General features: G+C 35.7%; 3 protein-coding genes across 3 annotated transcripts; all 3 read right to left on the reverse strand.

Moving 5' to 3' along the window:
- Positions 1–28,764: 28,764 nt before the first annotated feature.
- LOC109814116 (protein MICRORCHIDIA 1) lies at positions 28,765–81,573 on the reverse strand. Its single transcript, XM_020378466.3, has 18 exons — positions 81,195–81,573; positions 80,386–80,460; positions 79,591–79,625; positions 73,074–73,152; positions 72,871–72,960; positions 71,394–71,469; positions 66,300–66,378; positions 66,084–66,212; positions 45,107–45,205; positions 44,488–44,595; positions 44,253–44,402; positions 43,474–43,572; positions 42,940–42,991; positions 42,736–42,847; positions 37,052–37,280; positions 29,822–29,895; positions 29,171–29,213; positions 28,765–29,088 (listed from the first exon to the last, which is right to left on the reverse strand). The coding sequence occupies exons 1-18, from the start codon at positions 81,457–81,459 to the stop codon at positions 28,984–28,986; spliced, it is 1,899 nt and encodes a 632-aa protein (XP_020234055.1). The 5' UTR covers positions 81,460–81,573; the 3' UTR covers positions 28,765–28,983.
- Positions 81,574–112,029: 30,456 nt separating this feature from the next.
- Positions 112,030–118,270, reverse strand: LOC109814117 (beta-galactosidase 3). Its single transcript, XM_020378468.3, has 19 exons — positions 117,902–118,270; positions 117,680–117,775; positions 117,428–117,540; positions 116,919–116,985; positions 116,736–116,828; positions 116,466–116,609; positions 116,162–116,250; positions 115,975–116,080; positions 115,802–115,889; positions 115,351–115,469; positions 115,099–115,263; positions 114,755–114,933; positions 114,513–114,622; positions 114,323–114,432; positions 113,988–114,098; positions 113,795–113,908; positions 113,507–113,709; positions 113,084–113,420; positions 112,030–112,658 (listed from the first exon to the last, which is right to left on the reverse strand). The coding sequence occupies exons 1-19, from the start codon at positions 118,070–118,072 to the stop codon at positions 112,524–112,526; spliced, it is 2,550 nt and encodes an 849-aa protein (XP_020234057.1). The 5' UTR covers positions 118,073–118,270; the 3' UTR covers positions 112,030–112,523.
- A 20,375-nt stretch (positions 118,271–138,645) lies between these two features.
- Positions 138,646–139,887, reverse strand: LOC145957927 (uncharacterized). Its single transcript, XM_083074359.1, has 2 exons — positions 139,033–139,887; positions 138,646–138,975 (listed from the first exon to the last, which is right to left on the reverse strand). The coding sequence occupies exons 1-2, from the start codon at positions 139,885–139,887 to the stop codon at positions 138,646–138,648; spliced, it is 1,185 nt and encodes a 394-aa protein (XP_082930485.1).
- Positions 139,888–144,179: the final 4,292 nt, after the last annotated feature.

Here is a 144,179-nt window from a genome sequence, read left to right on the forward strand (position 1 = left end):
TTTGGCCTACTGCTGATCCCTATAAATTGAAGTCTTGGGCACAGTTCTCTATCTCTCTCCCTTCTATTATATTTTTTTGAGATTTGTGTCGCATATCTATATTCTCTCTCCCTCCTATTGTATTTCTTGAGATTTGTGAGGCATACTGTAGTGTGAAAGGTTGCCATAAAGCACCTTCTCCATATTTGAAGATTCAATAGAGCTCATTCAAGAGATATTTCAGCTAATTTTCTTCTCTCTCTTTTATTTCTTATTTTTAATAAATATTATTTATAATAAACGTAATGTAGATATTTTAGGGTTAATCGCTTAATTTATATTTTAAGCATGTAAATAAATATTAATAAAGGGGATTTAATATTTAATTTATTAATTCTTATCATATTAACTTCATCATAGGGTACCGATTGAGGGTGTTGTAGGGGTGCTTAATACCTTCCCTACACGTAACCGACCCCCGAACCCAATTCTGGTTATCAAGGCCATTATTGGATCTTTAAAAACCTTTTCTTTTTCCAATGTTTTGAGTAAAATATTGGTGGCGACTCCATGAACCTATTTTCAAAACCATTAATTAAGGATTAGTGTGGTGTTCGGGCATTCCTTAATTAATGAGACTTTTTAAAAGGATGTCTAAAGCATATGTCGCGAGATCGGAAATTTTCGGGTTGCGACAATATACAACGGTAGCAATAGGAGGTATTTATCATGTGAGTGACACTTTCCAGATGAACAATGATAGTACTGCACTTCAATAATCTTGATTGCTTGCCAATAAACTTAAGAGGATAATCCAATGTATTTTGCCTCAGTTTTTAGCTTTGTCATGGCTTGCCCCAATTGATACCTCAAAAATTGGCATGATACATATCTACTAGATTGTTTTTTTGGGTTTTCAACCTAGCATGTCACACTGAATTTGCTTAGATCGCCTTTTCAGGTTTTCAATCTAACCAGCTCTTTTTTTGTGTTTTTTTTTTTGTATCCTAATTTTTGCCTAGATTGCTCTTTTGAGTTTTCAACCTAGCGGGCCGCTCTAACTTTTGCCTAGATTGCCCTTTCGGATTTTCAATCTAGCGAGCATTTTTATTTTTTTTTATTTTTTTATTTTCATATATATATATATATATATATATATATATATATTTTAGGCATAATATTTTTTTTACTGTATCAGAGGATGTAGGAGACCTTTACCATCCATATTTGTGAGGATCAAAGCTCCCCCAGAGAAAACCTTTTTAACTACAAAAGGTCCTTCATAATTTGGTGCCCATTTACCAAGACAATCTTTCTAAACTTGTAGATTTTTTCCTCAATGAGATTTAATTGGTCTAAACGGGCTTGGACCCATTTCGTTTCTTCTAATTTAGCTTCCATTAATACTTGATGGAACTACTTGGAGAAGATTGATGTTTCTTCCAAGTTCTCCATGCAAGGACCGAAATGTTCTTGAGGTTAAACTCCTTGAGGTGACGGAATCACCTTGGAGGATTCTCCACTGGTGGAGAAGCAATGGAGTAGGTTCGGTTACTTCCTAGCTTGTGAAGGAAGCTTGAGGAACCAAGGCCAAAGGTTGAAAACCTTTGGTGAGAACCTTAGAGAGAAAATTCTCTTTGGTTTTAGGAGAGACTTTTGGGAGAGAAATCTGAAGTTTTATTTCTCAAATATTCAAAAGTGATTACAAGAGAAGGATTTACAAATTTATAGGGAAAGGTAGCTTCTAGGAGAAGCTAACCTTAACCATGGTTCACTAGGAACCATGGTAAGGTGTAGCTAACCATCCATGGTTTCTAAAACTTGTAGGAGAAGCTAACCTTGACCATGATTCACTTAAGAACCATGGTAAGGTCAGCCTAACCTACCAAGGTTTAGAAACTTGGAGGAGAAGCTTCAAAAACCAAGAAGAGTAGCATAGAAATTTCGGCCAAAGAGAAACAAGTGAGCTAGGCAGCCAAGGCTCTGTTTCCTCCTTTGAATTATTTCAAAAATTGTTGATTTGGTTTAGTTAGGTTCATCAAATGATGATGAGACCTAGATAAATCAAATCTATGAAAAATTAGGAGTAAAATGAGTCTAATATGCAAAATTTTGCCTAGGCCTAACTCAGGCCCAATTTCTAAATACACTCCCTAGCTTTGCTAAATGTCACCCCCTTTCCCTACTAAAAAAATAGAAAATGAATGTATCAACAAAGGAGGTTAAATGGAGTTAAACTCTCCATGTAACCCAACCTAAAATCAATATACAATCACTAATTAAAAGCAAGTAAAGTGTCTCACAAATACAAAGGCAAAATTAGACCTATACAAAGGAACTATGTACAAAATATATGAAAAAGGTCTTTAAGATCATCACATTCCTCTTGGTTCTTTTAAGATATCACCTCTTGGATTCCTTGGCCTTGGCCATAGTCTATCAATACTCTGATGAAATTTCAACCTCAATTGGAAGGACCGCTTCCATTCCATAAACTAAAGAAAATGGGGTTGCCCCAGTTGAGGCTCGAACTGAGGTAAGATATCCATGTTAAGCAAAGGGAAGCATCTCATGCCAATCTTTGTATGTCACCACCATTTTCTGAATGATGTTCTTGTTTGTTGTTTCAACTGCCCCGTTCATCTTTGGGCGATATGGGAAAGAGTTATGACGCTGAACTTTGAAGTCAACACATAACTCTGTCACCATCTTGTTGTTCAAGTAGTGATTCTACTTAATTCACATTTCAAGTCACAAGGGCATACTAAGTGACTTCAGCTCAAATAGCAACCAGAATGAAGCGATGTCCATTTGACGCTTTCGACTCAATAGGATCAATAACATCCATTCCCCACGTCGAAAATGGCCAAGGTGATGAAAAAACATTAAGAGAGGTTGGTGGAGCATTGATGTTATCAGCATATATCTAGCATTTATGATATTTCTTCACATATTTAAAACATTCATTTTCCATTTCCTCACAAATATGATTAACGGGACAATCAAAATTATTTGATGCAACACTAGCACTGTCACTTTCAAGCACATTTTTCCGCATTCTTTAGAGTTAGGAAAAGGTTGGTAAAGAGATTAAGGAGAAAGGAAGTGGCAAGAGATGAAGGAAGAATGAATGCATTTTATTTAATATTTAAAAGGAAATACATGAGCCCTTATTCAAATAAATAAATCTTAAAGCCTTGGGCAGAGCAATAAGACTGACATTACAAGAAAATTACTTCAAATTTGAAAAAAACCATAAACAACTCGAAAATCTCCCAATTATTAAGCTTCACGTTCGGTGGACAAGCGTGAACCTGACTAACATGTTCATTCTCGCAAGAGTCTTGCTCAACAACAGCTATTGAGTTTGGAAACTCAAACCCATCACACCAAAAGCTTTCTCACAGATCACTGAGAGGGACCCCATCTACTTTCCACAACAGAATTAACTGTCGACCCTCCATGACCTAGTAGAGGGTTGTTCCCAATGTTAGGATTATCCTCTTTAAAGTTTAACCACCCAGCCTTAGTCAAACTTTGTACCTTGATTTTTAGTGCTCTGCAATTTTCAAGGGAGTGACCAATAGCTCCCGCATGATAATCACATTTGGCATTAACGTCGTATCCCCTAGGATATGGTGGTTCTATGGGCTTCATCGGGCAAGGTACTACTAGTGAATTTTGTAGTAGGAGAGGGAACAACTCAGTATAGGACATAGGGATAGGGTCAAACTCAATTGGTTTCCGATCTTGGGTATTTTGTGACCACACATGGCTAGAATTTTGGTTCCATGGCTGGGTAGATTGAGGTGGTCGTGCGGTAGGTATTGCGGGTGAAGCTTGCAGAGCTTGATGGATAGGTTGGTGAGGATATGGTGAGATGGAAGTGATATTTGGGTAGGCCATGTGAAGGGGTATAGAAATAAGGAGGTTGGTTGTTAGGTAACCTAGGGGAGTTGAATGTCACTGCATTTGTATCTCCTTCCTTTTTCTTTCCTGCACCATTTGAAAATTTTCTTGAACTAGCTATTTCACTAGAGTCAACCGCAATCTTCCCACCCACTCCTCATGCCATTCTCAATCCTTTCCCCGATGATGACTATATCAGAGAAATTTGATGAAATATTCCCAATCATCTTATCATAGAACGATGCTCGTAAAGTATCAATGAACAAGGCTACCGCTTCTCTATTAGACAAAGGAGGTTCCACTTGTGCTGCCACTTCTCTCCACCTCTGAGCATATTCCTTAAATGTTTCACCATCTTTTTTAGACATGTTGCGTAGTTCAAACCTATTTGGAACCATGTTAAGATTATATTTATATTGTTTAAGGAAAGCATAAGCTAAATCCTTTCAGGAGCAAATATAGGCCCGTTCAAGATGCATATAACAATTCAAAGCTGCCCCAGTTAACGAATCCTGAAAACAATGAATAAGAAACTTATCATTACGAGCATATGCTACCATCTTTCTGTAATACATGGTTATGTGATTCTTTGGACAACTTGTTCCTTTATATTTATCAAATTCAGGCACTTTGAACTTTGGGGGGAACTCTATATCTGGAACCAAACAAAGATCGACAGCTTCACCAATATCATAACTACCTCCTTCCACAACCTTTAGCCTCTCTTCTAGTATTTGCAACTTCTCACTAGACCGAACATGCTCAATTTCAGAGGTTGGTTGATATCCCCTAGAAGTTTGGTGAGGATTCCCTTGGTTGATAAAATTAGAATTTTGGGGTTGGTAGGGAACTTGATGTTTATAAGAGGTGACATTCATGGGTGAAACCTCAGGTTGGGTAAGTTGTATTTGTGTAGGCAACTGGTTCACCAATAGTTGGTGTTTATCTGGGGGGTCCATGATTGTTGGAGGTGTGTAGTTGGGCGAAAGGCCATATGGTGTCCATTGGACCTCTAGAGGGTCAACATGTTGGCTGGGATTGTTAAGATGTAGAGTTAATGGTTGTGCTGGGGCTGGGGTAAAGCCAGGTGGATACGCAGGAGAGGTTGACAATTCTTCTCTAGCAACTGGAAGGGTCCCTTCTACATTTTTCACTTGTATAGACTGCAACATCTCTAGAATTTGGGCCATTTGTTCCTTCAATTGATTCATATGATTTCTCATTTCTTCGTTGAGTTCCTCCATCTCATCCATGATCTTGGCCTAAGAGCGTGTTCTATAACAATGCCGAGGAAACACTTTGTTTTTTTTTGCTTTATTACTTTCTGAATATAAAGTGATTTTTATGAGTATAAAAGAAAAGGAAGAAGAAACAAATTTTGGAAAAAAACTGATTTTGTATTCAAATTGAAGAGCGACTCCCCACATCTCAACGCTAGAGGTAAAAACCCCTTAGGTCATACAATGGTTGACACTTATTTTAAGGGAGCATTCACTCCTTAATAGATAAGGTCATCTTACTAGCAATGCAACAGTACGAGTCACATTTTCAAACAAGGATCAATCATCTCAAGATCAAAATGTGATTAACAATCACTCGAGGGAGAATTCTCTCCTCAATAATTGATGTCTAAAACCAATTATATATCAAGTCAAATGTACTATGATTATATTTCTCCTTAGTCATTTTTTGGGTAGATCTTACCTACCCTTTGGAGATCATTTTTTTAGCACATTTATCTTGATACTCTTGCTTAACCTTGATGCATTTCTAGTATGATTTTGAATCTCCTCCATATTGAATATTATCAATTATTTTAAGGTTTAAAATATAAAAAACAAATGATATGAAGACTTAATTAAATGAAAAGAAGAAAGAAAGAAAAATGAGACAAAGACTTAATTAAAATGTGAGTTACTATGCCCTTAATATGCATGTATGCATGAATTTTTATCATTTATCCTTTATTTAAAAAAAATTATTTTAGGCAAGAAAAGCAACCTAAAAAATGATATTGGATATAAATGTATGATGCATTAATGTATTAACATGTTTTTTTTGTTAGTATGAATATATATAAGAAGAGGGATAGAGAGTAGTACAATGTGACCTATTACGGTAAACCTAGGGTAGGAAATTTCTAAGGTTAACACCCTACTTTGGAAGGTCATTAAGTCCACCTATTAGTGCATGGTTTTGTAGGTGGATCTAAAAACTCCTCAAGATTTATTGGTCCCCAGGTTGCCCTTATCATATAAATAAGGACCTAGCGCATGAATCAATCACAAGTAGGGAACATACCCTCTCAATATGATTAAACCATGCTACTAGTAACAACCTGAGCAGTGACTCAACAACGATCAAGTGAGCATCAAGCCCCTCAATAACAGTCATCAAGCCACCTTCTCTTCTTAGGTTCACACAAGCTCGGGTATAGAGCCCAAAGTGTGTGAGGTACAAGTGTTAGTGGGTGTGTGCGGTAATAAACAGACATGCAAATAAAATAAATAAAACTCTAATTTAAACTTAAATCTAAACAAAACATGCGTAGCAAAAATAATAATAATAATAATAATAATAATAATAAAACAATAAATAAATAAATAAATAAATAAATAATAAAAGGGAAAAATTAATATTTATAAAATCATAATTTTGCGCAATTAATTTAATAAGGCCTGACTCTCAAATGTCCCCAGTGGAGTCGCCATCTGTCGTAACCGGGATCATGACAGGATGATGCTAACATTAATATTCAATGGAGTCGCCACTAATATTTTATTTTAAGGGAAAAACATTGGAAAACCCTTTAAAAGATAATCTTTAAAATTAAAGTTGGGTTCGGGAGTCGATTACGTATAGGGAAGGTATTAACACCCTACAACGCCTGTAAAAATAGTACCTTTAATTAATTGCACAAAATTATATAAATTTATAAATATTTAATTTACTCCTTAGAAATGTGTATATATATATATTTTTTTTAAATGTGAGATGCCTTTTTTTATATTTTTTTTATTAGAAAATTATAGGGGTTTGGGTTAGCAAATGGCTAATCAATAAACCCTTCCAATAACATGAAATATAGAATTGCTATTCAATCAATGTTATTAATTTTTATTTGTTGATACTAAATTCTGCTTAAAGCTCAGGACAATGAATAATTATTCTATTAACTTTTATGATTTACATGATATTAAAGGGTAGAAGTGCTACTCAATTAATATCATTAACCATAAAAATGAGTATACATGAATATTTTTATCTAAAGAAATAGATTTTGCATAAGGATTCAATTTAGCAAATGGCTAATCAATAAGTCCCTCCAATAACGTTAAAAATAGAAGTGCTACTTAATTAACGTTATTGGTTGCAACATCTTTATTCTTTAAAAAGAAATTTTGTACAGGAGAGTCTAAGCTACCAAATGACTAGTCATTAAACTCCTGGAACCTAATAATGTTAAAGATAAAAATGTTATTCAATTAACATTATTATTTGTTATATAATAAATACTTTTGAAACAATCATTTTAAAGACAATAAATCATATTCACTATGTACAAGCAATTATTAAATAATAAAATAAAATAAAATAAAATCAAAAAAATAAAAAATAAATAAATAAGAAAAGAAATGATACCAAATGAGATGCTTGAACTTGTTGAATCTTCGAATATAACGATCTATTAAGCGCTTTTTGGCGACCTAACACACTACAACATTCCTCACAAAATCTCAAGAAATACAGAAGAGAAAGAAAGAGAAATTTCGAGCTCTAAGGAGTCTTGGACGAAATTTTCTGGCCCGGAAAATAGTGCCCAAGACGTCTATTTATAGACGTCAGACCTGACCAGAACGGCCCGTTCCAAAATCGGAACGGCCCGCTCTGGATCATTCCGTTACGAGCTAAATGTGAATCTGAAACGGCCCGTTCTAAACTCAAAATGGCCCGTTCTAAACGCGCAACGACCCGTTCTGAAATTCGGAATGGCTCGTTCCAGATAAGGAAATTTAGGCCGTTTAACTGACTTGGAACGGCCCGTTCTCATTTTGGAACGGTCCGTTCTCAATTAGGGTTGTTGTTCTTCTTTTTAACTAGGAACGACCCTTTCCGAATTTGGAACGGCCCTTTCTAGGCTACTTAACATTTTTTTTTGGCTTCAAACTTCCTTGTTGTCACTTCCATACTTTGAGAGCTCCTCCTCTTCATAGTAGATGTGCAATGCATTATTTTTGTGAGTCCGGATAAAATTGATTATTCACATTCATATAGCCTATGTACAAGTAATAAGAAATCAAGGTTGTAAATGGTTCCTTTTCTACAATTGATGGCATAGGATTCATCACTCTACCCTCCTACTTAGCTTTACATAATGTCCAACATGTGCTTAATTTATCTTGCTATTTGCTTTACATGGCAAAATCACCTTTGATTTGAATTGTTGTCATTTTTTTATCTTTTAGTTGTAAATATTAAGAATTGAATCTAGGGAAGAACTCACAAGCAACATCAATTTTCACATTCTAATTACATACCCCCTATTAACTACTCACACAATAACCATTTAGGATTCTCACAAGAACTCACAAGCAATCCAAACTTCACAATTACATGTTTAATCACTAAATTGAATACATACAACTACACAACATGAACTAGAACAATAAGGAATCATGTGGAAGATAAAAAAAATAAAAAAAATAAAAAAAAGAAACACATAATCCAATCAATTGGGGAAACCCCTTTCATACAATACAAGTAAAAAAGAAGGGATTAAGGGTCAATCTCACTACCTAACATACATTTCATGCCTAAAGCGAGACTACTCATTCCCCCTTATCTCGATGAGCGCTTGATGAATGATGTAGATCTTTGGGATGTTATCCTAGGAGCTCTGATTCTCTTTTCGATTCTTTAGAGTGAGACACATGTGTTAATTATAATGTGAAGTGATGCAATCCTAGTTCTACTATTGCATTTATAGAGACACTAACCCATCAATAAAAGCCCAATTATTCATTTCTTGCAATTATAAAAAATAATTAAATGAAGAATATATCTTTGAAAGAATAGATGTAACGTAGTAGGTTAGGTGATTCAGTAGCCCAGAACGGGCCGTTCCCAAACTGGAACGGGCCGTTCCAAACTACTGAATTGACCTATAAAATGTAGTTGAGAACGGGCCGTTTCGGAGGGAGTACGGGCCATTCCAGAGGGAGTACGGGATGTTTCGAAGGGAGTACGGGCCGTTCTGCATGTAAATTTTGTACTTGGTGAAGGGGTGCAGAACGGGCCGTTCCAGATTCGGAACAAGTCGTTCTAGCCACTCCTGAACTTCTATAAATAAAGTTGGGTGGTTGAGGAGAAGAGGAGGTTTTTAGAAAGAAGTTTTAGAGAGAAAGACTCTGGACTAAGAAGCTTGCTTTGGGTGGATTGAAGTTCCGGGTTGAGCTTCGGAAAGGGAATTTTGCTTCTTGGCTATTCTGAGCCAATCTTCAGGTGAGGGAAGCTAGAATATAGGTTGTTTAATTTCAGGAGAGTTAGGGAAGCTTTATGCATGATGTTCTTTTGTTGAAATAGTTGAGTTGTTGGGTGCTTAAGTTGATTTATGCTATTTATATTGTGTAAGTTGACATGATAGATGAACTTTAAATATGTTGTATATTGTTGAAGTTGTTTATAAAGTTGTTAAGTTGTATTAAGTTGATATTGTAATGACTATAGTTGTTTAATTAAGTTGTTTGCATGTTGTTAAAATTATTAAAGTTGGATAGTTGTATAATTGAATAAGAAGTATAATTACATTGAGTTGTATGATGAGTAGAAAGTGAAATGAAGAGATGCATGTTGAGTATAAAGTTGAAAAGTTGCTATGTTGTTTAAAGTTTTTAAAAGTTGAGATTGATGACTATAGTTGTTTATTGCTGTAAAGTTGTTAAGTTGTCTATTGTTGTAAAGTTGTTAAGTTGCTTATTGTTGTAAAGTTGTTAAGTTGCTTATTGTTGTAAAGTTGTTAAGTTGCTTATTGTTGTAAAGTTGTTAAGATGCCTATTGTTGTAAAGTTGTTAAGATGCTTATTGTTGTAAAGCTGTGTTGTTGAGTTGTAAGCTGATTAGGCTGTGATGATAAGTTGTTGATCACTAGGACTAGGGGAGATGTTTTCAAAGTTGCTCATCCCATTGTGTGGATTAAGATAGTTGTGGTGCTCCGAGAGCCCAATTTGTTGAAAAACCCTCCTTGGAAAGTTGTCCCTTGGAGTAGTCATTCTGTTGTTCTCCTCTAGGACTTAGTTGATCCCGTGTGTGGGCAAGGTCGAGGCACACGTGTACAAAGCGACCACGGTATAGGGGCAAGGTTGAGCTATACCGATTATAAAGTGACCACGGTAAAGGGGCAAGGTCAAGCTATACCGATTATAAAGCGACCACGGTATAGGGGCAAGGTCGAGCTATACCGATTACAAAGAAACCACGGTATAGGGGCAAGGTCAAGCTATATCGATTATAAAGCGACCACGGTATAGGGGTCAGGTCGACCTATATCGATTACAAGTGGCCAATTTGAGTACAGTACGAAGTCGGGAACTTAGTTCCTAACCGAATAGTATACTTCCTTGTTTAAGTGGCAAAGTCTGAGAAACCATTCTCGTGTTGTGGATTGATATCCAAATGTGTTGTGTTGTCGGTTTGGTAAGACCTAGCCACTTAGACTACTTACTATGTTGTAGGAGATCTCCGAGTCGAAATGTGTGACGACACATAAGTTGTTAATGAGTTGATTTGTTGTTGATATGAGTAGTACATACGTTGTTGTGTTGTTAACCTGTAATTGTGTTGTATGTTGACCTTGTTGAGGATGATGATAGTGTTGTTATGTTGTAAGTTGCTTATTTGTTTACAAGTTTTGTGTTAATCTATGATATTGTTGAAGCTAGTTGAAATTAAGTTGATAAGGTTGCTATATGCCATGTGTTGAAAAGATATAACTTTATGATGATTGAGTTGTAAATTATGAGTTGAGCTAATAAGCTGTTGAGTTGATTGTGTTGTTTAAAGTTGAAATGATGTTTAGATGTATAGTTGTTATGTTGTATAATAAATTATTATGAGTTGTTTATTGTCTCTAGCTTACCCTTGCATGTTTCCATGTGGTTTGGACTGCGATGATCATACGTTGTATGGGAGCAGGGCAGGGATAGACTGAAGATAGCTCCTAGAGGCAACAGGAGGTGCCTGGAGATGGATATTTTTTTTGTAGGCTACCTTGTAGTAGCATATTTTGTTGTATATAACTGGTTGATGTTGGTTGCTTGATTAGCAACTTGTGTTGTAAATATTTTATTCTACTATTATATATATATATATATATCAATAGGGTGTAGTGTTGTTCGTAGTGTGACGACTATGGCAGGTCGTTACAATAGATAAATAAATTATTATCTTCAAATATATTATTACTCTAATTAATTATCTCTCACTATTTTGAAAGTAAGTAAATAATAACTACTATTATTTTGAAATATCACTCAAAATATAATACTAGTCCAATTAATCAATTCAAAATCTTATATATAAATCCATAAGATAATATCTCTTCAAACAAATATTTCAAAATCTTTTTTTTTTCTTTAAATACATAAGACAATATATCTTTTCAAATAAATAATTTTAAAATATTTATTTTTCTTTAAATACATAAGATAATATCGCTTCAAATAATATAATTTCAAAATCTTTATTTTTCTTATCTTAAAAACAATTATCTTTAAAATCTCTAAAATAATCAAAGTCATGATCTCTAATCAAAATATGTTAAATAAAATATAATTATCTCTCTAATAATCACAAATAATTTTATAAATATTTCTTTAATTAACAAAAATAGTCTTAGTCATTTTAAAAAATCTTTAATATAATTATAAAAACTATTTAATTAAATTATTTTTTTAATAATTTAGAAAACTTCGGGTGTTATAATAATATGGAGAAAAGAGAGACACTAGAAGAGGGGGGTGGAATGGTGTCACTTGAAAACTCAACAGTTTTTGAAGCAATGAAGTATTCTTTCACAAGCCATTTCTAGCTCAACTTAAGTGTTTTTTGACTTGCCTCTTCAAGTAATTATCCAAGTATTCTTTTAATTCAAATACTATCTAGGCTTCAAACAACCAAGTATTATTTTAATAGAAAACCTCTCTAGTCTTTAAACACCTAACTATTGTTTTACAGTCAAACCTTTTCAAGCTCAAAGAAATAATACTAAGTTAAAGCTAGGTATGCTAATAATGTTGTTTTTACAATCAAACTTCAAGCTTCTTTATATAGGTACTTCATAAAAATGATTGTTGTAAATCATTGAGCATCTCTCATTAGCTTACTTCATATATCTTCATCTTTATTCCTTATAGAAGGAAGGAAGTATCTATTGGTGCATTAAATTCTTGCATTAATTACGTTTCACCAAATTGTCACTTTTTATCTGATCAAGGAAGTTACATATTACCTTATAGGTACCAAAAAAGAGAGAAATTATGCATGTGTCAATCTAAAACAACTTTTCCTACAGTTTCTGTGCTTTACGAGAAATGTGATCATTTTTCTGATGAAAAACATATTAATTCATTCAGTGAATTGATAGTACCGAAAAATCTTTTTCAATTCAATCTGCTCAGGAATCATGTATACAAAGATGATTTTGTATCATACATCATAAATGATATAATTTAAGAACATTTTTCTTACAAATGAAGTGTTTAGTATGTGAGACTTAATGTCAAGATAACCTATCATCTTATGTCAAGTTCTTATTGTCTTATACCATATTCATCTTAATGAAAGATTAGAAAACTTTTATGTAGAAAAATGTCTATGTTTGTTACCATAAAAACTTAAGACTTGAGAGATCTAAGATCGTCTTTTGACCTAACAATCTCCTAATTTTTGATAGTGACAAGCACATTTTTTAAAAAGAGAAAATTTTAAGTGAGATAGGTTTAGTTAATTTCAATTTAAGAAGAAAGAGATTGCTTTAGAAAAAATTTTCGAAACTATCAAAATTGATGTGATCAAACTATTGAGATTCATGGATGGTGAATCAAGTTCTGAGAGTTTTGGTGATAACAAAGGACATGAACAAAAGAGAAGACATGAAAATCATGAATACCAAATGTAATAGGAGTAGTTTATGTTCTTATGCGTTGAGTAGCTTTGTTGGTCAATTTTATCCTGCAAAATAATCGATTATTCTGTTCTTGAGTGATTTCCAAAATTCATGAAGAACAAAATAATCGATTTTCCTTAAAAATAATCGATTATCTGGGTCTAAAACCTTTATAAAAGTTATTCTCTCATTCAAAAATAGAACCAAGTGATATTGTGAGAATTTTGTTATAAACTTTTGATCTTTGTGATCTTCTTGGAGAGTTTTCTTTGTGAAACAAATACTTAGAACATTTTTGTGAAATGCTTTGAGAAGAATCATCATCATCATCACTACATTCTTGGAAAGAGGAATTAAGATTGGTCAAGAATTCACAGTCTGATTTGTTTAGCTTCCAGGTGAATTCGTTCCTTTAATCTTTTTGGTGTATTGTGTTAAAAGTCTTGAGTAGGTTTCTCAAGTGGTAAGGAATTCTTGTAGTGGGTTTCTACAAGAAGTGCTTTCTTGGGTGCAAGAAAGGGTCTATCTTGTGGGTTGAAGTATGTGAATTTGTGGTATGCTTGTAAAACTTGTTCATTGAGATAGTGGAACAAATCTTGATCAGGTTATGATTGAGGACTAGATGTAGGTCACATGTGGAGTGGCTAAAACAGGATAAAACACTTTGCACTCTTCTCTCATCCTTATCTCTTAAATTGAACAAGCTTTAATTGAATGTTAAAATGGCTGGTCTTGATTAATATGCTTGTATGATTAAAAATGGAGTGGCTAAACTAGGATAAAATACTTTGCACTCTTCTCTCATCCTTATCTCTTACATTGAACAATCTTTAATTGAATGTTAAAATGGCTGGTCTTGATTAATATGCTTGTATGATTAAAAATGGTTTAAACTGAAAAATGACCACTACATATTAGTTGTTCTTAAAGTGAATTCAATAAAGATTAATCAAGAAATCATATAGGAGTCATTCTCATATACTAAGAGATTCAATATACTTCATTGGAAATTAATTTTAGAAAAGTTTTTAAAGAAATCAAGATCCTTAAAATCTGAAAATTTTTAAATGTCATTGAATCCAATTCACCCGCCTCTTGGATTAAGTCATTCTTTTCTATCACAAATGACATGTTCATTTTAATAAAAGCTTTTAGAGGTTAAGAACTGATCATCATTTTTCATATCAAAAGGTGCATTTATAATAGAGTAGGTGGTGTTATTCTAATTACTTTGTTCATGCATTTTACTCGGAAAAATTTTGTTTTGAGACATCAAAGAAATATTTATTAGAGAAAAACTTTCTCAAAAACAATCATGAAATGTTATAAATCATATATATCAAAGCATATAGATGGGAGAGCAAATATGTATATATCATGAATTATTTAAGAATATGATAGTACTATTCATTATTATCAAAATATGTATAAAAGAATGTAAGCATAAAAATAAATCATGCATCAGTATCATCGTATAATTGTCCATACTAGGTAGATGATATAAGGAAATGTCACAAACATAAATATTAGTATCATTAGAGAATAAAATAAGTTCACTCCCCATGAGATTGAGAAAGTAGTTTAAAAATTGCAAAGTGCATAGAACAAAGACTTAAAAAAATTTTCAAACAACAAAAGACATCAATCCAATAATTGTACTCCCCGTTTTGGCACTACCAAAAGTTAGTCCAATTTAGATTGAATCCTCATTTGAGCTAATTTGCATATTGAGGCGAGCAAGAAATTTTTGATGATTTTAATCTTCCCATTGTCATTCGAAAAGGTGTAAGGTCATGTACCAAACATACTCTATCTAACTTTTTCATATGAAAAACTCTCACCTTCCTTTTAAGCTTTTACCTCAAAGTTGTCATGTAAGGAGATTTCAAACAATATGCATGATGCACTAAAGGTTCCTAAATTGTAAAGGGCTATTTTAGAAGAAATAAAAGGCTCCTTAAAAAAATCAAACATGCGAGATGGTAAAGCTACCTAAAGGTAAAGAATTAGAGGGATGCAAGTGAGTGTTCACCATCAACTATAACTTTGATCGCTCTCTTGAAAGATATAAAGCCCAATTGGTTGCCAAGGGTTAGACCCAAACTCATGCGATTGACTACTTTGAAACCTTTGCGCTAGTGGCAAAGCTCAACACCATTAGAGTCTTGATTGCCCAATGCAATAGTTAGACATGAAGAATGCATTCCTAAAAGGGAACTTAGAAGAACAAGTTTACATGGATGCACCACTAGGTTTTGAACAAGGGTGTTATCCAAAATTATGCAAGTTGAAGAAAGCCATGTTGGGACTAAAACAATTTCTTAGGGCTTGGTTTGAGAGGTTAACTCAATTTGTCAAGAGGGAAGGTTACCCAAGGACAAATTGATCATACAATGTTTGTGAGAAAACACATGAAGGAAATATTGTTGTTATTATTATCTATATAGATGATATTATCCTTACAAGAGATGACTTGCAAGAGATGAAGAAGCTAAAAAAAACTCTACAAAATTTGAAATAAAAGATTTGGAATCATTAAAGTATTTCCTTAGAATGGAAGTAGCAAGGTCAAGAAAAGGAATTGTCCTCTCACAAAGGAAATATATCCTAGATTCCTTGAAGGAGATTGACATGAGTGGGTGTAGACCAACCCAAACATCAATAAATCCACATAAAAACTTGGAGATAGCAATGAAGAGGATCCTGTGGGCACTACATACTACCAAATAATGGTTGGGAAACTTATTTATTTGTCTCACAGAAGGCCAAATATTGCATTCTTAGTAATTCTTTTAAATCAATTTACGCACTCTCCCTATTAAGAACATCTTGATATTGTTTATAGAATCTTAATGTACTCTAAGAGTACTTTTAAGAAAGGGTTATTGTTCAATAAAAATGCCCAACAATCTATTGAAGCATACATTGATATTGATTGGGTTGGTTCAATTACTAATAAAAGATCAAGATCAAGGTATTGCACCATGTATGGGGTAATCTTTTTACTTAGCAAAGCAAAAGGCAAAATGTGGTTGCTAGGTGCAATGCAGAAGCAGAGTATTTGTGTGATGGTGTGGTTAAAAGTGTCCTTGAAGAGTTAGGAATGAAAATACTCCTCCAATAAAGTTGTATTGAGATGACAAAGTTACAATCAACATTACTTAAAATCCAAGACAACATGATAGAACTAATTAGATGGAGATTGGTCGACATTTCATTAAAGAAAAAATAGAATATGGAACAATTTACATGCCATTTGTTCTCACCTCATAGAAAGTGGAAGATATTCTTACAAAAGGGTTGTTTAGAAACAACTTTGAACTCCTTGTGACCGAGTTGGGAATGATTGATATTTATGCACCAACTTGATAGGCAGGGGTGTCACAATTGATATGGTCTGGTTTGATCCATTTAATGTTGCAATATTATTCCCTATTTCCTAGCTTTTTCCCTTTTTTTCTTTCCTAGTTTTCTGTATTCCTATACTTTAATTAGGATTGTTATAAATTTGTATCAGTATCAGATTGATATCTAATTGGATATTAGTTTTCTAATTTCGCTATAATCATGCATATTAATTTCCTAAATAGAACCAGTTATGCATTTTAACTTCAAAGTTGTATCACTCATTCATATAAGAGAAAAAAAAATCTTTCTTTATTTGTATAATAGGTACAAATCAATTAATAACCATAACACCTCCTTAAGGATAGTATTCAAAAGTAGTTCGGTATTCAATAATTAATATATAAACATATTGAATTACAACTACTCTAAAACTAAATATATATATATATATATATAACTATACAATAATCTAGGTATCTGAAAATGCAACCCTAGGTGTTGGTCAAGCACATTTATACAAAAACTACATGAGGATAATGCCAAAAGACGTCACTCTACCATCTACCAAATGACCTCCACTACTCAACCCTTTAAACTTATCCCTACTTTACTCCCACACCAAGCATAATCATCACAGTCCAATCACATGAAAATGGGCACGGGTAAGCTATAGTATAAAGAGTCAACATGAACAACTTAAAATATGAACAAAATTCATATTATTACATTTTTTAACTAACTCCAACATCACCATACCATTAACATTTGTTAAATTTATATAGGAATAACAAGGTGCATTATCCCATCTCATATTTAACCAGTATCAAACACCACAACACATTCAATAGTATCAACGTACTATTCATTCTACTACAACATAATGTCATAACATAATCTCAACTTAAACAACACAACATCAATAGCTCAAATTTCAACACATCAACGCATTTTGTCATATATCGACATCGCATATGAACAACACAACTGAGTCAACATATCATATGCTCAACACAACAATTATATACGTCGTCACGTATTTCGACTAGGAGATCTCCTACAACACAAGTGAGTAATCTAAGTGGATTGACCCTATCGAACCAATCAACACAAATAATATTTTTGGACTTGCTAGATCAACAACAAATTTGGATATCAATCCATAACATAGACATGGTTTCTCAGATGTCGCTACTTAAATTTGGAAAGTTCGATTCCATTGTTAGGACTAATATAGCTAGATATAGGAGTACCACAACCTTACCATGCATTACCAAGTCACCTATGAAATTAGCCCACTAACTATCCAAAAGGAACCATGCAACCTCTTCAGTAATTAATTAAGGATGGTATCCCTCGACTTAATACTTTACTCCACATCGACTAAGGACCTAGAGGAGACTCAACTTTTCACTTCAAGGGTCAACTTCCCAAGAAAGATTTTCAATAAAATGGGCTCTTGGAGCACCATAACATAATATCCACACAATGAGATATACAACTTCTAAAGAAATATCTCCTTTAATCCTAGGTCGATCAACATATATTAACTTCCAACATCATGCCTAAATGCCCAAAGCATTCTCAACATTCATCATCTTAACAACACAACAACATCATGCATAGAGCATATTCAACACATCTAATCAACTGAACAACATATAACTCATTTCATCTTTTAATTAGTATCACTCACAAACATCATCTTCATAGATCAATATATATAACATGAACAACATTTTAAATCAGCATACAACTTTCAACTTTAACAACTTAGATGTCATCATTCATTTTACAACTTATCATTATAACATCATAACTAGTGTATCAACTTACAACACACAAATTTATCATCAATACAATTATAAAACAACTTAAAAAATCATACAACTTAAGCAACTTACAACAATAGACAATTTGCAACAATAGGCAACTTATCATAGTAGGCAACTTACAAAAATTAGGCAACCTAAATAATTATCATAGTTCAATATATAATGAACTACATTCAATATTAATCATGCATCATCTAAATAACCAACAATTAGCTTAGAGCTACCAATAGCTAGTTTGAAGCTACCAAACACCTAGCTTGAAGCCACCAACACCTAGCTCAAAATTGCCAACAACTAGCTCAAAGCTACCAATAAATAGCTTGAAGCTACCAACACTTAGCTTCGATTTTGGAGCTACCAACAACTAGCTTAGAGCTACCAACAACTAGCTCGAAGCTACCAACACCTAACTTGGTGTTACCAATAACTAGCTCGAAGCTACCAACACTTAGCTTGGATTTACCAACAACTAACTCAAAGCTATCAATCCCTAGCTTAGAGCCATCAGATAGTTGAAGTTAGCGGAAAAACACATAGAAAAGGGGTTGAATATGTGTGTGTTAGTACGAAGGAATTTTAGAAACGTTTTCGCAAGAGTAATGCTCTTCGTCTAATGAACTTTTGAATGTCAGACGGTTACACAGAATTTGGTTAATATAATGTCATTGCATTTGAAGGATTCATCGTCTACTAAGAAAAATGTTTTATAATGATAATTATTGAAGTTCTAACATTTTTCTTTTCAAGATAGTTTCATTTGAAGACAAGTAAAGGATAAAGCTTTTCAGTCTAATATGTTTGTTAAAAAAAATTTGCGTCTTTGTCTTAAAAATGGTTTTAATGAAGAATAGACAGTAGACGAAGATTAATTGTGATTTGAAAATTGAAAATAATCTGCGTTTGAAATATAGATAGAGTAGTGCAATCACTTTTATATTGGTTTGCTCAACTGAATTACGTCCAGTCTTCTTCAACTTGAAGGGTTCCACTAGATATGAAATGAAGAACATTTGAGTATTATCGTCCAGTCCTGGACCTGAGTATTCTTGACCACTCCTGCCCGCTAGCTTCACTCACCAGCGCTAGTATTCTTAAACTACTTCTGGTTCTTCAAGTATTCTCGACCACTCCTAGCCCGCCAGCTTCACTCACCAGCGCTAGTATTCTTAAACTACTTCTGATTCTCCAAGTATTCTCGACCACTCCTAGCCCGCCAGCTTCACTCACCAGCGCTAGTATTCTTAAACTAATTCTGGTTCTCCAAGTATTCTCGACCACTCCTGACCCGCCAGCTTCACTCACCAACGCTAGTATTCTTAAACCAATTCTGGTTCTCCAAGTATTCTCGACCACTCCTGGCCTGCCAGCTTCACTCACCAGCGCTAGTATATTCTTCTCAGCCACTTCTGGCTAGCAGTGAGTATTTTTTGACAAGCTCCTATGGGCTTTACAAGTATTCTTTTCCTAGCCTCTTTATGCTTTATACATGATAGATTTGTATTCAGGTTTGAGTGTTTGGGTTACTCTCACAAAGAGGATTGAGAACTTTCTACACTCGCTAAGATTTTACTACCATAGTCCTACAGAGGCTTGTGTTTGAGTGTTTGGATTACACTCACGGAGAGGATACATAGGTTTACAACATTCAGTAAGGTTTGTTTATAACTGACATTTTGAGCACCTTAGTCTACATAGATAACAATACAATATTACATTGAGTATATGATTATGAACGTTCATCTCTGGTCCCTCTGTCTTGTGGGCTTGATATCATCTCTCTCATCAAATGCCCAGGGCAAAGCTTATGATTACCCCTTCGTTGCTTCTTGCCCCCTTTTTTTTTGTTTGATGTTATTGCGTACTTATAGGCCTGTTAAATTTTCTCGTTGCATATGTCTGTTGAAGCTGATATAGTCGTTCATGACTAGTTTGATCCTTTCATTTAATGCATTTGGTCTTGTATTAAATTTGGCTTCCGATTCTTAGACATTGCGTGTATTCTTCTCTGTCATGTTGTTTCAGTGTTTGACTTTATCTAAGTCCCAAAAATTATTTATCTTTTTTTGGTCATGCAGCAATATAGTCGTTGTCCTTTTATGAAAAAGTAATACACTTTTTCTGACACATGCATGTTCTGCTTTTGTGTGCTTCTCTTCTCCTTTGTTCCTTCATTTAGATCACGCATTTTACGTTTAGGGATTTTGTGTGATCATGGACGATGCTCCGAGTAGTCTTTTGAGGTTTGATAAGTGTTTGCCCGGCAGTCTTCGTCAGCGTCTGTTAATCTCATGCGTCTCTTGTCTTTTTCTTCATCTGATTATTTGATGTTGATGCTTTTGCATCTTATATAGTTTGGTCAACATTGTAGATAGACTTGTCTTCGTCCAGAGTATCTTTTAGTCTATGTTGCTCTTGGTCTTGATGTACAATTGACTTTCTTTTGTTCATAGACATATGCTACATTTGATTTGTGCTTTAGAGCAATTGCACTTGACACAACTTTGTCTGGATATTTTGTGATCATCTGGTGCATATTCGTGTTCCAACTACTCATCTCTTGACGCTCGATTTCCTACATCACGTGCTTTATCTGTCTCGGCTTGTCTGGCTCTTGTCTTTCCTTGACTATTCCTCATAGGCTTCGTCTGATACTTCAGTGTCTCATTATGGTGGTAGTCCTCTTCCGTCTGTGAGCAGACTTCGTTCTTATGCTTGATTAGCTATCATCTGATTCTTTCATCTGGTTTGTACAATCTTCATGGATTGTGACATTTAATGCTTCTGACTTTGCATTTAAGGTTTGCTTGCTGAATTTATGCTTCTCGAGATCTTTTGTACCATTTGTTTGCTTCTGTGACTGATATTAAGATGTCTCTGTACTTCCCTGATATTATTGTTGTAGAGGTGTTGTCCTTTGTTGGCTGGTAGGTGTACTTGCTATGACACATGCGGCTTTGATTTGTGAATAAGAACTAGTCAATTTTTCCTTTCTCCCTTCTTCTATTTTGATGACTTCATGTGTTCTTCTAAGAGTGTGGATGCTAAGTAGTTCTTCCTGTTGTGACTTCAGACGCAATCCAGCATTCTTAGTTTTTGTCTGTGTTTGTGACTGTCTTCATCTGAGGTGTTCCCTTTGTTTGCTCAGTTTTTATCCAGTGTTTGGCTCATGTCTCTTGGTCCTGGTGTGGATGCATATCAACTTTCCTGCACTTTTATCTGAAATACTAGCACACTTTTTAGAAATAACAATACATATTATATTTGTCTCATTCAAAACCTTGCTGGGAATTGCTTTTGTCTTCATCTGACTTAACAATAGTTAGCTTAGAGTTACCAACAGCTAGTTCAGAGCTACCAGCCAACTTGCTCTAAGCAACCAAAATTCATTATGAGCGTCTAATAGCTCGCTTGGAGCAACTAGAATTCGCTCTCTAAGTGACCCAAGTTAAATAGCATCTATAAACAACTATGCATGCTCACTTTGACCAACCCCATGGGTGCTTTAAGCGACCAAACCTAAAAATCATGCATGACTTTGAGAAAAACCAACAATTCAAGAACAACCTCAAATCCTCTCAACCCATACAACGATACATTCATCCAAGCTCATGATCTTCCAATGATAACAACATGTAACTCATAAATTGAGTGAGAGAAGACATGCAACAACAACACACCAAACAAATCATCCAAATTTTCCTTCTCCACTAAGAACACCAAGACCCCCAACTTCAACATGCACTCTACTCAAACTCAACCAACACGACCATAAAATTTTAAGGATTTAAACAACATCTAGCTTCACAAATCAATAAACAACCAAATAACCCATCCAGAAATCTAGGATCCAACTTCCCTTACCTTTTGTAGAACCAAACTCGCAAGAGGAGAAGAGAAAGAAAAGGGCTTCATTTAACTTTGAACCAAGCCCTTCGAGGCACAAACTCTAAATCCTCAATTTAGCAACTTTTATTAGCTACAAGAAAAGAGAAAAAAGTTCTCAACCAAAGAGAAAAGGAAGAATATTTGCTCACTTAGAGAATTTCTCACTAGACTTTCTCTCTAAATTTCTAAACACTTAAGTTATGAACCCAAAACTTAAAGGAACCCCTTTTATACCTTTCTTTCACTGACCCAACCTAACACACAATACAACTCATATAAAATAGGCACCTTAAAACATGAGTGTTAAATCAACCATTAAGACTACGTCTAGTCCCAATCAAGTTCCACTATCTTTGTAAAGATACAAATATTCTTTCACAAGTCACATCTAGCTTAACCTAAACATTCTTTAACTTGCTTCTTCAAGAAACTACTCAAGTATTCTCTAAACAATGAAACCTTTTTAGGCTTCAACAACCAAGTATTCTTTACAATAAAGTCTCTCTAAGTTTCAACAATTAAATATTCTTTACAATAAAGTCTTTTCAGGCTTCAAGCTATAAAATAAAGTTAAAGTTGGGCAATAAAAGTTGTTTCATCTTCCTTACAATAAGTGATATGACAACAATTAATTATAGAGATTTTTACACAAAAAGAAATCATTTTTACAATTAATTTTCTATCTTTTTTTTTTTTGAGTCTTCAAGCTTCTTTATATAGGTGTTTAATGAAAATGACCATTGCAAATCCTTAAGCTTAACTCATAGGCTTGCTTTCTGTTTCTTTGTCTTCCTTCCTTGAAGATTAAGATGTTTATAGTGCATTTAATGCAAGCATTAAATTCATTTCACTAAATTGTCACTTCTTATATGATCAAGGAGACTACTTATCACCTTCAAGATATAAAATGAGAGGAATTGTTGCGTGTGTCAATCAAAAATAACTTTATTGTGACTTTACACACTTCAAGATATATGTTTGTCCTTTATCTGCCGAAAAGAAAATCTTTGTTCATTTCTAAAATTCAAGTACCAAAGAAGTTTTTATTCCTTGATCTATTAAGAAATAACATAGACTTAGATTATATGGTTATCAGATATAATAAATGATATATTTAATGTAATTGTCTTAGACAAGTGAAGTGTTTCATTTGAAAGATTACACATCATCATAACCAATCATTTTATTTAATTGCCTTTCTTTTATTATCTTAATTTCTTTATCAAAAACATTAAAGTTTGTTAACATTAAAACTCACATTCCTCTAAAGGATCTAAAATCATCCTTTAATCTAACCAAAAAGCTTATTACTCCATATTGGAAGGTGGGGAATTCTCAGAAGATAATGTTCGTTGATGGAGGTGGAGGTGGAGGCTCATGCTGCATAGGGACAACTTTAACAATCAAGGCTAGTCTCATCTTGTTAGTCATCCATTCCTCAAGGTTGAGGAATCACTCAAAGAAATCATTAAGAATGTATTTACAAGTTGGTCAACATTGGAAATAGAAATTTTTGGTCAAAACAAACCTTCCTAGCTTGTTTTTCTACATATTAGTTTGTTATCAATAGATTTGAATGGTCCACCAATAAGAGGAGGAAAAGATATAAATGGAGTAACATCCTCTTCGACTTTGGAAAATGAATCAATAGAGGATTCAGGTGGGTGAAAAAGAGGAAAAGGAATTGAGAAGGTGGAGGGTTCCCGTTACACACTAGATATCTCAAAAACACTCTTGATAGAAGTGTCAATGAAAGGAGAACTAGAGAACTTTTGCATGTTCTTTATATTGAATACCGAGTACTTTGTAGATTCAATAGGAGTCTTCGTCCTAATAGACTCTTCTTCATGCACATATTTTCCTTATTATTAAGTCTCCTTTTCAAAAACCCCTGGTTCTTTCTCATCTTCTTGTTCATAATTGGATTGAGCACCACTTAACTAAGCTAAAATATTAGCAACAACCTCATCAATAAAGACCTTCTAAGTATCCTTAAAATCAGTAAATTCACTTACAAAAGGCTCCATCAAACTGTGTGGTTCATTAGTTCCCACAGTAATATCACTATTCTAAGCTAACAAGTACCCTTCATTAGTCACACCAACCTCATCTAGAGGCTCAAAATGGTCAACAACTTTAGAAGTAACAACATGATTGTCAAAAGGGTCATCCTTATATTGAGTTTCTTTATTCTAATCATTTGCCTCCTTATTCTAAACTAAATGGTAACCTTCATCAATCTCTTCTTCATTTCGAGCTTAAATAATTCAACATCTTTCACTACAAAGGTGTTAGTTGACTAAGAAAAGGGTCAAAACCCTAGGATAATTTAAATAATTTTTCTTCTGACCGAGCTTCTTCATTCCTGATAGGATGTTCTTTCTCAACTACAAAACTTCCTCAAAATGCTATGCTAATACTTATTTTCTTTTATAAGGGTTTTCTTGTTTGACTTTAAAGAACCTTGAGTTCTCCCCAACTTTATAAAGCAAGAAATGTTCTCGTAGTTAGTTTTCCATGGGTCCTTTGCGCTTTTTTTTCCCCTTTTTCTAAGAATCTTTTTCATCCTTAAAACGCATACAAACTTTTTGCATTCTTTTATGAAACTCTATCTTCAAGCACTTTACACTCTTCACTCCCTAAACTTTACATGCTTTAGTTCATTATAATATTAATTCAAACAATATGATAACAACATATAACATGTAAAATAGTTTAACGTGTGAAAAATTACCAACATCTTAAATATACTAATAATATTCTTTTGTCTAAACCGTAGGTGTCCTCTATGGAATACAGTTTTGTTCGAATAAGTAGAAACATATTAATAATATGTTAATACAGCTAAAATACTAAATATAAATACAAGAAAACAAATATAATACATTAAACAATCTAGTACAAAAATGGAAATAATGTAAAATTAAATACACAATAGAATAACACGATTTCTCAAATTATTATTTAAATTAAATATTAACCACCGTAAGATGATAAATTATGAATAAAATTTGTATTAATTTAGTATAAGAACATAGAATACAACAAATATCGAGTTAAGTAAATCATCAATTCATATTACACGTTATATTATAAATTAAAGGTTAAATTATATTTTTAGTCTCTTTATTTATTTGTAGGATTTAATTTAGTTTCTTTATTTTAAAAGGTTGAATTTAGTCTTTTAATTTTTAAAAAATGTTTAATGTTGCCCCTCTGTGAGGGAAGTAAATTCACCCATGAGTAATGCCTGAATTTGCCTCGACTTTGACTGAAATACCCAGTTTGATTGAACACAAATACAAGTAATACTCAATTTATTGAATCGGTACAGGGATGGGATGAATATATACATAGCCATCCTATACGCGTACACGCTTTAAATTCTAAAATCTTAATTTATTTTTTTTAGAATTTTCTTGAAATTTATGTAATTTTTACTTCATTTTAAATTTATTTCAAATAAAACTTAATTAATATAATTTTTAATTGTTACTCTGTTGAAATATATATATGTATATATATATATATATATTTATTTATTTATTTATTTATTTATTTTTAAAAAAATAATTAATTTTTGAGTGAATACGAAATGGATACAAATATACTTTATACTTGATAAGGATGAGGATGGAAATGCAAATTCTATACTCGATGGGTATGGGAATGAGGATGGGTATAAGGTATGAGAATGGGAATGAGGATATTAAAACTCGTACATGCCTCACCCTATTGACATCCCTACCTTTTGTCCAAATTGACACTAACAAAGTTAATAAAATTAAGTGAAAGGACAAAGTTAAACTTTTTTTGAAAATTGGAAGAACAAATTGAGCATTTTAAAAAATCTATTTATAATATAAAAGTCGAGCTATTCTATATTACGATGGTACATCATTTTAAAATAAACTTTAGGTTTTGTCATGTTAGCAAAAATGTTGACATATCATTCTATGATCTATTCCTTTTTTCTAATATATCTCCATTTGTGTAAACCTAGTTACAAATCCACTTCCGAAAACCTAGTTATAAATACATTTAAGAAAACCTAGTCTCTCCTACACCTCCGAAGCATATTAATAATCCCACCACCGTCATTGACACACACACCACTTCTTCCTCAATAACTCCTTCACAATATGACACCTTTATCCTCCTCTTCCCCACCACCTTCACCTCAGCCAAATGTGACGTCGACGTCAATCTCTGTGTCAAAATTGCCTCATCCACAATATGATGTCTTTATCCTTCTCTTTCCCACTGCCTTCACTTCAGCCAAATGTAACATTGACATCAACCTCTTCGTGTCAAAATTGTGCTCAATAAATATAAATGACCATCCATTTCTATTCTATTGTTTTCTTTCTCTTTTAGTTTTACAAATGACTTAATCCTAAATGTCTTCTTAATTTATTATACAAATGAAGTAGCGTTGTGTATGAGATCCGTGGCGGATGAGACAACCCTACACCGTGAGATCTTTATGGATGGGATAACGCTACACAAATCTCTCATGGATCTTAATTGTGAATTATTGATGGATGAGATAACAGTACAAATCTTAATGAATAGGACATTGCACTATGGGATCTCACATGAAATTAAGCAACGAATTTTGGGAGAATCATGGAGTTGAATAACAAACTTTGAGAGAATCAAGGAATTGAACTTTTTCTTCATCTTTACAAATTTTCTCCATTAATTTATTTTAATTTTTATGTTTTTCTTTATTTAGAAAATTCTTATAATTACTTTTTAAAACTATATTTTTAGAATTATTTAAATTTTTTTTAGAATCTTCATGATTTTTTTGTTATATAAATTTAATTAAACAAAATAAAAATAATTTGAATATCATTACATTGTGTTATAATTGTTGGTAATACTCATTCCTTTTCATATGTAATTCTCTCCTTTAGTTGATATTTAAATTGTTATCTCTTATATTTCTTCATTCTAATTATAAATTATATTTTTTATTTTTTAGTATTTATCTAATATTATTGTAATTTTCTTCTTTTTAAATTCTTCTAAAATTCTTTTTTCTTTAAATAAGAAATGTGCAAAACTAAAAAGATCAAATAAGACATCACACAAAATGATGATAAAGAATTATAAAAAATAAAATGTCAAGTTATCAATAAATAAAAAATTATTTTTTCCAGTATTTACTAAATTAAATTATTATCAATATCTCTTAATTATAAATTAATCATCAATAATAACTTCTAATTAATTACAATTTATAATTATTTTATTAATTACAACTTATAACATTTGATTATGACTATCAACTATGACACTATTGTATAAATTACAAATTATAAATGCTATAATCAATTACAATTTAAAATTATTTATTATTAATTACAATTATAAGGCATTTAATTATGACTATCAATTATTTTTTAATTTGATTGTATAAATTAATATTTGTAATTAAAATATTCAATACAAATTTTAATTTTATCATCATTTCTTCAATATTTGATATCCTATACAAATATTTAAATTAACTAAATTTAAAATATCATTTCACTTTATACTTTTAAAATATATTTAAATTTGAAAAACTCATGCATAATTTATCATTATACTTTAATTTCAAAGAATTATTCATTCATTATATAATAATTTTAAATTACATCATATATAAATATAATTAAAAAATAATTTGTATAATAATATAATTTTGATTAATAAATATATTTTTACCTATAAATTTAATAACTTTTCGACAATTATTTAATGTTAATATTTAATATAATGCTTATTTTGAATTATTTATAATCCCAAATTATAACATATATCTATTTATACACCATATAAGGTATGAGTCAATGTGGATCAATATCTAGTTGAAATCAAATTAAACATTTTAAATGATTCAACTTGATCATCTAATTTTTAATAATATTCAATGTTACCTTTTCATTGAATTTCATTAATGTCAATTTAAATGAAAGGAAACCCTTTTAAAAATCAAGTAACCAAATTAAATTTTAAAAATAAAAAAATCTAAAATATAATTTAATCTAAAATAAATAATTTTTTAATATTAACAATATAATATATATACCTATATGTATAACAATAAGAACCCTCTTATTTAGTGTTTACTTTTATCTTTCTGATTTTACTCTTAATAAATATAATGATCAATAACTGTACATACTACCATGATAGATTCGTTCTCTCTCTTTTTTAACAGAAACATGTAATGCCTTTTTTCCTCACTGGTATAAAAAAAAATTATGTTTTCATGTACACAATTCTTAAACTATTTTACCCTTATAAGTTATAACCACCCCTAACCTACTTGCATACATTTCCTTCTCCAAATTTCTCACTTCTTAAATACTCACCTACTCCATTAGTTTTATCTTTTTAATTTTTAAAAATATGAAGAGAAAAAAAAGACCCATTGCATCTCTTTTACGCTAGTAATTGTCACCAAGTCCTATTCGTAACATCTTTTCCACAAGGACTATTATCTGATCTGATTTCTACGATAAAAATAGCAAAAGTTTTGAACCGAAAAAACAGAACTCAGTAAATTAGATAAATTCAGAACTTCTTTAGTAATTAAAATATATATATATATATATATATATATATATATATATATATGAAATTTCATTCGTAGTTTTAGTTAAGTAGCAACTTTAAACTGATACAGTTTCTTCTAATAGTTGAATCAGTTGGAATATATGTACAAAGTCCAGTCAGCTTTTCCTTCCGAACCAACCAGTTTTCTAACAGGGGTGTGTACGTATACAATACTATAGAGGGACTTTTACATAAAAGGTAATCATGAAAACGTAATGAACTTGCCTTTCTTTAACATTATGCTTGTATAACATAATTATCGCTCTTTAACACTTTTCTCCTTCCTCTTAGTCTCTAAGAGTGAAGAAAGAAGGGCACATTTCTCCTGGATTTCTTTCAATTCCTCCTCCAAGACCACAACCTATTTTACATCAGCAACACTAAAAACTCAAAACAACTATTTAAATCATAATCATCACACATTGTTATTAGACTACTATTACCGTCTTTTTCAGTTCTGTCTCCTTTAGCCTGTACTCCTCACACCTGCACAAAAGGGTTTCAGTGGGATCGTATTCAACAATAAAACAAGTAAACAAGAAGCCCGGGCAAATCAAGCAAAGTCTATATACACACCAATGTGACTGTCGTGTTAAAACCTTGCATGCCAAAACATTGAGAAAATTATACAACGGTCTACATGTCATGTCATAAGTATTAATGATTAATTATTTGTAAAGTATATATCGTGATGAAGTATAAAGTATTGGATTAGAGGGAAATTTCAAGCACAAGATTGCATGATATAAAATATCCAATCCAATGTATTTTATGAGAGCCATGTTATTCCTAGTATATTAAATCAGGATTGTTTTGATGTATACCATTGTCAATGGGTCCTAACTCATACGAGCAAAATTATTTAAGAGAATAATACAAGTAGGGTATATAAGATTAAATCCAAAAACAGATAATCAAGATATAACAGGGCCAAGGTGACTCAAAATTACATATCCTTGTCACGGTAAGTGAAGCAACAGAAGGTCAATAAGATTTTGGTTGAGGTACAAGTATAGCTAGTCAAAAAATAAAACAAGGATGAAAATGACAAATATTTGATCGGTCTTAAAGACAATTTGAAAATAAATATTTACCTCTCGAAAAGTTTTATATTTTCTTCACAGATTTTATCAACAGATACAGACCCTTGAGTTCCTACAGTTGCACCCTGTGAGAAAAAAACAAGCTCACGAACCTTAAAATGTTGCATACATGCACAATATAAAATAGAAAATTTTGATCAATGGTTGCATACAAACAAATGGTAATTTTTGTCACAAGTCTGTCCTTAATTATAAATCAGTTATTTTCTAATTAATGTACTGATTTGAAATTGTAACAAATCTGTTCAGAAATAGATTTGAATAAAATCTGAATCATAATTGATGTAATTAGAGGAAAATCTTCTTAATTGGAGAAAATATTTGTAAAATCTTCTATTTTATTTTTCAGTATATTTTTTCCTTATTTTAGAAGATTAGGTTATTACAAATAGGTGAAAGGAAAATGTAATATGTATGAATGATAATAATAAAATCATTCTCTTTTTCAAGTTGGTATCAGAGCTCCTGATCTTGGGAGCTCCGTTTCTGCTGCAATAGTAGTTGCTGCCGCCTCTGTCCGGCCACTACGGCTGCCACCGTAACTTTTGGGGTCGTTGAAAGGCAGAAAGGTGCGCCCAACTTCGGTGAACACAACTCCAGAAATCGCTCTGGGAAAGACGCTGCCACGCACCACCACCGTTGCCAACGCGTGTAGCCCATACACCTAGCTCCGGCAAGACCCACTCGCCGCCACCGTCACAGAACGAGTCGCCAGAACTTCCTGAGTTCGTTTCATGGGTCGATGACGTCCCATTTGGCCCAGATTCGAGTAGATCTGAGTTTTGAGTTCCGCTCTTTTTTTCCGGTGTAGCCCACACATCGTCATCATTGCGGACAGGGTCATCGAAGACACCTGATTGCGTTCCATTGGGTCCTAATGATCTTCCAATTGTGGTGGGTCCCTATCGATTGGATGGTTGGAATTTCTTACAATGGAGCCAGTACATTCAAAGGATTCTTACGAGACGTTCAAGATTAGACCACATAGATGGTGGAGGGCCAGGACCAGACGACTCTAATTTTCCAATTTGGGACAATGAAGTTTCACTAATTATGACTTGGATGTGGCATTCCATGATTCCTGAGATAAGTCAAAATTATATGTTTTATTCTTCTGCCAAAGAGATATGGGATGATTTACATAATACTTTTTCATTAAAAAATGATTTTGTTACATGTTATGACATTGAAAGCAGGATATTTAATACAAAACAGTACTCTCTTTCCGTATCAGAATATCACGGAATACTAAATGGACTTTGGATTGAATTAGATCAGTACCAAACAATAAAGATGTGTAAAACAGATGCTGTCGCACATGCTGAAGCCATGAAAAGAGGAAGAATTTTTAAATTTCTCCATGGCCTGAAGCATTAGTATGACCCAATTAGGGTACAAATCGTAGGAAGAGAAAAATTACAATCTCTATCAAAAGTATTCTTTATGGTAAGAGGAGAAGAAACTCGAAGAGCTATCATGCTTGATGGTGGGATCTCCAACACAGGCTCTGCCATGACAACTGGAAAAAGGGTCCACAAGGGAGCAAATGCCAGAGGAAAGTCATTTGAAAAAGGTAACCGTGGAGACTATTGTTCATACTATAGAAGATCTGGACATACCAAGGATACATGCTTCAAACTCCATGGAAGAAATAATGTTCTCGAGCGCATGGGAAACAACAAAGGGTCTGCTTAAAAACGGGCAAATCATACTACCTCAAAACAGGAAGCCACCAATTAATCCAATACTTCACCACCACCAGATCTTGATATGAAAGCTTATAAGGAGGAACTCGAGCGCTTGAAAGCAATGGTTGAATCAATGAGTAAACCCTCTGGATCATGTACTTTGTCCATGAAAGGTAAGATTTCTCTCAATATTGTTGGTCCTGTGTCTCAAGGTATTTAGATTCTTAATTCGGGAGCAACTAATCATATGACACCTTTTCGTGTGATCTTCAACTCATATGTTAAAAGGAACAGAGAACAACTTATTACAATTGCGAATGGTCAGGGTGTACCTATATGCAGCTCTGGGAATATAATTTTGGAATCATCTATTGTATTAAAGGATGTTTTACATGTTCCACAATTAGCTAATAGTCTTATCTCTGTGCAAAAACTCAAAGGATTTAAATTGTTCAGTAACATTTTTCTCAACTTATTGTGTTTTTCAAGACCTTACCATGAGGAAGACGATTTTAACTGCTAAGGAGCAAAGTGGGTTGTATCTGTTGGAGTCTGATGACCAAAGCAAAACAAAAATCTTACGTCAACAAGCTACATCTGAGACGTGGGCAAATTCCCAAATATGACTACATCATAAAAGACTTGGGCATCCTTCATTCAACCTTATCAAATCCTTATTTCCTCATTTGTTTACTAGGGAGTCTGTTGAGTCTTTTAATTGTGATATTTGTCAATTGTCAAAACACCATCCTGCATCTTATCCTATTAATAATAAAAAGAGTACTTCTCCATTTGATTTAATTCACTCTGACGTTGGGGGACCGGTCTTAGAATCTATTTCTAAAACCAAATGGTTAGTTACCTTATTGACAATTGTACCCGTGTCACCCGGACATACATTATGAAAAATAAATCAAAAGTTTTCCAAATCTTTGTTAATTTTTTCCGTCTTGTCCAAAATCAATTTGGAAAAAATATTAAAAGAATCAGGTCTACTAATAGTACTGAATATGTGAATCATGAATTTTTCAATTTTTTGTCTCATAATGGTATTGTTCATGAACTAACATGTGTAAACACCCCTCAACAAAACGTGGTTGCAAAAAGAAAGAATCATTACTTCAAGAGGACTCTTCTTTTTCAAATGTCTGTTCCAAAAAATTACTGGAGAGAATTTGTGTTAACTGCCACGTATCTCATCAACAAATTACCCACCCGTATCTTAAATGACATTAGTCCTATAGAGTCTCTTTTGTCTTTTGTTCCCTCTTCCCCCCTAGTAGCGAGTCTACCTAGTCGAGTCTTTGGATGTATTGTTTTTGTTCACTCTCATCATCCTAATCGTAGTAAATTAGATCCCAAAACTCTTAAATGTGTCTTTATTGGGTATCCTTCTAATAAAAAAGGGTACAAATGTTATCATTCTCAGAGTCGTCGTGTCTTTATCACCATAGATGTCACCTTTCATGAAACACAATCTTGTTATGCCACTCACCACTTCAGGGGGAGAAAGCACTTGAAGTGGAGGAGCTCTCCATGTCATTACCATATTTGTCTTTGCAGGATGCCCAAGATCTGAGCAATGAAACTACCATGGTCCATAGTGAGGAAGAAGAGGAGGAAGATAATTTTTTTGGCAAAAAATATGAAAGAAAAAAACAACCCACTTCGACTCTAGAGCAAGAAAAATTGTCTAATCTGGAGGTGAGGATCCTTGAAGATAACAGTGAGAAGGTAAGTATTACTAAGGATTTACCCATTATATTAAGAAAGGAAAGAAGGTCATGTGCTAAATATCTTATTTCTCGATATGTTTGCACTAACAATCTCTCTGATAAGCACAGAAGCTTTATTGCTATCATTGATGCCACATAAATTCCTACCTCAATCTAGGAGGCCATAAAAATTGAACATTGGACTCAAGCCATGAAAGAAGAGATGAATGCATTAAAAAGAAATTCAACTTGGGAGATTGTTGATAAGCCAAGAGACAAGAAGTCAGTAGGGTATAGATGGATATTCACGGTGAAACATAAGGCATATGAGACAGTAGAAAGATATAAAACTAGATTGGTGGCAAAGGGCTATACTCAAACATATGGGATTGACTATGAGGAGACATTTGCCCCAGTAGCAAAGATGAATACAGTTTGAGTTGTTCTCGTTTTGGCTGCTCATTCTGGTTGGGACTTACACCAATTAGATGTGAAAAATGCCTTTCTTCATGGAGATCTAGATGAGGAAGTGTAAATGGAGATTCTCCCAGGTTTTGAAGGGCAAAATGAAAGAAACAAGGTATGCCTCCTAAAGAAAGCATTGCATGGTCTTAAGCAATCCCCTAGAGCATGGTTTGGAAGATTTACAAAAGCAATGGTTTCTTTGGGATACAAGGAGATCATACTCTATTCAAAAAGCACTCTTCTACAGGTAAACTCACTCTACTGCTTGTCTATGTGGATGATATGATTATTGCAGGAGATGATGAAACAAAAAAATTGGCATTAAAAGGAAAATTGGCAGTCCAATTTGAAATGAAAGACCTAGGAAAACTCAAGTATTTTCTTGGAATAGAGGTTGCTTACTCCAAGAACGGAATTTTCATCTCCCAAAGGAAATATGTACTTGATCTTCTCAAAGAAACAAGAAAGCTAGTATGTAGAACCTCAACAATTCCTATAGAACAGAATCATAGAATTGGAAGTAAAGAAAGTGCTCCGGTAGAGAAGGCCCAATATCAGAGATTGGTAGGAAAATTGATTTATCTATCACACACAAGACCAGACATTGCTTATGCAGTTAGTGTAGTGAGTCAATTTATGCATGACCCAAGAGAGAGACACATGCAAGCAGTTGACAAATGGGAAGACACGTTGACTAAGAAAATATATACTGATGTTGACTATGCAAGTTCGATTACTGACAGAAAATCTACTTTTGGGTATTGTATGTTTCTTGGAGATAGTCTGGTAATGTGGAGGAGCAAAAAGCAAGATAGAGTATCTCGTTCTAGTGCAGAAGCTGAATTCCGAGCCCTTGCTCAAGGAATGTGTGAAGGACTCTGGATGAAAATCATTTTGGATGATCTTAAAGTCAAGGTAGACAACCCCGTGCAACTATACTATGACAATAAGTCTACCATGAGCATTGCCCATAATCTAGTACAACATGACAGGATCAAACACATTGAGATTACAGACACTTTATCAAAGATAATCTAGAAAGAGGCTTTGCGATTACAACTCATGTTCCTATAGAACTTCAGATAGCAGATATTTTTTACAAAAGGGCTCCCTCAGGGTAGATTTCAAGATCTTGTAGGCATGTTGGGAATGATTGATATTCATTTACCAACTTGAAGGGGAGTGTTGTAATTAGAGGAAAATCTTCCTAATTAGAGAAAATATTTGTAGAATCTTCTATTTTATTTTTCAGCATATTTTTTCCTTATTTCCTTATTTTGGAAGATTAGATTGTGACAAATAGGTGTAAGGAAAATGTAATATGTATGAATGATAATAATAAAATCATTCTCTTTTTCAAGTATAATCAAATATCATGATTAGATCATTATCCCACCAATGGTCCAACATAAGTTACTACCTCCTCTCATTACATTCAGCACCAAACCCAAAGAACTGGTCCATAATTATCTGAAGAGTCACCTAATATGTTTCCTTCACCATCAGACACTCCTATTACGGATACTCATGATCACAACTCTAGCTGACCCATTGTTCTTAGGAAAGGTATTAGGTTTAGTCAGAATCCCCACCTTGTTTATAATTTTCTAAGTCATCATCATTTATCTCCTTCATATTTCTCTTTTGTGTCCTTTATATCTTCATTTACTTTTCCCAAAATTGGCCTCTCCATTAATTGTACATTAAAAAATGTCTTTCTTCATGGATAATTAGAGGAGATCTACATGGGGCAACCTCTTGAAATTGTTGCTAAGAGAGAGTCTAGTTTTGATTGCAAATTGCAAGATCTCTCTATGTTTCCAAACAATGTTACTCAAGCTTAATTTGGGAAATTTAGTCATGTGATGCATGACTTTGGGTTGAAACAAAGGTAAGTAGACCATCCAATTTTCTATTGCCATCCTTCTCCAAGGAAACGTGTTTATTTAGTTGACTATGTTGATGGCATCGTAATTACAAGGAATGATGCTACTAAAACTTCCCAGCTCAAAAAGCACTTATCTAGTCACTTTCAGACCAATGATCTTGGTTGGCTAAAATCCTTTCTTGAGGTATTGAGGTTTAGGGTTTAGGGTTTAGGGTTTATCTAGTCACTTTCTTGGTATTGAGGTGCCTTAATCAAAGGAAGCCATAGTGATCTTCTTAGAAAGTGGGTTATGGGACTAATTCAACCCTACAAAACTGACTTTCAAGATAAAAGTTGTCCTCCACTTAAAAATTCTTTGTTTGCCTAATCTCTAGTCGATGTGAGACTTTGGTTTTTCCCAATACACCCTCTTACATCCAACACTATTGGACTTGATACGTGGATAAATGGTGGGTAACCTTTTCTCTTTTTTAATGATCTAGGATATGTAAGACTTGGATTTTTGCCGATAAACTCCCTCACATCCAGCACCATTGGACTTTATGCATGTACCAATGGGTGGGTATCCCTTTTAAAATAGATCTAGCTAACTCTAATACCATCTTAGGAAAATGATTTAAAGCTTAACTCAATTCTACAAAATTAACTTTTAAGGTGAAGGTTGTCCCTCACTTATAAACTCTTTACTCGTAACAACCACTATCACCACTATTGTTATTTCCATAGACATCGACAACACTCCCACCATCATCATTACTGTTATCATTGCTACCACTACCATTGTCATCACCACCCCATCACCATCACCATAATCACTTTCATCATCATCACCACCACCAACTATCAATATTTGGTTCGTATCAAATACATGACAAACTCACACAATAATGTTATCAAATGTTGGATAAGATTAAACCCTAAACCCTAAACCTTAACTTAATCTTATCCTATCACGCTCTTATTCTTCTCTTAAATCCTATCATATCCTAACCACCAAACAAACCCCAAAGGGAACCTAAAGTTGAAATATTGTGATACTAATCAGCAAGTGGCTGATATTTTAACAAAGTCTCTTAAGTCTAACCGATCCATGTTGATTAGAGACATGATAAGGGTGCAGTCTCCTGCTAATTTGAATTAAGGGGAATTGTTGTAGATAATTCAGTTAGGTAGTGGCTATATGTTATGGGCTGTTAACTAACTATTTGTAACTATGTACGGTAAATAGTGATGTTGTATATATGATAAACAAAAGTGAGAAAATAAAAATTTGTATTCAATACCATATCGCGTATCTTGTTCTCTCTCTCTCTCTCTGCTCATGCGAGTGATCTCGCTCATTCTGATTGTGTGTTCTAACAAATACAAATAACGAGTATCTTTCATTTCACATATAGTAGCAAGTATGATTTCAGGCTATACATCAGACAAATACAATTTTCTGCAAATTACGTCAACTACTTACAAGCTGCTCTTGACTCAAACCTTGCATGCCAGTCAATCCTTGACCCACAATTGGCTGATTTAAACTTGGGCCGTTTTGATGCTTAGTTACCAAGACAGTATCTTGTTGATCAGCAAGCAACCGATTTTGTGGATTAGTTGAATGTCCAGCTGATTTTTGGGCTACTTTTACTGCATTTTGTGATCTAAAATTTAGCGGCTGATATCCAATCAAGTGACAATAACCTTTCCTGTTTAGTCCAGAACAAACTTTAGCAAAATCAAACATTGTTGACCTCACAATATTGATATTCTGGAAAAGATAAAGATGTATCAAGAAGCTCTAATCAACTTTTTATTTGAACTAAAAATTTAAGTAATCACTGGTAATTGCACAAAAATAACATCAGGAACCTCGTAATATTTACTTTGATTCTCATTTTAGTAAATTCTGTTTGCGTTTGTGCTTGAAACTTGTGGCCATTAAGTATAAGCAAGGATCTACAATGCCAAACATAATTTACTTTTATGGCCAACTTAATACACCACATTCTTTTGATATATGGAGCCCCTGTCGTGAAGCTAAAGTAACTAGCCACTATTGGAATGAATACTGCTTCTAGTTGTTGTTATTTATTTCTAAAGAAGTTCCAACTTGAACTAAATAGTAAGACTCAAAGGAACATTAATATAAAACCAAAATCTAAAGCTTCCACTCCAGTCATTTTTTTCAAATAAAAACGGAGACAAACCTTATTAGCTAGTTAGCCAACACATGAACAATCATCAAGACAATTTATTGAAAGGCACAAGTGAATTAAGAAATAAACAACATTGTTAGATTTAGTTTTATCTTATGGGCCTAGGCCCACTACTTTGTATATAAACACATCTTTTGCTTTGCAATACACAAGGAATATGTTCTCTCCATTTACCATTTCTCTCAACATGGTATGTAGAGCCTATCCTTGACTTTCCAGCGGACCCACTGTTGATCGGTGCCCAGAAAACGTGCCTCATTCCGTTTTCCAGCTACCCACCTTGCCGTGTCTCTTTCCGACCATTTTTCCTCTTTTTTCGGCGTTTTTCTTCGCTGTTGCCACCGCCATCAGCTTTCCGACCGGCGACCCACCCACCCGGCTCGCCTTCCTCCGACAAACCCAACGCCACCGGTCGCGCGGCGAATGGAGGTCACATGCACCCACACGCGCTGACTCCGTGTTGCGCGCGATTTCTCTCTCCTCTCCATCGATTGCCGCACGTGGTGGCACGTCCGGCGACGATCATTGGCACCGGACTCGCCCCGACGTCCTCTACCCCGATCTACTATTTGTTTTGTGATCAGACCTCGTTTGTCACAGATCTCATCCTTCTCAGGCCATTTTCTCTCTCCTGTTGTTATTTCTCTCTCCTGTTCCAGCATCTATGGCTTCTCCTACCGCTGTTCGGCCTGACTCCTCTATTTTCACTATGTCAATGTCCCCCTTTCTATTGACAAGTTAGATGGAACCAATTATGATACTTGGACTTCGGATATCAAGCTTTGGCTTAAGAGACAGGATTATGTTGCTCACCTTACCTAGACAGCTGCTTCTATTGATAAGAACGATCGTCCTCGTTGGTCGAAAATTGACGCTCAAATTTATAGTGCCCTTAAGTCGACCATTCATCCCTCCCTAAAGCAAATTTTTCGTGCCCATGAGACATGTGTTGATGTATTGGAACAAGCACGATTGTTGTACACCAATGATACTCAACATCTCTATGGTGTGTCAAAATCTCTAGAATATCATTTCTCCACAACGCCTTGAGGGCTCCATGGCTGAGTATTTGGGCAAAGTTCATGACCTTCTACATGATTTCAATGAACTTTTGCCTCCCGCTACCACTCCTGCCAAGGAACTAAAGCAACGCCAAACTTTCTTTATGTTGATGGCATTGTATGGGCTTCTTGATGAGTACTCTTCCATTCGTGATCAGATTTTGGGATCTCTGACCGTGCGTACCTTGAACTCGGCTTGGTCCACTCTGTTGCGTGTGTCTTGCAAGTTTTCCCCTGACATACCTTCTTTAACTCCCACTAGCGACTCCTCTGCTTTGGTTTCTCAACGTGATGATCGTCAATGTTCTCGCAAACCGGGCAAAGGTCGTCCCAAGTGTGATCACTGTCACAAACTAGGCCACACAATTGACCATTGTTACGTCTTACATGGTCGTCCCCCTCACCCTGCTACTGCTATTGCCCATACTACCTCCCCTGTCTCTACTGCATCTGATGCTATCCCCTCTGATAGTTCTGGCTCTGGACCTCTAGCTCTCTTCAATGACTTTCTTAAATGGTATGAGGAACATCAAGCTTCCAATTCCACTGCTTCTGTTGCGCACACAGGCCCTTTGTTTGTTGGTCTCACTCACTCCACCTCTCTTGGCCCTTGGGTCCTAGATTCTGGTGCTACCAATCGTATTTCTAGTAATCGGTCTCTTTTCTCCTCTCTTTCTATTTCTACTTATTTACCCTCTATCACTATGGCTAATGGCTGACGCACCACATCTCATGGTGTTGGTACTGTCCATCTTTCTTCTCTCTCCATTGACAATGTTCTTTATGTCCCAGAGTCTCCGTTTAATTTATTATCCCTAAGTCGTCTTACTCGCTCTCTTGATTGTCTTATCTCTTTTACTAAAGATTTTGTTTATTACAGGACTGGAGTTCGGGACAGATGATTGGCACCGGATGTGAGTCTCATGGCCTTTATCACCTACGCACCTCTACTCCTGTTGGTTTGGTGGCGGATGCCCCTTCCCTCATCCATGTCCAATTAGGTAAGCATAGTCGTAGTTCCTTTTCTCCAAGTGTCCCCAACTGAGCGTTGTCTCCTTTGCTTTAGTTCACTATGATATTTGGGGGCCGAGTCGGGTTAAGTCCACTTTAGGATTTAAGTATTTTGTAACTTTTATTAATGATTACTCTCGATGTACTTGGCTATTTTTAATGAAATCTCGTTCCGAATTATTTTCCATATTTCAATCTTTTTAAAATGAAATTCATACTCAATTTGGTGTTTCTATTCGTACTTTTCGTAGTGATAATGCTCGTGAATACCTCTCTCACTCCTTTAAAGCCTTCTTGGCTTCCCATGGCATTCTTCACTATATCCCTCAACAAAATGGGGTGGATGAGCGCAAAAATAGACACCTAATTGAGACCTCTCGCACCCTCTTACTTCATGGTCACGTTCCTCAACCTTTTTGGGGTGATGTTGTTCTCACCGCATGCTATCTCATCAATCGAATGTCATCTTCTGTCCTCAACAATCAAATATCTCACTCTATTTTATTTCCCACTCAACCTCTCCACCCTCTACCTCCTCGCGTCTTTGGATCTACATGTTTTGTCCATAATCACAGTCCTAGTCTTGACAAACTCTCCGCTCGGTCTCACAAATGTGTCTTTTTAGGGTATCCTAGGTCTCAAAGGGTATAAATGTTTCTCACCTCCCTTCTTCGCTACTTGATTTCAGCTAATGTCACCTTTCTTGAGTCTTCTCTTTACTTTCCATCTACTTCCTCTTCTCCTACACTGTCCTTGCCCCTTCAACCATCCCTCTTGTCTTTGATACTCCTCCTGTGTCTGTTGTGTCACCCGACCCACCACCTCCGCCTCCATTTCAAGTTTATCATCGTCAACAAGGCTCCAGCCTTCCCATTGGACCCCCAACCGACTCTACTTCGGTGCCACCACGTCCCCTCCGGCCCAACCACTTGAGTCTGACCTCCCTATTGCCCTCTGGATAGGTAATCGTTCTACTCGTAATCTTTCCCCTCATTATATTACTCTGAGTTATCACCGGTTATCCCGATCCCAATATACTTGTCTCTCTTCTCTTTCCTCTGTGTCTATTTCTAAAACTGTAGGTAATGCCTTGGCCCACCCTGGTTGGAGACAAGCCATGATTGATGAACTGTGTGCTCTTCAGAACAATGGTACTTGGGATCTTGTTTCTTTGCCTCCTGGGAAGTCTGTGATTGGATGTTGATGGATCTTTACAGTCAAGGTTGGTCCTGATGGCACCATTGATCGACTCAAAGCTCGTTTGGTCGCCAAAGGTTATACTCAAATTTTTGGATTAGACTATGGCGACACTTTCTCCCCCATTGCCAAGATGACCTCTGTCAGATTATTCTTAGTCATGGTTGCTCTTCGTCGTTGGCCTCTCTATCAACTGGATGTTAAAAATGCATTTCTTCATGGGGATTTGCTTGAGGAAATTTATATGGAGAAACCTCTTAGGTTTGTTGCTCAGGGGTAGTCTTCCGGTTTGGTATGTCATCTCCAAAAATCACTTTATGGTCTTAAACAGTCTCCAAGGGCATGGTTTGATAGATTTAGTACCGTAGTCCAACAGTTTGGTATGACTCGAAGCGAAGCTGATCATTCGGTCTTTTATCAACATTCCACTACTGGGTGCATCTACTTGATAGTGTATGTTGATGATATTGTTCTTACTGGTGGTGATCATCATGGCATTTCTCAGATAAAACAACATCTTTGCCATCACTTTCAGACAAAAGATCTTGGTAAACTTAGATATTTCTTGGGGATTGAGGTAGCGCAATCTACAAATGGAATTGTAATATCTCAAAGAAAGTATGCATTGGATATTTTAGAGGAAACTGGGCTAATGAGTTCCAAGCCCGTTGATACACCTATGGATCCCAATGCTAAACTTCTACCAAGTCAAGGGGAGCCTTTCTCAGATCCTAAGAGGTATAGAAGATTGGTTGGGAAATTGAATTATCTCACAATAACTCGTCCTGACATCTCTTTTGCAGTTAGTGTGGTGAGTCAATTTCTCAATTCTCCATGTGCAGGACATTGGAATGCAGTCATCCGCATTCTGAAGTATATCAAAGGTGCTCCAAGAAAAGGTTTATTATATGGCTACAACAATCATACCCAAGTTGTGGGGTACTTAGATGCAGATTGGGCAGGCTCTCCCCCTGACAGGAGATCCACCTCAGGTTATTGTGTCTTTATCGGTGATAACTTGATTTCCTGGAAAGGTAAGAAGCAGAATGTAGTGGCAAGATCTAGTGTAGAAGCAGAATATCGTGCTATGGCCTCTGTTACGTGTGAGCTTATTTGGATCAAACAGTTGCTTAAAGAACTAAGATTTGGCGAAGTTACATAGATGACTCTCATATGTGATAACCACGTTGCCTTTCATATTGCCTCAAATCCAGTATTTCACGAGAGGACCAAACACATTGAAATAGATTGTCACTTTATTCGTGAGAAGATTTTATCTAAGGCCATTGCTACTCTGTTAAATCTACTAATCAGTTGGCAGATGTCTTCACCAAATCATTACGGGGTACTAGGATTGATTATATTTGTAACAAGCTTGGTACATATGATCTATATACACCAGCTTGGGGGGGAGTGTTAGATATAGTTTTATCTTATGGGCCTAGGCTCACTATTTTGTATATAAACACATCTTTTGCTTTGCAATACACAAGGAATATGTTCTCTCCATTTACCATTTCTCTCAACAAACATTAAGGAAGCAATAAACAATGTCAAATATCAATATAAAGAAGTTCAACACTAAAGTATGTACAACCGTTGAAGAAACCAAAAAATATAATTCTGGAACAAAATAAAAGAAAACTGCAAAAAATTTATACAAGACAATAACAAACCAGTAATCCATTGTCATTTGTTTCAGCTTGTTTTCCAACCGAATGAACAGAACTGATCTCTCAAAATCCTGCTTGTCATGTGCTGGTTCTATAAAATTGGCTTCAAGAACTCCTAAATATGTACCAATTAGTTAAAAAACCTGGGAATTTTGTAGTAAGCACATGAAGAGAGAACTCAAACAGTGGAGAAAGATAAAAATATACCTACAACACAACTCCCTTTTGATGAACCATCTGCAACTACTTTCCAAAAGGGCTGCATCCTCACAAAGAAGTTAACCACATCAGGATCAGAAATGAGAGCAAATAATACACTTACAAACCAATTTCTTAGGTAGTTGTGCTGCTACCAATAAAGCAATGTAAAGTTCCCAAAACTTCGATGTTTCTGGAGAGGATATAAAAGAGATCTAATACACCAAGTTTGTAGACTTGACTGCACATGATGTGCAACAATATGATACAATACATAAAAAAACCAACCTTGTTTCTATTATTAACTAATACTAGATCATAATCCTAATTAAAGGAAACAAATTATGAGATATAACGGAAATATAGAAACCCATCGTAGGAAATAAAATGAAATATCGAAACTACACATAATAAACCTTTTACTCATGTATGTCTAAAAAAGGTGATTTTCTGAATGAGAAAATAAACAAAATGAAGATACTTGAAAAGCAAATTGAAATAGACATTAATTGAGATGAGGCATTTCATGCATTCAGAACATACCTTGATTAGGCGATTCTTGTGGTACACATTAAATCCAGAAACCTTAATAGAAGCAGCCTCCTTTATAAATCCAATGGTTGTCTTTGTCTCAACCATAGCCTAAAACATACCAAATCCATTAGTTTACAAAAATATAAGAAAAAAAAAATCCTAGTTAAATGTCCATGAGTGATAACTGATAAGGTACTAGTTGACTAAATTGTTATTTATAAAACATTATCTCTTCTTATTATACTGATATGGAAGAAAATCGGTAGAAGAAGAAACAAAACAGACACTCGAGAAATGAAGGGAAAACAGCAAAAAAGGGCAATGCAGATCTTCAAGTGTCTACTCCCAATCCTTTCATCACTCCCAATCCTTTCAGCCTTCTCTATCTGTCAAATTATCAAATCCATTATGCTCCACTCTTACTGTATGAATATTCTCCAAAATTCCAATCTTTCCCACATAACCCACGAGACATTGCACTGCTTTTCTTGGTCCATCTCTCATATTATAGTATTAAGAGGTTTATCAATGCAAAAATTATAAAATAAAAAAATAAAATTTATCGAAAAAGATATTGCAATTTTTATGAATAATACCCACTCTAGTGGTTATTGATTGCAAACTCTATATTTGAAGATCCATACAAACAGGATTTATGTCAAGCAGACTTCATGTATATCCATACTATGAGGAATATTATGTGAAATAGGTAGCCAGTTAAATGGTAGTGCCATATGAAAAATTGCTTTATACAATTTTGAATTGGTACTCCGTATCATGAATCTAACCTCATTTGATGCCATGGCTAGCTGAGGCCTATATGGAATTACTTTTGAATGTATTAACTCATCTGCAATGTTAAACTGTTCCACAAGTTTCCCCCTTAGTATGATTTTGAAGTTAGAAAATTTTCTAAGATACAACATCGAAACATATGCCTGAAACATTTAAAGGGTGAATCAGAATACACAGTAAAAATTAGAAAATGGCAACAATAAATACAATTGAAAACTCAAGTATTACCCGTAAAGAATAACGAATGCGGTAAGAAATATGTGACTGAAGTTCCAAAGTTTTTTTTGTCAATTTTTTATCAGCTCCATGATTGGTCTCATCTCTCAACATAATATCCTGTGCAGAAGACCAAATAAGATCATGACTGCTATCAAAATGATGAATGATGACATTGTCAAGTAATTGAGAAGTTACAAAAACATCACTCCTATCCGTCTAGCACAGATACAGACTGCTGTGCTTGCTATATCACACATACACATCATAACAGATAAGCCAATAACAAGATTGTCTTAATGGCGAGACTTGTGATAGAACCAGAAAAATTGGCCAAATATGGGAATTGGTACCACAATTTGTAAGCATTGACATAGGTGATTAAGATGTATGAAAAAAGTTCACAATAACCAAATGAACAAAAAAAATCATGTTGGAAACCAGCACACATCAGTCAGAATCATCCAATTCTGATTTGTACAGCAACAATAGAATTTAATGTAAATAGGACCAGTTTTTATATCTTTTTTTTCCTTATTTAGATACAACATTTATAGGGAGAATAATTTCACCAATTTTCAGGACTAGATTAGCACACAAGATCATATAGCAGTAAAGAAATACAACATACCTCAGCATCATCATCAAAACTCAATTCATATATCCCTTCATCGTTCAACCACAAATTGTATATTACAACTTTGGTACCATGTGATCCAATATCATCAAACTGGAAAGTATAAACAAATTGATCAATAAAAAGGAGTCCACAGCTTACCAACTTTTTATAAGAAGAGTTATCAATGGCTCTACTACACTCAACCTATTACAAACATCTTTTCGAGATGGATTGCATGTTATTGTTTTCAATAGTGGCTCGAGACAGATTACAATATTACAATGATAATTGATGTTAGCATAATATTAAAGGTTAAGAATATATATAGACCTAGTAATGGAAAGTGTTAAATTATTTCTCATCCAAAAATGAAAAAGAAAAATCTATTAACTTTTCACGTCAACAAGCCTCGTGGACATAAATAATAATGATATTCCTCAACTAACAAAGCCATATAGTACCGTATTTAAGAACATATATGAAAGTTGCATGTGGTTTTTGTTAGAAATAGGAATATTTAATGATTGTTATTCTTCCAAGTATATTCATTATAGTGTTTAGTTGAGTTCATAGCTTAAGAAGTTGTGATACTTTTAGTTGTTTTCTTGAAAACGGTTGTTGCTGTTTATTATTTTTGTAACCTTTATTATTACAAATAGATCAATCTACCGAGTGTGTGATCCACTCAAGCATATTCAGAAAACAAGATCATTGCTTCGTTCTTTAAACATGATATCATAGCTCCTAATCTAAGGGGCTTTGCTTCTACAACACAAAGGTTCTTTAGAAAGCTTGACTAGGCTGTTGAAGCTGTCAAACTTTTCGGTGACTGTTAGACTTTCCAATAACATCTCCAACGTTCATCAACTTTCCAATCACTTATCCAACAACCTTCAATTTTTTCAAGGACTTATACAACAACCTTCAATTTTTCTAGATATTGTTCCAACGAGCTTTCGTTTTCCCATAATTTTTTCAAAAAGTGGTCAGTTTTTTGGCTATTCTTTCGGCGACCACCAACTTTTCGGACATCCACCCTAGAATAATCAATTTGGTGATTTGCAATGCATTCAACCTACCTAAAGGTTGAATGGAAAAAATCATTTAAAGTGGCCACAACTAGTTCACACAATATTGAAAGGAAAACGAAAAATCAATCGCTTGAATGGTGTTGGTCCAAAGGAGGGAGACCCAAATTTTAAAGCATGGGATGAGGAAGATTCATTGATCATTGCTTGGCTGTGGAATTCTATGAAATTAGAGCATCGGATTTTCACTCTTTTTTTCTATACTCATGTATTTTGTTTTTCCTTGTAACTGTTTTTGTTATATCTGAAAGTGACACTTGTCACTATCACTTTCGATTAGTTTTATATTTGTTAGTTAGCTTATCATGTAAGCTAGGTTTGTGTATCTTGTCTTACACTCTTCTACAACAATATATAGTTGTTCTCTCCTTGTATTTCAGTACAGATTACAATCAATAAAATTTTCTTTCATTCTCTAAAATTTCTCTAATATGGTATCAAGAGCAAGGTTCAATCTCTGAACCATGGCCTCATTTTTTCCTCCTCCATCCCCTCCACCTCGATCATCAATAGCTACGCTAACTTTATTCGAAAAACTATCTCCTATGGTGTCAGCAAGTAGAACCTATGAACAAGGAGCATCGATTGCATCATTACCTTGTCAATCCTTAAATTCTCCAAAATATCTCACTCTGGATCATGATGAAGATAGCATCTTTGAAATGTATCTTGCTTCAACCAGCAAGATCAACTTCTGTTATCATGGTTGCAATCGTCGATGTTGTGAGAAATGCTCATGCATGTTATCGAATGCAAATCTTCGTAAAACTTTAGGGAGAAAATTCATGCATTCTTTCAATCTCACACCAATGTGAAAGCGCCACAATTGTGAATGAAACTCCGCAACACGTCGGTTGAGGGATCTACACCACATCAAGAAGATTACTCTGGTTTTAATCACACTTTAACCCCTCGCAATAGTAGATTTGTCGTGGTGGCCACGATCATGGTGCTCATGGAGGCCATGAAAGATATTATGGCATTCAATGCCAATATTTCCATAAGTATGGCCACGAAGCTTCTGTTTGTTATCATAGATTTAAGGAAAGCTATGTACCTCAAGTTCCTCTTGATTTTTCTTATCGGCAACCTATAATGCAACCTTTAGTGCAACCTATGGTTCCAAATTGGTTCCCTCGGCCAGGGAATACCTATCACTATCAAACACGGAGACCTCCTGTATCACATAAGTAGTATATCAGGCCATCTAATCCTAGTGGTCCTTTACTATTAGCTAATTCTTCTCAACCACCTTAGGCTATGGTTACTACAACAGATCCTCTTAGCACTAGGAATTGGTATCCTAACTCAAGAGCCTTACATCACATTACCAATGTCTCAAAACATTCAACAGCAAGTTCCCTTTGAAGGACCCGATCAAATTCTTATAGGAAATGGTCAAGGACTCCTCATTCAATCTACAGGTGTTACCAAATTCTTTTCCTCTCACTCTAATGTTTCCTTTATTCTTAAAAATCTCTTGTATGTTCCTTCAATAACCAAAAATCTTATAAGTGAGTCAGTTTGCGTAAGATAACTATGTTTTCTTTTTCATTCAACCTTTTGTGTGGTTAAATCTCAAGCCACTAAGAAGGTTCTTCTACAGGGGAACAATATGAGAGAGAGAGATATGAGAGAGAGTTTCAGAGAATTCAGTGAATTGTATTATTGATGAATGAAAAGATAAAAGCAAAGATTACAATAAGCGTATATATAAACATAACCAACTTCTAACTAACTATGACAGTTAACTAACTTCAATACAATTAATAAAGGTGTTTATTATTCTATTCTCTAATATACCCCCCACAAGCTCAAGGGGGATGAAAGATAGTGGACGAGTCAGTCACATTGAGCTTGGACCTAAGAAACATAAACCTCTTGGGTGACAGAGCTTTAGTTAAAACGTCTGCATATTGATGTTGAGCAGGTATGTGGGAGACAATAAGAGCTTTGCTTAACACCTTCTCTCGAACAAAAAAGATGTCAAGTTCCATATGCTTAGACCTTGAGTGTAGGACAGGATTGTGAGATAAAGAAACAGTACTTTGATTGTCACAAAGTACTTTGGGAGTATTAAGTTTGACGTGCAATTCCTTTAGAAGGGATTGAAGCCATAAAACTTCCGTAACAGCTTGAGCCAAGGCTCTGTATTCAGCTTCAGTACTTGACCGTGCAACAAGTAGTTGCTTCTTTGACCACCAAGATACAAGATTAGGACCAAGATAAATGCATGCAGCTGAGGTAGATCGTCTATCATTAGGATCAGCTGCCCAGTCAGCATCAGTGAATGCAGTGAGATTAAAAGAATTAGTAGATGTAGCAGGTGTGAACAGCAGACCATGACCAAGAGTGCCTTTGAGATATCTAAGTATCCGTTTAACCACTTTCCAATGCTCCTCCATTGGTAAGCACATAAACTGACTGACTTTATTAACACTAAAAGCAATTTCTGGCCTTGTAATTGTGGCATATTGCAGAGCACCAACAATGGATCTGTATAAGGTTGGATCATCAAATAAAGTGCCATCCTTAGGGAGTTGTTGACCACCAATCATAGGAGTAGATATTCCTTTACAATCCTCCATTTTAACTCGAGTGAGAAGATCCGTAATATACTTGTCTTGAGATAACAACAGTCCACCTTGAGGAGTAGCTTTAACTTCAATACCCAAAAAATAGTCCAAGGAACCAAGATCCTTGAGAGAAAAATTGGCATGAAGCTCATTAACCAATTTTTGCAACAAGTCTGACGAAGTACCTGTAAGAATGATATCATCTACATAGACTAGCATGTAGACAGCGGCTGTGGACTGAGAGAGAATAAACAGACTTGGATCACATTTGCTTTTGGTAAAACCCAATTGAAGTAAAACAGAGGTCAGTCTGTCAAACCAAGCACGAGGGGCTTGCTTTAGACCATAAAGTGCCTTTTTCAACTTACAAACAAGGGTTTTGTTTCCAGATTGAACAAAACCAGGAGGCTGAGACATATAAATGTCTTCCTCAAGCACTCCATTGAGGAATGCATTGTTAATGTCCAGTTGCCGAAGAGGCCATCGAAAGGAAACTGCCAAAGAGAGAATAGTCCGAATGGTGACTGGTTTTACAACTGGAGAAAAAGTCTCTGAAAAATCAATACCAGGTTGTTGATGGAAACCTTTTGCAACAAGTCTGGCTTTGTATTTGTTGATAGATCCATCGGGATTTTCCTTAATTTGAAAAACCCATTTGCAACCAATGGGTTTCCTTCCAGGAGGAAGATCAACTAAAGTCCATGTTTGATTGTTATGAAGAGCTTTAATTTCAGCTTTCATGGCATTTAACCAGTTAGGGTCAGTGAGAGCAGCTTTCACTGTCTTTGGTTCTGCGTTAGACAGTAAAAGTGTGGGAGTGATTCGAGGTTGAACAATTCCATTCTTGGAGCGAGTAATCATTGGATGAATATTGAGCTGCCTGGCAGAGGAGGAGTTGGAGGGAAGAACAGGAGTAGCAGATGATTGGTGCTGAGAAACTGAAGGTGAAGGTGAGGTAGCAGTACCAGCACTCGAATCAGAATGCAAGGTGTTGAAACTTGAGGAGTCTGAGTTGGGGTTAAATGCAAACGGAGTTGGTGTTGACAAAGAAGGATTGTGAGCACAAATTAAAGAAGGAATTGTTGACACCGAAGTTGCAGGGTTGGTAATTTTGGTCTTGGGAGAAAACAGATCATGATAGGGAAACCGCATTTCATTAAAAGTAACATCCTTGCTGATGTAAATTCGACCAGACTTACTTAAGCACTTATAACCTTTGTGACTAGGAGAGTATCCCAAAAAGACACACTCCTCGGATCTAGGTTGAATTTTGTATTGATTATAAGGTCTAAGTAGGGGAAAACAAGAGCAGCCAAAGATCTTGAGAAATTGGTAATCAGGATTCTTGTGGTAAATCATTTGGTAGGGTGATTGAAAATCAATTGAGGAAGATGGTAACCTATTGATTAGATAGGTAGCAGTCAAGAATGCATGATCCCAAAATTTTAATGGAAGTGAGGCATGATGAATCATAGCTAATCCAAGTTCAACAACATGTCTATGTCTCCTCTCAACCATGCCATTTTGGTGATGAGCATACGGACATGTGAGCCTATGAACAATTCCTTGTTGTTGAAGATAGGAAACCATAGGACGAAATTCACCACCACCATCAGTTTGGACAGATTTCAAAGGATGTTGAAACTGTTTTTCCGCAAGAGCCTTAAAATTCAGAAAATGAGAGAACACATCCGATTTCTTGTGGAGAAGGTAGATCCACATATAACGTGTACACGCATCCACACATGTTAAAAAATAAGAATAACCACAACTAGATTCTAATGATGCAGGTCCCCAAACATCAAGAAAAACAAGTTCAAGCGGTTTAGAATAGATAGTTGTTGAAGATTGAGATGGAAGTCTATGAGATTTTGCAACACAACATGAATCACAAAAATCAGAATTTTTATTAATAGGAGGAACATGAATATTACAAGATTTTAAAGCTTTAGTTAGTGCATCATGATGAGGATGCCCTAACCGCAAGTGCCATTGTTTGTAAACTGTGGGAACAGCCCCTTTACATGTTTCAGACAGAAAAATACAAGGTTTAGAAACACTGGAAATAGAATTTTCTAGAATATCATCTGTTGGTGATTCACTTTTTGCTAAAGATGGATGAAACCTATAAAGCCCATCTTCACCAAGTTTTCCTTCAAGAAGAGTCTCGTTCAAATCCTGTGATTTGACAACACAATAGTGAGGATAGAATACAAAGTAGACATTATTGTCTTTGGCAAATTTGGAAACACTCATCAGATTTTTGGTTAAATTGGGAACAAGGAGAAGATCTTTTAAGGACAAAAGAGTAGAGGAACGAATAGGGGACCGAAACACATTAGAACCAATTGAGGTAATGGATGTACCTTGGCCATTAGCCAAGAGGTTTATGTTTCTTAGGTCCAAGCTCAATGTGACTGACTCGTCCACTATCTTTCATCCCCCTTGAGCTTGTGGGGGGTATATTAGAGAATAGAATAATAAACACCTTTATTAATTGTATTGAAGTTAGTTAACTGTCATAGTTAGTTAGAAGTTGGTTATGTTTATATATACGCTTATTGTAATCTTTGCTTTTATCTTTTCATTCATCAATAATACAATTCACTGAATTCTCTGAAACTCTCTCTCATATGGTATCAGAGCAAAAGAGACGCTACGAACCAGAAAATATCACAATAGAAGTTTGCGAAACTGAGCAAAAACAGCGAACACTAAACCAGCCAAACGCGACACGATCAAGCAAGAACGGCACAATCAGAACAAGGAATCAGCCAAACACGACGAAAGAGCGTCAAAGAAACGATTCCGAACACAGAAAAAGAAGACGACACAAACGCCCAAGGTTTGCCGTCAGAAACGATGAACTAACAAAAACTTTGCAATCAATTGCAGTCGTAGCGCGATGCGGAAGCAGGTACGAAGAACATCAAATCGTCGTATGTAAGAAGACTACACAGTAGAGTCGAGGACAAAGAAGAAGAAGAAAAATACTTCCCGGACCCTAGCTCACGATGATACCATATGAGAGAGAGAGATATGAGAGAGAGTTTCAGAGAATTCAGTGAATTGTATTATTGATGAATGAAAAGATAAAAGCAAAGATTACAATAAGCGTATATATAAACATAACCAACTTCTAACTAACTATGACAGTTAACTAACTTCAATACAATTAATAAAGGTGTTTATTATTCTATTCTCTAATAAACAATGGGAGTTGATGGCTTGTACCATTTTCCTTCTCTACTGCAAGCAACACAGAATTCAAAGCAACATGTAGAAAATCTCAATGTTGATTTCAATCCCACTGTTAATTCTGCTTCTATGGAAAATGTAGCCACATGGCATTCTAAACTTAGACATGCTAGCGCAAATGTTCAACATATCATTTTCAAACACTATAATTTTCCACCTCTTGATAAAAAATTTATTGAATTTTTTTCTAGTTGCCTAGGCAAAGCACATAGACTTCCCTCTAATCTATCCACAACTATTTATAATAAACCGCTTGAGCTAATTTATTCAGATGTATGGGATCCTACTCCTTTTATTTCTCGTGGTTACTCATACTATATTTCCTTTGTTGATGCTTGCACAAGGTTTACTTGGATATATTTTCTAAAACAAAAATTTGAAAGAATAAATATTTTTAAACAGTTTCAATCTCTTGTTGAAAGACAATTTCAATCAAATATTGAAGTTGTCCAAATAGAGGAGAGTATCGACTTCTTACTACTCTTTTTACTTAAATGGGAATCCAACATAGAATAATCTGCCCTCACACTCATCATCAAAATGGTGTTGCTAAGCGGAAACATTGCCATATTGTTGAGCTTGGTCTCACTTTATTAGCTCAAACCTCCTTACCTAACTTTTGGGATCATGCCTTTGTCACTAGTGTCTATCTCATAAATCATCTTCCTACATCTTCTCTTCAATTTGACATACCTTATCATAAAATCTTTAGACAATTTCCAAACTACACTATTCTAAAGGTTTTTGATTGTGCCTGTTTTCCCCTCTTAAGACCTTACAACAAAAGCAAACTAAAATATCGATCTCAAAAGTGTTTTTCTAGGATATTCTACATCTCACAAAGGATACAAATGGTTGTCTCAAGATGGTAAATTTATATCTCTAAAGATGTTATATTCAATGAGCTTAAATTTCCCTATCAAAATTGGCCTGCTCAAAGAGCTCCCACAACTATAAATTCATCTATCTCCACTACCCTCACTCTTACTCAACCCAATCTAAGGCAGTCATCTATTCTATCTTTGTCATCATAATGATCCTACTATTTCCCAGACCAGCTCTATTACTACAACTCACACCTCATCATCTGATGACAACCAAAACCCCACTATCATGTCCAAACCTCCTAATACTCATCCTATGCAAACTAGAGCTAAGTTTGGAATTGTTTGTGCTAGAGTTCTGCCTACCTTACATTTGGCTCATATTGAACCAACTACTGCCACACAAGCCTTGGCCAATCCTACCTAGTTCAATGCTATGAAGGAAGAATATGATGCCTTAATTAGAAATAACACATGGACCTTGGTTCCCTTACTCCCAACTAAAGTGCTATTGGCTATAAGTGGGTTTTCAGACTTAAAGAAAATTTTGATGGAACTATAAACAATCATAAAGCATGTCTTGTGGCTAAAGGGTTTCATCAAACTTTAGGTTTTGACTACAATGAAACCATCTCCCCTGTAGTCAAACATGTTACAATTCAAATCATCCAAACAATTACTTTAACTAATCATTGGCCCTTGATACAACTTGATGTTAATAATGCCTTCCTGAATGGTGCTCTTGAAGATCATGTTTTTATGACTCAACTACCTGGTTTTGAATCCAGTGATGCGAGTTTGGTCTACATACTCAATATGCTTCAATTACCAAACCTAAACCTGAAATAAGTTTCTTTGTCAACAAGGTTTGTCAAGTTATGGCTCAACCTCTTGATCAATATTGGGACGATTGTTAAACACATTCTCAGATATCTCAAGGGTACTATCTCATGGGACCTTTCTATAAAACCTACTCCATTGCAGTCTCCATTCTTCAAGCTTATTGTGATGCTAAATGGGCCTCGAACCCTAACGACCACCACTCAACCTTGGGTGCATCTATTTTCTTGGCTCTAATTTGGTTTCTTGATGGTCCAAGAAACAAACGATGGTTGCAAGATCTAGCATTGAGACAGAATATCACAGTCTTGCTCCGATCACTGTTGAAGCTATTTGGATTCAAACTTTACTATAAGAACATAAAACTTCACATACAACTCAGATTTTGTGTCAATCTCAATACAATCTCACTAGCTCATAATTAGATGATACATGCTCACACAAAGCATATGGAATTGGACTTATTTTTTGTTCGTGAGAAAGTCCTAAGTAAACAATTTCAAGTGATTCATGTCCCAATTGTAGATCAATATGTGGATGTTCTCACCATGGTAGTCAGAATCGCGGTTTGCTGTGTAAGATCAAACACGTTCACAATCTTCTTCACCAGTACCATGCTCACGCCTGCTCTAGATCGGAGAATTTGCAGATCGTAGTGGATTGACGTGCAAGAGCGTAACTTGCACGAAAACGGCGCTCTTTTGTGAGCCTATTTTTAGGTTAGTTTGTGGGTTGGATTTGTGACCTGGTTTTATAACCCAGAATTTAAAAACACATTTCAGCCCAAAAAAACCCTAACGTAAGCCCATATTTATTTTCCCCCAAAGCCCAATAACTTAAGAAATGTTTAAAGGTTCCCTCTGCCCCACATCGATTAAAAAAAAGATAAAACCTTTCCACTCTCCCTTTACAAAAACAGAGAAGCTACCACTCCCTTTATGAAAACAAGGACTGCCACTCTTTTATGAATAAAAAATAAATTACCGTCACTTCTACTCTTCTAAAACTATTTAATAAGTTCCAATCACACTCATGTTTCATTCCACCTTTCTTATTCTCTATTTGTGTGGGCTGTGAAATGTTGATTTCCTTTCCTGGCTTTTGTTCTCTCTTGCCCTAGAAGTTACAAACTGATTCAGAATTGGATTTTGTTTACTGTAAGCCTGTACATTTTTGCTGTAACCGTAAGCCTACACTTTCACTTATTTGTGTCATCTAATTCTTTTATTTTTTTTAAAAGACTGTTACATAAATTATTAACTCTTCTGCTATTTCTTATCATCTAGACAATCATTAAAATGACTTCAAATCCAACTCCAAATTCCTGTACCCCTGTGACTCCCAAACATGTTCCTGGAAATATAAGTGATATAGCTTGGAAGCATTGTATTTCAATTGGTAGGGATACAAGGAAACTTCAATGTAAATATTACCAGAAGGTAATAACAGGGGGAGTTTTCAGGATGAAGCATCACTTGGCTGGTATTCAAAAGGATGTTGGTGCTTGCAAGGTTGTTACTGATGAAGTGAAGAAGGAAATGTGGGAAATTGTTGTTGGTTTGCAACAAAATTTGATCAAGAAATCAAGCCTTAATAAGGAGAAGGAAAGTCTAGAAGTTGGTGATAAAAGAAAAGGCAATGAAGCAATTTACATTGGCAATCCTAGAAATATTTTTAAGAAGAGAGTAATTAGTACACAAACCACCATCAATACCATATTTAAGAAAGGTGTGAGAGAGGAAGCATGTCAAGCAATTGCTAGATTTTTGTACAACAACGCAATACCTTTCAATGTGGCAAAGAGTGAGGAATTCATTGCTATGTTTGATTTGGTTTCAAAGCATGGTCTTAGATTTAAGCCTCCATCTTATTTAACATTAGGGTGTCTTCATGAGAACAAAGGTGCTCTAATTAGAATGTTTACTAGTAATGAATGGAAGTCTAGTAGGTATGCAAAAACAAAGGATGGAAAAACAGTTGAGAATGTGGTTTTGGATAAGGGTTTTTGGGGTAATATCATAATTTGTTTAAAGGGTGCGTTGCCTCTAATTGAAGTGCTTCGATTGGTTGATTCGGATCAAAAACCAGCCATGGGGTTCATTCATGAAGCAATGGACCAAGCTAAGGAGAAGATACAAATTGCTTTCAATGCTATCACAAAAAAGGTAACTAAGTATATACTTATTTATTTAATTATTTGAAACTGAAAACAGAAAATTAACTCAATATATTTTGGTTTAGTTATTTGCCTTTGTGGTGCATCATTGATGAAAGGTGGGTCAAGCAACTTCATAGGCCCTTACTGCAGGCTATTTCCTTAACCCTCAAATGCATTATCGTTCAGGATTTAAGGCTGATTTGGAATTGAAATGAGGTCTAATGGACTATCTAACAAGGATGGTGAAGGTTGAAGATGAACAAACTTTAATTGATGTTCAAATTGATGATTTCAAAAAATGAGCTAAATATTTTGGTTGTCCCTTGGCTACTAGGTCAATTAATTTAAAGACTCCAACAGATTGGTGAGAGTCTTACGCTGATGAGCATCCAAAACTCCAAAAATTTGCGATATGTTAAGTAGAATTAAAATATATTATATATCTATAAAATAGAATTACTAGTCTACTAAACTTGCTAGGTTCTTATAATATTTGCATTTGTTTAGGTCCACACAAAGAGAAGGAATAGGTTAAAGCAAAGCACAATGAATGATGTTGTATATGTTATGGCTAATTCAAAATTAGCTAAGAAGAAGCATACAAGGAAACCAGTTCAAATTAATTTTGATGATTGCTCATCCAATGATGAATGGATTATGGAAGATGAGCATGGGGAGAATGAAGGATTGGGTTTGAATGAAAACTTGGCTCCAATGCAAGTTGGGGAGGATGAAATTGCACCTCTAGATGATATGAAAATTGCTGATTTGAATGGTGAATGAGATGGAATTGAAAATGGAGTTGAAGATATCTTAACTTGCGATTATGAGTATGCGGTATGCGACTTCACAAAAGTATTGGTACGCAAGGGTATACATTGTTGGTACATTTTGGTACATTATTAATAGAGTTGTGAGAGAGAAAGATGAGGAGAGTGAGACAGAGAGAAAGCAACGAGAGAGAAGAGAGAATATTTGATAGTAATTGTAATTTCATTAGCTAACTGAAAAATAGGTACAATATCAGTATATATAGAGCCAATGGTATATTGGTCTATATTAACAGAAAATTGATATATAAAGATATACTTAGGAGTAAAACTATACTCCAATACCCCCCCGCAAACTCAACTACTTGAAGCTTGGACCTAAGATCACAAAACCGAGAAGGAGAGAGAGCTTTGGTTAGGACATCAGCACATTGATCGATGGCAGGAACATGAACAACCTGAAGACGCTTGGTAGCAACTTTCTCTCGAACAAAGAAGAGATCCAATTCCATGTGTTTAGTGCGAGCATGAAGAACAGGGTTGTGAGCAAGGGCCACAGTGCTCATATTATCACAGAAGATTACCGGGGTTGAATGATGGACCTTAAGTTCAGAAAGTAACGTCTGTATCCACATAACTTCAGCAGCAGCAAGGGCAAGGCTTCGATACTCTGCTTCTGTACTGGAACGAGCAACGACGGTTTGCTTTTTGGACCACCAAGACACAAGATTTGGTCCAAGAAAAATGGATGCACCTGAGGTGGAGCGCCTGTCATCTGGATCAGAGCATGGATGGAGAAGGAAGAAGTAGTATTAGCAGGTTGCAGATGGAGACCCCAAGATATAGTGCCTTTGAGATAGCGCAGAATTCGTTTGGCAGCAATCCAATGCTGTTCAAGAGGCTGAGACATAAACTGACATACTTTGTTGACAGAGAAACTAATTTTAGGTCTAGTTATTGTGGCATATTGTAACGCCCCAACAACTGATCTGTAGAGGGACGAATCAGAAACTTTTTCTGAACCAAGTTTGGATAATTTGCAGCCACTAACCATTGGGGAAGAGATGGGCTTAGTTGCTTCCATGTCAGTGCGATTTAAGAGATCACGTATGTACTTACTTTGAGTGAGGATGAGAGAACCATCCGACTGATTTTTAACTTCAATGCCAAGAAAGTAATCAAGATCACCTAGATCTTTGAGGGAGAATGCAGAGTGAAGACGAGATACAAGGGTCTGGAGGGTGGTGGAGTTGTTGCCAGTGATAATAATGTCATCTACATACACCAGAACGTAGATGACATTATTGTCAACTGAGTAAACAAATAAGGATGGGTCACATTTGCTGGCTTGAAAGTGAAACTGGAGCAGAGTGGATTTTAACTTCTCAAACCAAGCACGAGGTGCTTGTTTGAGGCCATAAATGGCTTTGTGAAGTTTGCAAACTAGAGTCTTATCAGAAGATTCAAAACCCGTAGGTTGTGTCATATACACCTCTTCGGTAAGAGTACCATTTAAAAATGCATTGTTGACATCTAGTTGTTTAAGAGGCCATTGATGAGTCAACGCAAGAGTGAGAATGAGTCTGACCGTTACAGGTTTGATGACAGGGGAGAAGGTTTCATTGTAGTCATAGCCAAATTGTTGATGAAAGCCTTTGGCTACCAGGCGAGCTTTATACTTATGGACGGTGCCATCAGGGTTTTCTTTGACGTGAAAGACCCATTTGCAGCCTATGGGAGTCCTGTTTGGTGGCAAAGGAACGAGGGACCAGGTGCCATTGTGAAGCAGAGCATTGTGTTCTGCTTGCATGGCTGAAACCAGGTGGAGTTGGACAAGGCTTGGCGAGTGGTTTTGGGTTCAGTATGGGTGAGGAGAAGCGTAGGTTGAAGGCGTGGTTTAACAATACCATCTTTGGCTCTTGTGACCATAGGATGAGTATTGTGAGGATGAATGATAGCATGAGATGCAGGCGCAGGAGGCATCGGATTAGAAGCGGTCAAGGTGTTGGGGGACAGATTAGAAGTAATGTTTGGAAGGTTAGATTGGGTTGCAGGTGTGACAGATTCAGAAACTATGTTGGGCGAAGATGCAGAAGAAGAAATTGGGTGTGGTTCATGGGTGTGAGAGGATGAGGCGGGTAGCGAAGTGATAGGAGGTGAATTGGTGACAGTAAGGGGAACCTCAATGGTGTTTTGAGAGGAGTGGGTTGGGGACGAAGTGAAGAGAGTCTTGTAGGGAAATTTAGCTTCATTGAAGATGACATCTTTGGAGATGTAAAGGCGCCCATCAGCAGCAAGACACTTGTAGCCTTTGTCAGAGGTGGAGTACCCCAAGAAGAGACATTCTTGTGACCGGAGTTGGAGTTTGGTTCGGTTGTAAGGTCGAAGATGTGGGAAGCTAGAGCATCCAAATACTTTAAGAAAGTGATAGTCAGGGGTTTGGTTGAAAAGTTTTTGATAAGGGACCGCGTTTTGAATGGAGGAGGATGGGAGTCGGTTGATTAGGTAAACACTGGTAAGGAAGACATAATCCCAGAAGTGCATGGGTAAATCTGCTTCAGCAAGCAAGGTGAGCCCGAGTTCAACTATGTGGCGATGTTTACGTTCAACCACACCATTTTGATGGTGTGTATGGGGACATATGAGACGATGTTGAATCCCAACATCGTTGAGGTATGTAGTAAAGGGGCGAAACTCTCCTCCCCAGTCAGTTTGCAGTGCTTTGATGGGGAGCTGAAATTGATTGGTAACCATGTTATGAAACTGTTTGAAAACACCAAGGGTTTGAGCCTTGTTTTTGATGAGATAAATCCATGTAAAACGCATAAATGCATCAACAAAAGTAATATAGTACTGAAAACCACACGCAGAAGTAACAGAGGCGGGGGCCCACAAATCGCTGAAAACTAATTTGAAGGGGGCAGTATAAACAGATGAGGAAGGGGCAGAAGGTAGTCTATGAGATTTACCCAGACAACATGGATCACAAAACAGTGTTGTAGTATTATTAACAGGTTTAATGTTGCAGTTACGAAAAACAAGTTTGATTACATCAGAATTAGGATGCCCTAATCTGGAATGCCAAGTGGCAAATGTAACAGAGCCCCTGGTAGTGGAATGAGCAGAACACTGCTGAGCAGTGGCCGGAGACAAGGCAGGTTGCTGTTTGATGTTGGAGAGCAGGGCCGGGAACTGATATAAACCGTCAGGGCCAACTGTTCCATGAAGCAGGACCTCCTTAGTAGCCTGTGATTTTACCAAGCAAAAGGAAGGATGAAATTCAAAGAAAACAGTTATCTTTGGAGAACTGACCGACACTAATCAGATTTTTTGTAATGGAGGGAACAAAGAGAAGATTGTTGAGAGCAAAATGAAACTGAGAATTAATTGGAGAGGGAAACATGGTGACACCTGCAGAGTTTATGTGAAGTCCTTGGCCATTCCCAACATGAATTTGATCCGGGCCTTCGAAGGGGGTGAACTGTTGAATATTTTGAGAAACATTGGTGACATGATTTGATGCACCAGAATCCGGATACCAAGTGGTGTTGTTTGAAGAGGAGGATGAAGCAACCATGGCCTGAGGTTGCGTCGGAGTAGAGGTAAAATGGACTTGAGGGGTGAGATGAGGTCGAGGCCCAAGAATTCCATTTTGATGGAGTGAAGGAGGAGCAGGTTGATTACTGTACCAAGAACCTATATAGGTATTTTGGTTGGGAGAGTGCTGCGTGGGTGCTTCAAGAGGAGAGGATGGGACGTAGGTTTCATCAAACCTAGAATAGCATGAGGAAGCAATATGGCCATACCAATGACAGACTTGCATTGGAATCCAGCAAATCTGCCTCTACCTCGAGCTGGACGGTTAGAAAAACAGCCACCACGAACGCTAGAGCGACCGCCACGACGCTGAGAAAAGGAAGACCGATTTTCTTGATGTGCAAGATTTGCCTGTGGGTGCGTGAGGGGTAGATTGGGGTCAGGGGTGGTTGTGGTGACATTGATGGAGGCAGCAGCTTTCTTCTTGAACTTTTCAAGACGAGATTCATGGCCAAGAAGTAGGGTTTCAACTTCCTCTATGGACAGAAGATCAAAACGGCTACTGATGAGAGATACGGTGGATTCATATTCATCGGGCAATCCTTCAAGAATGATATCAAGGTGTTCTTTCGAAGAAACAGAGTCGCCGATGGCTGTGAGAGCGTCAACCAAGGTTTGAATTCGAACCACATAGTCAGAAATTGTCTAATTTTCAAGTTGGTACTACGAAGTTCATTGCGTAACTGACGGGCTTTGGCATTCATGAGTGAAAGTATGAGTGGATTTTGTCCTAAAGTTGAAAGGATGTTTTGCAACCTATAACACGGGTGAGCATGTCTTTGGACATGGAGGATTGTAGCCAGGAAAGCAACAATTGATCTTGCTGTTCCCAGGCAAGATACGGTTCAGAGATGCGGCCCGCATCTCGGTCAGCAAGGGTTAAAAACTTCTGGGGAATCTGCGGGTTTACAAGAAAATGGTGAAGGCGATGACCCTTGATGACAGGTTCCACCTGTTGACACCAAAGAAGATAATTCTTGGTGTCAAGTTTCTCGGATATGGTGTGAGAAAAGGTGAGAGACGGATAAGAGTGAGGGGGAGGGTTCTTGGGAGGGACAGTGGTAAAGGGTATAGCATTGATGGGCGGAGAGGACGATGGTGGTGGGGAAGAATTCATTGGAGGAGTAGACTCAGCCATAAAGGTTGCTGGATGAACAGAAAGGAGAGACGAAGCTGGGGATCGAGAAACTCTATGATACCATAATAGAGTTGTGAGAGAGAAAGATGAGGAGAGTGAGACAGAGAGAAAGCAGCGAGAGAGAAGAGAGAATATTTGATAGTAATTGTAATTTCATTAGCTGACTGAAAAATAGGTACAATATTAGTATATATAGAGCCAATGGTATATTGGTCTATATTAACAAAAAATTGATATATAAAGATATACTTAGGAGTAAAACTATACTCCAATAATTATTTAATTTTATATACTAGATTTTAAAATATAAATTAATATGCCACAAATATAATTTTTAGGTAATAAAAATTGTAAGTTACATCTATTGTATCAAAATAACATTTTGGACTAAAATAATAGTTTTAGTTACCAAGTCACAGGTTCCTGAACTTAAAAGGTGGAATTGTCATTTTCTATTATTTAGAATAGGGTTGTACCTGCTAGATACAAGCTCACAAAAAGGATAATTGCAACTTTCTTGCTCCAACTACCATTTTTCATTATTTTGACCGCTTGACCACGAAACCCACCGCTCTAGGAGCGATGGCCCTTAAAGGAGCAATAGGCAAGCAAGATGGACCTTGGAGGAGAAAGAAACTACACAACATCACTCACTTTGCCCAAAATTGGGCAATTCATAAAAAAATCGCTATTTTTTTATTCCATTTGTGCTCTTTCTTTCCTAGTTCTTCCCGAAAACCTATTTGTTCATCTTCTTGTTTCATGATTTTTCATCTCTCATGGTTCATCTGTCACACAAATTTATGTAGGAATTCAAACATACCGATTCGAAAAAGAACCGGGAATTGGTATGTACAAACCAATTCACAATTTTTCCCTGATAGCAGCGAATTATGTAACTATGATCCAAAAAAATCCCTACATAACCCTAAAAAATGTTCTTCGTGTCCCAAAATGTCCACAAATCTTGTCTCAGTACAAAAACTCACAAATGACACATCTAGTATTGTTTCTAACAATAATTGTTATGTATTCCAGGACAAGGAATTGGGGAGGATGATTGAATATGCTAGAAAAGGGAATGGCCTTTATCTTCAACTCTATCCATTACCGAAGAAAAGAAGAAGAAAAAAAGTCTCATTCATTCATGTCAAATTCTTTATTGTCAAAAAAGGGGGAAAATTACTTTTTCATCATCATCTTGGACATCCATCTTTTGAAATCATCAAAGTTATGTTTCCATCTTTGTTTTATGTAATAGAAATTGTCTTTAATGTGATGTATGTGAAATTGCAAAACACAAGCATGTACCTTTTCCATCAAGTAACAAAGAAAGTATATTTCTTTTTCACCTTGTTCATACTGATGTTTAGGGACCATCTCCTATTCCAAATGTGTCATTCAATCATGTCAAGGTCTTTATAGTCAAAAAAAGGGAAAAAAAAACACTTTTTCATTATCATCTTGGACATCCATCGTTTGAAATCATCAAAGTTATGTTTCCATCTTTGTTTTCTAGAATAAAAATTGATTGCCTTCGATGTGATGTATGTGAAATTGCAAAACACAAGCATGCACCTTTTTCCATTAAGTAACAAAGAAAGCATATTTCCTTTCACCTTGTTCATGCTAATGTTTAGGGATCATCTCCTATTCCAAATGTATTAGGGGCTATTCCAAATGTATTAGGGGCTCGGTGGTTTGTGACGTTTTTTGATGATTGTACCCGAGTTACTTGGGGTTTACCTACTTAAACACAAATTTCAAGTAAGCAATGTCTTTCAAAATTTCTTTTCAATGGTTAAAAATCAATTTGTTGTGTCCATAAAAAAACTTAGATTAGACAATGGAGAGGAGTATTTTAATCAAACCATTACTTTTTTATGCCAAAAAGAGGGAATAATTCATGAATCTTCATGTGTCCAAATACCTCAACAGAATGGAATTGCAAAACATCAAAATAGACACCTCTTAACCCAAGGATTGTTGTTTCAAGAAAATGTTCCAAAAAGTTTTTTTTTTTTTTTGGGGGGAGGGGAGGGGGCGTTTGTTCTCACATCAACATATCTTATCAGTTGTCTTCCCATTAGAATATTGGGATTTAGGATCCCTATAGATGTACTTTCCTCTATCCTAACTGGTCCACCTCTAGTAACTTCAACCAAAGGTCTTTGGGTGTGTTTCATTTTACCATGTTCTTGGTCCACATTAGGGCAAACTTGATCCTCTAGCTCTAAAGTGTGTCTTTGGTGGATATTCCTATACTCAAACGGTTATAATAAGTGTTATTATCCTCCTTCCAAGAAAGTGTTTGTATATCAGGATGTCACCTTTCATGAGGAACAAAATTATTTTACTCAACCTTATTTTCAAAGGGATAGCCTTTGGGAACTTCCCACTCTTAAGACAAATTCTAGTGATCTTACACAAGAATTAGAACAAGCATTGGCTCAAATTGAATCTAGCAAAGATGCACCAGCCAAACCTGAAAATGATACAAGGTTTGGAAAGAACCCAATTTACACAAGATGGAAGGTCATTCTTGAATCAACACTTGGCCAAGAGGCCAATCCAACTCCTTCGAATTAGGTAACAAACTCTGATATTTAATTTTACATGATATGTTTTAGCTTCAAAAAATGAAATAAAAATTCCAGAACTTGATAATGACCTTTATCTTCCAATTGCCTTTAGAAAAGGAACCAGAAAATGCACCCAAAAACCTCTTTATTCTCTCTCAAATTATCTCATTTCACAAATTTTCTGCAGACCATATAACCTTTCTTGCAAACCTAAACTCTCAATTCCCAATTTCCCATTAATGTTTTTGAGGCATTATCTGATAAACATTGGAAGCAAGCTATGGATACAGAAATGAAGGCATTGGAGAAGAACAAAACATAGAAGTTGGTTTCTTTCTCGAAAGGAATGAAGCCAGTTGGTTGTAAATGGGCATATGCAGCAAAGTATAAGGTAGATGGATCAATTGAGAGGTACAAGATGAGATTGGTTGCGAAAGGTTTCACTCGAACCTATGGGATAGATTACTCAGAAACTTTTTCTTTAGTTGCAAAGATAAATACAGTTCGAAGGCTATTATCTCATACTGCAAATTGTGGTTTGGAATTACAGCAATTTGATGTGAAAGATGCTTCTTGAATAGAGAGCTTGAGGAGGAAATTTATATGGAGGTCCCATCAGGATATGAAGTTGCTGCCAATTCTGTCTGCAGGTTAAAAAACGGCTTTATGTGGGTTGAAACAGTCCCCATGAGCATGGTTTGGAAGGTTTACTAAGGTCATGACAACCTTAGGATACAAGCAAAGCCAAGGGGACCACATTTTATTCATCAAACACTTGTCCTTATGAAAAGTAATTGTATTGTTAGTGTATGTGGATGATATTATTGTCACCGGTAATGATTGGAAAGAACAACATCTCTTAAGTCAACATCTCACATGGGAGTTCAAGAAAAACTCTGGGAAAACTGAAATATCTTTTGGTAATTGAAATGTCTCACTCTAAGAAAGGCATTTTCATATCTCAACAGAAATATGTCACAAATTTACTCAAGGAGACAGACATGGCAGCTTGTAAACCTATGAGTAGTCCCATTACCATAGATTCAAATCTCAAATTGGGAAATGCAGATGATAGTGTTGCAGTTGTTAAGGAGATGGATCAATGTTTGGTTGGAAAAATTAATTTACTTGTCTCACACAAGGCCAGGTATTGCATTTGCTGTAAGTTTGGTCAACCAATTTATGCATTGTCCAAGAGAAGTTCACTTGCATGCCACATACAGAATTTTACAGCCAATTTATATAAAATAATTGGGAATATAGGTCTTGAAGCCTACATTGATATTGACTATGTAGGGTCAGTAACTATTAGGAGTTTGGATGTTGCACCTTTCTTTGGGGGAACTTGGTAACGTGAAGAAGTAATTTAATGCTGAAGCTGAATTTCGGGCTATAGCACAAGGTATATGAGAATTGCTTTGGTTGAAAATTATCCTAGAAGACTTGAAGATTAAATGGGATGGACCTATGAAACTCTATTGTGATAATAAGTTAGTAATTAGCATAGCTCGTAATCTTGTTTAGCATGATCAAACCAAACACATTGAAGTGGATAGGCATTTTATCAAGGAAAAGTTTGATAGTGGTTTGATTTGTACTCCATATGTACCTTCACAAAGATAACTTGCAGATATTCATCTAAAGGCTTGCGCTGTTCAGATTTTGAGAAAATAATATGTAAGCTAGGAATGGAAAAACATTTATTCTCCGACTTGAGGGGGAGTGTTGGAAATAGGAGTAATGATTGTTACTCTTCCAAGTATATTTAGTCATAGTGTTTAGCTGAGTTCAATGTATCTTAGGAAGTTGTGATACTTTTAATTGTTTTCTTGAAAATAGTTATCATTTGTTGTGTTTGCAACCATTATTATTATAAATAGATCAACTGTTGAGTGTGACTCACTCAAGCATATTCAGAAAATGAGATCTTTGTTTCTCTCTTTTAACAGTTTTAGTAGAAGAGGCCAACTTCTTGTGGCAATGTGCAATTTTGGTGCTTAAGCTTGGAGCATAACTACTCGTTAATGAGGTTTTCATAGCATGAAAATTGATTTGGGATATCATTCGACATTCCAATTTAAAATAAAATGCACTGTATCCAAAAAAAATATTCCTGATGTTTCCAAATTTTGTGAATACACAATTGAATGAAATGAACCTGAAGCATGAGCTCCTCCTTTGATGTAAAGGGAGACCAATCAAGAATTGTTTTCAAGTTGGCTGACCATTCATCCTGTGAGCTATAAATAATTGGCTCAGCCCAATTCCCAGATATGTCAAAATCTACCTGGAAGGCAAAGGAAACTGAATAAAAATATGAAAGCAGAAAATAATTGCTGCTACATATTTAAACATTGGAGGAAGGAAATATCACCATTGGAACAACAACATCATCTTGCCCAGTTTTCCGCAGAAAGGTATAGGATAGTAAACCCACACTTTGTGTTGCCCGGCTGAAACATTAGATGTTAAGAACTTAAAAGAATAAAATCCTATCCACAACTAAGAGATACAAATTTAATTCCAGAAAATGAAAAACTTTATATATAAAACCCAAAAAGCAAAAGGCAGAAAATATGCAGCAAAGAATAATACTAGCACACTACTCGTAACACAGCCATGGGAAACATGGAAAACTAAAAGAGGCATTTAAAAAGACAACATGTTGAAATTTGAATTGAAGACAAAATGGAAAAAGAGAAATTTTCAAATTTTTGTTTCTAAAAGCCAATTTTTCTCTACCTTCCCTAGTTACTTTTTCTTTAACCAAACAAAAGAAAATATATTGTTAGCCATTTTTCTCTCTTCTCTATTTTCTTTCCTCTCATCCAAACATATTATTAGAGTAGTTAGATCATTAGAGGATATTTCAAGTACATAAATAGAGGAAACTAAAGATGGAAGGGGTATTCGAAGAAATAGAAAACTTAAAGAATAGGGAATGTAACACCCCAATTTTTATAAAATTATATTAATAATACGTAGTATTTATTTTAGTGTTTTAATGTGTTTATTAGAAGGATTTTTAATATTATTTAGTTATTTGATATGAACTTTATTTTTATATATAACATGCTATTTTTACTAAAACGGAGAAGTATATTTTATATTATTTATCTATTTTATGTGAGCTCTATTTTAATATAAAAATGATTTTTAATTAATATTTGGATTATTTTCTATAAGACTTTTTATGATAACATGTTTTATCAAGAATTATGTTTATGTTATTTATTAAAAGGAGGAAATATGTTTAATTATTTTATGAGAAGGGAAGGAGGGACGTAGTGGTCTTTTGCTAAATATTATTATTATTATTATTATTATTATTCTTTATTTATTTTGAAGAAAGGAGGTGGTCAAGAGTTATTTTCACGCTTCTCATTTTCTCTTTTTTTTCTACGCGTTGTGCTCTGAAGACTCAAGAGAACCATGAGAAGGAGGTCACCAAGAAACCGTACGCGCTTCGTCTTCTACTCATCAAGGTAAGGGGGGAGTGAGAAACCTCACTCGGGGGTGTGGGAATAACTGTTGGGTAGCAGGATTGGCCCCCAATCCCTTGCTTGATGTATGCCTATAGGAACAGGCACTTTGAAAGTTTTCTGTTTTGCTTTCTAATTGTTTTTCTGAGTTTCTTGTGTGATTCTGAGTGTAAATATGCGTTCAATTTCGAGAATAGATAAGTTTTGATATGAATTAGAGTGCTCTTTCAGTTCCTACGAGAAACCTATGAAAAACAGGTAAATTTTGAATGTTTTTTGCTTTGGCTTTTGAATTTTCTATTGTGTTCCTTGATGATTACTGAGTATGAATGTATGTTAAATTTTGAGTTTGAATATGTTTTGATAGGGATTAGAGCGCTCTATGGGTTTCTACGGGAAACCCTACGAGAAATAGGCAAAATATGAATGTTTTCTGTTTTAATGTTTGAGTTTTCTGTTGTGTTCCTTAATGTTTGTTGAGTGTGAATGTGTTTAATTTTGAAAATAGAAAGTTTTAAGTCATGTTTGAAGGTGCTAATGGTGTGAGAATTGTCTTATTATGGTGTTGATGCAAGTGGTGTAATTTTATGAGCATGATGAAGACAAGAATCTCCAAATGATTTATGAGTATGACTATGAGAAATGTGAAATGTGAACAAGTGACATGAGACATGATGTGATATGATAAGTGAAATGTTGAATCCATGAGTTTGTGAATGTGTGACATACATCATATACATTTATGTGACGGGGTACGATATGGAGTACACCGTTAGGGAAGGCCCTCCAAGTGTGAAACATCTTGGAGGAGTCCTAGGGGATAGCGCGGTTTGGAAGGTCGAATTCTGCCCGTTTGTGTGCATGGGACGTATCTTACGCGGCTTTGCTATCTCGACGAGACCCTAGCAGTACATCCTTCTATTTGAGAATGTGCGGTTGAACCGGCATGTACTCCTAGACTACTCCAGGTATGTTACTTTAGCAGCATACCACGTGATATGTGATTATGAGATACGTGACTGACGTCACATGCATGCATTTATAAGTCGAGTCCATGACATCATTACATGATAAATGAATATGCATGTGATATTAATTGTGTATGTGTATTGTTTATATTGTGTTTGTGACTTGTATTATGTTTGTTGTGTGTGTATTGTCTAACATTTATTTCTGCACTTGAACTTGAGTGATATGTTTCTCACTCCCCTGTTGCTCTTTATATGTGTTTAAATTGTGTTGCAAGTGACCATCAACATGAGGATGTTGGTGATGAGGCTTAAACCTTAGTTGGGCGTACTCTGATAAGATATGTGACATCGGGCATAACTAGGCTTAGTTTAGGACTTCATTATTGTTATTTTGTTTTGGAAAAACCCATGTTTCATTTTCTTGTAAATTCCGCATTTGACCATGATTTACGTTTACGAATGTGAATTCTCTACTCTTATGTCAGTGGAATCATTGTTTTAATTCAAAACATTTTATTTACTCCGAGAATATGTTTTATAATTATTGTATATGTATGTTGGGGTAGAGGGTGTCACAGGAAAACCCTTGGAGGAGAATTCTTTCTCCCTTTTTCAATTGTTCAATAAAATTGTTCATTTCCCCGTCAATTTCCCATTTCTCTTTCCTAGGTTAATAATAGGAATTATGTGTGATAAATCTAACAAGTGGCAACAGGCTATAGGGGACAGGGGCATGGGTAGCATTAGGGTGGAGGGAATAAGATGGATTGCAAAGAGTTGGACTAACGGAGGGTACAAAATCTATGAAGGGCATTTTGGGAGGCTTATACCTTGGGGTAAGGGTAGCCATCTATGCTTTTCTTGGTCTATTTTTATTTCCATTTTCATTTGTTATTTCTTCCTGTTATTTGTTAGTGAAATTACAACAGTGCTCTATTCTTTCTATAATTCCAATGTGCTAACATGATGTATCAAATAATGGCACAATGAATTGAAAGTTGCACTAGTTCTTATTAAGCCTCTATGCATGATACACTAGTTGGTTTCCATCTTTGAAAAGATTAGGCTCTAAGGTCTAAAAATCATACTACGTGAATCTTTCACCAACAGTCACCACTCACCACACATTAAGAAACTTTTCATTCTATTTAGTATCCATCCTCTCTATAACATTAGGATACAAAACAATGTACAATTGCAGCTTTAACAATGTACAATTCGATCATGCTCAATTGTCCCTAATTGTCGGTCCTCGCTGTGTGACATCTTTGGTGGCCATCCGCTACTGTCGTCGGCCATCCCTCGTCTTGCTAGTCACCAGAGACCTAGTGGATCAAGGTCACCTATTTCAATGCAACCCAACCCTGTCAAGATCGGAGGCTAAATCCTCCAAACAAGCCTTCATGTGCCACCTTTACGCACTACCTTGTTTGGCACATATTGTTCACACGCCACTCTCCAATCACCGAAACTTCGTCGTGCCACCTCTATTGCAGTTGTCAACGCCTTCTGAGTTCATCTTGGGCCTCAATTAGGTTTTTAAAGATTGTTTGGATCATGGGCCTACTGTTCTCTTCTCCGTGAGTCTCATTTTTCGCCAGTTACAGCAAGATTACAACTTTTGTCCCTAGTTTCTCAATCTATGGAGAATAAGGTCCAGGACAATAGACTATGGTGCTTTTGATCATATATCTGGTGATGACTCCTTATTTTGTTCTATTTCTTCATCTAAAATCCTCACTTCATCTCCTTAGCCAATGGATCCAAAGCTGTCTCCCAAGGAGTTGGCCAAGTTTCTCTTACAACCTCCTTAAATCTAGTAGACTCTATCTTTTTTGTTTCAAAGTTTTCTTTTAATTTAATCTCCATAAGTCAATCAACCAAATCATTAAATTGCTCAATAACCTTTGATGCAACTAAAATATCTCAGCTAAAAAGACACATTTAGTCATTTTTAGACTAAAGATCTTGGCTGCCTAAAATGCTTTCTAGTCATTGAAGTTGCACAATCAAAGGAGGGCATTGTGATTTCCCAAAAGAAATATGCCCTAGACATCTTGGAGGAAACAGGCATGACTAATTGTAGGCCCATTAACAGGCCTATGGATCCTTATCAGAAACTGATAGCTAATCAAGGTGAACCATTTGTAGATCCAAAGAAATATAAGAAATTGGTTGGTAAACTTACGATTACAAGACTTGATCTTTCTATTGCAGTAGGGATTGTTAGTCAATTTATGCAAGCCCCTCACATTGATCATTGGAATGTTGTTATACGTATTCTTAGATACATCAAAAAGGCTCCAGGTGAAGGTTTATTATACGAGGACAAAGGAGACAGCCAAAGAAGTTGTTGTCTTTAATTCAGTGTTTCATGACAGGACTAAACATATAGAGGCGAATTGTCATTTTATTAGAGAGAAGTTGTAGTTAAAGGAAGTTGTCACTGAATTTGTCAATTCTAGTGAATAAGTTGCTGATATCATGACTAAATCCTTGAGGGGGAGTGTTAGATTATATATTGATAGATTTATGTATTTTGTATTTTATATTCTTTTCTCTGTATAAGATTGTTCCTTCTTTTGTATTCTCTCATAAATATAATATTCAGGAATGGAGGTGTTAGACACACCCAAATATTTTTCATTCAAACTTTCAACTTAAGGTGGGACAAACAAATTTAAGAAAAAAGTCTTACATATAGGGACAAAGGGAGTATGTACAAGGAATCATCTAAAATTGACACAAATCATGTCAAACATGGCCTTCAGCACATAGGAGTAAAAATACTAGCTAATTAGTAATGCAGACCTTCAAACACTTGTTTTGTCATCACTGTACTAGTTCACCATGGTACCATTGCGCCCACACATAATTTCCCATATAGATCAAATGAATAATTAACAACCAAAGGATAAAGCAAGATAGATCAAATCAATAAGATAAAAACAAAAAAAAATAGAAAACTTAAGATAATTAAAATTCAAACACACAAACCAATATTAAAATATGTACCTCGAACGCATTGCCCGACTGAAAACAATAACATCAGCACCAAGTCTCATGGTACTAGTCTTGAATCCATTGCCATCTTAAATAAAACAAGATGTTACTTAGAAAGAAACAAGTTGCATCACAACATACCACATTCACGAAAAAGGCTTGATTATACTTTTGGCTCTTTTAATTTGGAATTTGTATGACTTTGGTCTCCCAACTTTTTTCTGAGTCAATTAAGTACCTCTACTTTTAAAATCAAACAATTTTGGTCCATCTATCAATTTTCTTCTATCTAAAACCCTCAAATTTACATTTTCTATCCAGATAGTTATGGGTTTACAATAGGTTTAAGATACGAAATAATTTAAGAGGTTGAGTATGAAATTTAGTGGAAATTTGTTAAAATTTAAAGAATTTTGTAGGATGTAAGAAGGTTTGAAGAGGGGAAATTTTGATTTTTTTTATTGCATTATGGGTTAAATTTTATGGTTTAGTCAGTGATTTTTGAGTAGAAAAAGGTTTAAACCCTTTAACTCAATTTGATTTGTGAAGATCTCTAGAAGAAAATAAGAATTTGAGGGGGTTAGATAAAAGAAAATCGACAAAGGGATCAAAGTTGCTTGATTTTAAAAATAGAGGGTGTTAGGATCCAGTTGCAAGGTATGAGACTTGAGTCCCACATCAGAAGTATGGGATTCTAATGTGGGGTATATAAGGCTTTGGGCTCTCCAACTACAATAGTTAGCTTTAGTGGTGTGGTTCTCCCAAGGTTCTTATTAGAGGGGCTTAATTGGCTCAAAAAAATTGGGGACAAAAATCAGTCCAAACTAAAGGGACTAAAATTGCAATCAAACCCAAAAAAAAAAAAATGAAAGTAAATGCTTCATAGAATAAGGCAACCATAATAGGAAGAAAACATCATAACACATTTATATCTTCTACGTTTTGTAGTCATAATTAAATTGGCTTTTATGTTTTAAGAGAGGAAAAGAGCGAAATGTGTTTTGTGCCCGTGTAAATACTTCTATCATTATTCTCATCCTAAAATGCATACTATAAACTTAATTTCTGACATGTAATTGACTGGTTCAGCAACCTACAGATTGAACTAAAGGATAGAGAAGAAGAAAAGAACAAAAAAAACATGTAAAGATACAACTAAAATATAACTTGTTATCTCTCCAAAAACATGTATCTTTGAGAGTTTGTGGTTCTTTTTTTTTCATTTTCAATTGACACTCATCATTGCAAAATGCCAACTTGTTTTCATATTTTATTTTGTTTCCTTCATAAAATCATGAAAATGTAAAATGAAATAAAAACAAGCCAAAGTTTTGGTGATCATTAGTGAAAATATATCAACTAAAAATTAAACTGAAAACAAATTGAGCACCTATTGAAAAATATAAATATATATATGCAAATGTTAACATCAGTAGAGTTCTTTTAAGTAACATGCAGAAAAAGAAAGGAATAAAATAAATTCAGTTACACTGTCCAATTGTTGTCTTTGATTTCTTTGATGAATAACCCAAGCTCATGCATTTCCGAATTGAGTTAGGATCCATTCCACCACCATCATCTGCGTAGGAAACCAATGCTCCTGTAAGCCTTTGGTGCCAATAACTAACATATCAAACCAAAGAAATTACTATAAAAGTAAACATTATGCATATTTGGAATTGGACAGCACACCTAGGAAACATAATGCTGGTGAATTATCCTTCTTGATATCAAGTTTATCGACCTTCACAAAAGTTGCACCATTTTGAATCTAAAAGTATAAAGGAAAATTCACTATTCAGTAATAGTCATGCTCTATAAAAACAATTCTCAAATAGCTTATCGAAAGATACATCACATTGGCAGGCCTTAGTTGGAGATAAGTTTTGCAAGCATGCAAGTGATTTTCCCATTTTTGGACAAGTTTTGTTTTTCAGTTCTCTGTAAAGCCATATATTCAGTTTGCATAGCAGTAAACCAGTTTGTGTCAAATAGCGCATGTTTGACTGTTCGAAATTCTGTGTGAGAAAGTAACAGACTAGGATGAATTAGGGGGATGATTATTCCAGCTTTGGAACAAGTTTGCATGGAATGAGTGTTTAGTGTTTACAGGTTGACTGGGAGGAACTATTTGGGACAAGGTAGTGTTTGTAGGGAACAGAGAAGCATTAGATGAGGTGGATGGGGAAGAGGGAGCAGTGATCTGTGAGATATGTTGAGGTTGAGGGGAGTTGGAAGATATTAAGGGAATAGTGGCAGGAAAGGAAGGCTATATAGTAGGTGAGGGTTGAGGAGATGTAGAGAGAAAACGTTCAAAATAAGGGAAGCGATTTCATTGAATATGACATCTTTAAATATGAAAAATTTTCCAGTAAGACATCAGCATCTGTATCCTTTATGTGATGTAGAGTAACCAAGAAATATGCACTCATGGGAGCAGAAGTCAAGCTAATGAAAATTATAGGGATGAACTAACGAAAAACAGGCACATCCAAAAGTCTTCAGAAAATGCTAGTCAGGATCAGTTTTGAATAGAACTTTGTAGGGAACAGAAAATTTTAAGGGTACCGTAGGAATCCAGTTGATAAGTTAAACGGCAGTTAGAAAAGCATGATCCCAGAATTTTAAGGGAAGAGTTGTATGAATTAATAAATTAAGACCGAGTTTGTTAGACTGCAGGAACCACATGATTCAAATAGGATTTTGAAAGTGTATTATAGGAAAAAGGGTAAAAATAGGAATTAAACATATTTTATCCTTTGGCCTATTAGTTAGGATTTCGGTAGAAGAGTTAGTTTTCTGTTGTAAGAGATAAGGGTGGATTATTAGTTTGTAACGGAAGGGGCTTGCACCAACATTCTTTAAATAGGGCCTCTGTGTAGGAAGAGGGAAGGATTCATTTTTTTTTAGATACAAACTGGACAGATTCCAGTGTGAAAAGAGAATCTCCTTTGTGTACTTGTCTTCTTTTTCTGAAAATTAACAAAATCTAGAAGGAACAAAACCTTGTTGCTTTTGAACATTACAGAAATCCTAACAATTGGTCCGACCTGCCGTTTTCCTCCTTATCACGATGGAGCAACGCCTGCTGAAAGTGGAAAATACGACTACCAATCATGGAATCAAACTAGTAGAACTACAAAAAGATGTCGCGTACATCAAAGCAAACATGCCTGATCTAACCCAACTCCACAGCCTAATCATGGAATGTCTCACCAAGAAAACACCAAGCAATGATGATGGGCACTCTAGCACCACCAAAACGGGTTCCAGCGAAGACAAGAGAGAAGATGAGGACATGACAACACATTCTTGTAAATTTTTATTTTTAATATTTCAATGACATTAAATATAGACTTAAAACTATTTGTAATATAATTTTTTTAATTTCTTAAAAAAATTATAAATATCCATAAATATCCGTGGGTATTCAAGAAATTCATAGATACTCGCTTAATGGATACCCGCGCGGATATGGGGTGGGTATGAGGACAATTTTCATCTAGCAGGACAGGGGCGGATTTACTATTACCCACCTCAATGGGGCCCCATTGCCATCCCTAAAGGTAACGCATGACATTGGTTCCAAGTTTGGCATGACAAGGCCAAGAACCCATCTTGGGAAGATCTTTCGAGAGCCTTGATGGAGCGATATGGTGAGAATGGGTGGCACACTATGTATGAAAAACTAGCAGCCTTGCAACAGACAGGCAGTGTCGACGATTATGTCCAAGAATTTGAATTATTGGTTGCTCAAGCCAAACCCAATTCTAAGGAACAGGTCTTGGGGTATTTCTTGGTTGGATTACGTACTGACATTATAGGCTAGGCGCGCCCCCATGATCCGAAAAAGCTAAACCGCGCTCTAGAGATTGCGCATGACATAGAAGAAGCCATGAAAAAGGTTCGCAATTATGGTAATTCATAAGGAAGAAATTCTAATTCGGGATTCAGATATCAAGGGAACAACGAGATCGTTTTGCAAATAGAAACCACAGGCAACATCACAACGACCAGTGGCAACAATCACGAACCACAGGGCAAAAATTGTCCCAATTCTACCCCCAACAAGACCAAGACAAAGGGGAAATTCCTCCCAACCTACTAGAAATTGTGGAACTAGAAGCCTACCCTACCATGAATATATTAGACGACAAGAAGAGAATAAATGTTTTCGTTGCAGGCTAGCATTTGCTCCAGCACACCGCTGCCCAAAGAAGAATCTGCAGGTCATTATCTTGGCAAATGCCAAGAGTGTTGATTCAGAAAGTCCCAATGTTGAAGACGAGGACACAGTTAACACGGATTGCAACTAGTTGGACTTGTCCATGTGCTCAGCAAGAGGACTAACCACCCCACAAACCATGAAACTCAAAGGCCAATTGCACAATCAAGACATTTTTCTATTAATAGACAGTGGCGCCAGCCATAATTTCATATCGTAGAGGATTGTTGAAGAATTAAGCCTCAAAGTGGATCAAACAAAACCATCCTTTGTGAGGCTAGGGGATGGGAACCGCAATCAAACTCACAATAGTTGCAACAATGTGCAAATCAGAATGGGCGATTACACCATGGCAGGAGAATTTTTTATCTTTGATCTCGAAGGAGTTGATATCATTCTAGAGGTGGCCTGGTTGATGACTTTAGGGGAGGTTAAAGTAAATTGGAGGAACATGCAAATGAACTTTGTGCACCAAGGGCGACCTGTAACCATTCAGGGCAACCCAAGCCTATCCAAAGAGATGATCATCGCCAAAGCCTTGAGGAAATTGGACCAACGAGCTATAAAGTCCATGGCCATGCTATGGATAAGGGAGAAAAACCGTGACATACCCCAACAACTAACCCCTAACCAAGAAGAACAGTTGTAGCAAGCAAGGTTGTCAATCTCGAGAGTTTACGTAATCTCGTGGAGGCTCCGTAAACTCATATCGTAAACTTGTAAGAGATTACTTAATAAAAAAAATTATAAAAATAATTAAAAATAACATAATAATTAAACATTTACACTCTATATTAAAGAGTAAAATAGAAAATTACATTAATAATAAAATAATTTATTAAATATAACAAGATTACAGATACCAGGATTGCACTATTCTAATTTATTTATATATATAAATATTAAATAATTTATAATACAAATAATTAATTATATACATATAAAAAATAGAAACATAACTTAATTTATACATTACATATTTTTAATAATAAAAATTTATAGAGTTAAACAAAATAAAAAAAATTAAGAAAATAAAATATTTAAGGTCTTATATTAAATTTTTTATTAATTAAAATATTATCTAAATTATAATAATAATAATCAATAATTAATAATAAAGAGAAGTTACTTTCTAAAAAAAATAGTGAAGTAAAAACCCCCTTAACCAAATCAAAAGATAAAATAAAACTTGGCCCATTTGGCCCAACTTTTCTAACCCTAATTATTTTTCCTGCAACCTTTCTAATCATGAGACTCAAGTCGTCGTTGCCGTTGCCTTCCCTCTTAGAAGAAGACAGATCTACAGATGTTGGAGAAGACAGAGCCCCCGTCAGAGAAGACGGAGCCGCTGTCAAAGAGGACAGATCGATGGAGATCTGCCAGAGAAGACAGATCAGTGGAGATCCGTCGAAAAAAGAAGAGAAGATTCGTCGCCCACCTGCGATCGCGTTGCCACACTCAACCACTTTCGCAGCCGCTCCGACAGCTCCTTTAAAGTGCTCTGCAACAAACTTTTTGTAGCAGCATGGAGCCGCTCCGCTCCGATGCGCCGCGATTGCAATCGCGACAACCGCTATTGACTACCATGTTTCAGCCCTAACCCAAAAAATGTGATCTCTTAAACTCGGGACTGATCTCGCGATATTACACGAGATTGTACGAGATCACCGAGATTACTCCGAGATTACTCAAAAACGAGTTTACTCCCGAGTTATACAAGTAAGCTATCCTAATTCCTAATCTCGTACGAGTTATCACTAGAGATTGACAATCATGGTAGTAAGTCCTAACAAAATTCACTCGGTTTTTTTCCAAACCACAAGGACTACCACCACACAGAAACATTGACCATAGGATCCCCATCAAAGTCGGGATGAACCCTATCAATGTGAGACCTTATAGATACCCTTACCTACAGAAAAACGAAATAGAGACGCAAGTGAATGAAATGTTGGCAGCTGGAATAATCATGCCAAGCAACAACCCATATTCGAGTCCTATCATTTTAGTGAAAAAGAAGGACAGAAGCTGGAGATTTTGTGTAGACTACCGCGCCCTGAACAAAGCCACAATTCCAGACAAATTTCCCATCTTGATGATAGAGGAACTATTGGATGAACTCAAATTTCCAGACTTCAACCTTGAGAACAAGGTTGTTTCAAAGGAGGGAGGTATTAGACCTCAAGAAAAGAAGTTTCTCAATATTTTGTCCATTAGGGGTTACATGAAAAGAAGTGCCTAAATCTGGACATCATGACCCTAGCAAGGTTGGCCCAACATTAGTGACCATAGCACTTGGTGTATTGGTTGACAATGCAAGCGGTCAAACCCAAAAATTTGATGAAGGAAGAGCTTGACCCCAAGGTGGAGCAGATGAAACATTAGGTTCAGTGTAGAACTTAGCATAATTTCATTAAGGAGGTCCGACATTTCAAAAACTGCTAAAACTATAATATGAATTAGCAAAATTTGGTTAGAACTGAGGTTGATAGTGTTGATTGAATCGATGACAGCAAACAAAGGTTGTGTGTCCGAACTTAAAACATACTTTGCACTGAACATTGGAATAGCTACCACAGCCACTCTAGCCACCACGATTAAGAGCACCATGAAAATTCTAAAATTCTTCAGAAGATTGTTCTTGAGTAAAATGAATGTGTGCTTGCACAAAGACTAAATTTTTCTAATGGTACGTAAGTAGGAGGTTCAAAAACATGAACAAGATTGAGCGAATTTGATGCAAAGCTTTTGTAATCACATCTCATGCGCAAGAAGTAGCACTTCAACTCTATCAATAGGTAGGTTTCAAACTTGCAATCTATTATAGAGATTACCAAACTGTATTCTTGAGGAAGACCTTAGAGGATAACATCAACATGCTTTTCAAGTGATACAGTATCTCCAATAGATGCGAGAGAGAGTCAACCAGTGACTAGATGCAAAGAAGAAAATCCATCATAGACTGGTCATTGAGAGTAGTAGCACAAAGCTTTGTGCGTAATTGTCGTGCTTAAGCACCAGTCTATTTCTGAAAATAGTCATGAAGCTTCTCCCAAAGCTCAAATGAATGAGTAAAGCCAAGAACTAGAGAGAAATATAAATGAAAGTGATGATTTTAGTCAATGAAAGAAACATTTGATCCTGTTGTTTCCAAGCTTCATACTTAGGATTAAGAATCGCGTTATCGCGATCTAAAGAAGAACAATATTGAAGCAAAATATTTGGAGCAACAACAAAATGGTGAAGATGATGTGTTTTAATCACGTTGTACTTGTTGCCACCATAAAAAGGAAGTTTATATCATCAAGCTTCCCAAAAATAGAATGCAAGAATGCTACTGGAGAATTCATAGTCATCCTAAGTGGTGGTGGTGGTGGTGGCAGAAGAGAACTAGAAGGATCCATCATGGATCAAATGCTCTTGATATCGTATTGAGTGAGAGAGAAAAGGAAAAATAATATCTCTGATTTTATTGAAATGAGCTAGATGATTGGATCAATTTACAAGTTGGTATATATACAAGAGGAAAACTAACTCAACTGAATAGCTTGTACAGCAAGCTAGATCAGTCCTATACAAGAAGCTATTACAAAATGAAAGTCAGTAGTCTTGTAGACGACTGAGATACAACAGGAGTAATATACTCTTGTAGACCTCAACATCTACATTATATATTATATATAATATGTAAAAGGTCTGAGCACTATAGCTTCTAATTCACTTTTCACTTAGATCAATAAAATCAGTTTTCCTATGAGAAACAATTCTTTCGTAACAATGAAGAATACAAATTTTTATCCCTATCAAACAAGTGAGACAACCCTTGTTGATACACCAACATTGAAATGTCATATTATAGAGCCAACCAAGAGAGCACTTAAAGCAGACAACAAAGCTCGAGTACTAAATGATATTTTTTCACACACACTAACTAGGATTATCTCACTGCCTAGAAAAGTGTAAATAAATTTACATTAATCATACCTCGTCAACAGCATTATCCAAAAGCTCAGCAATGGCTGCCAATAATGAAAGGCACATATGAATAACCAAGTAATGCATCATATACATGAAATATTTAATACAAGAAGTCTTCATTGAACATTTAAAAGAGACATTATGATATCCCAAACACCCTTCTTCTTGCTATCCAAAATTGTCTTAGAAACCCATCATTTGATTCATTTTTAAATACTATATAAAAACCTCCTAAGTGGTAGAAACAAACTCAGACAGCAATTTGAAACTTCAATTTAATAAGAATACAAGTCAGTCAACATCTTGAATGCACACAAAGAGAGTCCTCAAATGTTTGCTATTTCCCCAGTTAACACTTCATAAAGCCTGAGCGCATAAGTTGTGTAGAACTCTAATTTTGGCAAGCAACCAACTTGGACTAGTTGGCAACCATATGCATCCTGGCAAACAGACAACTACATTCCAATTTCCAAATCAGGAAAAAAAGCATGTCAGGGAGAAAATTCTCCAGTCACTCACTAGAAGTAGATTACACACTAAACCAGGCCAAAAATAAAGTAACATTGTATTTGGAGTGTACTTATACAAGTTAAACAGATTTTACCAATCAAATTTCACGTTTGGAACAACTTTTAATGAAGTAATTTGTTTTATTACATTTACTGAGAATCTGTGCGACAAATAAAACTAATAAGAGAAAAAATAACCATTCAAATAACTAACTAAAAAAAACAAATCTATGCACACAATCTGATTCAAAAGGATTTCAAAAGCAAATACAAGAGAGCCAGAGAAACCAACCTCCAAAAGCCCATTTATGGGATGTTGCATTAGAATGCAGAAACTTGGGATGCACCCGAGCATGTTCCAAGTGACCTGCAATTGGAGCGGAAACAGTAAAATGTTTGAATGGCAGGGTTTGGAAGAGAAAGAGGAATACAGGTTAATTTCTCGACCAAAATCAATATTTTTCATATTTTATTAGTAGTGTCAACTGTCATAACTCATCAGATATGAAGGAACCGGACGGCCGTTAATCTGTAGCCCCTTTTCAATTATTGAGTTGTATTTTATAGTTATGGTCGTTGTACAAAAGTTATATCTTCAAGAGTGGATCACACCCACAACTATGCACACATATATATCCACTGATCCAGTATTGTTGTAATTCAGATTTTGACACTCAACAGAGTTCAGAAATTTTTCTGTTCACCTTCTCCCTCGATTCTAGTCTTCACAATTTTAACATGTAAAACATTTTTCAAAATAAAAGAAATAAAATGAAACATCAGCATGTAACCTTCCAAGGTTTTAAAAACAGCTGCGCATGGTTTTGACGCAACATCAAGGTTTTCAGAGTATGTGCAATTGCAACATGACCGCAATTGTGTCGTATTTGTCTGCAATTTCCCACAACATCAAAACGCAACTAAACACACCAATTGCAACCTCAATTTAAAACCTTACTTCCTAGTCCTACCATCAATCATTCATTGTTTGAAAAATTTCATAACTATATCAACCATTCCCTTCTAAACTCCTTCATCAGAACATAACCTAAGAGAATGATGCGAATATTAAATTAAATTTTAAAGCAATAGAAACAAAACCTTGAAAGGGAGGGGGCTTCGAAGAGGGACCAACAACATAATCCCCAGCTTTCCAGAAACTTCGAGACTGACGGTCAGAGACCGACAAAGCGGAACTTGACGCAGGAGTTTCTTGTTGCGCAAGCTCAACTTGCGGAGATGGAGTTCTCTGCGACGACGCGTCATTTTTAGCGGGAACCGCCGCAACGACGGCGTCGTCGCCGTCGTCGCTGTCAATGTCGACGACGGGGACGTTGTTTTTCTCTGTTTTGGGAAGCAGGGACATGGAAGCGGAATCAGGGATACACGGTGGCGGGATTTCTCTAGTGAAGTGAGGAAAATGAGTGTTTGTTTTGATGGGTAAGGAATGATCAATTTTTATTCCTTTTTTGCCCCGCCCGAACCAGAACGTACCCGGAGCAATTTTTAAATAGGGGACGGATTGGCTTTTTTACATAAATAAAGGGGTAATATTTTTTAAAAATTTTCAAAATGGGTAGAGTTTTAATTTTTAAAATATTCCTAATAAAAAAGGGAAAGTTGTGCTCTGAAAAAGACTATATTTAAAAAGAAAATTCGTGTTTTTTTATGTTAAAATATAGAATTTATTTCCATCGGTCATCCGTCATTATAAAAAGATTAGATTTTTTTTAATTTTTATTGTTTGAATTATTTATTTTTTTGTCTTTATAATTTAAAATAAATATTTTAGTTTATAACTTAATTTTTATTTTTTTTAATATTTATAATTTAAAATAAATTTTTTTAAAAAAAAACTTTAATTTTTTTAGTTATTATCATTCATTTTTTTAACGTCTCTTTTTTATGATAAAAGTATTAATTAAATTAATTTAATTTTATATGTTTGATATCAAATTTATTTAATTGGAGTTATTCTAATTAAATTAGATTTATTAGAAATTTATGTCTTTTTAATTTTTACATACTATATCACGTTAACACACACAAAAAAAATGTTAAAAAAAATAAATAATAGAAACTAAAAGTATTACAAAATTACAAGTATATAAACTTAAATATATATCTCAAACTATAGAGATTAAAAATAATTGAAAAAGGTAAGTATAAAAACTAAAAAAATTATTTTAAATTATAAGAAATAAAAGGTAAAGTAACTATTATTAACGAAACTTTTCCTCAAATGGAGAGCTTTGCTAGGATTTTTGTTTCTAAGAACGCTATTGAGGATGATCCTCTACACAAGAGTATGAAAAAAGGTTAAAATGAAGGCTTCAAGTAATGATACACCTAGTGCGGAAGATGCTTGTATGGAAGTTTTTTGGAGATGATGCTGCGGAAAACAAAAGTCCATCCAAATCTTATATGGACAGTCTCGTGTCATCTAATAGGGGAAAAGTTTTTTCGGATTTTAGAAGCTTAATCAATCAAAGAGATGGAATGTCCAGAGGACGAGTTCTATAAAGATCAAGATGCATCTGAGGGAGATAACATAGAGCTTGATCCCTGCCCTAAGATTCACATCACATAACATAGAGCTTGGTCATCAATGTTCTGGGGAAACGGGTGGCTTTCAGAATGCTAGATAACAAAATCCAACGAGAATGGGGAAAGAACGGCACAACTAGATTAGTGGACTTATCCTAAGATTTTTATCTAGTGCAATTTGGGTCTGAGGACGATTACAAGCATGCTCTTTTTGAGGGTCCATAGCTCAATGCAGATCATTACATCGTAGTGCAAAGATGGAGACCGTTTTTTACAGTCACTGCTAAGCAAACTCATAAAATTGCTGCCTGGATTCGTATTCCAGGATTACCTTTTAAGCTGTTCATTGATCGTTTCCTTTGGAAAGTTGGAAGCAAATTAGGTACTATGCTAAAAATCGACAAACTCACTTGGATTCAATCCAGGGGTCGTTTTGCTAGGATATGTGTGGAAATTGATTTACAAAAAAATTTCGTGGCACAAATTATTGTGTTAGGACATATTCTAGAACTTGAATATGAAGGTCTCCACTCTATATGTTTCAATTGTGGAACGTATGGCCATAAACAAGATTTTTGCCCTCATAATTTGATCAATAATGATCACGATATAGAAAAAAAGCAGTTGAAGCAAAGATGGTGGTTGATGACCAAGTGACAAAGCCAAACAACAAGGTGGAGAATCGTAATCAACTATCGAAGATCTCACCGAAGGAAGTGGCTGACCAAACTATCGAGGATGAACAGTATGGGTCGTGGATGCTAGTCAAGCAAAACAGAAAATCCCTTAATTCTCGGTATAAGAATTTTAAAAATGATATCAATAAACCCAAGATTCTAGCAGATAAGATCTATGATATGCATAAAGATAATATATCTGGTGTGAACAGTTTATCTAATCCTATCAATTTTGGGACGTCACAAACAAATCCTACTAATTCTCAAACTATGATTTGTAACACTTTTGGTGGAAAGAATCCACAAGGTAACTGCAAAAAAAGAAGATAATAATAGTCATTTAATTATTAGCAAAAGGACACTAGTACAAAAGAGGTAATTTACGTATGTTATTTTAAGCTTTTTACGTCAAAAAAAAGTCTGACGTCAATGCAGGAGACGTAAATTTACGTCGATTGTGAAAATTGACGTAAATTTACATCAGTTGTGAAAATCGACATAAATTTACGTCGGACATTGCCAATATCCAACGTAAAAAAAAGATGTAAACAAAAAAAACCATAACGAGTGCAAGTAGAACGGGTCATTCTACTTGGAGAACAGGTCGTTCTGCTTGATAGAACAATCCAGAAGAAAAGGCCAACAACCCAAACAAATGAACAACCTAAAGATCGAATAGAACAAATAGCCATACTAGCAATGCGAAGCAAAAGGTGTTAGAAAACCCTGATTCATACCTGATCTGCAACAGTGTGCGAACGAGTAATGAAGAGTTCACCCCACTCTACAAAAGACAGAAAAAACGATTAAGCAACAAAGGGGAGGGAAAGGGTTTATACAGAGAAGAATCTAGAAAAGTGATGAGATTCGAGTGAATGCGTGCGTGCGTGTGCCTCCCATGCACTCTTCTTATTCACTTTCGCTACTTTTTTTTACGTCGGACTTGGTAGGGTCTAACGTAAAATGTAAAATCTACGTCGGTTGTATGTCGTGTCCGACGTAGATTTTACATTTACGTCGGACCCAACAGGTCCGACGTAAAAAAGTTCACAAAAATTGCAAAAATGCCACCGCATCTGTTTTACGTCAGTTTTTGTTATGTCCAATGAGAAAGAGGTGACGTAAAAGACTCATTTTCCACTAGTGGGAATATTGTAATTAATGTTTCTGATCAACACTAGAGACATGGGACCCAATGTGAAAACAATAATCAATTTTTAAATGGATCATGCCAAGCAGGTGTGTCCCAAATAAAAGGAAAATTTGAAGATTCCACGTCAACTGAGGCGCATACAATTCATGCAAAACATGAAGCGAAAAACTCGAAGACGGTTCTCACGAGTCTTAAGAATTTTGCTACGTGTGAAAATAAGCCCTTCACTAGGGTTTTGGATGCTTTATCATCTATAATATAGCCTGGCAAACAGATTGTGGCCTTGGCTAGTCTTCTACGTTGTCACTTCGAAGAGGAGGGGAAGAAGATTTCAAGTTATCCAGATGGAAAGCAGGCTATATTGGATAGCCATAATGGTTCTAGGGTTTCTAACCCCAATCTTTAACCAAGTTATCATTAATAATTCCATTAGAGAACATCGTGTAGGTGTACTATGCTTGTTGGAGACCCACATTAGTGGTCCTGCTGCACAGAAAGTTATTAACCGAATTAGACTTGATAGTTCCTTTCAAGTGGATGCGCAAGGTTTTGCAGGTGGTATTTGGATGTTTTGGGATTCAACCAAGTGGAAGATTGATGTCGTGAACCACTCGAACCATATCCATACGAAAGTCACTCATGCATCAAGATCATGGTTCATGAATTTCATCTATGGCAACCTCCACTCCCAGTTTCGGGTGGAGCTTTAGAGAGATATTCGAAGACTTGCAACGGAGATTAATGGTGCATGGTGCTTATTAGGAGATTTCAAGTTGTCCTACAAGATGGTGAAAGACAAGGAGGTGCGCGAAGAGCTTATTATCAAGGTGACCATTCCTTTCGTGAGATGGTGCGAGATTGCAATCTCATTGACATGGGATATTAAGGTTCTCCATTCACTTGGAAAAGAGACAACCTTTTTGAGCATCTAGACCGTGTGTTAGATAACCTTGATTGGTAGATGGACTTCTGCCACACTGATGTGATTCATTTACACCCGTTAAAATTGGATCATAATCATGTTATGATTAGATTTAGTGGCAGGTTCAACTCCAATCAACAACGTCATCCTTTTAGATTTGAAATGGCTTGTCTCACCCACCCGGACATTTCAAATGTAATCAGGAATAGCTGGATGGAGCAATCTGACTGGCATAGTAAAATGGAGAATCTTCAGCAACATCTCAATCATTGGAACTGTAACACCCCGAATTTTTCTACTAATACTACGAATAATTATTATTTATTTTTGTATTTATGAAGATTATTTCCTTATAATTATTTTGATTAATTGAATGGGTTTGATTGAATTTTTTAAAGGTTTTAATAATAATCATTTATGAAAATTATTTTTTATAATATTATTAATTATGATATTTTGTTATAATTATTATTTGAAGAAAATCATCTTTTAAATTGTATTGATATTTTATTTTAATTTGATATATATATATATATATATATATATATATATATATATATGTTATTTATTTATTAATTAATTAGTGAGGCTGGATTTTCATAGCCCCGGAACAGGCCGTTCCACTTTGGGAACGGGCCGTTCTAGATGTGGTTTTAAAGAAAAAAATATTGACTCAGAACGGGCCGTTCTGGTTTTGGAACGGGCCGTTCTAGGAGAGACTTTTGTACATGTTCTATGTGCCCAGAACGGGCCGTTCTGGCCAAATCCTGATGCCTATAAATGCGTTCCGGCACTCCAAAAAAAACGCATTTTTTCACTTTTGACCCTTTTTCTTCTACACTTTCTGGAGACCAAGGGAAACCCCGAGAGGAGATCCTGCTTCAGTTTCAACCCCTGTTTATCGAAGTAAGGGGGGAGTGAGAAACTTCGCTCTAGGTGTGGGATTGTATGCTGGGTAGTGAGATTGGCCCCCAATCCTGTGTTTGTTGCATGTCATATTTTTCTTGTATATTCCAATTACTCAATTAATATGCGTGTATGAATAGAAACTTTGTTTAGGCTATGATTGTGGAATTTGGTGCTCCTATGGGTTCCTACGGGAAATCCTAAGGGAGTGCATTGGTGCTTGTATGAGTAAATTTAATTGTGATAATAATTATATACATGAATTGTCTTACTTTAAATGTTTGTTGCATAAATTCGAACGCTCTATGGGTTCTTGAGAGAACCCTATGAGCAGCAGGCAAAATAGGAATATTTTTGTTTTTCTTTTTGTCTATTCCATTATATTTCCTATTAAAAGAGATGTGTGAATATGTGTTTGGTTTTGCAAATGGGCAAAATATGAATATTTTCTGTTTTGCCTTCTAATTGCTTTGTTGTATTCCTTGTTGGATGTGATGCATGAATATGTTGTTAATTTTGAAAATGAATATGTTTTTATATGAATTAGAGTGCTCTATGGTTTCCTACGGGAAACCTTATGAGAAAACGGGCAAAATATGAATGTTTTCTGTTTTGCCTTCTGATTGCTTTGTTGTGTTCCTTAATGTTTGTAGAGTGTAAATATGTGTTTTTAATTTCGCAAATAGATGAGTTTTAATATGGACTAAAGTGCTCTGTGAGAATTGTGAATATAATGTGATAATGTGATAATGTGAAAATGATGATGAAATATGATGATGGAATATGAGGATGAAATGTGATGTGTTAATGCATAGAGTCTTGTTTGACATGCATCATTTGCATAAATGTTTTAAGGGTACGATATGAAATATAGCGCTAGAGAAGGCCCCCTAGTGTAAAAGCTTTGGAGATTAGTCCTTGGGGATAGCTCGGTTTGGAAGTCACAGTCTCGCCCATTGTGTGCGTGGGATGTATCTTGCACGACTTAGCTATCCCAACGAGACTCTGGTAGTATATCCTTCTAATGAGAGTGCGCAGAGGGTGTGACCCCGCATGTACTCCTAGACTACTCTTCGTATATTGCTAGCGGCAATATGCCATGTGATGTTTTACTGGCGCCACATGCATGATAATATGTGGTCTGGGTCCATACATGTGCATTTTCAATGTTATATAATAAATTGAAATTTTTATGTCTTGGATGAGTGAGATGTAATATTGTTATTAATATATCTATGTTATATCTGTCTTGTTTGTGTTTGGCTATCCGGTGTGCGTTCCTACACCGTGAGCCAGAGTGAGATGTTTCTCACTCCCTTCTTTTGTGTTGTTTCCCTTGTTTGATATACAGGAGACCATCAGCAGCATGAGGCTGAGGATGTGGACGATGGAGCGTAGGCTTCTATGTGGGATTTTTCTCTGATAGGACATGTGACATCAGGACATAGATAGAATTAGAATATGATGTTGTTTATGTTTCATTAAAGTATATATTTTTGAAAGTTCAATTTTTATTCTTTGTAATTTTATTTGCTGTTTGGATTAAGTACATGAATGTGAATTCTCTACTCACATGATTATTGGAATTGTCGTTTCAATTTTTAAATATTTTTTTTTATCCAAGAAGATATTTTTATTATTATTATTATTATTATATATATATATATATATATATATATATATATATGTTGGGGTAGAGGGTGTCATAGGAACCACGCAACATTTGGCAACATTTTCCTAAAGAAATAGAGACTTTTAAAGAGACTTAACGGTATTGCTGCAAAATTATCGCATATCAGTAACCTTTTCCTTAAGAAACTCTCTCAAGATCTATGGAGTGAATATGAACAAGTTTTGGTTCAAAAAGAGCTATTATGGTTCCAAAAATCCCTTTACAAATGGTTGGAACTTGGTGACCATAACACAAAATATTTTCATGGAACCACGTTGATTAGGAGGAGGAAAAATAGGGTGGTTAAACTACAAAATGAGTTAGGGGTTTGGATTGAGGATAAAAAGAAGCTTGAAGAAATGGCAACAAGTTTTTATAAGGATTTATTTGTAGAACTTGGCGGCATGAACCGTTTTGTTTACAAAATTCATTTCCAGAACTAAAACTAGATGATATAGAGAAGTTGGAAGCACCTTTGTCTCAACAAGAAATCCAAGTTGCTCTTAAACATATGGGGGGTTCAAAGGCCCCTAGTCCATATGGCTTTCACGCATTATTTTACCAGTCCTAGTGGCCTATAGTGGCACCATCTCTTTGTGAGTTGATTATCTCTATCTATGAGGAACCAAAAAAGGTTGCAGAGATAAAAAAAATATTTAGTACCCTCATTCCTAAGGTCGACAATGTTATTTCTCTAAAGCAGATGAGTCCTATAAGCTAATGTAATGTATCCTATAAGATACTTACAAAGGTTGTGACTACTCGATTGAGAAGTATTATGGAAGATATAGTGGGTCCTAACCAATGTAGCTTTGTACCTAATCGACAAACTATAGACAACATTATCATAACTTAAGAAGTGATTCACTCTATGAAACATAAATCAGGGAAGAAAGGATGGATGGCCATAAAGATTGATCTAGAAAAGGATTACAATAGACTAAACTGGGATTTCATTATAGAAACTTTATCTGATATTGAACTCTCACAAAAAATGATTGAGTTAATATGGTATTGTATCTCTTCTCCATCTATGCAGCTTCTATGGAATGGGGAGGCATTAGAGGATTTCAATCCTTCCCGTGCATCAGACAAGGGGATCCCTTGTCCCCATACATTTTTGTGATATGCATTGAAAGGTTATTTCATCTAATCAATATAGCTGAACAACAAAAGTTGTGGAAACCAATCAAATTATCAAAAAAAATGTCCACCATTATCCTACTTAGCATTTGCTGATTATCTTATTCTTTTCTCTAAAGCATCCTTAGAGCAAGTTGAAATTATTAAAACTTTCCTAGAGACATTCTATGATAGCTTAGGCATGAAGGTGAGCCAAGAAAAGATGAGAGTTTGCTTCTCCAAAAATGTGGGATGAAATGTATAGAATGAAATCAGTTCCTCACTTGGTTTCCAACATACTGATGACTTGGGTAAATATCTTAGTGTCCAACTTCATCATGAACGTGTGAGCAAACGCAAACTCCAAATAGTAATGGATCATATCAACAAAAGGTTAAACTCTTGGAAAAGTAAGTCCCTCTCATTTGTAGGTCGCCTTACATTATCTAAATCGGTCCTTGCTGCTTTACCTTCGTATACAATGCAAATAGTTTTCTTTCCTAAACAGTTGTGTGATGATATTGATAGGTCTAGTAGATCTTTCATTTGGGGGGAGGATGGCCATAATCGACGTATCCATGCTCTTGCATGGGAAACTCTTTGTAAACCTAAAGATGGTGGAGGTTTAGGTTTAAGGGAGCCACGGAAGATAAATCTATCATTTATGATGAAAAACTCTTGGGCTCTATGTTCCCAATCTAATAAGCTTTGGGTTTAGATGGTGCGGTCTAAGTATGTTTGTGGAGAAGATATTATTCCAATGATCCATAAAAAGCCAATAGCGTCTAACCTTTGGAGAGGAATCTGTAAAGTGTGGGACAAGGTTGTGCATAATATAACATGAAACATAGGAAATGGAAAATCTACTAAATTCTGGTATGACCGTTGGCTTCCATCCAATGTGGTTCTTAGTGAGGTGGCTATTCAGACAGTACCAATGGAGATACAAAGTATAAAAGTTGCTAATTTTGCTTATGTGAATGGGACCTGGAAGCTTGATGAGGTGCGCTCATACATTCCTAGTCAACACTAGCGAGTGATACAAGGTTCGACACCCCCTTCTCCTGAAAATGATGAAGACTGTATATTTTGGGGTGGTTCTAAGATTGGAAAATTTTCGATTAAAGTTGCATATGAATCCTTAAGAGCTTCGCCTTCTACAGAGTCACAATGTCTTTTTAAATTAATCTAGAAATCACTCAATCCTAAAAGAATTAGATGTCTTTTGTGGAGAATTGCACATAATAGCCTTACAAATGATTGGAGAATTCACATTTATAACTATAGTTGCAACTTGCAAACGCTGTCATGCAGGTCGTGAAACATGTTTACATGCACTAAGAGATTGCACTTTTTCAAAAAGTGTATGGAGTGAAATAATGGCTCATAATGTGAATCAAGGATTTTTTCTCTTTCCTTTAAATGATTAGTTATTGTCCAATCTAAATGCTTCCAATCCCGAATAGTCCTAATTGTTTACTATCTCCTTGGATTCCATTTGGAAGGCCTGTAATAATTTAATATTTTTCCAGACGGATGTGAGTCCTACTCAAGTAGTTTGCGAGATCAAAGGTTGCATACAAGTTTTAACAAAAACATTGTACGGGCAGCCTAATGTTTCATATCAGAATAATTCACACAAGTCACTAATCATATGCATGGGTCCCATCTCCTCCCGGTATACTGAAACTTAACTATGATGAAGCAGTTTCTAATAATTCTTTGGCTTCTTGTGGTGGTGTATTGAGAGACAATAATGGAACCTTCATACTAGCATTTTTTTTTTGGAATGATTAGGAGTTTCTCTATTGCACAAGCCAAGCTTTGAGCTATTTTTCATGGACTACGGATTATCAAGGATAGATTCTTACATTCTCACATTATAATAGAATCTGACTCCTTTATTATTGTTCAATTCTTAAATGATGGGTGTCCTCGAATACATCCATGTTACTCTCTTCTCAACTAGATTGTCAGGATGTCAGGAGATTTTTTTGATTTAGATTGTGTTCATGTCCTCCGAGAAGCAAATCAAGTAGTTGATAGTTTTGCTAAGTTAGGATAAACTCTCCCTGAAGGAGTGCATTGTTTTAACTCTCCGCCAAGTTCGACACATTTTTTTTATTATTAGTTGATAGGTCTTCTATTTTTTCTCTCGTGGATTCTAGTTTATTGTTAGACTTTTAAGCCCCCTTATTAATTAAAAAAAAAAGGTAAAGTAACTAAAACTATTGAGATAAGAAAAAATTAACCTTATAAGAATAAAGTGGTATTTATGTTTAAGATAAAGATCAAATCACTTGATCTAGCAGCTTTTGACAAGACAATTCAAGTTTTAAAACATAAATTTCTTAAATTAATATAAGTCATACTACAATGCACTACATTTAAGTTTTTTAAATTTTTTTATTTTAAATAGAAATCATGTTTTAAATGCATAATATTTATTTATAGATATATCTCATACGTTGACCCTTTCCCTTATCATGACTCAAAAAAAAGTTATATTTAACAACATGATTTGTAACTTAAAAAATTAAAAGGTTAAATTATTCAATTGATCCTTTTATTTACTTTTAAAATTTAAGTTGTTCTCACTAATTTTAAATAATTCAATTTACTCTCATTTTTATTTAAATAGTGTTAATGTTAGATTTTTGCCAGGCCCATTTAAATCATTGACAGGACAAACCCACATGGATATGACATAAAAAAAATTATTTTTATTTGGGTTCATGACTAGGGTTTTTTAAAAAAACGTCAACATTTTAACCTTATAACCCAATTAGGTGAAAACGTTCCTTATTCTACTCTATTTTAAGTCAAAATGTTATGCATTGTCTACTCCCTTCAATTCTTATTATAAGATATTTTTAATCGAATTATACATATCAATTTAAGAATTTAAGTAGTTATATTAGTTGATTTTATTGAACTCATAAAACAAAATCATGATGTAACAATAATTGATTCACAATGTACCAATTTCATGAGAGGTGAAAATATTACCTCATATCAAAAACTTAAGCACCAATACCAATAAATCGATAAATGATAACTTGAGAGTTTAAGAGGTGAGAGATAAACTATTTATCTCTCAAATTTCTTTTCATTATCCAACAGCAAGAAGCACATATCATCATAATATTTAATAGGGATAAGAGATGAACAATAAAATTAATGCTTTAGAGAAAATTGTAAATATTTTGTAAAAAGAATCATTATTTTCTTCTAAATTATGCCTTATAATAAGAACAAGAGGAAGTAGTTCCCATAGTTGTACAAATTTTTGAGGTGCAAAAATTGATGGCATACATGGTTAGTGCCTTAATTGAATTAAGCAATTGGTATTTCTAGTGTAGAGATGGTGGTTCAAAAGTCGCATTTGGAGGTTGCCAAAAGCGTTACATTGAAAAGGGCTTGAAAGGTAAGTTTAACATTTTTGGTTATATTTGTTTTTTATTTATTGTGTGATTACGATTTGTCTATTTGTTTATTATTCTTCGTTTTTTTAATTTTATTTATTTTATGGATTTATTTGGTCCCTAAAAGGTTAGGGGTGTTTTATGTTAAAATGTAGGGTTCATTACATTAGGTTTTTCAATGTTTATGTTTTCGTGTGATCCACCATGTGTATGTTTTGGTTTGTTGTGGTCCTGTGTATTTTGTGCACTTTTGGTCCAGATTTTGTCAAACAGCATGTGTTTGTATATGTTTATTATTTTTTTTGTTTGGTGGTCCAATAACACAATACTACTTATTCATTATGTGTTTGACTTGAAACAATAAGTAATTGTTATTCCTTTATGGTGTGTTTGGATGAGGAATTTTACAAATTTAAGAAATTTTAAATTCTTAGTATTTGAATTACTTTTATTTTAATTTTTATCATTCTTAAAATAATTTGTTTGGATAAGTCAATTCAAATTTTTCTAATTTTAAATTGTTGGGTTGGATATGATAATTTGATTCCACCATGGTAAAATTGATTTTAAAAATATATTTGTATGTTGAGATTTTTAAATTAAATTTTATAAAAATAAATATTAACTAATTTTTAAATATTTAATAATTTTAAAAATTAATATTAGATAATATTTAATAATTTTAAAAATATTTTTTAATATTTAATAATTAAAAACATGAAGAGAAAAGAGATAAGGTAAAATATATAAGTGAAATAAGAAGAAAAAAAATATGAAGAATTTCAAATTCATACTTTTTTGGAGAATTTGAAATTCTACTATTTCAAGAAATTTCACAAATGCTTGAATTTCAAATTCCTTATAAATTCTCCATCCAAACAAGGTATTTCACCTCAAAGAATTTGAAATTCTTCAAATAAATGAATTACTTCATTGAAATTCTCCATTCAAACACACTATTATGGTGTGTTTGGATGAGGATTTTTACAAATTCAAGGAATTTTAAATTCTTGGTATTTGAATTACTTTGATTTCAATTTCTATCATTCTTAAAATATTTTGTTTGGATGAGTCAATTCAAATTTTTTAAATTTTAAATTGTTAGGTTGAATATGATAATTTGATTTCACCATAATAAAATTGTTTTTAAAAACATATTTATATGTTGAGATTTTAAAATTAAATTTTATAAAAATAAATATTAATCCATTTTTAAATATTTAAAAATTTTAAAAATTAATATTAGATAATATTTAATAATTTTAAAAATATTTTTGAATATCCAATAATTAAAAGAATGAAGAGATAAGATAAAATATATAGGTGAAATAAGAAAACAAATATGAGGAATTTCAAATTCTCCCATTTTTGAGAGAATTTGAAATTCTACTACTTGAAGGAATTTCACAAATGCATGAATTTCAAATTCTTTGTAAATTCTTCATCCAAACAAAACATTTCACCTCAAAGAATTTAAAATTCTTCAAATAAATGAATTACCCTATATAAATTCCCCATCCAAACATATCATTAATGTAATTATCCATGACAATGAGTAATTTTTAAATATTTCTATTTTTGAATTTTGGTAGGACTTGTTTCATATGAATGACTATTTTGAGGTTGTTTTGCCTCATGAGGAACAATTTGTGAATAAAGAAAAGTTAGAATGTCTTGTTTATGATTCCACGTGAAAACGTGACTAACATAGATGAAGTTATATTGAGATTTTAGATATATTAAATAAAATGGGATATCTTATAGTGGAAGAGATGGGATATTTTGTTGGTGATAAAGACTTTAGAAATGAGCTGAAATTATTGTCTAATGATATGGGTATTATAAAAATGATAGATGTAACAACTCGCCCTAGTTGCCACACTGAACGAAATTACAACTACTAGTAGCGAAACTAACCTAGTAGGACATTCGAGATTAAATGAGGTAATGTGTCATATATATATAACATGAATATAATAGTAAAATACCTATATTAATATAAACAATATATATATATACACACATGTATATAGTAATCCCAAAATAATCATGCTCTAGTGTCTATTGAGCACACCTATATAAGTTATACGTAGTAGTAGTGCCATCAACAAGAGATCACGCCATTTGCCAATAGCAGCTCCTTAAGCCTAGCCCTAATCTGCTTTCATACAACGTATAATCATCATAATTCAAACCACATGGAAATAGAAAGAATAAGGTAGAGTTTGAAAACATGTAAGTATAGAAAATAGTTATATGACCTACAACATCATAGCAATACATATATGAAAATCAAATATCTCAAAGCAAACATGTATGTTATCCACACCATGTCACACCATACATCTCACAATGCATATGAGCACACCATAATATACATCACATGCAAATGCCTCAAACAATGCATTGTCATGCATTCACCTACGAAGATCTTTTAACAACATAAATAATCTAAGTGACTCCACCTACCAAACTAATCCAATCATTTTTGCACCCAAAATGCGGGCTGGATCACTACAAAATAGGATATCAACCTCTCCTCTAGCTTCTCGGGTCTCATCACTAATACTAGGAAAGTCCAATTCCACCGTTAAGAATAGTACAATTGGGTATAGGCTTGTCACGACCTTGACATGCATTACCAAGTCACATATGAAATTTGTCCACTAATTATCCTCAAGGAACCATGCAGCCTTTTCAGGTGCTTGGTTAAGGGTTATAACCTTCAACTCTTACGTTACTCAACCACTAACTAAGAACCTCAATGAGGGTTTTCCAATAGTGGCCTACCTGAGCACCACTCCAAGATTTCCTATGTGGGATCTTTAGTTTTCAAAACATTTTCCTCTCCTCAAGTCCTAAGTTAGTCAACATGCTTTAATATCATTATGCATTTTCAGCATCCACACCTCATACATATATCATCTATATACATCACATCCAATTAATGCATATAGAGATAAACAACAACAAAATCATCCATACATGGCATATCAATGCCCTCCATGATCATACATCATACACACGTACAATATACATATACTCATCATCATTCAACACCATATACGCATCTACCCATGTCATATCCAATCAACATATGAAGAAAAATCATCATGCACAATACAACATGCAATAGAATAACATAATATACTCATGTTCATCATACAAACTCACTAAAAACATTAACATATCATCCAGGCATACCACACCTAGTGCAACATACCTCATGCTTGATGCCATCGAGGAAGGGAACTCTTTGCCTCGCTCACACCTAATGTCATCCAAACTGCACCCAACAAGATTGAGGTGAAGATCTCGTAGGACCTTGTGATTAGCATGGCAAAACCCACGTTCGACCTTGTCCAAAATAAAGAGTCTCTACATGACTGGCGCTTGACATCATCTCAATAGCATCCGATGTCACCAAGTCAAAGACTTCCCACATGTTCATGTCCAACATCATCCCAACCCAAAAATGAGTCTCTCTTCTCACACCCGATGCCATTGATCCTGTGTTCAACATGATCAAGATAGAGCTCTCTAATTAGAATTGTGCTTGACACCACAAAAGCTCACCCAATGTGACTATGATTTTTGCACCATGCATATAACAAAAATTGTTCCAATCACCTGAAAAATAGGAAATCCATAACATGCAAAGCATCTAATAATTCATACACATCTTATAAGACCTAAAACCATCAAGAAACAACACATCTAACTAAGGTTGCACCATTCACCATAATCACTTCCATAGTTAAAGAACATCTAAAGCTCATCCTTTTCCCATTTAATTTGATTCCAGCCACATACATGATTACATTTGATGAAAACAACAAGAATAATTCATCAAATCACCAAACCAAGTCATCCTAGATTCCCTTACCTCAAACACCAAGCAATCAAGAATGAAAAGGAGAAGAAAGGAAAACTCTAAGCTTCCAAGCTCCGTAATCACTTAACTTATATTCTCAGCCTCCAAATGCTTTGAATCTACCACCTAACAACAATCCCCATGCACCAAAGGAATTTAGGAAGAATAATAGAAGAAATGGGTCAGAGTTCCTCTCTCTAAGGTTCTAGAGAACAAAAGATTATGAGTTTTGTTCAAAATAGAAACCTTATATGTCTTTCCTTCTAGGATCAATTGAAGCTTTGGCCAAAGACCCTCACAACTCACCCAACTCACCTAAGTACAATTTACAATAAACATCACAAGAAATTATGGAAATGTTAATTTATGTATTTTGCACCCATTATCATAAGCTTAAATTATTTAAAAATTACTTATTTCTGATAATGGGCCTAATTTAGGAGTTGGAATAGGCAATGTGTCGATAAGGGTAGATCAAATAGGGTCTAGAAAAGGCAAAGGGTAGCATGGAACGTAACTAAGGCCACAAATCTCCAACCATGAGAGGAGGAAATGAAGGAAATAAAATCAATAAATGTTGAAGCATTCAAACATCTAATGTAAGTCATTTTTATTTTGCATAATTTTAATGTTTTCTTAATGTCAATTTTAGGCATTAGAGTAAGTCTAGGTTCAAGCCTAATCCAAAATCTCATATACTAAACAATATGAGTGAAACATTCAACAATGTGATTGTGGAAGCTAGAGGGAAGCCCATTGTTACAATGTTAGAGGACATTAGAGTTTACTTGATTGAGAGATGATCTACAAATAGGATAAAAATTGCCTTATTTTAAGGAACTATTTTGCCTAAGATATTCAAGAAGTTTGATAAGGAGTCAGAGTACACCAAATGGTGGCTAACAGTGTATTTGGTAATTTAAATATCAATATTACTATAGTTGACAAATTAATTTATGTCCTACTTATTATCTACTTGTCCTACTTTATTTTCTAAATTGTTTATGGAATATCAACCTAAATGGAGACAAATATATTGTCAACTTTCAAACTGTCGCAACCCGAAAATTTTCGATCTTGCGACTAATGATTTAGACATCCTTTTAAAAGTCTCATCAATTAAGGAATGCCCGGACACCAGACTAATCCTTAATTAATGGTTTTGAAAATAGGTTCATGAAGTCGCCACCAATATTTTACTCAAAACATTGGAAAAAGAAAAGATTTTTTAAAAAATCCAATAATGGCCTTGATAACCAGAATTGGGTTCGAGAGTCGATTACATATAGGAAAGTTATTAAGCACCTCTACAACGCCCTTAATCGGTACCCTATGACGAAGTTAACATTATAAATAATAATAATATAAATATTAAATCCCCTTTTATTGATGATTATTTACATGCTTGAAATTTAAATTAAACAATTGACTCTAAAATATCTACATGATTATTTTTATTATAAAATATTTATTGTACCTGTCTGAAGGGCACACCAGTAATCTTCTTGTATTCTGAGGGCCGAATCGAGAGCTCCGATCGAATATTCCAGCGAGGGGGGAAGTACCTGCAAAAGGCACTCCAACGCTCAAGTCAGGACAAGCACGAGTATCTAGGATAATTAATGAACAGTGACGTTACCTTACGACATGAGCTATTTATACTAACATTTATGGGCTCGGATTGCCATGGGCCCTGCAACGAGATTACCATATTAGGTAATATGGCTCTAATCGGCTTATAGGTATGATTAACTCCTAACCCCTAATTAAGGGTGATTGTTAACGCTTGTCCAGGAATAACCTTAGTTTATGGACCATTCGGTGGCCGATCGGCGGTTGGCCACCTGGTTCAGCCACTTGGGCGTCGTTTGGGTGTCAGTCATTAGGTGGCCGAATGGCCGAACCAGGTGGCCGAACGGAGATACCAGTACACTTATTATAGAGAAGAAATAAAAAAAGGAGAAAGAGATTAACTGAAATACCTCTTGAATGAGCTCTATTAAATCTTCAAAACAGGAAGATTTTAGGTGCTTTGTGACAACCTTTCACACTACAATGCCTCACAAAATCTCAAGAAATACAAAAGAGAGAGGGAGAGAGAAAAAAAGAGAAATTTCGAGCTCTAAGGATTCTGGACAAAATTTTTGGACCCGGAGAACTGTGCCCAAGCTATCTATTTATAGACTTCAGAAAGGGCCCAGAACGGCCCGTTTCAAAATCGAAACGACCTGTTCAAGATCTGGCCGTTACGTGTTAATTTACTGTATTGGAACGACCCGTTCTGAAATCGGAACGGCCCGTTCTAGAGGTGCATTTAACACATAATTGTCATTCTGGAACAGCCCGTTCCAAATTAAGAATTCAAGCCCTTTTTGTTACTTGGAACGGCCCGTTCCAATTTGGGAATGGCTCGTTCCAGATATAGGTTTTAGCCTTTTTTAAAGAGCCTGGAACGGCCTGTTCCAACTTTGAAACGGCCCGTTCCAATTTAGGGTTTTAGGCCCTTTTTGTAAATTGGAACGGCCTGTTCCAGTTTTGGAACTGCCCGTTCTGGGCTACTAAAACCAGCTTATTTGGGCTTTTAGCCTTCTAATGTCATGTCCTGTTATTTCCATGATTGGGAGCTCCTTTCCTTGATAATAGACGTCCATTTCTTCGTTTGTATGCCCCCCGGACGAAATTCGGTGTCAACAGCTGCCCCTCTTTACTTGTCCTTTGGAATAGCTATGTGTTACTTTTCCAAAGGCAAGTAAAGACGTAAACATTTCGTCCGGGTCTTCTCTTTGTCTCTTTGTGTGATGCTTCTATGTTGCTTCCCTTGGATAGGTGTATTTGCTCGTATCCTCACCCTTTAGAGCAGTTGCGTACTCTATTGGGTAACAAGGCTGACAAACTGTACACCTGATCTTCAATCTTCGAGTAGAAGCTCCATTGTTTCTCTTGTGATAGTGAGGTGAAAATTTGGATCTTCACTCTTGTTTTGACAATAGATACCTTCACGTTGTTTCCTTCGAGTAGACGGTGTTCCCTATATCCTTGCCCCATGGAGCAACTGAGTATTGGATTGTATGCTCTATTAGGTGTCAAGGATGGTGAACCGAAACATCTAGGCTTCAAGATCCATGTGAATGCCCTATGTCGCTTGTTATGTCAGAATCTTCTCCTTTACTTCAACAGTGTAGATGCCCCACACCATTTCCTTCGGATAGATGGTGTTTACCCGTATCCTTGTCCCTAAGAGCAACTAAGTGTTGGTTTATATGCTCTGTTGGGTGATAAGGATGGTAAACCGAAACATCTAGGCTTTTGGTCTTGATGTAGATGCTTCCTACTGCTTCTGCTTGTCTCATGGTAGTGTGTTTCTTTATTTGTAGCTTGTTAAAGAGGAAGTATTTTCATAGCCTCTCCAGGCCGTAGTATTTTCATAGCCTCTCTAGGCCGTAGTATTTTTATTGCCTCTATAGGCCGTAGTATTTTCATAGCCTCTACAGGCCGTAGTATTTTCATAGCCTCTACAGGCCGTAGTATTTTCATAGTCTCTCTAGGCCGTAGTATTTTCATAGCCTCTCCAGGCCGTAGTATTTTCATAGCCTCTCTAGGCCGTAGTATTTTCATAGCCTCTCCAGGCCGTAGTATTTTCATAGCCTCTATATGCCGTAGTATTTTTGTAGCCTCTACAGGCCGTAGTATTTTCGTAGCCTCTACAGGCCGTAGTATTTTCGTAGCCTCTACAGGCCGTAGTATTTTCGTAGCCTCTACAGGCCGTAGTATTTTCATAGCCTCTACAGGTCGTAGTATTTTCATAGCCTCTACAGGTTGTAGTATTTTCATAGCCTCTACAGGCCGTCTGCTAGTGCCGATGATGTGATTGCTTCTTGAGGAGGATTGTTGGTAAGTGGTGCCCTTGTGCTGGTGGGCAAAGGAGTAGATGGTTGACAGAGATTCTGGTACTGCCCTTGCCATGTGAGTATTGTGATGCCTCTCCAGGCACAATGCTGAGTCCTTTTGATGATTGCTTGTTTGATTATTGATGGATGGTTGTGGAATAAAAGACTACCCCTAGGTGGATGGGCAGGAGATGTTTCTTGTGCCCCTGTGTTGGTGGGCAGAGAAGTGGATGGCTGGCAGGGATTCCAGTGTTGCCCCTGCCACGTGAGTATTGTGATGCCTCTCCAAGCGCCTTCATTATGGGATGGTTGGTAAGAGTTTGGTGTTGTTCTTGTCAAGGTGAGTATTGTGATGCCTCTTTAGGCGTTGCTTGTAATAGGGTTTTTTCTAAATTTTGTTTTCTTAGCTTCGGCTTTTTCAACATGTACGAAGCTTGCCTTTTTTTTCTATTTTATTTTTCTAAATGTTTCAACTTTTTCATCATGTACGAAGCTTGCCTTTTTTCTGTTTTATTTTCTAAATGCTTCGGCTTTTTCAACATGTATGAAGCTTGCCTTTTTTGATTTTATATTTTTTTGTCATCATTGGTGGAGGGATCACATCCCATGATGATGTTATTTGCTGAATCTTTATTGATGAGTATTATTTTGGAAGCCACTCCTGGCTTTGGTTAGGAAGTCATTCCTGGTCTTGGCATTCTCTTGGATCATCCTTCATTCAATTGAGGAGTAGGGCACGATGACCTCTTCATGCTTATGGGCTTGCTTATTCGGTCGATTTCATTCTATTCCACTATTGATATGTCTTTGCTTAATGGGCACATAGAATTACTTGGGGTTGCCGTTTAACACTGCTTTGGCTCATGCTCGGCTATTTTTCTTTTAGAGTGCTTTGTTCTGATGACTCCCTTTGACCCATAGCAAGTAGAATGCATGGATGCATGGATGCAATGAAAATGCAACACAAGAATGATTCTTTTATTTATTCCATTTTTTTGTGTAACACCCTTCCATATGCCTCTACCTCATATGCATGCGATGTAGTTTATGCTCATGTGTTTAGTCCTAAACGTGCAATTCAATTTTTTTTATTTTAATGTCAGGAAATTAACCCGTGCGCGTTCAGGTTAATGTTGACGATTTCTTTTTATCCATGCCGTTTGTGATTATTGTCGGGATATGTTCTTTTAAACTCAAGGTTTCAGTGGCTCCTTGATTATCTAGTCGATGTATAGTCAAGCGTCTTCAAACTCCTTTCGGAGGCATCTCCGTCTTCTCTTTGTGAGTGTTCACTGTGCATTTTCCGTGTATCTTTTCAGTACCATTTTAATGCCACAAAGGTCAAGAGAAAAGAAGGAATGAATGTTATTATTTTTCAAACAGTTGTTAGAAGGGATTTTTTTTTCAAAAGGGGTTTTTAGAAGAATGGCTGGCTAAGGTGAGCTTTAGTGTTTATGGCTATTAAACAAAGCATATTTGCTACAAAGAAGCTATCATTGTGTTTAGCCTTTTTGGAAAGTGAAGTGATGACAAGGGGTCGTACTCTAATTGGATGATTCCTCTGAGCCGCCTTTCAGTTTTCAACTCAAGTTGCTGCTTTAACGTCCTAACTTTTACCTAGGTCACTTGAGATGTGTTCCCTAGCAGACATTTTTCTTTTGATCTTTTCTTTTGCCTAGGTTACCCATTTTTACTTGTGGATTGCCTAGCAGATCTTGCCCTAACTTTTGCGCAGCCCCCTTAGTGGGTTTCTTGCCGGGCCTTCATTTTCAGCACTCATGAGGTATGAGATGTCTTTATTTTATCAAACCCTAGTCATGTTTGAATTCCTGATTGTTCCTTTGTTATCCTTTCCATGCTATTATTGAGTAACATCTTTGTTGCAAATACATTTTGTTTGTTAAAGGTTGATGGATGAGGCCTAGAGTGGATATTTAGAAGGAGAAGAGAAACGAAAGAGTGTTATGGCATTTAAAACAGTACTTTCAATTTACACGTGCCCCTTTAACAAAGCTCGAAGGCCCGGGCATGTCCCGAGTTCGTGATTCATACACAGAGAGATAGACGAAGGTTGCCCCCTAGAAAGTCATGGATGATTTGATAATTTCAAAAAACCGTTCTACTTGCTTGGACGTCGGTGTTTCGAACTAGGAGTGAAATCTTTATGAATTCTTGCTTTCGAAGGGAATACTCGAGCCACCTTTCGATTTCAACTCAGATAGACATTTTTATATATCCATAACTTTTGCATAGGACGTATCCTATCGGGATTTTGATTCTTTTTTCTTTACCCTAACTTTTGCCTAGGACGCCCTTTACGGGTTTTCATCCTAACGGTTTTTTATCGCGCAATGTCTTCATTCTTCAATTGGATTTTTTCTTGTAATTCCCTAAAAGCAAGGATTCGTCCATTCTTGATCATTCCTCCTATCCCGACAATTGTCATTTCGTCATGGGAAAGTCTCGCTGTTTGAATCATCGATTTGTGCGTGTGATGCCTCCAATTACTGATAAGTGTTCCCCGATTTGATGTGTCAGGTTCGCATTTGATTACAGTAATTTCCATTATCCGTCTAACACGCACAAATTAGATTTCCCTTTTTATTCTTATTTATTATTTATAAGGAAGGTGTGTTATCTATATGAACCGTAAAATAGGATGCAAAGACATATGAGAAATTCAACGGATATCATTCTCATTGATTTTTGTTTAGAGAACATTCTTTGCATACTATTATACGTGCCTTCCATTTCTAATGAATGTATGCTAATGTACTATCCTAGGAGATGCATGATATTTATTTTCTGCCTAAATTTTATCATGTTTTTGGCTAAGGGTTATGATGCATGATTTTTTTTGCTATATTTTTTATTTGTTTTTTACTAAGGTTATGATGCATGATTTTTGATATATATTTATTTGTTTTTGTTATTTTTTTTTAAATAAACTATCCTATATGATGCTTTGAGGTTTAGGTATATAGAAGGGAGTTAAATTTTTATCATATTTTTTATTAATATGTATTCGTTTGTAATTCTTATCCATTTGAAATAAATAAACACATACAAATGCAACACACATATGCTCAAACAAATGTACACCCGCGAACACCCACGTTTAAATCCTTGGTCTGTGGTCCCTGCAAGAAAAGTGCATTGTATAGGACAATTCTAATCTCACTGGTCTTAAGGCCCCCAAGGTGCCCCCATTATAGGGACCCAGTATCTCTGTCGCCGTCACCTGGCAAACTCTAAGGTCTGTCGCAGTATTTCGGGCTAGAGTAACCGGTTATCACCTTGAGTGTGATTTCTGACAAGGCTCGCAGGCTCCAAGGCCAAACTTGGGCTGGTCGTACGTCAACCACTCCCTATGTTTAATACCCTCATGCCCCCGGGTGTAGGGGGAACTGTTTTGTGCAAAGGTTTGTGTACAATTTTTATTCCCAACAAGTGCTGAATGTAAACAGGCAAACAAATATGAAAGCCAAACAAATAAAATAAATAAAGTAAAGGGGAAAAATATTTAAATTATTATTTTTATTTTATTAACTTCATCAATTAAATGGGTCTGATCCTCTTTAAACGTCCCCAGTGGAGTCGCCATCTATCGCAACCCGAAAATTTTTGATCTTGCGACTAATGATTTAGATATCCTTTTAAAAGTCTCATCAATTAAGGAATGCCCGGACACTAGACTAATCCTTAATTAATGGTTTTGAAAATAGGTTCATGGAGTTGCCACCAATATTTTACTCAAAACATTGGAAAAAGAAAAGATTTTTAAAAAATCCAATAATGGCCTTGATAACCAGAATTGGGTTCGGGAGTCGATTACGTATAGGAAAGTTATTAATCACCCCTACAACGCCCTTAATCGGTACCCTATGATGAAGTTAACATTATAAATAATAATAATATAAATATTAAATCCTCTTTTATTGATGATTATTTACATGCTTGAAATTTAAATTAAACAATTGACTCTAAAATATCTATATGATTATTTTTATTATAACAATATTTATTATAGAGAAGAAATAAAAAAAGGAGAAAGAGATTAATTGAAATACCTCTTGAATGAGCTCTATTAAATCTTCAAAACAGGAAGATTTTAGGTGCTTTGTGGCAACCTTTCACACTACAATGCCTCACAAAATCTCAGGAAATACAAAAGAGAGAGGGAGAGAGAAAAAAAGAGAAATTTTGAGCTCTAAGGAGTCTGGACGAAATTTTTGGACCCGGAGAAATGTGCCCAAGCTATCTATTTATAGACTTCAGAAAGGGCCCAGAACGGCCCGTTCCAAAATCGGAACGGCCCGTTCTGGATCTGGCCGTTACGTGTTAATTTACAGTATTGGAATGGCCCGTTCTGAAATCAGAACGGCTCGTTCCAGAGGTGCATTTAACACATAATTGCATTCTGGAACGACCCGTTCCAAATTAAGAATTCAAGCACTTTTTGTTACTTGGAACGGCCCGTTCCAATTTGGGAACGACCCATTCCAGATATAGGTTTTAGCCTTTTTTAAAGAGCCTGGAACGGCCTGTTCCGATTTTGGAACGGCCCGTTCCAATTTAGGGTTTTAGGCCCTTTTGTAAATTGGAATGGCCTGTTCCAGTTTTGGAACAGCCCGTTCCGGGCTACTAAAACCAGCTTATTTGGGCTTTTAGCCTTCTGATGTCATGTCCTGTTATTTCCATGATTGGGAGCTCCTTTCTTTGATAATAGACGTCCACTTCTTCGTTTGTTTGTCCTCCAGACGAAATTGGGTGTCTACACAAACCTGAGAATTCAACTATAAGAAGTGGACGATGACTAGGATCCCTTATTTCAATGCAAATTCATGTATGAAGTACATGAATTTAGATCCAAAGGAGTTTGTACCTAATTATTTCAAGAAAGTCACATATGAAACTATTTATGCACCATTGATGTGCTAGGTTGATGGAGAACAAATATGAAAACTTACATGATGCATTGATGTCCTTCCACACCAATGAGGAAAATGCCATAATGCCATAATATGATATGGAATTTGGAACCATGGGAGCTAAAACATGATGAAACATAATTGAGGAAGTTTGGCTTTTCTAAGAGATGTAGTAGGTGCCTTAATTATGGACATAACAAAGCCACATGCAAAGAACCACCAAAGGAAATTATTTCAACACTAACAAAGTCCTCATCAACCTAACCACCCACACATAATCAGACTCTCACACCAAACTAGTCTAATACACCTAGCTAGCCAACTCAACCTAGGCAACCAACTCAACATAGCCAACCATGCTAATCAATTCAACCTGCCCAACCTAACTAGCCTATCCAACCATTTACACCTTCTTACCCAAAATACTAGTGTTAGAGCTGTAAAAATGGGTCCGCTCGACCTGTTTAGCCCGACCCACCTCAAATCACTTTTTAAGTGAGTTGACCCGACCCGACCCACCAAATTTATTATCCAAAATTTCCTAATCTGGCCCGGCCCACCATGGGTTGGTGGGCTACACGGGTCGGCCCACCAACCCACCTAATTTTTTTTTAAAATTATAATTTAAAATAAATTCCAATATAAAATAATCTCTAATCTAAATTAAAAATTATCAAACTAAGTATCATGAAACATTAAATTTAAATTAAAAAGTGTACAACTTTAAAAAATCGAAACAAAAAAATAAAAATCCTTTTGTGAGAGTAATTATTCATCAATATTAAATTTTATTAGAGGTTTGAGTAGATAAATTTATAGCAATTTCATGTTGTTTAACATTGATTTTATCTTTATGTATAAAAAAATGATAACTTGTTAAAATAATACATATATAATAATAAATAGTTAAGTGGGTTGAGTTAATGGGGTGATAAGTGGGTTAGGTGGGCAGCCCGACCCACCACGAACTCAACTCAGTTGGCTGGGTCAAAAATGGATTGGGTCACATTTTTTGACCCATCATAAATTTTTTCATTTTTTTGGCTTGGCCTGGCCTATTTTCAAGTTGGGTCGGGTTGGCCCAGGGGCTGCAGCCCAGTTTGATGGCTCTAACTAGTGTCCATACTCTAACAAGTTCAATTCAGTTAGAAAAGAAGAATGTTAGGGAGAAGTTGAAGGCAAGGAAACACCACAATAGAGATCATAATTAATGTTATCTTTTCAATTAAGTTTTTTTTTATGTAATTCAAACATTCAAATGTAGCATTGCTATTGTTAAGTGATTAGAATTTTTTTTTTTGTAATTGTTAATCAAGTTCAAACTAAAGCTCAAGAGTTTTGATGATTACAGTTTTATTCAAATAAGCCTCTTGTAAATAGTGCAACTTGTATTTAGTGTTTTTCTTTAAACATGTGTTTAAGCTTTGTGCTTAACTCGAACATGGAGCACCTCAACCTTATAGTGAGAAAATTCAAAAAAAATTAAGGAAGAAAAATAAATCTACACCAAGTTCCAATAAGAAAAACTTCAAAAAGAAAGGAGGAAATGTTGTTCCATTCACTTGTTTTGAATGTAGAAAGTAAGACATATTAAGGTTGATTGTCCAGTCTACTTAAAGAAGTAATAAGAAGATAAAAAGGGAAAAACAATTTAAAGCAACAAAGTGTTAAGTCAGATGAAACAATTCCCAGCAAGGTTTTGAATATGACAAATATAATACATATTGTTATTACTAATCTGTGTAGTAGTGTTTCAGATATGAATAAAACAGGCAAAACTAAAGCATGAAGCAGAGTCGAGCAAAATAAGGATCCGAAAATAGGCCAAATAATAGAAGGATCAATATCAGACGATAATACATACCAAATAAAGATACGCCAAGAACAATCCAAAGTGTAGTATAAATCAAAAATAAGAGCAAAGCAAAACCAAGACAAAGTTGGCTCAAGCAACAAATAAACATCATACGAAGCTAAAAGGTCAATCATACATACTCAAGTCAACAAAATAATCATCAGTCGTTGGATAATCCAAGACGAAGAAACATTCCAGACAGAATAAGAGTTGTTCATCCTCAAGACTGATTAGACGAAATGAAAAAGTCAAAGTCTAAACCTTAGACGGAGACTCATTCTCCTAGACGTAAATGAAGTATGATGAAAAGCATCTAGAATCCACTAGTCACATCGAGGAAGATCATACATCACCTCCAATTATAGGAAAAGCGCACGGAGTTATCAAAAATATGAAAAGAAAGAAGAAAAATGCAAGAGCGTGAATTCACATGTCAAAGCTGCATGTGTCAGGACAAGTACACCTACTTTTCAGAGAAAGGCAACGCCTCCGCAACTACAATGACGGAAAAAGGACAAACATACCTAGGTCATGATTGAAGTCAGAAATAAAAGAAGACAAATTATGCAAAGGACTTCACGTGACACAGATTAAACAAGCAAAACATTTAATGCAAAATCAAATGCATTAAATGAAGAAGATCTGTGTAGCCATGAACGAACGCTTATCTGCACCAACGAAAAGCACCACCTCAACAAATACATTCAAATTCAAATAACGGGTAGATTTATCACAAGACTATAAATATCAAGACCTTAGAAGAAAAGGAGTGGAAGAGAGTAGCAACAAGCAAAAAAAAAAAAAACAAGTGTCAAAACAACCTTACTTCTCTTCTTGTGCAAAAGTTGAATATCAGTGTAAAACTAAGATAGCCTATCTTAGTGAGTGTAGAAATCATTTTATCCTCTTTGTGAGAATTACATACACACTCAAAACACATTCTTGTAAAACTAGGGTTGAAAACCTTAGTGAGTGTTGAAAACATTTCATTCTCTTTGTGAGAGTTACAAATACACTCAAAACAACTATCATCTGTAAAGCCTGAAGAGGCTAGCGAAAGAATACTTGGATAACCAGAAGTAGTTTAAGAATACTAGCGTCAACAAGTAAAGTTGACGAACCAGGAGTGGTTGAGAATACTTGGGGAACCAAAAGTGGTTTAAGAATACTAGCGTCAGCGAGTGAAGTTGACGAACCAGAAGTGGTTAAGAATACTTGTAATCCGTTGTGATTAGTGGAACCCTTCAGTTGAAGGAGACTGGACGTAGCTCAGAATGAGTGAACCAGTATAAAAACTCTGCGCATTATTATCTGTGTTAACAAGTAGTTTTTGCTTATTATGATCTATCACACAAAATTTATTTACTATTACTTAATTTTTAAATCATATATAAACGGTTATACTTATTGAATTCAAGAAACCATTCTTGAACAGACGATAGATCTTTGGACGCAAGGCTTCTATTAACAAATTCTGCATTTTCGTCAAAGCATTTATAACCTTACTTTCAGATGGAAAGAAGCACGTTTGTGAAAACGGTTTTAAAATCCTTCGTTCACACACATTCAACCCCCCTTCTGTGTGTTTTCATTAAACTTCACAAAAGCCCACATAGCTTGGGATGAGAATGACATGATTTCCTATTAGAGAAAAAGATACACACTAGAAAAGGGATGAATAATGTATATCAAAAAATTGCACTTTTTGCAAAGAGGAAGTAAGAGTATAAACAGACGAAGTACTAGAAAGTAATCAAACAAAGTAATGAAACAGAAAAAGTGGCACAAATATTTTTATACTGGTTCGTCTCCAACCTAGAGATCACATCTAATTTTCAATCCAACCAGATTGATTTCCACTATCTTATACAAGATACAAGTATTCTTTACAAGCCACTCCTGGCTAAATAACAAGTATTCTTTACAAGTCACTTCTGGCTAAACAACAAGTATTCTTTACAAGCCACTTTTGGCTAGCTAAAACCTAAGTATTCTTTCAACAAGCCTCTCCAGGCTTAAACCCAAGTATTCTTTCAAACAAGCCTCTTTAGGCTTAACCATTGAATATTCTTTTAAACAAGTCTCTCCAGGCTTAACCTTACAAATACAATTGATAAGAGTTACAAGTATAGCTTCGTCTCTTTTAAATGTGATGCTATAAAAAAAATATAGCACCAAAATACTACAAAGATCTAGATACATAATTTTCAAATGTGATCTTCTTTGTGGTGCTTCAGCTTGATATTTTAACGACTTTTTTTTAGAATGAACTGCTAAAGAAATATTAATCTCTTAGCTCTTTTTCTTCATGTATGTATATATAGTATATATTATTCTCTTGCTCAAAATTTATATTCTTGTAGTTTAAATGCTTGATCTTTTTATAGTAGCTTTGGAGAAGATAACCGTTGTAGCAACGTTCAAATTTAAAGGTTCAAATTTCTTTACTAGATGCTTCGTCTATCTTCCTAACTGATCGTAGAGAGTACTATTGATGCATTTAATATGAACATTAAATGCTTATTAGGATGCGTGTACCTCTTATTTGATCTAGACATCTACTTATTATCATTTCCTTCTACTTTTGAGTGCAGTAGAGAGTGTCATCGCAGAGCAGTCAGGGCTGGTGCAGAGCAATCCTTTTTAGTCTCTTTTCTATGATATTTGAGATTGTGCTTTTGGCTTCTCATGGAGATTTTGTCTTTTTTCTCATTAATGCTCTTCGAAACTTTCTCTTTTTTGTTTGATCTGTCAAGGAATAACACATTAAAGCAAATGCAATGTCAGTCTTATTCATTTAGTATAAGCCAGACGGACTATATGTTTCGTCTGATTTCTTTCATCTTATAGATTATATATATTATTTTCACATTTCTTCTGACCTATTATATTTTCAAAGAATGCCGACTTTTTCTTTAAAGTGAATCCTTTTATTTGTCAACATTAAAACTTAAGGGATTGTTTGTTATCTTAAAGATAAGATTTTTGATCTACCATTTCCTTTAGTGACTTAAGGAAGGAAGGAGAAGCTAACTAATGCGTAATGGCTAAAACAAATCAGCAAAGTGAAGTACTAAACAGTTACAAGAGGCCTTTATTCAAATGCATAAAAAGGCACATAAGATGGGAGTCCTAAACAAGAAGTTGAAAAACAAATTGACTTGATATGAGAATAATTTGACAAAGGTGGAACAAAAGCTAAAAGAAACTCTAGTTGAATGATCTAACAATAATAAATAAAAATTAAGCACATTAATAACATTTATCAAAGTGTTATTTATAGTTTACATAATAGAGAACGCTCTTTTGGAAAAGTGCCTTTATAAATGACACTTATTTAAAGAAATGTTATGCATTACTTCACCAATAGACAATGTTTTATTGACAATGTTTTCTTTAAATAGATAGAAAGGACATCTATAAGCAAAATAAGCGCTTTCGATGATCATTTTTGGCATAATGATGAACATTGGTTTCTTGCCATGCAAGATGAACTATATAAATTCAAAGAAATAAGGTTTGGGATTTAGTGCCTATACCAAGTGATCATCCAATAACAAGAACACAATGGGTATTTAGGAATAAACTAGATGAGTATGGTATCATCATAAGAAACAAGGCAAAAATAACTGCCAAAAGATGCAATCAAGATGAAGGTATTGATTATGATGAGTCCCTATAGCTAGAATAGAGGCTAGTAGGTTATTGTTGACAAATGCATACATCATGAACTTTAAGTTTTATCAAATGGATGTCAAAGTTACATTTTTAAATGATTTTATATAAGAAGAGGTTTATGTTCATCAACCCCTGGATTTGTTGATTTTAATTTTCGTTAAGTTGAAAAAGACACTTTATTGGCTAAAGTAAGCTCCTAGATCTTGGTACGAGGGGTTAAGCAAATTCTTGCTTGATAATAAGTATGAGAAAGGTAAATTAGATAATATCTTATTTGTGGAAAAGGTTGCAAATAATACCATGTTAGTATAAGTTTATGTGGATCATATAGTATTTGGTGCTATTAACCCTTCTTTATGCCAAGAGTTTGCTAAGACTATACAAGGAGAGTTTGAAATGTATAGGGAGTTGACCTATTCTTGGGATTACAAATCAAGCAACTAAAAATGAAACTTTCATAAGCCAATCAAAATATTGCAATGTGCTCTTGAAAAAATTTGGTAGGAAAGTTGTATAAAAGTCGTCAAACCAATCTCTACATTATGTTATCTTGACTTGGATACGATTGTTGTAAAAAAGATCTTAAAGTATCCGAGGATACATGAGACGTAGGTTTGTGGTTCCATTCGTTTATATGGGTTTCTTTGATGGATGTTTTGGCTATTAAGTAAACAAGAACATCACTCTTTAACTTATATACACTATTAAATAAAAATATTTTTACACATTATCACTATATTATATTAATGAGAGTTTTGTTGTAGCAAACTCAAATAAAATTGTTTCCAGTATAAGAAATATGTAATTTAGATTAAAAAAATATTAATGAATAAAATGTGATAATAAAATACCTCCTTTGTTTCAAAATGATTGCAAATTAAAATTTTTACACACAAATCAAGGATAATAATAAATGTATCTCTTTTTTTTCTACAATTTTACTAAAATACTTCACTATTTCAATAAATGCACTCTTTTAATTATTGTGATTGAATAATTTATAAAATAATAAATTAAGAAAAGGCTAATTAGTATAACATTGAAAAGTAATTAAAACATCATTCATTTTGAAACATTTTCCAAATACTAAAACTATAATTATTATGAGACGGAAGAGAGAGTAGTCAAATTGTATTAAATATTTGCGTAAAAGTGTTTTATTTACCAGCTTTTTAATCTCACATAATTATATTTTGCATGACCATCATGGCTGAACGAAACAGATTGCTGCAACTAAGATAACAACACTACTATAAAATAAAAAACATAGCAACTTGGGAGGCAAAGTTGATAGAACAGTAAACTTCTATAAAGCTCATCAAACAATGGTTACAGTAGGATCCGCTCCCAACTTGAACCTGATTTGCGGCATGACTCACTCCATTAATACAAAGTTACAAACAAAAACACAAATCACACCAACATAAATGCCTCACTTCCCAGTGCCCATATCCGGTTAAAAGGTCGGGGACTGGTACTCTAAATTCACACATAAGGGTCCAAATTTCAGACCCGTGGTCTCAGATTCACCTACCTAACTATGAAAAATTTACACAAGCCCCGTTAACCCCTCCAAATAAAACTATAAACCACGTGCCTTAGGCACCACCAACATTTCGTTACATAGCTACTTTCACACTAGAACACTATGGCACTCAACCTATTCAACTAGACAACTAAAAGTACATTTAACTTTACCTATGCTCCTTTTATTATTCATCCCTTTGTCTTGTGGTTTAAGTCACTGCACACTAAACGTAAAACGGTGCTTCCTTGCCCAATCAGCCCCTCCAATTTGTAGTAGTTGGAGCGCAAACAGCTTCAACTGATAACCGTTTCATCACGTTTGGACAAGGGTCTTGCCCAAAGTTTCTGTTTGATACAGTGACCGTGCATCTTGGTTTTCCTATACATCTCTGAAATATGACAGAGATAGAGCACAAGTTAATTGTATATTCCTATGAAGTATATATAAGAAAATGGTCATTTTTGGTCTTCGAATTTAGAAAATGTTATCATATTAATCCCTGAAATTATGAAAATGTCAAACAAGTTTCTGGAAAGGTAAATCCACAATCACATTAGTCCAAAATATAAAAAAAAAATGCATAACTAAAGTAATAATGTCGATATATATATATATATGGATTAAAATAATAATAATAAGGAGTTAAACTTAGGAATTTATTAAACATTACAAGAACTTATTTGATATTTTCTTAATTTTAGAGGCTAATGTGGCAACCTTCACCAATTTCATGGACCAAAATGACTATTTACGGGTAAGTATATGTTAGAAGTTAATGTAGTGCATTGTGAAATCAAGCATATGGTAAAGCACCTTCTCTATTATGGCATAGGATGAGGGGGAATGGCAAGCTCCTTGCTCATAGTTCCCACAAGTACCCAAAGGAGTTCCAAAGCTGGCAAATTTAATGGAAGAGATGGTCTGGCCAGGGCTGCAATGCAAGTGAACCTTTGGTGGACGGAACTCTTCTGACTTACCATAGCTCTCAATGTGCCAATTCTTAATATTTGGGTGGAACTCTGACACATCAGCACAGACACTGCTTACTGATCTCTTCACAAGTGAAATTCTCGAAGGATCTCCCCCAAGTTCCTCGAAAATAACCAGAAGATTTTGAGTTGGCTTCAACCAAGATCGAGGGACATGATACCTGAAACATTTTGTATGAAATGTAATATAAGATAACATTCACCAATGTGATCACATTGCAGCAGCTACAATGTTAATAATACTTACCATCGTTGGGTTGGTTGGCCACAACCAAGTTGGCACTTTGGAGGTCTAAATGAACCAGCATAGTTACAGTCGTTGCAATTACCAGTAGCATAAGCCATCCAGTATCTTCCAATACTTTGTCCATTAATCCATATTTGACCTTTGCCCATACCCTCCATATCCAATGCCAATGGTTCGTCTCCTTCTGGAGCATCGAAATAAGTCTGCAGAGTTTACAGATTAACTTCATCGGTTTTGAAGCTAAAGTTACGTTTTCAGCTAGAGTTGGAACGTTATCTTTAATTTTACCTTGTGCCATGTCAATGGCTGATTTCTTTGTACAACTATTGCTGACTGCATCCACGCAACACTAGAGATACCAGTTGGAGAGGCAAGATCCATGGCCTCTCCTTTCAACCCAATCTGTTTAAAAGCATATCTTAGTAAGATTTTCTTCTTGGAAATTAAACAAACTCAAGTATCTAAAGTAAGACTATGAAACCTGATAAGTCCATTTCTGCCCTGACAAGTCCCATTTTCCCTGGTCAAGTCCATGGAGTGCAACTGGACCTAGGATTCCTGTGCTCCAAGTCTCAAAATGTTCTCCCACATTCTGACATCAAAATACAAAAACCGTTTAGCTAAATAGTGTTATTTTAGAAGGAAAAAAATTAAGCTGGATTTCAATCTTCAGTTTAGTTATTTACATGGCTTTCAAAGTCATAGAAAGGTCAAAATCGCTAATGAACTTGAGCCAAAACAATAGTCAATATTTACAGGAACTAAACATTCAACCGACAGTAGGATTTGGAAAGTAAAAGAGGGGAAAAAACTTACAGGAAGTCCGATGGCAACACTGAGCAGAGCTATTCTGTTTACTCCAGCACGAAGGTTTACCTTGCCAGTATATGCGAATCTCCTATACTCCCTCGTTCCATAGGCAGAACCTGGTTTGAATCATACATCATGTTTACTTTTACTAATAAGCTAAAAAGGGTCTAATGAAAAAGCAAGAAAATTTACATACCAGAAAGTTGACCATTGATGAAAACATGCACAGCATGGCCTGTAGACTGAACAAAGAGAGTAGGGAGTTCACCTCCACGTAGAAAGGATTCGGATGAACCTACATTAACACTGCAGAAAGATAGACAAAATGAATTACACAATAAATATATTCAAAATGGTTTCTAAAGAATTCGAAAAGTAAGAGATTGTGAAAATGGTTATGTGAGAAGCAAATGTGAAACACCTAAAAGTAAGGCTTACCTAGTTGTATACCAAAGATAATCACTTGCATCCCTTGTTACATTTATCTGTTCCAGGAGACCAGGAGCGGTGATTGCTGAGCTCTCATCCATAGAATAAATATCTTCATCAAAACTCTCCCATGAGAACAGCCGAGTATTTGTTGGCAACATTTGCATCTGAGATGTTTGCACTCCAACCTAAAAAAGGAGAACAGGAGTTCAATGATTTGACTAAATTTTTAGTTATTAAATCATGTTGAAAGAACATGTTGATGGTGAAAAGGCTGAGTAATTGGAAGCATGAGTATAATAGCTAAATACAATACAGAATGGTTTCAAAAATGTCAGACTTTTGTTACATACTTTTGCTGTATTGAAGACAACATTTCTACAATCGGGAAGGATGCTGACAGACCAAGGAGGCAAGTTATAGTGCCTATTATTGAACATCACTCTAACAGATGATTTTGAATCATAGTTTGAGAGAAAAGCAGCACAATCTCCAGATTCCGTAGTGTATACATGAGCCTGGAAAAGTTATATGTTAGCAAAAAAGGTTCGGTAAACAAGCTATCCACACATGAAAAACAAAATAACTTTGAACTGAGTCAAAACCTGTTGGGATTCCCCTAATGAAGTAACAATTGGGTCAGTTGAAACCAAAGGTCGCTCACACATCTTGATAGCCCTATGAAGCTCCTTTAGATGACCATATTTTGGTTGCCTAATCAAACCTTCAATGTTTTATTACAGAAATAGTCAGTTACCAAAAACAATAAGTTTCGGGGTACTGTTCTGACAAACACATGCCCAAAAGTGTAAGCATTAAAGGAAAACATTTGTTGCTTTCAATGTAGTGAATAGTAGCAAGTTTTTGGACATAAAAATTGACAAAATTCATGCATACAAGGTTAATGAGAAAAAAACCGAAAGTGGCTGATAGTTAATTTGCATACTACTATATGCCAGAATTCTTGAAGGATTTTGGTTCTTACTTAGTTGTTGTTGTTACAATGTCAATAAATACTATAAACGAATTAGAAGGTACAGAATTTTCAGTTCTCACCATATTCATCTACTGGAGCATCATAGTCATAGCTGGTAGCGATGAAAGGACCTCCAGCTGTTCGTCCAAAATTGGTTCCACCATGATACTACAAGTAAATGCAAGACACTTAGGCTAGTTACAAGAGTAGGCGCCAGCATCATCATTTTTCATAACAGTTTAAGCCAACTAACCATGTAGTAATTTACAAAGGATCCTCCTCTGATTATAAATCGTGCAACTGCAAAAGCCAAATCCTGGACAGGTCTTTTGTGAAGTGGACCTCCAAATTCTGTAAACCTTCATATTCAACAGAAAGTTATGCCACCCATTTCATTCCCTCATTTCTAAATTTTATAATGTCATAGTAAAATTGCTTACCAGCCACTCCAAGCCTCTGTCCAAATCATAGGCTTATAGGGTCTATTTGGAGTAAACTTATCACAATAAAAGCCATTACACGTGTTTATCTGTTACACCACAAGACCAAGCAGATTAGTTTAATGAATGAAATGAAGTTAACACAACTGGCTGAGTACTGCATTTTATTTTCCATTTTTTAAAGTTACATGTCATTGAAAATAAAATAATCTGAGAATAAAAATAGAAAACCAAGACAGTTTAAAGGTGTATCAGTGGTTACATTTTATATTAAACAACTTTCAAGAAGAGTGAGAATGCTTACCACTGGATCTGGCGCATCATCTTCCTTGCACATCACCCAAGGTACTCCAGTTCCCATCTCCACTGCCATTTTCGCAGCCCAATTCACATAGTTTTGACCAGCAGCTCCTTGTAACTTACTCTGTGCTCCATACTCATTCTCAATCTAAAACACACGGTGAATGCACCATTATCAAACTAGATCTTGAGTGAAAAGTTCATAGCCACTAGTGCTACGATGTGAAAGCAGTGAAGATTAAATGCTATGAAATGAAAGACCACAGATGTTCACCTGAGAGAGTATGATGGGGCCACCCTGAGATTCAAAGAGCTGCTCACTCTTCATCATTCCCACAATCTTCTCTGTGAACCCTTGCATCGCCCTCTGCAACACAGTTCATGACTCATCCATAAAATTGAAACCACCCAACAATAAATAATGTGATAAAATTATTTTAGAAAAAAAAAATGAGACCTTGAAAGGTTCATTGTCTGTTCTAAAGCTTATCCCCGGAACATACTTAAGCCAAACAGGAAATCCTCTGCACACAACAATATTCCAAATAGATAATATAACATCAAAAACTTAAAATGTTAAACAAGTCAATGAGAAATATTACTAAAAGCCTGATCAATAAAAGTGAGAAATGCTTTGGAGAGCTTTTGACGAAAAGAACTCCTTATTTTCGCCATTTTAAATAGAGGACAGAAACTTCTACTAGAACTTCTCTACCAAACAAAAATACTACTTATTTTCGATAGAGAAGTTCTTAAATAATTTTATAAACTTATAATTACACAGACTCTGTAACATAAATGACAAGCAAGGTTTTAAAAAAGGTCAGTGGCTGCAATTATGGCCGCATTTGACCACAATTTCCCACAATATGAAGGAATGCGACAAAATCGCGACCGAGACCGCAATTTGAAACCTTGAATGATGACAAGAGAATTGCATTCCCGTGTTAGAAAATGAGAAGGTACCCGAAATTCCATTCTGCACAGACATAAGGTCCAATGCGTAGATGAGCATAGAGCCCTGCTTTTTGTATTGTCTTCACGAATCTCACCAGATCATACCTCCCTTCGAAATTGTACTGAATTTCGTTGCATGCAGAAACAAACACATTGACCAAAAGCTCAAATTAATTAGCAACATGGTTGAAACAGCGAAAAACCACAGCAAAACAGAAAGAGAGAGAGAGAGAGAGAATTAGAGAGTGAAGAAGCACACACATTGCCTTGAGAAGGCTCGTGAACGTTCCAGAAGACGTAGGTTTCCACCACATCAAGCCCTCCCTCTTTGGCCTTCTGAATCAGATCTTCCCACATCTGCACCGACACGACACCATTTCGCAACAAAATCAGAAACAAACAACACTCAACTACTTAAGTTGTTCAACTAGGAAACAAACACTTCGTAAACTTTCATGTTGTGTTTTTTTTTTCCAATCTTACATCGGGGGTGCTTCTGGGGTAGTGAATGGAGCCAGAGAAGAGGATTCTCCGTTGTCCATTGATGAGAATTGCCTTCCTGTCGTAGGTGACAGTGGCGTGAAGAAGCTGAGACCACAGACACGAAGCAAAGCAAAAAAAGAAGAAGAATTTGGAAAACAAGGTGGTTTCCATTATGTTGGTCTCAAGATGTGGTCGGAATCAAATGCAGGGAGAGAGAAGCGAGCTATGATGGGTCGAGAATTGAAAAACGTGGGGTGATATTCTAAGAGTGGGGTGACGGTGGAACGGTGACAGTAATATGAACAGGGTCCATCACTCGTTGGGAACACCAGTGTTGTTTGGTTCTTCTTGCAGCTCCCAGAGAAACCGAATTTATAACTAGTGTGAACTGTCACACTGCGCCACTAAAAAGTACGCAGATACTTGCCAGAGGGTAACAAAGACACAGTAGCCGTAATTAGTACACGAGTAATTGTGTGTTTGGTAATTAGCTATCTTGAAATGTGGGATAGCTGGTCCCAAGATTTAATGTGGCTGCATATACAAGGTAGGATTCGAACTCCTAACCTTGCTTAAGCGTAAATCAGCCCTTACCGTAGATTTAACGCGGCTGCATACACAAGATAGGATTCGAACTCCTAATCTTGTTTAAGCATAGATCAATCCCTATCACTGAATCATGTGCTTGGAGTTACTAATTTAATAAGTTAAAGTCAACAAGTTTTTACTTTCTCTCTATTGCAATGGTGTTTTTTCATAAAACACACATTAAATGCAATCTTTGGAAAATCTTATTTTTAGATGCACATTTCAAAATAATGAAAAAAAACTTTTATTTGGAATGGGTTTAAGGATTAGCAAAATCTAAACAAATGAATGTGGACACGTGGTGTACTTTTATTCTACAGTCAACGCGGAAGTAATAGCTATTTTACACGAGGTGTGTACTTTTATTTTACCTTCATGATCTTTTTAACGGAAAATAATAAACTACAAACGACTCATGAGCAACACAACAACTTACGAAATCACTATTTAGTGGACTGTACTTATTTTCTATACCACATTTGTTATTCAATAGCAATAATTTTGTTTTAGTTAAACATTATGAGACATGACAAAGCAACTTTTATTTTTTTTTAATAATATTTAATACAATTATATATTTACTATTCAAGTTTAAAATTAGGGAAGTTGTTCCACTTATTTGATAGTTTTGTAAATATCGCTTTAAATTAAATAAATTTAATGTATGTCTATTTTAACAAAACACTCTTCCATTTATCAGTATTTCTTGTAAAAAAATTTCTTAATAATTTGAGATGGAAAAAATTACATTATGGTATTTTTAGTTGGCAGAGGAATTGAATGAGCATAAAAACCGTACTAGTTTAGAACGTCGCTGGTGTGCAATGTGCATGAATACTGCAGCATACACGTTACTACTGTTAATTGATTGATTATGATTTAAAATTAATTTTTGGGAATCTTTGCAGCGGCACGGGCACCTGATGAAATCCTGAAATCTAGGCAATCAAATGTGGTTATAATGCAGTACAAAATAAAAATCCATTTTCAGGAACTGACAAGGGAATTCAAATATGACTGAAGTGAAGGGCAATATGGTAATGTAACTTAATGCATGTATAGTTAGATCAAGACAGATAAAATAAAATAACGTTGGAGGACAAGTGTGTACCTACGATGCCCATTTCATGTGAACATTGACACTTGCCTTTACAATTATTATTATTATTATATCTCTTAGTAATAAAATAAAAATTACACATTTTAACATTCTTTATTTTTTCTGCTGAACATTAAAAGTACATAATAGTTTTGATACACAAATCATTGATTATTGCCTATAATTCCGTTTCCTTACTCTAGATATTCCGACTATGCCTAATTTGGAAAAAATTGGAGGTGTTATCTTGATTATAATTTAGATCATGAATGTAACTAAGATTTTTACACTCTTTATTAATAGTATTTTTTATTATTTTAAAAAAAAAAGTATTATGAGAGTCTCGGTTACAAACGATGAGTTCATTTTTTTTTATCACAAATTTATGATTGAATTTTATCAAATAATAAAGAGCATATCATACTTAGGTTTGGTGATAATAGAGTTCTTCATCAACAAAAATAAGTATTTTGACTTAATAATTGTAAGATCTGTCTTGAGATATGGAGGATCAGCCTAATGGTCTAGGTTTGATTTTCGTTTGTGTTAAAATAATATTTGATTAATAAAAGTTATACCTCGTAAATACAAATTAGTCTTTGATTGTCAACTTTTAGATTCTGTGTAAATTATTTTTTTATAAAAAAAAAAGAAGAAGAAGAAGAAGAAGCTCTCCATCAAAATTTTACTTGATTTTCAAATGTTAATTTTCTACTAATATAATTAGAACATGCAACACAAGCATTCAAGTGTTTAGTAGACTTTGGACTAGAATTTAAGAGAATTCTTAAATGCTTTACACTAATTAAGAAGGTGTGCCTTTAAGTTGGTGTGAAATTCAATTTGAATATACCTAATTATTAATTGCTAAGTGTTCCTACCGTAAGTCCACTGTCATCGTTAGGGTCACCGCATTCGAGGTATTGTCCGCTTTGGCTCGTTGGACCGTCACGATTTTGTCCTTGAAAAGGCGCCTTGGTGGGTTAAGGAGGAAGAGTGTTTATAAGCTACCCTTAGCCTCGACTCCTAAGCGACGTGAGACTTTTAGGCATACCGGAACAAGCCTCCCAGTCGATGCTAAGGGGCAAGAGTGGCTTGGGCCCTCCTTCTAGCGCCAATGTTCCTACCGTAAGTCCGCTGTCATCGTTAGGGTCACCGCATCCGAGGTATTGTCCGCTTTGGCGCTCGTTGGGCCGTCACGGTTTTGTCCTTGAAAATGCGCCTCGGTGGGTTAAGGAGGAAGAGTGTTTATAAACTACCCTTAACCTCGACTCCTAAGTGATGTGAGACTTTTAGGCATACCGGAACACTAAGTATAAAATTTATATAGGTCATTGGAATTGCGTTAAAACAACCAAGTCTCTTAACCCAGTGGTTGTAAAGTCTATCTAATTAGAATATGGAGGGTCAATTTGGTGTTCTTAGATTCGATTCTTATTTATATTAAAATAATACTTGACTAGTGAAAGTCACACCATACAAACATAGATATTGTGTGGACTAAGTTCATTAAAAAAATTGTTTTAAAACAAGTAATTAACTAAAGAGAAGTGAAGAGGAATGTATTAGTATAAACTATAAATAACCCCTACAAAATTAAGCCTTTTGAGCTTTAAATAGCACCAAACTCTTGCATCCTTTCCTGCTTGTCTTCATTATTTATTAACTAACACATATCACCATAATAATAACAAAGGGAAAAAGATAAATAAGGGAAATTCCTTCCATTCTTGTCTGTTTCTACTTTCTTTCAAAGAACGTATTATATAGGATCTATCTTCACTCAAGTACGCAAGTACTAGCTGTATGTCTTACTGTTTTTTATTTGGTCACTACTATCCGTATGTGTAGATAAAAGGTAAGATTGAAGCAAGATACAACACATGGATTAGTCCCCTAATAAAGATCATTATTTTCCACTAAACTTGTTCGAAATGTTAAGTGCCTAATAAAAAAATTATATTTTATTTTAAATGGTGAAATGATATTTAGAATTGGCATTTAGTTTTCAATACAACAGAAATAAGTCACCACTTCAGTTTTATTTAGTTATATAAATAAAATTTATTACTTTCGTTAACATGTTATGAGCTGAATTATTTTTTGGACGAAACTTTGTGTTTTTAACGTTTTTTTTTTTTGAATGGAGGCCAAAAGGCCTTTGCGTTTTTAGCGCGCGCTGAATTAACCAAATTTTATTCTTTATGTGCTTTATTTTATCTACACCGAAATTTATATTTAAATAATTTGTCTCTATTTGTCCTTTATGTTTTTGTCTGGATCTATTTTATCATGATATATTTTCTTCTTACCGAAATCATTAATTAATTAAAGCATTGTGTTTAAAATAGAGTTAAAATAACATGAATATGATTTTAAGTTGAAACTCTTCGTTATAATATGCTCACAGAAAGAATTAATTATTAGCTAATTAATAATTTATTACATGAATATTGGCAATGAATGCAAAACTAACTGTTGTGCTTCACGATCACGCAGGCATAATCCACTCAGTACAAATACGTCACTTGGTCACTTAATTAAATAATTAAGTATATGATTCTTGGTTTCAATCGTCGTTGTCATTTTATTCTTCTAGGTAGGTTATGGTGATTGGTGAGTATCTTGGTTCGAGGTAAAGATGGACGAATCTTCACTTTTACAACAACAGTAAAAGGCCAGAAATTAGAAAAGCTAAAGTATGGTGCGGTCGTACATGTGCGAGCCGAAGACCCTGTGATTTATTTTATCACTTTTCATGCGCTTCTAATTTGTATTCTTTTTGCACTAAGAATATTTTTATAATTGCATATTTTATGTGTGTTGGATTTTGTTACGTATGCTTCTAATTGTGTAGGGAAAAAGACATCGAATGTAACTCCATCCGTTTAGTTTAGCAGTAAGGATTGATCCATACTTAAGCAAGTTAGGGATTTGAATCCTGTTTTGTTATGTAGTTGCGTTAAATCTTGGAGCCAGCTATCCCACTTTTTGAGGTGTCTCCAACGTAGCGAAGTAATTAATCACTGCTATCGGACCTGGATACTTCAAGGACAAAAAAAAAAAAAAAAAAAAAGACATCGAATGTAGCACACTCTTGTTGCTTGCTTGGCCATAGTATTCGTCGAGAAGCCCCCACTTGGGACCATGTTTGCTTGTCTGTTGGAAGCCACTCAGTTAGTTCCGCTTCATAAATGTTTTGAAATTTGAATTCTATTCAATACATTGTGTAATAATGTGCATCGTTATTAATTTATTAGATTTCTTTTTCTTTTTCTTTTTTTCTCTTAATTTCAACTTTTCTCTTGCAGTGTTCAACGGCGGGAACAACGGAAGAAGATTAGAATTTGGATCTGGAATGAAGTGGGGCTTAATTAATTAGGGTTTAGTCTAACACACTCCATCTCATTCATTGTTGGTCAACCACTTCATGTCTATCAATGTCTATTTTCCATGCGGGCACAGTGTTGATTATGTCTTTTTGGACACTGTACACAACTTTTTTTTCCCAGAATTCTCGTTGCTTAATTTTAGATTAAATGGATGAACTGCTTTTCATATGTCATTTTTACATTTTTTTTTTGTTTAATATGTTTTACGTTATATAAGTACCAGGAAATTTATTTTTTGTTTCTTGTTTATTTTGACTTTTAGTTCTTGCTTATATTATTATGAGCGCTGTTAAATAATGTCAATTGAGTAAACATGGGAAGTCACATAGTTAATGTAAGTGTCATATACAGTGCATGCTAATATGTATATTTAATGAAAGGCCAATTGAAGATTAGCTGATGAGTAAATAGGTTATCTAAAATAATTCAATGAATGATGTAAAATAAATTTTGGGAAGGGAAAATAGTGAAAATACCATTTTTACGAAAAATAATGGAAAGGTGAATCTAGGACTAGGAGGAGGAGGAGATTGAACGCGTAAAGGAAAATCTTCCAAAACTGTGGTGGTCCATCAATTTGTAAGAAATGAAGCATCCAAAGGCATGTGTGCACTTCCAATTTTTAAATGCTTGGTATATGTGGGTACCTGCCTCTTCATAATTCCAATAAATACATCATTCTCTTTATTTACTGATGCTTAATATTAATTTTTTTTAAATTACATTCACCTTGCGTTAGATTTATTTAAATAATACATACCTTTCTTTTAATTTTTAAGAACTACTCAAGTTCTTTAGAATAACATCATTGGTTAAAGTGAGAGAAGAAAAAAAAAAATTCATATTTTTAATTATATATTTTTATCTTTCGCTTCTAAACTACATATAATATTTTGTCTTCTATGAAAAAAATTATTGATCTTCAATTTTAAAAATAATTTATTATCTTATTCTTTGAAATTATTTATTAAAATTAATATATTTTTAAATTACAATACGAATAATATTTAAGATATAATTTAAAAAGTAAAATTAAATAAGAGATTAAATCTCATTCAATTGTTGACATTTTATATTAATAATTTGTTCTTCTTTAATAATGTACGAATAATGTTATCTTATATAAATAATTGTATATATGACTTAAATAAATAAATAAGAGAAATTAGTATTTATTTAAAAAAATAGAAAATAAATATATATCATTTTGAAAGACCTCATAGAACTTTTTTATTTATTTATTTACAGGTGAATCCTCTCGGACTTAGGCTAAGAATCCAAAAATGAAGTTAAACCCAAGTATCTACCGCCGATAGCAATGACTAATCTCCTCGCTAAGTTGGAGGCACCTTAAAAGGTGGGATAGCTGGCCTCAAGATTTAATACAATTACATACACAAGACAGGATTCGAACCCCTGACCTTACTTAAGTGTGGATCAACCCCTACCGCTGAACCATACGCTTGAGGTTGTGATCACCCTATTTTAGTTCATCTTATCATCAACATTCAAAAAATGGGGCAGGGCAGGATAGTCCACTTGTTGATAATCATACTTGCCAAAAATGAAAATAGAGGAAAAAAGAAGTATTTATGTTAATACTAACATAAATTGGTAAATTTACTTAAATAATTTGAAATATATCATCAAATTATTATGTTTAGCCTAAAAAAAATATTATCTCATTATTTAGGAAAAAAATTAACTTTAATTTAAAACTTAAAATTACATTATATTACTTTAAAGTTTTCTTCCTAATGTTAGATTATCTTTTATGTTTGTAACATACATTTTTTTTAAAAATGGTTGATTATACACTAATAAGGGTGTGCTTGAGTTATAGTTTTGTTTAATATAACACGTTTTATTTTAAATCTATCTGTTGTTACTTATCTATTTCGTGCTTTAAAATACGAAACAGATGTTTGGTGCTTCTAAAATGGAAATCCAAACATAGACTAATTAAGTAGTGCTCAAGTTTAAAACACATTACACATTTATATATATTAAAAAATAAAAGTGACCAGATGGACCAACTTGTCCTGTTGGGTGCCAATTAGACTCATAGAGCATGTTGTGTCAGGTTAGCGAGCTGGATCTTCTACATTGCCCTATCAAGCCCAACTCACTTTTTCATCCCTGCCTAAAACTAATTTCCATATCTCAAATTATGCGCAAAAATACCGCACTATGTCAATGCTATCAAAGATATAACCATGTACACAATTTCATGTTCACTTTTGTACATGATCCAAGTCATAACATCTCATGACTTCTTCATGAAATATGTAACTCATTCTTCAAGCTTTCCATAGTCCTCAAGATCTATTCAAACATATTTCTAGAGCATAATATATGTTTTTCAAAAATAACCTTATCTTATTGAAGGTATTGTCAACATATAAACTCAGAAGGTCAAGTATAGAATAGCTTGGACATGAACCTACATGACATTGTTAGGCAAAATCAAGGGCTCTATGAATTCATATCATTGTGTACCCCCAAGATACCACACACCCTTCCAACACTAGTGTAGAGAAAAGAGAGACATTAGAAAGAAGGTTGAATAATATCAATTAAAATTAAACTCAACATTTTTTAAAATAGTGAAATAATATCAAGAGTCAAGAGTCAAGAGAAAATAACATAAGGTATTTTTATATACATGGTTAAAATTGGGAAATCACTTGTTTCATCTTACTACCAAGACGTGATATAATCAAAGTCCAGAGATTCTTACAAAAAGAATGAATATGAATTTTTACAAAAGTTGTTTTCTTTGTCTTTATGAATCTTCAAGCTTTTTTATATAGGTGCTTTGTGAAGATGACTGTTGCAAATCCATGAGTATCTCTCACAGGCTTGCTTTGCCTGTTTTCATTTTCCTTCCTTGTGATAAGAGATGTATGCTAGTGCATTAATTGAGAGCATTAAATGTGTTTCACCAAATTCTCACTTTTTATCTAATTAAAAAGGCTACTTATCACCTTTATGGTACCCAACGAAAGGAATTGTTGCGTGTGTCGATCAAGAATGACTTTTTATGAGATTTTGCATACTTCGAGAAATTTGTTTGTCTTTTCTCTAACACAAAGAATGTCTTCATTCTTTTTTTGAAGTGCGAGTACTAAAGAAGTTTTTTATTCCTTTCGATCTATTAAGGAATGTCATAGACAAATATGATTTGGTTATCAAACATCATAAATGATATATATTAAATGCAATTGTCTTATAGATGAAGTATGTAGTTCGTTTGAAAGACTATACATCATCATAACCAATCACCTATATTGATTCATTTTATAATATGATCTGAAAAACTTTTCTTTGAAAAATTACTAAACTTGATATCATTAAAACTTATGCCATGAGGAATTCAAGATCATCTTTTTATCTAACAACTAGATTGGAGTCCACTCTAGGTGACCACCCTTGACTTACGTGCCAACTCAACAACCAGATTCCTTGAACCCAAACACAACTATTCAACATCTAGTATAAAGTGAGTCACTTCATACAACACTATTTAAAAGAGAATATAACATTTTTCAAGAAAACACATCCATATCTAGGACTACAAAGCACTTAGGCTCTCAAAGATCCAATCCTATTCTATCTCCCATTGGAAAACTAAGCAAAACAACATGACACAACATTATCCTTTAAACCGCCTTAAAAACATTAATTTCAAACAAGTGGATAAAGGGAATCATGCCTTCCTAATATTCACTCACAACATCGTGAATTAAGAGCTCAACCTTCCATATATTCACACTTAACAATATGCAAAAAGCATAAACAATGCATCACATCATATCACAAGCCATCAAACTATAGTCAACTTCATATAAAAACATATACATTTTCACAAATTAAATCAACATATGACAAATATATTATAATTAACATCATCAATCATCATGCTCAACATCCATCATTTATACTTAAAAATTTCAACATACCATCTTTGCATCAAACATCGTCAACTTATAACTTTATTTACAACACAAGATTGAGTTTCACAACTTAAACAACATACAACTTAGCATACTATTCAATTCAATCATCTTATCACTTAATCAAATTTAATCTTAAATCAAATTACAACATCATACAAAACATAAGATAACATCATTCATCATAAACATCATTTAAGTATTGTAACAAGCAACCAATTCACCCAATGAATTTTCACTTGAGACACCCTTCAAGTGAATCTACCCAAAATTCACTATCTTAAAAAAATTGACCTAACAAATTTTCACTTTAAAAAACCTTTAGGTGAATTTGCTTTAAATTTTCCTAGTTAAGAAAATTTGACTCAACAAATTTTCACTTGAAACACCCTTTCAAATTTAGTTGTCCTAAATTCTTTCAACTAAGAAAACTGGATGCAACTAATTTTCACTTGAGACACCCTTGAGGTAAATCTGTTATAAATTCATCTACCTAAGAAAATTTGGCCTAGCAAATTTTCACTTGAAACACCCTTCAAGTAAATCTATCCTAAATTCACTTAACAAAGAAAATTTCGCCTAACTAGCCCTAAATTCGCCTGACTAGGAAAATTTGGCCAAATGAATTTGCAAACACCACATGCAATTTTTACCATTTTTGAGTTCTCAACTACAATCCAACTCATCTACAAGCTCAAAAATAAAAATATAAACCATGAAAATAATTTTCAACAACTCATGCATCTCAATTCTAGATTTAAATTCTACATGCAACTATGAATGAGCAAAAACCTAACAACTTTAGGTTTTGGGTTCGACTCTCCCAAAGCCCCAACTTCTCAACTTCATCAACAACTATCAAAATCCAACATTTAAGCCACCAATAGGCAAATCAACAACTTATATAACTCCAAAGAGTCAAATAACAAACTTTCCTTATGTCATATGAGCTTACTATTGAGAATAATCAAGGCAAAAAAGAAACTCCCTCTACAACTCCTAACAAAAGCTCCCGTGAATTTGATTCTCAAGATCTCAACTTTACAATATTCCTAGCTTCAAGATGCTCAAATATCTAGCTTTCATGGAGATGCACAACATCATGGATGATTAGAAGCTCAAACAACAACCTAAAGTTCCATAGTCCTTCTCTCAAACTAATCTATATAGAATCCTGAAATACAAAACTATTGAAGTTTCCTCTTTAAAATTCCCTTATATACTTCAGTTGTCCTCAAGCCAACTCTTACACACTTAAGTTATATCATCTATAACTTAAGCCTACACTAATACAAAAAGAGCTTTTAATGCTAAGGATTTTCTGTTGAGTGTAATATACACGATATAGAAAGTTACATAATGACAAAAATGTAAATATGGAAAACATTTTAGCATAGAAAGCTTTTTCTATGTCAGGTGAGTCAAACTCATCATAGAATGTTTTGAGGAGAGTCAATTTTGTAGTTGAACCCAACCTTTTAATGAAAGGTGTAATGACAATCGATATAGAAATAACTTTTTATGATTAGTGAAACAACACTCGACATAAAAAGTGTTTCAAATTTTCAAAAAAACGTAATTCATGTTTTTTAACTCTAGACTCTTATTTATGGTTTTGTCTTCTTTCCTTTTTCTTTGTCCTCCTTCTTCTCACACATCCAGGTAAATTATTTTCCTCTTTTGCTTTCATTTATCTTTTTTTGTTTTCTATTGCTATTGATTAAATGTTGATAGTGTGGTAGTATGGAAGAAAATATGATATAGTGGAAGTGATGAACATGGTGATATAAGGTGATGTGAAGATGGTGTTGTGTGAAGGAAAAGATGTGAGAACGAGAGAGAAAGTGACGGTGATGAAACATGAAATGCAACGACGTCAAAAAATAAAGATACAAGAATGAGAGAGAAAGAGTGCGATGGTGAAACACAGAGAGATGAGACAATGAGATGAAAAGAGAACAATGATGGAATGTGAAGAGATGCAATGAGAGAGAAAAAGCATGGTGAAGAATTAATTGTTAACCTAAAAAATAAGATTTTTTATGTTGGTTATGTTTATAACCGACATAAAAAGTTAAGACTATTTATATTAGTTATTTTTATAACCAATATAAAAAAATTATCGTGATCTATGATGAGTCTAAATTCAATATAAATTTTTTTTTATCCATCATTAAAAGTGCCAAACACATTAGTGGTAAGTTATTTCCACATTAATTCTCACCGCACAACAAACAAAATAACATAAAACAATACACATTAATACATATATCAGATATACATATTTATGGAAAACCATGTGTTACAACTTACAAAATGTCACTTTGCCTTGTAAAGTCTTTAGGCTTGTATATGTGATATTAGGTGAGTATCATTTCAAACCATGTGTGCTATAGAGATTTTCTAAATAAAAATCAATTGAATATAACGAATATAACATTAATAAAGTTCTCAAATATTCATATTCGGTTTATCTCAAAAACTCACGTTCAAATATAGGTACATTTAGTTTCAATAGTAGGTTCTTATTTGGCTTTTACATATGGCACTTTTAATTTAAACCTTACACGAAAATATTTTAAATTAGATTGTATATTTACATATAATATTTTTTAGGTTTAATGTGTTTTGTAACGTAGTTAGGAGACTGGAACGGGGCGTTCCCATATTAGAACGGGCCGTTCCAAACTACTAAAACAAGGGTGATTTAGTAGCCTAGAACGGGTCGTTCCCAAACTGGAACGGGCCGTTTCAAAGTGGTCATTGTGAGTTAAATTCAACTTCAGAACGGGTCGTTCTACTTTTAGAACGGGCCGTTCTAGACGTGCCAGAATGGGCCGTTCCGATTTCAGAACGGGCTGTTCCGATTTCAGAACGGGCCGTTCCGATTTCAGAACGGCGTGAATTTTACACATGATGAAGGAGCTAAGAACTGGTCGTTCCGGATTTGGAACAGGTCATTTTGGCCAGTTCAGACTTCTATAAATAGAGGTTGTGTAGTTGAGGAGAAGGAGAGGTTTTTAGAGAGAAGTTTTAGAGAGAAGGACTCTGGACTAGGAAGCTTGCTTTGGGTGGATTGAAATCCCGGGTTGAGCTTCGAAAAGGAAATTTCACTTCTTCTCAGTTCTTGGCTATTCTGAGCCAATCTTTAGGCAAGGGAAGCTAGATTGTTAAGTTGTTGGTTGTATGTGAGTTGAGAACTCATTTGGGTGCTTAGGTTGATTAGTATGAGTTGTGTTATGTGATGAAAATATTGTGTGTTGATAATATATGATTAAATATTTATTAATGATGTTGTTGGTGACGCTTTCATGATGAAAATGGAATGTAAATGAGATGCATGTTGTAGTTAAGTTATTAGAGAAGAGTTGTATGTTGCTATAAAGTTGTATGTTGTGCCATGTGTTGAAAAGATATTATTTTATGATGATTAAGTTGTAAATTATGAGTTGAGCTAATAAGCTGTTGAGTTGATTGTGTTGTTTAAAGTTGAAATGAGACGTTGTGTTGTTAAAATGTGTTGTTAAACAATGTTGATGAGTTGCTGTGCTGATAAACTATGTTGTTCAAGTTGAATATTGATTGAGATGATGAGTTGAAAAGTTATATGTTGTTTAAGTTGTTAAGTTGATTAAGTTGTGATGATGAGTTGTTGATCATTAGGACTAGGGGAGATGTTTTCGAAGTTGCTCATCCCATTGTGTGGATTGAGATAGTTGTGGTGCTCTGAGAGCCCAATTTGCTGAAAAACCCTCCTTGGGAAGTTGTCCCTTGGAGTGGACGTTGTGTTGTTCTCCTCTAGGACTTGGTTGATCCCGTGTGTGGGCAAGGTCGAGGCACACATGTACAAAGCGACCACGGTATAGGGGCCAGGCCGAGCTATACCGATTACAAGCGACCAGATGTTTATTGTTGTAAAGTTGTTATGATGCCTATTATTGTAAAGTTGAAAAGTTGGGGACATATGGTGAAGATATATGTCCTATGTTGAGATACATAGTACTAAGGAGATAAGTTGAAAGTTGTTTTAAAGTTGAATCCCTTAGTACTGTGTGGGCGACATGGAAGTAGGCGATCCATGTCATGGTTGAATGACCAATTTGAGTAAGGTATCTAGTTAGAGATGTAGTCTTTGACTAGGTACTGGAAGGTGCGTGGTACTTGAAGGACAGTGGGTGGGCTAACTCCATATGTGGATTGGTGATGCTAGCCAAGGCCGTGGTAGGCTCACACCCAAACCGTTCTGTCCTGACAGTAGTACTGGACCTCCGAGTCTAAGTGGCACACCTGAGCAATCGCCTATTGTTGTCTATACTTGGTTCTCTTCGGAGTTCCTAACGATGTTCTATACCTGACCTGGTTGAGATAGGTCAAACACTGGATTCGGTAGGGTTTATGCCACCTAGATTGCTCAACCTCAGTTGTTGGAGATCTTCGAGTTGAAATGCGTGACGACGCATAAGTTGTTGATGAGTTGATTTGTTGTTGATAAGAGTTGTATCTATGTTATGTTGTTAAGTTGTGATTGTGTTGTATGTTGATCCTGTTGAGGATTATGATAGTGTTGTTATGTTGTAAGTTGCGTTGAGGTGTTGATACAACGTTGATATGTGGAATCAAGTTGAAATGATGTTAAGATGTATAATATATGTATTGTTTATTTTTTGTGTCGGACGTGAAGATGATTATATAGTTGTGTTTCATATTTGATATTTATGACTTGTTTATTGTCTCTAGCCTACCCTTGCATGTTTCCATGTGATTTGGACTGCGATGATCATACGTTATATGGGAGCAGGGCAGGGATAGGTTGGGAGATAGCTGCTAGAGGCCACAGGAGGTGCCTGGAGATGGATTTTTTTGTAGGCTACCTTATAGTAGCATACTTTGTTGTATATAATTGATTGCTGTTGGTTGCTTGATTAACAACTTGTGTTGTAAATATTTTATTATACTATTTTAGTATATATATTCCAGTAGTGTGTAGTGTTGTTTTGTAGTATAACGGCCACGGCGGGTCGTTACATGTTTGATATATATTTCATTAAATATGCCCAATTCTGATTATAGTTTCTTAACTCTTTTCGTTAATTTTGATTTTTAGAAATTTTAATATTTTCTAGATAATATTTATTACCGTTTATTAATGTCATGATACACATCTAGGCATGCCAGTTACATTATTTTTTACACTGTTTAATAACTTTTTATTAGATAATTTTATTTTAAAATATAAATTTCGGTTGAAAGTTTATATCATAAAATACATCTACAAAATTATATATTAGTATAATATTATTTAAAACTTTACTATTATACTTGAAAATTAATATAATATTGTTCCAGCCAAAGGGTGGAGTAGGGTTTTTTCCTAGATCAAGCCTCCGAGCCAGAGCATTCAAGAGTATAATCTGCCTTCTTAGCCTTAGGGTTTTGGGTCTTATACTTTCTTGTTCATGGGCCTCATGGGCCCCGTGAACGCGGGGATTTCCTTAACCATTATTATTTGGAAGATATTTGGTGAACGCGGGGACTATACATCAGGTCCTGACCGACCCGACCCATACCGAGGGACTGGTCGGGTATTGGCCGAGTGGGATCCTATAGGCTAGGTGAATCGGGATGGGGCCGAGCTGGTTCACGCCAAAATTCCAGCTCGGACATAGACCGAGTGACCCGAAGAAAAAGAGTTGGCCGAGGTCGTAGTCGACCCATCGCCAAGGAAAGGCTAAGGTCGGATACCGACTAGGATTACAACCCGTGAAGGAAAGCAGATCGGAAATTGACCGAGAGGGTACACTTGCCTTCCAGCCTTGAGCCTATGAGGCGAAAAGGCTAAAGCAACTCCCACTTTGAATCACATCGAAAATGGGCCGAAAGTATGTGTCGGGGATAAGCTGAGACGGTACACTTGCCTTCCAGCCTTGAGCCTATGAGGCAAAAAGGCTAAAGCAACTCCCACTTTGAATCACATCGGGAATGGGCCGAAAGTATGTGTCGGGGATAAGGTGAGAATCATGTCATCATGTAGGATCGCGGTTTCCCAGAGCCTGATAAGACGTGTCTCTTCACCTTACTCGAGAAGGGACATGTATTTATTGCAAAGCCGGCATTGCAGGGGTGCGAATAATGATTGTGCCACGTGGCGGTGCCTGTTACTAAAGTTAATGGTGTGGGTCCCCCCTCCCCTTGGGTTAAGGGTTGCAACGTCTCACGCGCGTTGCGACCCTTAGGTCTCCCCCCCCACGCGCGTCCCTTGGCCTCTTATAAATAAGGGTGGCCTTTATTTCTTTTAACTCCTTTGCATTTCCTTCTGCTTGCATTCTCTTCTCCAGTGGCCCTCATTGCTCCGTTTTGAGCTACGGTGGTGCACGGTGGTGTACGGTGTTTTGGTGGCCTTTTATTGAGTGTGAAAGAGTTGTTTTTGTGGCTTTAGGTACGCCTATCTAACCTGCTTGGCCCTTTCTGTTTATAGAGAAATTTTGGTTCCCCCATAAGTTAGAAAGTTGGGGATCTTTGTTCAAATCGCAGCCTTAAAATATGGAGAAACATATAGGTGGGTTAGGGATGATGTGCTCCATTGTGAGTCTTCAATAAACTCTTGGGCAACCATGGATAGTTTTTGTAGCGAACATGTAGTTTGCAGCGAGGGGGATAATCTTATTGTTTGTGAACCTTGCGTAGACAACGAGCCTGTATGTGTCGGGGGGTCCTACCGAGCGCTTTACCTTTTGCTATGCCACTTTGATTTCTAAACTTAAGGTGAGATGGCCTCTGACTGATTGTGAGAAAGGGGTGCTTCAATCATTGAACGCGGCCCCCACTCAGCTTCACCCAAATAGTTGGGCCTTTGTTCGTGGGTTTGAGGTCTTATGTAACTCCTTAGGCATTATCCCGACCTTTGAATTTTTTTTTTACTTCTTTGAGGGCCGAGTTACCAAACAGAGTAGTTGGGTATCGGTCCACGGGGTTTCTGTTCGGGGTCTCCTAACGTTATTTCAGTCGTCCTATAAGGACTTTAAGAGGGCGTATTTCCGGGTCCGTTGCACTCCGGGTAATGAGAGCATCCTTGAAGGGTACCCCCTATATTGGAGTCAGCGAGCCGTGTCGTATGGTGGGCTCCAGGCCGAGAAGTTCTCCGAGAGAGACCAGGAGGAGATAAAAAAAATTGAGGATCTCAAAACTATTTTCAACACCGCCAAACTTTTTGATTTAGAAAATAGGCCTAATGAACTGAAAATCTATATAGGTAATCGGTTTCTCGCCGATCACCTTATGAATTGTTTAAATTACGCTGTTTATATTCGTTTTTCACTAATGCTTAGTGTATGTTGATGCAAAGAACATGGCTAGCATGAGCAATCGGGAGTTGAGGAAGTTGTGGAAACTACAAGAGGCCTCCAAAGAGGTCGAGGCCGTGGTGGTCGGTGAAAAGGAGAGAGACGCTGGGGGCTCCCTCCCGAAGGGTGTGGTCGGCGAGACTTCCCATAAGCGTCGCCGGGAGACCGAGGAACCTATTACCCTTATGAACCTAGAGACCGAGATTGGAGGAGATGAGGTCGAGAAAGACACAGAGGTTCAATCGGCCGAGCGAACCATAAGCATGTGCATAGGTGAAAATTGGGAGCCCGTGGACCATGGAAATGAGCAGGGGAGAGTCCCATCTTTTTGGGATGAGAAGTTCAACCATTCCTCCCACATCCGCCAGACCGATTTGCTGGAAGGGGACAAGGGCGACCTAGAGAAGATGAGCGCCTTCTTTATTGCCAAAGGTGTGGAGTCTCTGACGAATCGTCTCTCGGCCTTGTCCCTCATTAATGAGGATAAGATTCGTGGGATGGCAAGGGAGATCAAGTTGCAAGGGAAGAAAATCAGTACCCTTGAAGAGAGTGTCAACAAAGGTAAGGCTGACTTGAAGTGGGTTGCCAACGAGCGGGATAAATTGCTAGAGGGCCGACGTGCCTTCGAGGAAGATCGGAAAGCTTGGGCGGTCGAGAAGTTAGTGATGGAAAAGGATCTTGAAGAGGCTCACCTAGCGCGAGACAAAAGTGCTGACGTCGCTCAAGTCTTTGAGAATGAAGTGGAAATAATGAAGGCAGAGATCGAGAAGTTGCAATCTGACCTTCATGATGTCAAAATGGACTCACTGAAGAAGTTCACGCAAGGCTTTGATGCTGCCACTGCTCAAGTGAAGTTTTTGCACGCCGATGTCGACTTTGAAGGCATTGCCTATTTCAAAGAGATCGTAGATGGGCAACTCGTAGACCCCCCCGAGGACGACTGAGTTTACTTTGCAACCTCCTTGCTTTTTGTATAAGCTTCTGCATATGTTTAGTTTTCTAGTCTTAATTTTCTAGGTTTACTAAAGTGTGTAACTAGTTGACTTTGGTGTTTCAAAAATTTGATGTTTCTTTCTCTAAGTCTTGCTTATGTGCCTTATCGCATCGTTTATTTTTGAACTTTAAATTAATCAAGCGAGCTTAGACAATGACTAAAATTTTCTAAGTTGGAATGAGCGTTTTCCAAGCTAACTCGCCCAAATCCCGACTAAAGTAACGAGGAAAATTGTTTGTCAGTTAAAATGAGATTTAAAATCAACTCGCCCAAATCCCGACTAAAGTGACGAGGATTATTTTTTCTAAGTTAAAAAGAGATTTAAAATCAAGTCGCCCATATCCCGACTAAAGTGATGAGGGAAATTTTTTCTAAGTTAAAAAGATCAAGTCGCCCATATACCGACTAAGGTAACGAATTTTTTTTTTTAAGTTAAAAAGATTTAAAATCAAGTCGCCCCTATCCCGACTAAAGTAACGAGGAAAATTTTTTTCTAAGTTAAAAAGATCAAGTCGCCCCTATCCCGAGTAAAATGACGAGGAAAATTTTTTCTAAAAAGATTTAAAATCAACTCGCCCAAATGCCGATATGAATTTTAGGCGTTGGTTTTTGATATAAGTTGAACGACTCGATGTGTGTGTGGAATAATTGTCTTCCAAATTTCGATTCAGAATCTGTGTAACATTTTCCAAGTAGAAACAATTTTGACTAATGAATCGCCCAAATTGTGTCTCGCGCCACAGTGGAAAATTTTCCAAGTAAATAATGAATCTTGGCTAAGTCAATCGCCCAAATTTCGATTCGAATCGAGTGGAAAATTTTCTATTTAAAATCAAATTTGAGACAATAAGTCGCCCGGATTCATTTAAAATCAAATTTGAGACATTAAGTCGCCCGGATTCCGACTCCTACAATGAGTGAACTCTCTCTCTCTTTTTTTTTTGGCAAACTAATCGTTTAAATACCGACTCAAAGTAAAGAAGTGGAATATTTTCCGAGACAATTTTGACAAGCAATCGGCTAAAAGCCGACTTAAAGTAAAGTGGAAAATTTTTCTAAGTTAAAAGAATTGGGTAGCTAATTACCCTTTTATCAAGATAAGACTTCAACCTCCATGATACAAAGGAATCGTCCAACATCCGACTCATGCGCCTCGAGTTGTCCAACTTCCGACTCAGAAGTTGTAGATGAAATTTGTCAAGTTGAAATTCAGACTCACTCATATGAAGGAGTCGTCCGTGATCCGACTTGTATGACCAGCGAAAATCTTTCTAAGTTAAAATTGAAGCTCTTGGATTATGACGAATCGTCAAAATTCCGATTAACTTCACCAAAAAACCAAGAAGATTTACTTTAAAGAGAAAGTTTACAGACAATTCGCCATATTGCCGATTCAAATAATCGCCCGACTGACGACTCAAATGAGGTCATTAAAATGAGACGAATCGTTAAAATTCCGGTTATAATTACATGAATAAAATTCACCAAGTTAAAAATTAATTTCGAATAGGGGAGTCGGTCAAAATCCGACTTCCTCAGTTTTTTTCGCCAGAATTCTGACTCATTCACCCAGAAAAATTCTCAAAGTAAAAGAAATTATTATCAAATAAGGGAGTCGGTCAAATGCCGACTAATTCACCTTGGATCGCCAAAATTCCGAATAATAAGATGTGTTATTTATACTCGCACAGTCGGATTTTGACCAATTAATCGTGAGTTTTGTCTTCGAGTTATTTATACTCGCCCAGTCGGATTTTTACCGATCAATCACGAGTTTGTCTTCGAGTTATTTATACTCGCCCAGTCGGACTTTTGCCGATCAATCACGAGTTTGTCTTTGAGTTATTTATACTCGCCAAGTCGGACTTTTGCCGATTAATCACGAGTTTGTCTTCGAGTTATTTATACTCGCCCAGTCGGACTTTTGTCGATCAATCACGAGTTCATTTTTGAGTTATTTATACTCGGCCAGTCGGACTTTTGCCGATCAATCACGAGTTTGTCTTCGAGTTATTTATACTCGCCCGGTCGAACTTTTGCCGATCAATCACGAGTTCGTCTTTGAGTTATTTATACTCGCCCAGTCGGACTTTTACCGATTAATCACGAGTTTGTCTTCGAGTTATTTATACTCGCTCAGTCGGACTTTTGCCAATCAATCACGAGTTTGTTGCCTTTAAAATAACACATGTTAGAAGTCAATAAGGGATGATATTTATTAAAATTGAGAAATTATTAGTTTGTGGTGCCTCGTTAAAAACCTTCTCAGCAAAAACCCCTCTCATTTTTACGGGGAAAAAATACTGAGTTAGGAAAAGAGTGCACCTTATACAAATGGAAAAACTAGCTATAATAGAAACGCAAGTTTGCAGCTTCCAAGTTCTTGGTATATTCCCTCCGTCCAGGGTCTTCAATCGGTAAGCTCCTTTGCCGACCACATCATCAACTTTATAAGGGCCGACCCATTTAGGTGATAATTTGTTCCTCATTTGAGCACGCTTCAAGACGAGGTCTCCTACCACGAAGTCTCTTGGGACGACTTTCGTGTTATACTTGAAAGCTGCCCTTCGCTGCGCTGCTACTTGATTTATCCTTTCTCTCTCTCTTGTTTCTGCGATCAAGTCCAAATCAACTCGTCTTCCCTGTTTGGATTCCTCCTCGGAGAAGCCTGTAGTACGCACTGAGGGTTCTGCGATCTCGATCGGGATCATCACGTCCGTTCCGTACACTAGGTTGAAAGGGGTGTCTTGGGTCGACGAATGAACGGTTGTGTGGTATGACCATAGCACTCGGGGAAGCTCCTCCACCCACGAAGTGCCTGAGTCTTGGACGCGCTTCTTCAATCCGGAGAGTATAACTTTGTTGGCCGACTCCGCTTGGCCATTAGATTGGGGGTGTTCAACAGAAGTGAATGTCATTCGGATGCCGATCTCCCTACAGAAATCACGAACTCGCCCATTTGCGAATTGCGTCCCGTTATCTGATACGAGTACTTGGGGAACACCATATCTGCATACCACATTCTTCCATAAAAATGTCCTTACCTTCTCCGTCGAAATGGTTGCTACGGGCTCCGCCTCAATCCACTTGCTGAAGTAGTCTACGACCACTATCAAGAACTTCAACTGTCTCACCGCGATCGGGAATGGGACGAGAATATCAATACCCCACTTGTTGAATGGCCAAGGAGACAAGATTGAATGGAGTCGTTCGGCTGGAGAGTGGTGCAACGTTGCGTGTCTTTGACATCCATCACATTTTTGAACCCAATTGACGCAGTCATTTCTCAAAGTCGGCCAAAAGTACCCTGCCCTCGCAACTTTGTATACTAGTGCTCGTCCTCCGATATGACTTCCACACATGTCGCCATGTACTTCATCCATCACTCTCTGTGCTTGCGACGTGGTCAAACATCTCAAAAGGGGAGAGCTGAAACCCCTTCGATACAATCTTTCGTTGATGACTACGAACCTGGGTGACTCTCTGTATCAGTGACACCTCCTTCTTATCCTCTGGCAACACTCCCCGAGTCAAGTATGCGATGTATGGTCCCATCCATGAATCGAGCTCTTCTTGGATGAAAAGAACACTCCCCTGTGGCTCATTAATACTTGGCTGCGCTAAGGTTTCTTGGATAACCGACCGAGTGGCTCCTGGCTTCTTTGTGCTTCCAAGCTTGGAGAGCAGATAGGCCCGCGAATTTTGCTTTCATGGTACGTGGTTAAGTATGAACTCTCAGAAATTTTCCGATAGGAGTTTGACCTTTTCCAAGTACTTGGCTAATTGAGGATCCTTCGCTTGGAAGGTTCCAGCCACTTGTCCAGTGATCAACTGGGAATCGCTTCTAGCTGACAAGCTCGTTGCCCCCATCTCCTTTGCCAAAACCATTCCTGCCAACAGTGCCTCGTATTCTTCCTGATTATTGCTCGCCCGGAACTCGAAGCGTAGTGACTGTTCCAACAATATGCCCTCGGGACCTTCCAAGACAATTCTCGCTCCACTTCCTTCGAGATTCGAAGCACCGTCTACTGATAGAATCCATTGGGTGTCTCCGACACTCTCCGCCTCAATAGAGGGAGTCAGTTCCATCAGGAAGTCGGCCAAAGCTTGAGCCTTGATTGCTCCTCTCGATTCATACTTGATGGAGAATTCTGATAGCTCAACCGACCACTTCATCATTCTTCCTGCCAGGTCTGGCTTCTGTAAGACTTGCCAGATCGGGTGGTCGGTTCGGACTACTACTTCATAGCTCTGAAAGTAGTGTCTCAATTTCTTTACGGTGACTAATATTGCAAGAGCCAACTTTTCAATCTTCTGATACCTCGTCTCCGCTCCCTGTAAGACCCTACTCGCGAAGTAAATAGGAACTTGAGAAGCCTCCTGCTCTTGTACAAGGACCGCACTAACTGCTCGGTCGGATGTCGATATGTAGATCAATAAGGGGATGTTCAGACGTGGTTTTGTCAAAATCGGCGGCGATGCAAGTGACCTTTTTAGTTCCGTGAAAGCTTCTTCACACTCGGTCATCCAGGTGAAACGATCGTTCTTCTTTAAACATCGAAAAAGCGATAACGCCTTATCAGCTGCCCTTGACAAGAATCGGGACAGAGAAGCCATTCTTCCCGTGAGTTAATGGACTTCCTTCACCGTGGATGGACTCCTCATGTTGATGATGGTCGAGCACTTGTCAGGGTTTGCTTCAATTCCACGATGAGTCAGTAGGAAACCGAGGAATTTTGTCGCTTGGACCCCGAAAGAGCACTTTTCGGGATTCAACTTGAGTTGGTACTTGCCGATAGTGTCGAACAACTCCTGCAAGTCGTCAAAATGCCGATTGACGCTTACCGACTTCACGACCATGTCGTCCACATAGGCTTCCACATTCCGACCTAGTTGATTCACGAGAACCTTGTCCACCAGTCGTTGATAAGTCGCCCCCACGTTCTTTAGACCGAACGACATAACCCTGTAGCAGAAGTTGGCTTGATCTGCTATGAAGGTTGTCTTGTCCTCATCTACTGAATGCATTCAGATCTAATTGTATCCCGAGTATGCATCCATAAAGCTCAGCAACTCGTACCCTGACGCTCTATCCACCAGGCAGTCTATGTTTGGTAGCGGGTACGAGTCTTTTGGGCAGGCCTTATTCAGGTCAGTGAAGTCCGTACACATCCTCCATTTTCCGTTACTCTTGCGCACCATGACTACGTTTTCCAACCAGGTTGGGTACTAGATTTCTCAGACATGTCCCGCCTTTACCAACTTTTGTGTCTCTTCCGCAATGGCCATTTGCTTTTCCTCGTCGAACTTCCTTCTCTTCTGGATCATCGTCTTCGCACTAGGGTCTATGGCAAGTTTGTGGCACAAGGAATCTGGATCAATGCCAGGCATGTCGCTGGAATGCCATGCAAATGCCGACACATTTTCTTTTAGAACCCTTACCAGCCTCTCTTCGTCCTCGGGAGTTAAAGAAGTACCTATCTTTACATTTCTCCCTTCCATCACCTCCACTTCCTTGACATCCTCCGCGGGGGTGAGTCTGTGATCGAACTGACCCATTCTAGGATCCAGTTCGACGGAATGGATGTGTTTCTCAGCTGGAGCGATATATAAACGCCTTCTTGCCTTCTGACTGTCCTCGTAACACTTTCGGGCGACCTCTTGATCTACTTTGAGGACCCCGACATCCCCATTCGGCAATGGATACTTCACCTTCAGATGTGATGTTGACACTATGGCTCCCAGTTTGTTCAGCATAGGTCGGCCGATAAGTATATTGTAGGACGACTGAGCATTCACCACTAGATATCGGATAGTTACCGTTTCCATTTGCGAACCCTGTCCGAAGGTTGTTTCCAAATCGGCGTACCCTCTAGCCATAACCTGGTCTCCCGCAAAACCTACTAGGGTTCCCGTGTAAGGTACTAGTCGATCGTTGGGGATCTTCATTCCCACAAAAGCTTCCCAAAAGAGGATGTCGGTCGAGCTCCCCTGGTCGACCAAAACGTGCTTCACATTATAGCCCATCACTATCATCGAAATGATGATAGGATCATCCTCGTGAGGAGCTACCCCTTCATAGTCGGCATTCGAGAAGGAAATCGTGGGTTGAGATGGTCGGCGGATTTCTGACACGGATAGGACGGAACGGGTGTACCTTTTCCGAGCAGCCAAGGTGACTCCTCCTCCTGCAAATCCTCCTGCCACTGTGTTGAAATCCCCATGAATTGCTTGTTGATGGACCTCCGATGACTTTGCTGGAGTGTCCTTGGGGGGAGTCCTCTCTCTATATCTATCCCTCCTCGTGTCGTCCTGTACACGCCTGTGTCGCCTATCCGATGAGCCTTCTTCCGGTTTTCTTGCCACAAACTTTTTCAAACGTCCCTCCTTGATCAAGCGTTCGATCTGTCTTCCAAGGACGAAACAGTTTTCCGTAGAATGCTCGTGAGTCTTGTGAAACTCACACTAGTTGGTCTTGAAGGGACCCAACTAGCGCTCCGTCACTGCTGGGAACTCGAACAATGCTGCGCTGTTGACATCATGGAGTATCTACCTCCTAGGGACGTTGAGTGGAGTGAACTTCTCTTCGTTATTGGCTTGTGTCCACTCACCCCTTGGCCGACCGCCCCGATCGGCCTGCCAGTAGTTGCCCTCCTTCATATTATAGTGATCACGTCGCTTATTCCAATCTGAACGCGGTCGAAGATGTTTGTTGTTCTCCTTATTGCTACCCCCTGCGTCTCGGTTTTTAGCAGCCCTTTTGTTAATTTGTCCTTCCTCCGTCTTGATGTGACTCAGGGCAAAAACTCTTACCTCCGACATCGTTTGACAATTCGCTCTTTCCAGCGCGATGTCGAAAGCCCCCGACCTTAAACCCTTCTGGAACACGATGACTGCCATCCTTTCATCCAAGGATGCTATCCTCAAGGAAACCTCATTGAACCTTTGCAGAAAATCTTTCAACGACTCCTCCCGCTGCTGCTTGAGATCGAACAGGTCCGACGTGATCGGTGGCTTCTTCTTATTAGCGGCAAACTGTGCCATGAAGAGCCAACTGAAGATATCGAAGTCGGTGATAGATCGGTCAGGGAGACCACCAAACTAATCAAGTGCTGCCTTTTTGAGCGTGCCCATGAACAATTTGCAGCGGACTTCCATACTCCCTCCACAAATCAACATTTGAGCTCGAAAATCCGTCAAGTGCTGACTGGGATCTTGTGTTCCATCAAAAGGCTCGACTTGGGGTACCCGATGATCCCTGGGGATGATCTCGGCCTCTATGGCTTCCGAGAAAGGTCGAAAATCCCTAGGGACTTCAATCATGACATCTTCCTCCACCATCCTGGTGCTGGCCGTTATCATGGCCTGCATCTCATTCGCTCGTCTCCTGATCTCCGCGTTTTCTCGTTGGATGGCCTCCTCTCTCTCCCTGGATCGCGCATTCTCCTCCCTTAAGCCATTGATCATGGCCATCATCTCCTCCATGGTAGGGGGTTGTGAGTTGTTGTTCGATGTGCTGGTCAAAGGGTGGACTAGGGTTTTTTCCTAGATCAAGCCTCCGAGCCAGAGCATTCAAGAGTGTAATCTGCCTTCTTAGCCTTAGGGTTTTGGGTCTTATACTTTCTTGTTCATGGGCCTTATGGGCCCCGTGAACGCGGGAATTTCCTTAACCGTTATTATTTGGAAGATATTTGGTGAACGCGGGGACTATATGTTGAGCTTAGGAGAGCTTGAAACCTAAAGGAGTTTTGATGATCACAACATAAGTGTACAACAACAACTTACAACTTGGAAGCACAAAAACAAAGTCAAAGAAAAGTCAAGAAAATGCTATGTAATGGAGCAATGTAATAGAGTTTAGAAATTAAGGTGTTTTGATTGAGATTTTATATTGTGTGTGCTTAGTATGCTTTGTGCATAAGCAAATCTATATCTAAAGCTGAGTAGAGAGTATATGATGATGAGTGAAAAGGTTGGAAAGTTATTTTGAGACTTAAAAACGAAGTTTTAAAAACTAACTCAAAATAATCGATTATCGTTAAATATAATCGATTATTCCAGCAACAGGCAAAATGGGATGCTTTGCTGCAATAATCGATTATTTGCCAAAATAATCGATTATCCCAGAAACAACTCTCTGGAATAATCGATTATCCAGCAAAATAATCGATTATATTGTTCTTGGTTGATTTCCAGAAAATCTGAAGAACAAAATAATCGATTATTCTTTAAAATAATCGATTATCTGCGTCTGAAACTTTTATAAATAGTTTGAACTTTGAGAAACTTCAGACAAGAGTTAGAACTGATAATCAATTTGTGAAAAACATTTTTGTGGAGTCTCTGTGACATCTTGGAGAGTTTTCTTTGTGAAATCCAAGAGTAAAAACGTTTGTGAAAAACTTTGTGAGAAGATCATCATCATCATATCTTGAAAGGGGAAGATTAAGATTTGCTTCAAGAATTCCAGGTGAATTCGTTCCTTTATTCTTTGTGAATCTTTGTAAAATCTTGAGAAGGCTTTCTCAAGTGGTAAGGTTTCTTGTAGTGGGTTTCTACAAGGGGTTCTTTCTTGGGGTCAAGAAAGTGGTTATCTTTTGTGTTGAAGTATATGCATGTGTGTGTGCTTGTAAATCTTCTTGCTTAAGATAATGGAACAAATCTTAATCAGGTGTTGATTAAGGACTGGATGTAGGTCACATGTGGAGTGGCTGAACCAGTATAAAAGACTTGTGCAATCTTCTTCTACCTTATCTTTTACTTTGAGTAATTGCTTGATTGAACATTAAAGAAGATAATTCTTGATTAACATGTGTGTGTGAAAATTGTTGGTTTAAATCTGAATTAGAACATTATATTTGAACCTCACAATTTTGTATTCAAGAAAGCATATTGCATTCATACTTTCA

Source organism: Cajanus cajan, chromosome 5 (assembly GCF_000230855.2).
Source record: "Cajanus cajan strain Asha chromosome 5, NIPB_CcT2T_4, whole genome shotgun sequence".
NCBI lineage: Eukaryota > Viridiplantae > Streptophyta > Magnoliopsida > Fabales > Fabaceae > Cajanus > Cajanus cajan.

Bases quoted from the DNA above. Each gene is read 5' to 3' on its own strand.
- LOC109814116 (XM_020378466.3), bottom strand. From the start codon at position 81,459: ATGTCCCTGCTTCCCAAAACAGAGAAAAACAACGTCCCCGTCGTCGAC. The intron at 80,461-81,194 runs GTTTTGTTTCTA...CTCCAATTGCAG, and splicing joins GAAGCCCCCTCCCTTTCAAG to GTCACTTGGAACATGCTCGG. The intron at 29,089-29,170 runs GTAATAGTAGTC...GATGTAAAATAG, and splicing joins AGACAGAACTGAAAAAGACG to GTTGTGGTCTTGGAGGAGGA.
- LOC109814117 (XM_020378468.3), bottom strand. From the start codon at position 118,072: ATGGAAACCACCTTGTTTTCCAAATTCTTCTTCTTTTTTTGCTTTGCT. The intron at 115,264-115,350 runs GTTTTGACTCAG...TAACTTTTCCAG, and splicing joins CATTAGGGGAATCCCAACAG to GCTCATGTATACACTACGGA. The intron at 114,934-115,098 runs GTATGTAACAAA...CTCCTTTTTTAG, and splicing joins TTGTCTTCAATACAGCAAAA to GTTGGAGTGCAAACATCTCA.
- LOC145957927 (XM_083074359.1), bottom strand. From the start codon at position 139,887: ATGGCTTCTCTGTCCCGATTCTTGTCAAGGGCAGCTGATAAGGCGTTA. The intron at 138,976-139,032 runs GTCAAACTCCTA...GTACCATGAAAG, and splicing joins TAGCCAAGTACTTGGAAAAG to CAAAATTCGCGGGCCTATCT.